Source organism: Dipteris shenzhenensis, chromosome 6 (genome assembly GCF_047967505.1).
Source record: "Dipteris shenzhenensis isolate YYH24624 ecotype China chromosome 6, Dip_SZ_1.0, whole genome shotgun sequence".
In the NCBI taxonomy this organism is placed as follows: domain Eukaryota; kingdom Viridiplantae; phylum Streptophyta; class Polypodiopsida; order Gleicheniales; family Dipteridaceae; genus Dipteris; species Dipteris shenzhenensis.
Genome location: NC_141601.1, coordinates 17,695,757 through 17,833,996, shown reverse-complemented (window position 1 = coordinate 17,833,996; position 138,240 = coordinate 17,695,757). Strand labels below are relative to the sequence as shown.

General features: G+C 41.5%; 3 protein-coding genes across 3 annotated transcripts; 2 read left to right on the top strand and 1 right to left on the bottom strand.

Moving 5' to 3' along the window:
* Nucleotides 1-19,183: 19,183 nt before the first annotated feature.
* On the top strand, nucleotides 19,184-63,691 carry EMB3011 (RNA helicase family protein). The gene is made up of 16 exons (XM_087375566.1): nucleotides 19,184-19,366; nucleotides 19,516-19,737; nucleotides 19,912-19,976; nucleotides 20,116-20,248; nucleotides 20,501-20,680; nucleotides 20,780-20,925; nucleotides 21,174-21,283; nucleotides 21,390-21,498; nucleotides 22,225-22,402; nucleotides 40,412-40,641; nucleotides 40,745-40,924; nucleotides 41,069-41,140; nucleotides 61,172-61,348; nucleotides 61,495-61,556; nucleotides 61,694-61,846; nucleotides 61,931-63,691. Exons 1-16 carry the CDS (start codon nucleotides 19,243-19,245, stop codon nucleotides 63,528-63,530), a joined length of 3,741 nt encoding a protein of 1,246 aa, XP_087231692.1. The 5' UTR covers nucleotides 19,184-19,242; the 3' UTR covers nucleotides 63,531-63,691.
* A 10,542-nt stretch (nucleotides 63,692-74,233) lies between these two features.
* On the bottom strand, nucleotides 74,234-77,572 carry LOC147900875 (pentatricopeptide repeat-containing protein At5g27110-like). The gene has a single exon (XM_087376386.1). The coding sequence runs from the start codon at nucleotides 77,547-77,549 to the stop codon at nucleotides 74,856-74,858; it is 2,694 nt and encodes an 897-aa protein (XP_087232512.1). The 5' UTR covers nucleotides 77,550-77,572; the 3' UTR covers nucleotides 74,234-74,855.
* Nucleotides 77,573-100,221: 22,649 nt separating this feature from the next.
* LOC147900874 (pentatricopeptide repeat-containing protein At3g53360, mitochondrial-like) lies at nucleotides 100,222-104,487 on the top strand. The gene has a single exon (XM_087375384.1). It carries the CDS (start codon nucleotides 100,232-100,234, stop codon nucleotides 103,601-103,603), a length of 3,372 nt encoding a protein of 1,123 aa, XP_087231510.1. The 5' UTR covers nucleotides 100,222-100,231; the 3' UTR covers nucleotides 103,604-104,487.
* Nucleotides 104,488-138,240: the final 33,753 nt, after the last annotated feature.

Sequence of the window (138,240 nt, the reverse complement as noted above, 5' to 3'; positions counted from 1 at the left end):
TTGTAGAGAATGTATTTTAGAAAAATGTACACTGTATCTTTTGAGTCCTTTTACATGCATTCAAATAATTCTTTAAACATTAAGAATTGAAAATTTTTTGGATGCTTTCAAAGATCACATATAAATTTGCATGAAAAAAAAAAGCATTGAACATAATTTTAACGTTGATTTATTTCACATCTCTAACATTGATGGAATTTTTTTGGATGCTTTCAACGATCACATATAAACTTGCACGAAAAAAAAAGCATGAAACATAATTCTAACATTGATTTATTTCACATCTCTACATTGATCTAACTCTAGCATGAAGCACACAACTCCCACATTGAATTATACACATAATCACAAGAGCATACTTGTACTTGAAAATATTAGTTCTCAAATTGCCACTTGAATCTTAGGAAAATTAATTACAAGTCAAATGAATGTTTTTAATGGAATAGTTCTTGCATTGTGCCTGTGAAAGAATCTCTCTTTTACACAAGCTCTTACATAAAATTGTAAAACATCTTCTCAATTATGTTTTTGTAGCAACATTGAAAGCATGGTCAATGATAAGATTTGGCCATATGTGACTGAGTTAAGAAAATATCTTCATCAATAAGGGTTCATTTCGAGACCCTTGTCATCTTGGTGCTTTTAATACTAGTGCCACACCAACTTGGCGAAAGGAATATCATGAAAAGGCATTAGAACTATAACATTTTGCAACATGTGTTGTCTGAGAGGTGCATCATCTAATGTATGTGAGCGAAATTAGAGTGCACATGATTTTATCAATTCAAAGAGACTCAATCAATTGAAACAATTAGGGGTAATCGATTAGTTTATTGTTTTGAAAATCTAAGGCTCTTGAAAGGATTCAATGTTGCAAGCACACATCAAATGCATAAAAAAATGGTGATCAATGGTTAACTATAGAACTCATGGATGATGGTACTTTCAATGAAGAGGAGGATGAGCTTGAATAATTCAGTGAGAAGATAGTGAGGCTGAGGAGACCAATGATATCATGCTCGTGTTAATTGCAACATAGAATTTTCTATGATGCATGTGTGGAGATTTTGTGCCTTGTATAGATGCTTGGAGATGGATATAAGAATATGCACTTTGAAGTTTACTTAACATCTTGTATCTTGTAAATGAAAATTCCATATGAAAATGATATTATGAATTAGAATACTTTAGATTTTACTTTTTACTTTTTACAAAAGGATTGGCTATTGCAAATAGCATGTTAAAAAGATATATGTTTCAATAGCTAAAGAGATAAATATTATAATGTAGGACGTTGTCTAATGCCAAGTTCATAGTATACAAAAACTAATCGAAAGAATTATATACTCATTTCAAATGCAATCATAATTTACATATGCACTTGAAAGAAGTACAAATTCATTCACATGCATATATGTAAGAATGATTTTATTCATTCTTGAAGTACAATAATACCACATTCTTACATAAACACTTTAGAATTGTTTTGTATAAAGCATATATTCACACATATATTTGAAAGAATAAAAAATATTCATTCAAAAGTACAAGTGTAAGAGTGCAAATTTTTCCAAAGCATTCAAATATTTGTTCATTCTATAACTTTATTTCACATAGTCACAAAGAACTAAACTAGAAATACTACACCAACACTTAGATTGTAGTATTCACAAAAGAAAGAAACTTTCATTTGTAAAAGAATACAACACAAAGACTCTAACATAATTCACATGAGATCCTAGAAGTCAAAGAAATAGAAACAAAAACTCTAATTTACACAAGAGGTCCTTAGAACACAAATACACAAAAACACAAATTCCATCTTATTTCAAACCTTTAAGATTTCTCAAGCAATCTAAGAGGTTTTCTTGTTTATCTATTTTGCTTAGCTATATAGCCAAGTGTGAAGTAATACAAAAGTATATAGGGTAGGTTATTCTTACTGATAGAGCTATTCATACAAATAACTTATTTCATCAATGAATCATTTACCAACTTGTCTATTTTTGTCAAATCTCAAACTTGCATTTTTCTAAGATTGCAATTGGAGCAAGATGGAATCTTAAGGTAGACCATCTCTCCTCCTCAAGAACAAAAGGGGTATCTTCTTCACCATCATAATGGTGTTTGTTGAGGAAAATTTCTTACTGAATACAATGGGAAAAATGGTCTTGAAAGGAGGCTACTTTTGGCCATTCATGCACAAAGACATCATCATATCTTAGCATACTTTCAATATGTCCCAATTGTTTGTAGAATAACTTGAGACCCAATCATCTTCACGTGAGATTCCCCTAGTTACATTCTAAACGTTGGGAATCAACTTTATGGAACAATTGACTATCATCACCCACCTAAGGCAAACTCTAGATCCTACTAGCCCTAAATTATCTCACAGCTGGGGGGAAGGGATTGCCATGATCAAAAGCAACAAGATAACTATGATTAATTTCATCATTGGAATATGTATGCATGATTTGAATCCTCACCAAGTTTATCACTAATCAAGGAACACTTTGTGGATGATGCTATAGATAATTTGCTCAATCAACTCTATGTATAATAGCAATGAAGCAACTCATTTTACCGCCACAATTGATGAATGGGATACTCATACACTCTATGGAATCATTGGGAAAATATTTATAACGAATTTCAAAGATTAGGACTATTGTGATCCCTTGGGCATTGGTCTTACAACATGACTCAATGAGAAACTACCTAGTTTTCATCTGAAGATATATCGTATGGCATTAAAGCCATAATCATAGCTGAGTATGGGATACCCTCTATTTAAATTTGACTATAGGCTTAAATGGAGTTGGATACTATAGCTACATTGACTAGAGAAAACCAAAATGGTTGCTAGTCAATACATGGAGAAGGATCAAACAAAGAAGAAGGAATATCTTGACCTAAATATAGAAAAACAAACTAGGTTATGGCAAGAAACACAAGAAGGGCGATTTGGTCCCACTTTGGAATGATAAGAGAGAAGTGGATCCTAACAAGAAGTTTCTCCTATGGTGGAAAGGTGCACTAAAGGTTTGGACGATTACAAATTAGGGAGATTGTTTTTACACAAACTTCTTAATGGGAAGAAAATGTAATAAGATCTAAAATACTTACCATTTGATGCCTCTCAAGGCTAAGGTAAAGAATTCTGACTCCATGTGAATAACTTCACTAGAGTTGAAGGGGGTAGTTGGCACCTTTTTTATCATTCAAATCTAAATATTAAGGATTGAGTATGGGAGTTTGCATATAGACCTCTATAAGGGGGGGGGATTTAATTAATATCTACTACCTTAGTCCAAAAGGATTTGTATAATAACTCTAAGTTTGGTGTGAATGGCAAACTTGTATGAGGCCAAGAGTGAAAGGTATAAAACATGAATTTGATCCAACCCACACACCCTTATCCTCTACTTAATATAGATATTTGCAAAGGTATCTTAGTGTGCATTGTCTATGTCAAAGAGAGATCCGAGTCACCAAAACATGCCAAGAAGCAAGCCAAGAGTTCACACTCATACATTTGACAACAAGCCTCACCCCTCCCTCTAGCACTCTTATTTTTTCTCCTCTTGAGAATCATCTCTTCTCCCTCTTCCCTTCACTCTATTCCCTCTCCACTAGTGAGCTCCATCTCCCTCTATGAGACCCTTGTTCCATCATGCACCCCTTCCCTTCCATCCCAACATCCCCTCCCTTCTCCTCTTTTCCATTTGTTTGGGTGAAAAAATATGTTTGTTAGTGCTTGGGTGAGAGGACAACCATGATATCAACTCTTGTAATATAATATTCTTTTGGTATTTGGGTTGCATGTACATATTTGCAATTGTGAGTAGCAATATGTTTGTCTATACTAAGTTTGTACTTATTGCAATATTCATAAACAACCATTGTTAAATTGGTATGCCCTACTAACTTCCCATAAGTGCATGAATAATTGAACTTCCTCCAAATGTTACATTTTTTTAGTATCTTTAAGATAAAATATCAAGAAACCCTCTTAATCCCTTTTCCCCGCCCATATTAACACTTCTCCCCTCGTATTCCCTTTTCCTCTATGGCCCTCGAGCGTCACCATGCCTAGCGTCAAGCCTCATACCTTGATTTCTTTTCTAGTTAATAGTGTGTGTGTGTGTGTGTGCACATGCATGCACACGTGCATGCACACTAGTGTACACATGTATGTGTGCATATGTGCACATGCACACGGACATGTTTGCAAGTGTATATGTGCATGAACCTTGAGATAATCTCAATATTTAAAGTTACTATTGTGGATGTAGCATTAGTCGATCCTCTACATTCTAGTTTTGTTAATGATAAAGCCACAATTGGTTATTTCTCTCTCTAGAAATTTTTCCTCACTCTCTCTTTACCCTTCTCTCCCCTCTCTTTCTCCTAAAATTTCCCTTAAAACCTCTCAATTCATCCCACTCTACCACCTCTTTAGTTTTCACTGTTTTATCTTAATTGTTTCTACTATCCCTTATTTTTTCTATTTTCTCTTTTATTTTTTTCATAATTTCCTAACTCCGCTAATTATTTCCTAATTCTCCCTATTATTTCTATTTTTTTCTTATTTTTTATCTTTTCCTAAAATTCTCTTAAATTTTTACCTATTTTTTCTCTTCTCTTTCTCTCTCTCTCTCTCTCTCTCTCTCTCTCTCTCTCTCTCTCTCTACTTTTCTAAATTCTATAAAAAAAATGTTTTAATTATTTAACCCCCATCTTGCAGCTTAGTACTCCTTATTTTCTCAAATTTCCAAAAAAATTGTTTATTATTTTTCTCTTAATTTGCTAAATTTTTCCATTATTATTAATTTATTCCTACTACACCTAACTCACCCTCAATTTTCCCTTTTCTTTCCACTAAAAGTTCCCTTTTATCTCTCTTTTTCTTAATTTAAAACAATAAAATAAATTTCCCTTTTTTTAAAATCTTCCCAATACTTTTTCCTATAACCCCTATTCTCTTCAATTCTAACATATCTTTCCTTATTAATACTTCCTTTTTTTTTAAAATTAATGTTTTATTTTGTCTTTAACTTTACTTTCACTAACTAAACCCCCCTTCCCTCACTAACCAACTCGCACTCTAACTGTTCCCTAACTACCCCAAACTAATTCCTATCCAGCCAATTTAAACCCTTTTAAATTTAATTTCCCCCCTTAACCTTCTAATTCAACCCCCCTTGGCTCTAATGCACTCATGGTTTTCCACACTTACCTCTATGACTCCCTCGACCTTTTATTTCCACGCCCATCTTTAAACTTCTCCCCCGACCACTCGCTTCCTTATCCCCTCTCATTTAAACCCGACTACCTTATGTGCTAAATAAGAACCCCGTCTGCGTACACCCCCTCCTACCTCTACCCTACTAAGCCTCTCTCTTAGCTCTCTACCATTGCACCACAGTCATAGTATTTTGGTAGCTCCCATGCAGCATTGACGCTTGCTTACCCATTCCTCGATAATAATTTTCTGCCTCTGCCTTCTGCGTGCTGTCCCACCATAGCCTGTTCAATTGTAGCTCCCTAGCCATCGTCTTTCCTTTTCATCAATTACAACACCTCCTTAGCTCTCGTGGTGTACACTCGTTGCATGCACCCATTCTATACTATCGCACGTGCTCCACCGTGTTTACTGCCTTTTGACCCACCTCTCGCCACAATGTTCTGCACCTCCACCTCCTGATTTGAATTAGGTGCCACCTCATCCAATCCGCTCGTGTGACATTGACTTATAGGTTCTTTCTTATTTCATTATTTCTATCCCCCCCCCCTTCCCAAGCCTCAATTTTACTCGTGATTCCCCTCTTTCTTTCATTTCTCTCACATTCATTTACTTAAGCTCCTCTTCCACCCCTCTCTTGGTTTTAATTTTTTCTTCTTCCCTTCCTTTTATTTCTAAATCTCTTACCCTCCAATCTTGTATAACTTTTAATTTTTACACAATTGCTCAAAATCTAATATTAGCCCCCCCCCCCCCCCCCCTTCATTTATACCCCTCTCTCTTTAAACTTTCTTAAGGCTTACCTTTATTTAGATTATTTATTTTTATATTATCCTCTTCTATCCCCTTTATTTAAATTCCTTTCTTCTTAATTACCCATACGATTATGCTTCCATCTTCATTAGTTCAATTCCCCTCCACATCTTTTTACATCAATTCCCCCCTCCCCCCATTATTTTTACATTAATTTCCCCCCTTTTCTTCCTATTAATTTGTATTATATTTCCCTTTATTTTTAACTCAATCTAGCTTGGTTGTTCAAAACTACACCCGCTAGCATCACTATTCCTCCTCCACACTTTTTCCACACCCCTCCCCTTCTTCACTCTTCTCACTTACCCCCCTCCCCTTCTTCACTCTTCTCACTTCTTCCATACACCCCTCCCCTTCTTCACTCTTCTCACTTACCCCACCCCACTCGCCACCCTTCTACTAAGGTTCAATATTTTGTTCTCTATAACCTCCAAACTCATTCCTCTACCCAAACAATTTTGTTTTTACATTAAGCTTGATAAGTGTATGGCCAAGTGTTAATTTTTATTGTGATTCTGATAACAAGGGAGGGGTGTTTATGACACCTGTCTTCCCGACTAAAGTTAAAACTAGTTCTTACTGTTTTGCTTGTTGGATGGTGGTAGGTATGTAGACTCCCCTCTTTAATAAAAGTGATGCTTGCTACTAGGACTTTATCCAAAGCTCAACTTCTATGCAGTTTACGCAAAATAATTTTTTACAAATTGCCCCATTGCTGGTTTCCTTTATTAACAGGGGCTCACTGACTTGTATAAACTTTAAGTTTCTCTTTCTATTCCATTGTCTAGCTTCACTCTTTTGTCTTTTCACTATGTAAAGGGGTTTCGTCAAGTCTTCCACACACACACACACACACACACACACACACACACACACACACACACAAATTACCGGTACCTTTAATACACCGTCTTAAATTGGTTTCCATAAGTAGAAGATGGAGCAGAAGCAAATTGTACTTTGTGAAAAACTTATTTCTACACTTAAGTTGTAAATGGCGACACAAACAAGATGTGATAAGAGATGAAGCAAAACTACTTATAATTTTTCTTTTCTAACAAAGCCATTGAGTAAGGCTTGTATGAGATGACGCAACTATCTTGTAAAAGCTCATGGCAGATGGCTGCATAAGTGGTATTATGGATTAGTACAAATTTCACATTGATGAAAGGATATGCTATTACTTGATTATGATAATTCATATTATTTGGGACTTTGTATCCTCTTTGAGAGGTTGAGATGTGTGTGTATCTTTAAACACTATCTTAGGATTGTTTTGATGTATGAATGGTGCCAACGGTATAGCATAACTTTAAGTTTTGCTAGCAAAAATTTGAGTATGGACTATTATAAAATTGTAATCAATGGGATAGTAAAATATTACATAATTAGCAAGCTCTAAAAAATTTAAGTCTATGAAATGTAGATCCAATTGTGAAGTCCTTACATTGCTAACTTTAAGTGGCACGTCTAAAATCTAAGAAGTAATTCATATTTTGGCATTTATTGAATGGGCTTTAAGTGGCATCCATTAAACATTCACGAAATAGGTAGAAATGGGGAGGAGTTGCAAGCTCTATAGCCTCGTCATAACTCATCTTTGATCCACCAAGAGTACCATTTTGATCGCGATGCTTAGTTTGATGTGATCATGGTTGACCAAATCTCACTGCACTACTATTAACATAATGCCTTGCTACAAATACTATGTTTTGGAAAACATACGAGTCTTTGTGGACTTTGATAACAAACTATGGGTCATTGAGGACCTACTTGAAAAAGGAATCACTAAAGTATGTGGAATACTCTGAGTGATAAAAACATGATATCTTTGATAGTAAAGAACTCTATGAAGCAATTCAAGTTTGTCTTGAGATATATAAGGAGCATCCCTAGAACAAATACCGGGCATGTATGAACAACATTGTTTTCTCCAAAATAAATTGATCATGCAAAAATCTAAACAAGTTCGTAGTGTCATGCTCACCAAATTTGAAAAGCATTATAGCCTATGATTCAAGTTTTCCATTACTTGAAAAATTCAATAAATATGTTGAAAGTTCAAACCAAAAAATGAATGAAAGCATTTTCTCTAACCTTGGAGTCATACTTTGTATATTGATTGTAAAGGCTTTGTAACTTTGAACTTGGTTGGATTATACGAAGCAAGAAGGATGTGATAAAAAAGGTTATATTTTTTACTCAAACTATCCTATGTCCATTGCAGATCCATGGGAAGGTAGTTGACCTATAAAATACATTTTAAATTGTTAAAACAATCTGTCATTATAGCTAAATGCTTTTGAGATAATACAAAGTTTAATAGTAAAATTGAACAGATATTTAGAGACATTTCACTATGGTTCATACTTTGGAGCAAGTTAAAAACGTTTAGTATCCAAGTCGATTAATTATTCCTCTCATTAAGCCCTTTTCAACATACAAGTTCTCCATCGTGTATAGCCAACTCTTACCTTTTGACCCCCTTCAATAATATTGAACCCACTAATTGTAACTACATCAATATCAATCCAATTTCATCTTTCTCATATCTATTTCCTTGTTGCTACTAAATTTGGATCATATGCATGACAATTTTGGATCCAAATGTCCCTAGCTTAATCTCAATGCTAATCCAACATCATGCTGGTTTTATAGCAACTCCTAGTGGCATATTTATTGAGAATACCAATGATAGAATACCTTTAGCTCTCTCATGACCTATGTAGTACCAAAAAGAATTATTAATTGACATCGGTTCCCTTTTATGGAAAGTTGGATAGCTGCTGTCAAAACTTCAAGCTTCGAGCAAAATTCATGATATGTCCTCTTTGATAAAAATTCTAGAAGAAATGCTTTTGAACATGGGTCATGGGGGTGTATGCAGCTCTTATGGTACAAGGCTTTCAAGATGCAGAGTCTTGTAGCATTCAATGGAAGATATCTCTCCATGAAACTCAAATTATGCTCTCTGATAAAAAATCTATAATAATGCTTTTAGGCTTCAGTCATGGGGATGTATGCAGCTCTCATGGTACAAGGCTTTCAAGATGTGGATTCTTGTAGCATCCAATGGGATATATCTCTTCATGAAACTCAAATTTTCTTCAAAAGTCAAAAAATAGGCTATACAAGTCAAGAAAGAACGAGGGATGAGCTAACATCAAGTATTGTCAAGATTCAAGAAGAGGGACGAGTAATTTTAATGCTCAAGATGATTTGCTAGGAGCTAAAAGACACCCATGGCACAAATAATAATTGAAGCTAAGTAAAAAAAAGATATCTTTAAGAGATTGGTGGGTTGGCAAGAATGAAAGAGCTAAAATGAGACCTTAAAATTTACAAAAACTTTGGAAGAGATCCCATTACTCAGCAAAGATGATGACTCTAGGACTAATAGTATGGAATAAAGTATTTGATGTGATTCAAAGGGTCATGATTCATGGGTATTACTCACTAAACGGGTAGAAATGGCACTTGGGTCGTTTTCATGGCCTTTGGTAGAAGTGCTAGAAATGGTAATCTGGTCATTTTATGATCTACTAAATCTATTGGTAGATGTTTGTTGATGTCCATACGTGAATGCTAGGTTATTAAGGTCTCCTCTCCATGTAGCCTTGATGCTTGAGCAAGTGACTTGAGTCAGCAATTTTCCCACATATAGCCTCTTGAGGCACCTCTCTCCACAAGTAAAGTCCAAAGGAAAAAAACAAAATCATTTGCTAGGAACTACAAATATAATAGGGAGGGAAGATATCTATCCCTAAAGAGTATATTAAGTCTCTAGCAGGAGATAGAGATCAATGGGGGAATGAAAGATCTGTAGGACAAAATGGAGAAGCTACTTTGAAATTTGATTCAATAGAAGGGATTTTTGACAAGAGGTATACAAAAGTGGAATTATGGAGAAGAAACTTCAAGCATTGGATAACATAGAGAACAAGGTGAAATAAATACAATGCAAGACAAAGAGGGGGAAAATAGGACAAAAACCAACAAATCATATCCAAATTAGACAATCTGGTGAACTCCAAAATGGATGAGATAACATATTCTATGCCCATCAATGCATGAATGCCAAGGCCCTCAAGTTACAGGAACTTAGAGCCCCTTTTATTTTGGAGGTTTATCTTCTTCTTCTTCCCACTCTTTGTCGTGGCAAAAAACTACTCCCCCCTTTTATTTCAGTTTAAAAAAGAAGCACCCTCTCTTATTTCAAGTTAGAGAAGAAACTCCTTCTCCTAGGGACATGGAAGGATTTGTTTGGCTTGGAAAAGACAATGCATAGGAATTGTGCCTTCTTTTCAAAAACCTTCCATAAAATTTGCAAATAATAAAGAAACTCCATCTCCTAGGGACATGGAAGGATTTTTTTGGCTTGGAAAAGTTAATGCATAGGAATTGTGCCTTCTTTTCAAAAACCTTCGATTAAATTTGCAAATAGTATGGGTATTGGATAAAGTAATTAACCCCTTTTTTTTCCCTTTACCATTGTTTTCCCTTTCAAAAACCTTCCATAAAATTTGCAAAGTAATTAACCCCTTCTTTTTTCCCTTTACCATTGTTTTTTATGTGAATGTCCTTTACGTCTGATTCCATCACCCTTTTAATTTTCCACCTCTAATCCATGGCATCAATTTTGATAATACTTTAATGGAGTATGCTTGTTTTCCTAGTCATAAAATAGCGATTTCATAATCTTGTAAGGTAGTAATTATGCTACTTTTTTGTTGATAATTTTGAAATAATTTGAAATTGATATTTTAAAAAATGCTACTAATTTTTTGAAATTTATCAAATCAATATCTTTTTAACATCAATTTACAAACAAAAAGGTATAAATTTTTTTAAGGATTTGGATTTTTTATAGCTATTTATGAAAACTTGTTATATCAAAATTACACATTTTCCTTCAAGTGTCCTAATTTCACGGGGGGTTTTGAGGGAAACTTTTAAAAGGTTCATTTTTTGTGGTAGAATCTTACATTCCTTGTGCCCTTTTTAGTGCAAATCGTGGCAAATCATTTCTACTTGTACCCTTCTATTAGTTCTCAAACCCTTGATATTTTTGCTTGTTTCTTTCCTATTAGAGCCTTAGAAATCCTTGACTTTGCCATGGCCACTATGTGAAAAATCCTAGGACCTTGAATCCACCACCCTTCCTTCTCTCGCAATGGATAAAGCCAAGTTTCCATTTGAACTCATTTGGAATAAAAGGGACTGAATTGGTTTATATTTTGTAAATGTGGAGTCTCTTCAAAGTCCCATAACTTCTCGTCCACATGGAGTTTTGAGAGGTTATTAAAAGCAAAAGTATTGACCTTCACTTGACCTACCTTAGTGTGGGGTTCAATCCTACAAATCTTTGTTATTCGTGAATGTGGTTATTCAAAAATACAAGGGGAGGCTCTGTGATTCTAATGACCACATTGCATGGGGTGCAGCAATGGCTGCATGTGAGGTAGCTTGGTTGCATAAGCTACTCTATGATATGCATCAGTCTACAGATGGGCCAGTTGTCATTTATTGTGACAACATGAGTAGTATACACTTGGCAAATAACCCAGTCTATCATGCTAGAACAAAGCACATTGAGGTGCATTATCACTATGTGCGGGAGAAGGTTTTACTAGGCCTTATTGATCCACACCTAGAGATGATGACTACATGATTTTGATTCATGAACCATTGTAAGTTCCTAGTGAATCAAGGGATCAATCTCCTTTTAGCTTCAGTGTATATGCATACACAAACATCAATTCCTTGACAAAATGGACCAAATGGCAAAACTTGATAGTTGAATAGTACAAGTTGTGTAGTTTTGATCATCAACAAACACAATGTGCTCTTCTCAATAGATTAGGGGTGCTTTTTTTTCAAACATTAGCCAATGGGTCTTGGACTAAAGTTAAGGGTTCAATTGGCAAAACTATTTACCATATGTAATTATCCCCAAAAAAGTCCATTCTATAGGTCCTGCTTGCGATGGGGGTGTACTTTTGATGTAAGCCATTCATATTGATGATTGATTGCTATCCTTGATGAAATCATGTTCTTTCCTTGCATCCCTTTTTCTCCTTCCTTGCATCCCTTTTTCTCCCAACCAACAGTTCTAGCCTCACCATCAATTAGTGTGATCATCATTGTTAATAGAAAGGACCCATACATCAAAGGACATGTTCTTTCCTTGCATCCCTTTTTCTCCCAACCAACAGTTCTAGCCTCACCATCAATTAGTGTGATCATCATTGTTAATAGAAAGGACCCATACAACAAAGGATTGTAGTTTTGTGTCATCTATAACAGTTGGAAAAAGTGTTTGCCTCTCTTCATCTCTTCATTCTCCCCATTCTTGACTAAAAAATCACTTGAGATGTTATTTTTTCTCCCTTACTAGTTTGATGGTACAATGACAATCATAACAAAAACATTAATAAAGTTATAGGTAAGGTTTGCAATTCTTTCTCGATCTTTTCATTGGTAACTTCTCTTTAGTTTTCACATTAGTAGTGGGGATATTTGGAATTGTAAAAGACTACTTTACACACTTTTAACTTTTGAGTAGAAAAGAAAAGCCGATACATATCATGCACTATTAGAAGAACCAATAGGTAAGGCCACATTCCAAGTGTTCACAACTATGATAACAAGACCCCAAATATTACAACCAAGGATTTAAGTGATAGTGCATGGCAAATGGGGATCACACCAAACAAAGTTGGCTTGAAATGTCACCCTTATACATTGAAGGGCCTACATTGAAATGCTATGAAAACTTACCTATTGGTATCAAAGCTGATTGAGCAAACGTGATTGGGACTGTGTGTACCAAATTCAAGAGGAAAGTTTCTAAATCATGTTGATGCGGTCTACCAATTGAAGCAAGCCCTGAATAAATGAGTAGAAGTTTAAATAGATCCATGGAGTTGCTAGGTTGACTCCAAAAAGAAGCAGTAGCTGGATCAAAGGTTATCGAGCATTTGGTAATTGAGATTTTTATAAACGGTCTTTGCTCACCTTTCTAATAGAAGATTAAATTAAAGACATTGCAGGCTTAAAGCTTTCTATTCAACTAGCATCAAATGGGAGATAATATTTTCGAAAGAAGAAATCCTTCAGTTTGAAAGTGATATATCTACTCCCCACAGACCTAGGACATTGGAAACAAAACTCTGAAAACCTACTATTGAATTCCCCTCTACTCCCCTCTAAGTCAAGATCTTTGAAGGTTCCTCTCTAAAGAAACATAGATTTTCTAGAATACATTTGGTTTTGATCAATCATCCCATGGGGTGGGGGAAAGAACTTTATTCTATGCTCACATATCTAGCAAGGTGCCCTATGTCAATTGCCTTGACCCAACTACTTGCACTAAGTCCAATCAACTCATCGTGAGTTAAGGTGTTTCTACTAGGAGAGTCTGAAAGAAGAAGTATCTCTAGCCTTAGTTGAAGAACTCCACATATTGTCATTCGATTTTGAAAAAATTTCCCACACCAGTGGCACTATCATAGATGCTCTGAACATCCATGGGGATTGCATACATGAAGGTGTAGGTTGTGATGTGATGCCAGTGGGCATCTATGATAAACTTGGCCTATAATGCACACATTGCCATCCTATGAAGATCAAGGTAGCCAATGAAAGGGAGGTTTTGTCATTGGGCATAATGGAAGGTTTGCTTGTGATGGTGTGTGGAGTGACTATGTAGATTGATGAGTAATAGGGACTACCCCATGATTTTGGGTAGGCCTTGGATCCATAGAGTGAATGTAGCTAATTACTAGGGAATCAACCACATATCAATGTGAGATTTAGCTAATTGACAGACGTGGGAGCGCGATCGACGGATGTTACTGTTGCCCTTGTTAGACATAGAGTTGTGAATAGGAGATAGCACAGGATTGCATCCACAGACATTCGACAACTCTCTATCTACTGCATCCTCACCTTGGATGAGGATTGATCTTCGAGAATATGTCACTTTGCATTATGATGATAGTCGCTTCGACGATGATGTTGATAATAGTGATGTTGTACATGACTATTTTTTTATGACTATGTGACATGTACTCTTTTGTATGGGTGTTGATGCTCGGTTAGTAGCTCCACCCTTTCAGTTGTCTTGTATCAGGTTTCTCATAGTCTCATAGACTTATCGGTCTTTCGAGGACTTTAATAAATGTTCGCTCTTTCTTTATTTCTTTCTTTTCTCTTTCCCTAGTCGCCACACCCTTCTCTGTATTGTTATTTTTACTTGCTCACCAAGGGTGATAGGGTTACATGATTTCACACTTGCCATGCTTGATGTATGTTGTTTGGACTTGTTAGTGCAAGCATTTGAATATATCCTCTCCATATGTTCTCTTTTATAGTGATATTATTTCATCCCACTTACACTTTCTTTATTCCTATAACTTGTATTTCAATGTTGGTTGCCCTTAGTTGAGAATCAATGAAGAGTTTTTTCATGTTGATACGTAATGCCCCATGTTGTGGATTTGATCAATTATGAAAGCATGGAAATCTAAGTCTCTTATAGCACCAATGTGCAAAGAAAGGCCTTAAGACAATTTCCAATCATACCACAACTATGAAACATATTTTAATAGTACGTACTAGGATAGTATCTGGATGGCATGCAAAGAATCATAGGATATATGGGATTTGGCATGTCCCAATTGATTGTGAAGCATTTTAACATATTAAAAGAACATGGCCGATGGTCAAAGTTGAGCCTTGTAATGTGAAGTTGGGACTGCCCTTGATGGAATTAATTCATTTGGAGCACACTCAACGGATTGTTCTACATGGCTAGTTTGTTTGTTAACTATAATAGTCCACCATTTATGGAAATAAGAAAAGAACATCCACTAAAATCTTTATTGAATCAAAGTACAAGCCTTTTTATGTATTCCTATAGGAATATACATTTATGCAATATGCTTAACATATTTTTTATGCATGTTTCAGTGCTTATATACATGTGTATTGTGTATTGTCTCAACAAGACAACAAGTTACAATATAGACCTTCCACACAGTCAAAGGTTTTCACTACATGGAATATTAACATAAATGAATCATATTTATTCCTGTCTCACACTATTTTTATATTATGTTGACACAATTATTTTATGCATAATCTATTATATGTCAATGCCATGATATATTATTCATGAAAATCTTATTAGGACACCCTTATGGGTAGTTAAATCTCACCTATGGTTTTTTAATTTGTGGCAACATATTTATCATTGGTCATTCAAGATTGCTTGCTTCAATGTTTGCATGAAGTCATTTATTGACTAGGAGCACTTGTGAGAGGTAAGCAAGCATGCATATATATAGAACTTCTATAAATTTGTATGATTATTCTTCATTTATAGAACTTCTATAAATTTGTATGATTATTCTTCATTTATATATTATTTTGTCCAAAGCAAACATTTATATTGTACAAGCACATGGTTTCAAAAGAATTGAATCCATTTGAATTTTCAATGCTGAGGCTAGAGTGCATAGTCTCTTGTGCTTGATGGGACGGAATTGCCAACCACTTTTTTCAATCTACAAGTGCTTTTATAGTGCACCTTGTGGAGGAGAGGTGTTGTCACTAGTTAATGTTTTTTAAAATATGAAAGTCATGAAGGGATTTATTTGTGATAAAGAGCATGACCAAAGGGTCCATTGCCAAAGGTCCATGGTAGACGATGGCTAGTTTATGAGCCTTTGTTTAATATTAGTGATGAATATTTGTCAAATGTCTTGAATCACCAAGAATATGGAATAAAGAGGATGAGGAGAAGATGATAGGTGAGGTGTTACAAGGCAAAGGAAAGAAGATAAAATAATCTCATGAAACCTATGAGTAGATTTCTATATTTGCCAAATGCAATTCAGAGAATTTCCAAATTGGATAGAGCTATGAAGTTCAAAAGGTGAACATGTTGCATTGGAGAAAAAGGAAAATAAAAATAAAAAGTAGCAAGCAAGTAAGATATCCTTTCAACTTAAAGATGCTATAAGCAAGGCATGCTTTGAAGAATCTCATGTCACTTGCAAGGACATTAGTGGGTGTACTCGGGGGTGCCATAAGGTGGCATGATGCTGAGATGTAGCAACAATAGTGCCATGAATGTCATAAGTCTTGTATCGAGTCTCCTACTAACATGGCATTGCCTTGCCTCAGAACCCAATGATTACAACAGCGTGCAGATGTTGACCAATTTAGGTCATTGATCATGATGGTAGAGTGTTTTATTCAATTAGTTTAAAACTTATAATTATTTAATGCATTTATTACTTGTAGGCAGGTATCAAATTTGTGACTTGCTATACCACAGAGTAGGAGTTCTAACCACTAACCCATCTAATGTTTCATTGAAGATTCCATGTTTTCATTTCATTATCATCAAATAATATATGCCCAAAATATCATGATTAATGCCACTTGTCCCTGATCTTCCACGCCTTCCTCCACTATCGATCAAGACTATTGTCAGTCATTAGTCGGCCCCGAGGGGGTGCCCCTTAGTAGAGAGATCAAAAGAGGGAGAGATAGAGAGAATCATTCTAAAACGTGAAAACCAAGCAAGGGAAAAAAGCATGTGCAAAAATTATACTCATAAGAAAAAAAAACCTCACCCACCCACTCACCGATCCATTTGGCCCTATTAAGGGCACCCCGATGCCTGTGTTGCATGCAAGAGGGCCTGAACGTGGGCTATCATCTTGTTAGGTAGGCACCGACTGCTGAGCAAGGGAAACAAGCACGTGAAAAAATTATACTGGTGGTAAGGTATAAGTTGAAGCCAAATAAATTACGTTTAATGAATAAAAACACCAACAACAATTTATGCATCTCAACTTGACCATATTTGGACAAATGCTCCCATAACAAAAGAAAAAAATGGAGCAAAATAAATTGCGTTTAATGAATAAAACACTAACAACAATATATGCATCTCAACTTGACCATATTTGGACAAATGCTCCCATAACAAGCATTACTTTGGAACAACCAAAGCATAATAGATTGATCACAGTCCTATTTAATTGCTTATCCACATTCCCAATAAAATTGCCATCATTCAGAGCAAATAAGGAGCAACTTGTGCTATGTTTTGCTTCTTAAAGCTTCTTAGAAGAACGGCTCCTACTTAGAGAACCTCTTTCAACTCTCTAGAAGCAGATGTAGAAAATTGCTACGTTTGCGTTTCAGCTATAGCCTTTAGGCACAGCAAAGGCTCATGAAATTCTTTCGTTAAGAGTAGGCTACCACCTCATGATTCAGAATGGTGAGTGTTTTTTGCTAATCCCATGTCCTAGTTATTGCCACTGGTCTCATCAAAAAGCTATTCTCTTAAGCTACTTGTATTACAGCTATAGAAAGATTGGCTGATTCAATGATTCATTTTGGACATAGATGCTAGAGCTAGTGCTAGAAGATGCAATGATGAGCGAAGAAAGGAAAGTTGAATTTCCAACACTTTGATACAGCTCAAGCTCTTGGATAGCACCGATGGCCCACCTTGCTCCTTCTAAGATTTGCAAGAAATAAAAAAAAGGGGGGGCCGGCACATGCAAATGCTAGAGCTAGTGCTCGAAGATGTGGTGAACGAAGAAAGCAAAGCCAAAAATTTCACGAGCTGCTTGCAACCCAAGCTCGCCGATAGCACTGATGACCCACCCTACTTCTTGCTAGGATTTGCAAGGAAAAGAGACAAAACAAGGTGAATGATATTCAATCATTCATAAGGCATGCCCAAGATCAAAAAAGTAAACAAAAAGGAATCCACTGAAAATAGAGTGAAGGAAGAGGGGGGAGAGAGAGAGAGAGAGAGAGAGAGAGAGAGAGAGAGAGAGAGAGAGAAGGGGGGGTGTGGGAGAAAAGGTGGAGATCGTGTGTAAGAAGACTTGAGAAGATAAAGAAGGGAAGAGAGAGAGAGAGAGAGAGAGAGAGAGAGAGAGAGAGAGAGAGAGATTCACCACTTTAAAGTTTGCATTCAAGTCCAATGAAGAAGAGCCAATAGGAAAAATGCACTTCCAAAAATTCAAGAAATGCCTAATTTTTGCTTTGCCAAAATCTCATCGTTGCTAAGGCTACCCTGAGGGCAGATAAAAAAGGGCAAGGGTAGGGGGGTGGCTAGAGAACATTTGGCACGTGCTACTCCGACACTTTCCTTAGCATAATTTCTCAACATGTAAATTCCTCATGCTCTTGAGCCAATGCTTTTGCATGCTCTGTGAGTCCTTGTTTAATTATTTTAAAACTTTTATAATTATTTATTGCATTTATTACTCGTCGATAGGTATCAAACTCATGACCTGCTATACCACATTGTAGGAGCTCAAACCACTAGCCCATCTAATGTTTCGTTGAAGATCCCATGTTTTCATTTCATTATAAAATTAATATATCCCCAAAGTATCGTGATCAACGAGGAGTGCCGCCATTGTCAGCACTTGGCCTTGAGCGGGTGCCCCTTGGTAGAGAGAGAGAGAGAGAGAGAGAGAGAGAGAGAGAGAGAGAGTCATTCTAAAAAGTAGAAACCAAGCAAGGGAAAAAGTAGAAACTAGGCAAGGGAAAAAAGCACGTGCAAAAATTATACTCTTTAAAAAAACAAGGTGAAAATGTCACTAGGCGTGCCAAAGGAGATGGAGATTAGGAGAACCCTTAAATCCCCTCTCACTTATCCTTCACCCTTAGATTACAACAACCTCTAAATCCCCTCTCACGTTATCCTTCCATGATAGCATTCGTTTAAGGCCCTTGCACAATCCCCATAGATAGAGAAAGGAAAAATAAACGCTCAGGCATTGCCTTTGGCATGCCAAAAAACTCACCCATCCACTCACCCACCAGCGGTATCAAGGGATACCTGCCCTGGGCCTATGCAGCGGGGTTTGAATGCGGGGCGCTGTGTTGGTAGGCTGGCAATGGCTCCTACTCTGTGTCCCTTCTGGTCGATGGAACCGTTCCAGGTAGGCAATCTTGCGCGTCCATGATTCGGGGACGGCACCGAGGGAGCAAGGAAAAAAAGCACGTGCAAAAATGATAGACCCTTGGGAGTCGGTGCTAAACTTCTAAGTACAAGTTGAAGCCAAATATCAATGCAAATGGCTTTCATGCCATTTTTCTGTTTAGTGTTCAACTTTTAGCTTCTCAGTTCCATTTAGATGGATGGGTTTACACGAGCTTCAGAGGCATTGAGCTCTTCAGATGCTGGCAGAGGAGGTCTTCAAGCTGCTGGCACTGATCGCATCATCTTCAAAGTCCCCGCTGCACGCAAATCTGTCCTTGGTATGTCGCTTATGCTTTTTTATTGAAGATTTGCACTGGATGTTTGGGATGCTGTCAAAACAGCAAGAATTTTTGCCACACACAGCGAGTCTTATCCTCTCCCGCTACGTGATCGTTTTGATTTTGGCAAGGATCTCTGGTTTTTACAGGGCTTGATGCCTTGGCTCGAGCAAAGCGGGAGGCAGCTGGGGATAGGGCTGAACCAGGCAAGCATCAATTTACAACAGCATCAATCGCAGCACATGATGGGCTTGATGATATATCTCAATCCGATGAGGAGCATGTTGGATCAAATGCCCCGGAAAGGGAAAACTCACACACGTCACGCAAGTATAGGGTGCCTGGGATAGAGAACACTCCATCACACCCTGGTTGGTCTTGGTGTGCTTTTTGTATTTTGTAATCGTCAGTGCTTGTTTCTTCCTGGTGATACGAATGCCAATCTGGGTTAATTTTGTAACAAGTCCAAAATTGCGGCTCAAGCTTGGGCCTTCTTGATGCAATATCGCTTTACAATGCTGACCAGTCGTCGTTCATGTGAGAAGGTGGTGTGAACGAAGATACTGCTTTTGCCATAGCAGAACGAGGAAGAGATTCCCGCAAAGACGGGGTGAGGAATTGCTTCCCTCCTGTATGCTAATTAGCAAGTGAACGTTCCATGTAATTCAATTGTTCATATAGGAAAGCAGCAACGACTCCTTGCTTTGTCGCCTTCAGCGTTCCTTACTTTAGCCTGTGGCTTTTGACAGACTTACAGCAGCAGTTCAAGAAGGAGAGATAGGCCTTTGCAGTCGGAAAGATCTTTTAGGGAGGATTATGGGCATAACAGAGGCAATGAAAGAAAACTTTACAAGACACAGCATAGTCCAGCACGAAATTCAGGTTTCAAAATGTTTTCTTTACTTGATGTGATTCTAACACATTTGTCTGGCCCTCTATTAACATGAAGATAAAATTATGTTGGCTTGTGGATCTGGGTATAACTTCACTAATACAAAAGCAGGAATGTCAAAACACATGTATGATGTAACCTTATGTACACCTACGTTTTAGTTGGCTGACGTAATTAGCACCATAGGTACTGGAGTCTTCTTTTATTAGAGCTTTCTGAGGGGACTTGATGTCCTTTTACAGCGAAGTCAAGTTGGGATGATGGAAGGTGGGAGTGGGATGATACACCGAAACGAGAAAGAACACCTGCGCATGAGAGATCAAACTCTCTACAGTCACCATCACACTTTTACATACCCCCGTCACCAGCTGAGTCTCGGATGGTCTCTCCTTGGGAAGGAGGTGACACGCCATATGGTACAGGTATAGTTCTTTTAATCCATGCTCTGTATTATAATATATGTTCTTTCTGATCAAGTGATCTCACAGACTCATGACACTATAAATTTGGAATTTTTACAGCATCACCCTCCCCATGGGACATGGTCTCTCCATCTCCAGAACCTGTCAGAGCTAGTGGAGCATCAAGTAGATTACCTCTTCGCCATGGGCTAGAGCGATCTCATCAAGTACATTTCCGAGCGCAGAAAAGATTTGAATATGAGAAGGTGTGGCTCTTGTATCTTGTCATCACATGATTGTGTTTCCTTTTGTCTGGCTGAACAGAGTTCAGAACTGGAATGTTGATAGGATACATTAGGAACGGTCTTGGTTATCTAATCCTACACCTGACTAGACCTTCTTTATTCGGGTTTTGCTGCTAATTTGCTTTTCTTTATTTGACCTTCTCTAGCAACTTCTGGGGTGCGTGTGTGTGTGTGTCCCTCATGGTTGTAAATTGCATTTGCATGGTTAGGATGATGATTTCAACACACATACAACAGGGAAAAGGGAGGACACTTGGGAAAATGATGAGAACATACGTGCTGAGATGGAGGAAGCTGAGCGCAATTCTGATCGCTCTTGGTAATTCATTTTTCTTAAGGATAATCAATTTTCCTTGATGAAGTTCTTTGTTTTTTAAGTTTAAGGACTATTTTACTAATAGCATCCAAGTGGCTGGTTTTGCCAGGTATGATAGGGAAGAAGGGGGATCCGTTATGGAATCTGGCAATAGTACACCTTTTCTTGGTGACGAATCTACTTTCAGAAAAAGGGAGGGAGATATGGCTAAGCGACTTGTACGTCTCTGTTTATTTCATAGGTTGCTTGTAATCAATTCAGATCGAAAAAATGTGGAAGTTTCTAAAAGCAATTCTTGAAATTGCTATCTTTCCTAAGCCGTGTTTGCTTAGAAATGTTGGTTTCGTCTCCTTTAGTGCTAGCCTTTATCAAGGCTGGGTCTGCCCTTCGTCTCCGGATTGCTGACTGAAACTCAGGAGAGACCTTTGTATAAACAGATGCTCATGTGTGTGTGTGTGTGTGTGTGTGTGTGTGCGCATGCGCGTGCGCGCATGTGTGATGTGTGTGTGTGTGGATATGTATGTGTGGGAGTAAGTGTTTATACTATGATCTACACTATCGTTGGGGGCTGATGAGGTTGGTTGGATATCACTCTAGAAATTTGGACTTTAGAACAACAAAGTCTGAATTTGTACGATTGGATATAGTCTCGTCTTACAAAGGTATATATATGGTGTACACCCATCGTGGGGGGCTGATGAGGTGGGTGGGGATGTCATAGTATCTAGTCCTTGCTATGGATGATAGAGTTAATGGTTTTCAACCTTGTGATTGACTTTCATGAGATGTAACTGCACTATTTGTTGTGTTTTCAGAGGATGAGTATGGGCATGTCTGTGGATTCATCTAGATATATGGATTCTTTGATCTCTGTGCAGATGCGATTTAATCATTATGATTTTTAAATATCTAACAAACAAATTTTCTGATCTTTTGAGGAACAGACTCGTCGTGATGGGACAAAAATGACATTAGCACAAAGCAAGAAGATGTCACAACTCAGTGCAGACAATGCACAATGGGAAGATCGACAGTTGTTGAGGTCTGGAGCTGTTAGAGGGACTGAAGTACAGACCGAAATTGATGATGAAGAAGAAGCTCGTGTTATTCTACTTGTTCATGGTAACCTCATAGGAGAAACTGTATATATGGTTAATTTTTAGATTTGTATTTTTAGCATCTGCTGAGATTCAAATATGGTCTATGGGTCCAAACCTTATAACAGAAATGGAATCAACAAATAAGAGTCACCAATAACCCAGGTTTACGAAAAGTGTTGTCAAAAGGAATGGGAAAGGATAAACAACAAAAATCAAGAAAATCGATTTAGAAAAAGTGTCAGGATCTATAGTCTGCAGGAAACCGAAAGGTCTATGAGACTGAAAAAACCAGATAAGTAGAATAACTGAAAGTGGAGCCACTAAAGTGGGCATCTACTACAAAAAACTATGCTTGCTTACATCAGTTATAGACTGAGTCGTTATGTTTCAATTTGAATTCCCTGATGAGAGCCTTCATGGTAAACAGCCTACTTACCCTTCTTTCTAGCTGCCTTCACCTTCGCTAACTTTGTGGCCTTTTGTCTAAGTTGGGAATCGGGATCTAGTGAGTCCTTCTACTATCCATACTTCCGTACTTTTTCAGTTTGTTGGATTGTCTGAGAATATGAATCTGCTAGCTCTTGTTCCAGAGTGACTATTGCATGAGTACTATCTAAATTAATTCTAATCAACTCCTCTATGCACTCAATGCTTGGTATTATAGTGGAAGAGGGGGTAGGGGGCGGGGAAGAAAAAGAAAGAAAGAAAGTTGTATGGACGTCTTTGGGAGGCCTCGTGGGCCTATGAGACAAAGTACAATCAGCAGAATCGCTTCTACAAGCCGCTATGGGCTGAAGCAAAGGGCTCGCTAAGGTCCTTGCTGATTGCTAAGCTAAACTAATAATCTCAAAGTCTCAAAAAGTAGGCAGTGAGAAAGCTCCTGGAACATATCTGGGGGTCGTGGTAGCCCTCTGATAACACGCAAAGATGTTGCGTATCTGCAGCTGCCGAGCTGTCTCTCGTCGTGGTCTCGGGGATCTTTGTATTCGATGAGCCATATCAAGGGTGACACCTTGGGTAGGTTGGTCTCTTACCCTTAGAAAGGAGACCCCATGCAAAGATCACCTCATCCAGCCGATGTGAGAGGAGAGCTCGTCTCTTCCGCTGAATCACGCGGCGCGATATTTGTTGTGTCTTGGTCCTTGTAAGTTGGCCTAGGGCCTGCTCACGTATAAGGTGGGGTCTCATCTTGACACTTATCATCGAACCATGGGTTTTGGGGCATCTTCCTAGCTGGGGAACGTGAAGTAGATTGAGTCGTGGGGAAGGATCTGACTGTGGCATCCTGAACCATTGATACTAGTGTCTGAGGCATGGGCGAGGTCTGCGTAGTGTTCGAGAGAGACTGAGAGCTCGCGTGGTAGGTGACTCATGTATACTGCATCGAGGGCATGGTCAAAAGTGCACCTGGACTTGAGTGGTGGCTGGTGGATCCCGTCCTGTGGCTGGCATGGAGGTCGTGACACGGAAAGTCAGATAGGACTGGTCAACGCCTAGTGGGGGGGAGGGACAGTGAGATGTACATGTGACACAAAAGCCGTGGGATCCCAATAAATACATTATTGTACTTGTTCTCCCTTCGTGGGGGAAGCAGGTGAGCCCTCCCAATAACAGCCACATGAGAAGACCGTTGTATATAATCAGATTGTGAATTGTGAACTGCTTCCATATCCTGCAAATGTCGGCCAGTGATGTCTGGTGCATCCTCTGAGCATCTTGCTTCTCATGTGGCCCTCCCAATAACGGCCACATGAGAAGACCGTTGTATTGTGAATTGTGAACTGCTTCCATATCGTGCAAATGTCGGCGGCCAGTGATGTCTGGTGCATCCTCTGAGCATCTTACTATTGCCGCTTGCATCACATTGAAGAACAAAAGTCTTTCACAAGTCCGGCAAAATGATGATAGGATCAGAGCATAGCTTTTCTTTCAGCTCATTGAATGCTGTGATTTCTTTCTTCCCCCAACGGAAAGGTGTTGGAAAGGTCACCTCCCCATCTGTAAGCCCCCAAATGAGGAGTGTGTGGGGGAGGGAGACCTAGGGCAGGATGTGCCCAAGAGAGAAGAAAGAGAGGGGGCTGCCACATGGGCAGCACCTCACAGGATTGGAACCTGCAGATGGCGTCAGCATGGCGAGGGTAGTGGGCAGGTGAAGGGCCTGCAACAGACCCTGATGATGGCGCGGTACAGGCGGGTCAGGACAGCAGGAAGTACAGGAGTACGGCGCAGGACACGTGGCTGGGAAGAGGACCTGGCAGAGGCGCAGATATGGCAGGATGTGCAGGCCCAGATATACAGCAGCAAATATGGCTGTCAGTGGGCAGAAGGCAGGCCTTATATAGGCTGGATCCTTGCCTTGAATGGAGGGCCAAAGGGCCCTGGAAGTTTGGGCCAAAAGCTCTGGGGTGTGTGCCCTTTTAGGGCTGGACCAGCCATAGACTGGTCTGCCAGTCTGGTCGGCCAGTCTGTAGCAGGCTGGTCGGTTTTTTGTCAGCCCCCTTGGGGCCTATAAAAGGAGAGGCCTTGGGCCTCATTTCACATCCAACAGTTCAGCAGAACTGGTAGCAGACAGGAGCAGCCATAAGACATTTTCTTGGGCCTCATCTTGGAGGTGAAGGAGAGTAGAAGGTGTGCTGCAGACTGAGCTCTCAAGGGCTGAACCTTGGCTGTCTCTCAGGGCAGCAAGGTGTTGTGATCTGGACGGAATCAGCCCCTTCTGTAACAATTCATTCAACTGACACATGATCTCCTCCTGTTGTGCCGCACTCATCCTATGTGGTGGTCGGTTAGGTGGAGAACTGCCTGGAATGATATCAATGGTATGATCTTCTGGCCTCTCAGGAGGTAACTCCTCTGGGAGTTCATTTGAGAAACAATCTTGAAACTGAAATAAAAACTCAGTTTGCTGTTTTTCCAGCTTGGAGAAATTAGATTCATCCTCAACTGGTTCTTTTTCTCTGACAAAAATCAAATACGTTGAAAGATGCTTTTTCATTATAGAAGAAATCGCCAAAGCGGATACAACTGGGACTGATTCCCCTTTCGAGTTTACATCAATGACTTCGGTTTTACCCCTATAAGTCAAGGTAAGCTTCTTTATCATGTGTATCAATGATAGCATGCACTCGGTACATCCAAGGCATCCCCAGCAAAACATCACACTCAGATAAAGGCATCACATAGAAATCCTCATAGTCCACATATTCCTGAATGTGAATCCGTAGCTTCCCTATGATAGGAGTGACAGGGGTACTAAGCTCCGGATTAGCCATGTTGGCCTCACAAAGAGGACCAATCTCCTCTGGTCGAAGACCCAAATGAGCTGCAAGTTCAGGAGTTATAAAATTTGCTTTGGCTCCTGAGTCAAAGAAGTACAGACAATGCTGATCCCGTAGCTTGCCCCATGCTCTGCACATCCTTGTCTTCTTCTCATCATGCTCACCCCCAATGATGTAGGGAATGTGGCCAGCACTTGGCTTGGGTTTCTTGCCTCTGGGTCCTTCTCTAGTGCCTTGATTAGAGTCAGCCCGAGTTGTTGTAGGTTCTTTCCTCTTCTTGTTAGGACAATCTGCTGCCCTATGACCCGTCTCTTTGCAAAGAAAACACCTCCCTTCAGCAAATGATACAACTAAACCATTAACGCCAAACTTTTCTTGCAAATCACGGGTGTAGGCACAACTATGTTCCACCCAACCAACCCCTACTATAGCAAGCTCCAAAAGATACGTAAGTAGGAAAAACTGCATGCTACACATAGAGCCCACATATCCCTAAATGGATCTAGTCCGCCAAATGTCACCATTTGAGGGTATCTCCTAAATGCATCATTTACCCCTCTCTTGGGATATCATTGAAATCATTTGCCCCTTGGCACCTTTAATGCATTTAGACCCCTTAGCCTTAGATCCACCTAGTCTTGTGCCATGTCACCCTCACCAAGGACCTTGGCCTTGATTCCTTTTGATCATTTACGTGAAACCCAAACAAATATAATACAAACATTGATCCTTTAAAGGAAAATGTCCACTGACCCTTCCGAGGTCATGTTACCTCAACTTGAGCATAACAGCAAACAACTTATTCCTCTCTTCAGGGGAGAGAGAAGAGGGCTGCTGTTTTCTCCTTTGTCCTACCACAAACTTTGATTTAAGAGGGACTTTTCCAGCTTGCTGTGGTTTCTTTGGCTCCTCCTTGAAGTTGCTTTTGAAACCTGAGACCTGAGACTCTGCCGTGCATGAGTGAGTAAGCTATGTTTGCATTCTCTATCAACTGTGACATGCTGGAAATGTGTCTTAGTACAATAGTCCCTCAGCTCTTTGGGAAGACTACAACAATACTTTTTGACGTGCTCTGAAATGGGAACTGTTCTATAAGAGCTCACAGGTAGAAGTGCATCCCAAAACTTCTTGTTGCAGTCTTCAAGATTCTTGCATTCCCTAGCATTCAAGTTATGCCATTGAGTCATGACATCCACTTCAAAAGTAGTGGTGAGCCATGTGGCTGAGAATGGAACTTAAATTCAACCCACGTAGCAAGTGTCTGGCCCTGAAGGAGAAGGCTAGACCACCACTGCATGGCATTACCCTTAAGGAATGTGGCTGCCTTCCTGATTTACGAGGACTCTCTGAAGTACCCTCCAGCAAAATCCAGGTACTTCAGCAAAAGCCAAGTCAAATTGTTGCAAGAAAGTAAGAGCCTTCATCCTATCTGCATGTCCATTGAAGGAGATGTCTCCTCCGAGCCACGAGCTGAGCTACTGGCATGAACTCCCAACTAGATCCTATTCAGCATGGTGTCCTATACCACCATGTCATGTGCACGGATTAGTATTTGACGTGTACTGGGTACACAAGACTAGCTCAGGTAGCCTGGGGAGGCTTAGAGCTAGGCAGGCTTGATTCTCGGGTTGAGTGGCAAGGGTACGAACCAGTTTGAGGTCTTTGCTATTTTTGGCGCTTGGGGCCCGAGTCTATAAAAGGGGTCCAGCTGATATGACCAGAATTGAGCTGTTCAGGTTTACAAGGAGCATTGTATGTCCAGGTTACATCCTTTTCAAATTTGAGGACAAATTTCTATTTGAGGAGGGAGGATTGTAACAGATGGTTACTTTTTACTTAGGCTAAACTTAGGCTAAAAGTTAGTAGAAAGGCCTTTATTGGCTTGTAAGTGTTCTTTTTTTTAGGGGATACCATAAGTTGCCACGTGGCATCCTAGGAGGTAATCCCATAAGCAATACTGCTTTGTGCTGCCTTGGGCCATACCTATATAAAGGCTCTAGTTGTACTTGGCAAGGCAATTCATGACTTGTACTTCATTACTGAAATAGAATACACAGCAAGAGTTCCAACACTCAGCGGAATTCTAAAAAGGATTGACTTCCTCCTGTTGTTGTGCAAGCCCTCACAAGTCTCTGTTGCAGGTCTAGCCCATGACCTTCTACCCCTACCTTTTTCCTAAAACATAAGGTACTACTCTATTCTAACCTTCCTGCATATTCTACCAAATTTGGGTGTGTTTACTATCAGTTAGGAGCAGTCCTGTTGCAAAAATCCTTGTTCAATGCGTCATTCCAAGAGATCGGTTGGGTAGACCTGCGTCCACGACCTTTCAATATGTTTGTCAGGGGTGCCGTGATGTGTGAATAATCACGCATAGACTTTCGTAAAAATACCGTAAATCCTAGAAAAGAACGAAGTTGTTTTACAGTCGGAGGGATAGGCCATTCTAAAACCTACTGAATACGATTCAGATTAATGCTAATACCTTCAGAAGAAATCTTGTGTCCTAAGTAAATGATCTCCTTCATAAAGAAGTCACATTTACTCTATGCTGTCTTAGAATAACTAAGACAATCCGGAGGTGTCCTATGTGATCCTCGAGCGTTTGGCTATATACCAAGATGTCATCTAAGAACACTACAACAAATTTGCCCAGAAAATCTCGGAACAAATCGTTCATCATTTGCTGGAAGGTGGCAGGAGCATTGGTCAAACCAAAAGGTAATACAAGAAACTCGTAGTGGCCATACTTAGTTCGGAATGCGGTTCTATCTATGTGTTTAGCATAGATACGGATTTGGTGATAACTCGTACGCAAATCAATCTTAGTGAAATACTTTGCTCGGGCCAAACATTCTATTAGATCATCGGAACGAGGTAGAGGGTATCGATTCTTAATTGTCACTTTATTCAATCGTTTATAATCTCTACACATTCTCCATGTAGAATCTTTCTTTTTTCTTAAGAGAACAGGTGCTCCCCAAGGTAATTTACTTGGGCGAATATAGCCCATATTCAAATAATCCTGTAGCTGTGAAGCTAACTCATCCTCCTCAAGCTGGCTCATCTTATAAGGTGGAACACTAATAGGTTGAGCCCCAGGTACTAAGTCTATGCGATGATCTACTGCCTGTTCTGGAGGTAAACCTTCCGGCAGTTGAGCAGGAAATACATCCAGGAAATCATTTAACAACGTTCTCAATTCACGGTGTTCAAACACACTAAAATCATTCTTGTTATTGATAGAGACAACAAATGAAGAAAGTGGAATCAAAACACACTGATAGACATCATAATGAGAAGTGTTTAATATATTCCGAAGTTGCATCGCAGAGACAATAGGTCCCTGAGAAGAGGGAATTTTATCACACTGAATACAAAATTGGGTGTCCTTATCCAAAAAAGAAAGAGTATGGTCCTTTCATCCAATCCGAATATCGTGGGTTTTAAACCACTCTATTCCGATTAACAAGTCCACATGCTCCAAGTGCATGACATAGCACGTAAGAGTCGCTGTGTATTCTTGAATCCGGATAGAAAGGGCTTCAATCTTGCGATCCTAAAATTGCTTCCCAGCTGGAAGCTGTACCTCATAGGTGTGATTGCTAGGTATCGTGGACAGCCCCATCTTCTGCACAAGTTTGTAATTAACAAAGTTGTGAGAGCTGCCTGGGTCAAAGAGAATGTGAACTCTTTGGTGCCTAACTTTTCCATAAACTCGGAAAAGATCATGGGAACCAAATAACGAAGTATTAAAAGTGTAATTACAAGAAAGTGGGCAGGTAATGACATTTACAGAAGTACCTGTCATCGAAACTTGATTAGCTCCCTTGGCTTTGGTACCCGGACCCGCCTGGAGCTTCTGTCCCGGCGCTTGCTTCTGGTCCTTGGGCTTAGGACAATCATTCTTAGTGTGGCCCCACTCCTCGCAGAAGAAGCAATGTCCTTCTTTCTTTAGCTTCAAGGTACGAAGGAAACAGACACGACCATTCTTCGCCTAAGTCAAATGTTTCTTGGAGGCGTTGTCTATAGACTTCGACTCCCCGGTACCAGTGGTAGACTGGAGGAACTTCCGCTTGTTCTTCCCACCCGTGTCGGCAACTGTGGTTTCCTTTGCACTGGCCATGGTATCATCATAAATACGCGCGTAATTCATGGCCTCTTGCAACGTGTGTGAGAATGGGAGAGAGCAACAGTGAGAGCAAGAAACAGGAGAGTGAGAAAGCTGAAAACGTAGTTGCAATTATATGAGTGTGTTACAACTGAATGGAGTGATAGGTTTTGTCTAAGTGACAAAACCTTATCCTTCACTAACCATAGTTAGTGAACTAACTGTGGTTACGGGAAAAAACCTCTAAGTGAGGAAAAAGTGCCCCTAACCTACTTATTACATTACATTGGTCACTGCTAAATTATAGAAATAATTCTAACACCCCCCTGCAGTGCCAATGTCATGTACAAGGAAAAGATCAATCACCAAAAGGAGATAAGTTCAAGGCACTGCGAAATGCCTCAAACTTTTCACGTGGAAGTGCTTTGGTGAAAATGTCTGCAACATTGTCATGTGTTGACACATAGATCATGCTGATCTCTCGTGCATGCAACTTCTCTTTGACGTAGTGATAATGAACCTCAATGTGCTTCGTGCGAGCATGAAACACAGGATTCTTTGCTACTGCAATAGCACTCTGGCTATCAGTGAGAATTGGAGAAGGACCCTCCAATGAAAGATGAAGATCAGCAAATAAACGACGCAGCCAAACACATTCAACTGTCGCTGTGAAAGCTGCCGTGTACTTAGCTTCACATGAAGAGGTAGCCACTGTAGATTGTTTCTTGCTCAACCAAGAAATACAAGCTTTGCCCAAAAAGAAACAATTGCCACTTGTGGACTGCCTAGTGTCATAATCTCCAGCCCAATCTGAGTCACTGTAGGCATGCATCTGCAAGTCACCCCCCTTGGGAAACATCAAGCCAAAAGACTTGGTACCTTGCAAATAACAGAAGATGCGTTTTACAGCGTGCCAATGCATAGTCTTTGGGCTGTGCATATATCTGCTCACCTGAGAAACTGCAAACTGAATATCAGGTTGTGTATTGCAGAGATAAATGAGGCATCCAACATCTTGATTGTAGAGTGTGACATCAAATGATTCACCTGCTTCATGCATTGTAAGCTTCAGCCCCGGCTCCATGGGAGTAGCTATGGGCTTACAATCCTGCATGTTGAATCTGTCCAAGAGTTTTTGCACATACTTGGATTGAGACATACCGATGCCACTTTGCTCTTGAGTGAACTGGATCCCCAAATAAAAGTGTAGCAGCCCCAAATCTGACATGTCAAAAGTGGTCTGCAATTCAGCTTTAAAATCTGCAATATTATCTTCATTTGACCCTGTGAGCAGTAAGTCATCTACATAAAGAATGATGACTAAAATATCCCCCCCATCCTTCTTGATGTAGAGGGTGCTTTCAGTTGGACTGTTGTGCAGCCCCTTGCTGGTCAGAAAGGCATGAATCTTTGCATACCATGCACGTGGGGCCTGTTTCAGCCCATACACAGCTTTATTCAGCTTGCATACCTGAAGTGCATTTCCTGAAATTTCGAAGCGTGGAGGTTGTTTGACATAAACCTCTTCCAACAAGTCTCCATTAAGGAAGGCTGTTTTTATGTCCAACTGATGAACATTCCACTGAAAATTTGCAGCCATTGCTATGACTGACCGGATGGTTGTCATTCTGGATGTAGGAGCAAAAGTCTCCTCATAGTCTATGCCCTTTTTCTGAGCATATCCTTTTGCGACCAGCCTTGCCTTGTACCTGTCAATGGTGCCATCTAGCTTTCTTTTAACTTTGAAAACCCACCGTGTACCTATGGCATGTTTACTTGGTGGCAAATCGACAACTTCTGATTTTTCTTAATGGACTGCAACTCATCGTGCATGGCATTCATCCAATGCACATTATCCTGTGCAACTTCAAATGTCTCAGGTTCCTCCTCATCAAGAAGAGTACCTGCATAAGCTGATTCAACTGAAAGAGCACCTCCCCCATGCCTTACTGCACTCCGAGTTCTGCCAGGTAATGGAGCATCAATTTTACTCTACCTGAGAGTCTATAACAGCCAATTTGGGACTGTTTTTGCTGCATGTATATCTGCAATTTCTTGCTGAACAACCTCTTCCACGGCTTGTGGAGGTGGTATGGCATCCTGTGGCTGAATCGGAGCATGTGGAGGTATGTGAAAATTCTGATTTTCATCAGGCAATGGGTAGTAACCCCTCAAAGACATCACCGGAAGAAGAAGGCATATCAAATTCAGCTTGAGTGTGAGCTGAATTTTCTGAAAATATTACATCTCTACTGACAATGATCTTGTGTGTGACAGGATTGTAGAGACGGTAGCCTTTGCTCTCTGCACTGTACCCAACAAAAATGCATTTGATTGCCTTATCAGACAATTTATGCCGGAACTCAACAGGTACATGAGCATAAGCAAGGCATCCAAAGACACGGAAATGATCCACAGAAGGCTTTCTATCTTGCCAAACTTCATAGGGAGTCTTGGTCTTCAAAGCTTTTGTGGGCGCCCGATTTAAAACATAATTGGCACACATGAGACCTTCAAGCCAAAATTTGTGAGGCAATTTTTTGCTTTTCAGCATACATCTATCCATCTCCATAAGAGTACGATTTTTTCTCTCAGCTTTCCCATTTTGCTGAGGAGTTAGCCTCACTGTAAGCTGATGTACAATGCCCTTGTCTTTCAAAAAAGCATCAAAATCTGCAGACAAGTACTCCCCTCCTCTATCAGTGCGTAATGTATGTATCTTGAGTCCGGATTCATTCTCAACCATGGCTGCAAAGTGTTTGAAGACCATAAACACTTCTGATTTGCGTTTCAGCCCATAAACCCAAGTGTAATTGGAGTAGTCATCTATAAAAGTGACAAAGTAAAGATGACCACCCAATGATGGAGTCCTCATGGGACCACAGACATCACTATGTATAAGCTGTAATTTTCGAACAGCTTTAACTGATCCATCCTTCTTAAAAGGAGATCTGTGCATTTTACCAAGAATGCACCCTTCACAGGCATGTGGAGGAGGTGTTTCAAGAGGAGGCAATGCATCAACCATGGCATGTTTTTGAAGCGTCATCAAGCTGCCATAATGCATGTGTCCATATCTCGCGTGCCATAACTCGGCATTTTACATAGCAGCAGTAGGAGTGGAAACTGTAAGAGCATGTGCTAGTCTTTTCTCATACATGTCAAGTTGAAAAAGACCACGCAACAGAGTGCCAGACAATCTCAAGGCATAGTCATGCTCTCTATCATGGACTGCACACTTGTCATCTTAAAAAATGACCTGAAATCCAGTTCTGTTAAGAGTGGACACTGAAAGTAGATTTTTTGTGATACCAGGCACATACAAGACATCAGAAATTCTGAATGTTGAGCCATCAATGGCTGTAAGTTCAACTTCTCCTGTACCACGGACTGAATAGGAGGAGTTGTTGGCACATGTGACCTTTTTACCAACAGGTGGTGGATGTAGAGATGTGAAGAGACACTTCCTGGAAGTGATATGCTTTGAGGCACCGCTGTCAAAATACCATGTATTATGTGTCTCATTGACACTGAAAGCTGATGCATCCTTGGAAGAATGATAATTGCGTGTCAGAAAAGCATAAGTGTCATCATTACAAGTGGCTGTACTATCCTGAGCAGCCAATTGAGAGTTTGAAATGCAAGACAAGAAGGCATAGTCGTGCTCCACAAAGTTGGCTGTAGCTTGCTCATTGCCAGATGCATGAGGAGCTGAATCTGAGACAGCCATACCGGAGCTGTTTTTCTTTTCTTTTGCAAGCCTTTTCTTGCATTCTCCAATGTAGTGACCTGGCTTTTTGCAATAATGACATATTCCCTTCTTCTTGGGCTTACCTGCATCACCCTTAGCCTTTTGAGGAGGCTGTCCTGAACCACTGAAGGCTGATTTGCTGAAGTCTTTGCCTGTCCCTTTACTTTAGGCTTGAATTTTGAGAGCATGGCATGGAATGCATTACTCAAGTAAGCTTTAAAGTCTATTTTGCAAACATGGTGAATTATGCTAGTGGGTCAATTACTCGAATGCTCTTCCTGTAGCAGAAGTCCTATCAACTCGTGAAAAGTGAGAGGATTTGCACCCCCCCTCAACGACAAATTCAGCGAGGTATGAAAGCTGAGATAAGACTCAGGAAGAGAATTCAGAGTAGTGGTAATCATCTCTGAGAGTCACCCTCTTCCATATGTGTATGAGACAATTCTCTTTTCAAAAAAGACACCCTGGCATCATTCCGAGCTGCATACATGCTCTCCAAAATATCCCATGCTGCCTTTGCGACCGGATATGCGGAATGATGAATCTTTTCACTGAAAGAGAAATACACGACAAAGCTAAAGCATCACGTGAATCCCATCTCTTTTGCTCTGGAGTGGTAGGTATAACTGCACCAACAACTTGTGCTGCAGCTCAACCCTGTGCACGACCTCTGCCTCCTCCTTGTTGGGGAGGGGTATTAGGTGCCACATTTGCTGGCCGGAACTCATCCCCACTTACATAGTCCCACAAATTACGAGAAATCAGAATATTGCGTACCATAAAACTCCAGAGGGAGTAGCTGGTACCAGCTTGTCCTCTTGTGAGAGACCACTGAAACCGAAATCATTATGATTTTGCTGGGCCATGTTTGAGAAAGAAAATACAGCAAATGCAAATCTAAATTCCCTTGCAGGGAATGGAGTGCACAAATCCCAAAAAAACACAGCCAAACACTGGCTAAAAATGCAACTCAAATCTGTGTAATGTCTCTGTCAGAAATCTGCCAGAGCATCTAATCTCTCCCAAAACCTGCCAGAAGCGCTTCAAAGCACTGACAGAAAGGTAGTGTGAACTGAAACCCGCAAAATTGCTCTCCCAACTCAAAAGCCCCAATTTGTGGCTTGAAATTGCAACCAGAAAGGGGCAAATGGTCTGAAAGCCCTAAATGTTGCACAAATTGCTCTCTGTCTGCAAAAGCCCCAAATTTCACTGCGAAATTGCAGTGTAATTGCAGAAGCCCCAAATGTTGAGGTGAAATTGAGATGAAATTGGGGCAAATCCAAGAAAAGCCCCAAATTTTACAAAATGCCCAATTCAAATAATATGCTCAAATCTGCCCAAAAAACTGCTCTGCCAACAATGGCTTTCTGCAAAGTTCCCAAATTGCTTTTCTTCTGTAAAGCAAAAACCTGCAAAGTAATCTTGCAAGAAAATCCTGCAAGGAAAACTTGCACAAAGTGCAGACACCTACGAAGGGTACAATGCCAACGAAAGATTCAAGGGCCCAACTGTACGGACGACTGATGCCCAACAGTACGGATTTGTACGGAAGATGCTTGAATGGACTGTTGCTGTACGGACGTACGGAGAGACAGGTTGTACGGCGCCACACGTGCAGGTACGACACAAAGGTACGTAGGAGCTGTACGGAATTGTACGGCTAACCGTACAATTTGGCGACGAGTTGTACGGCGGTGATGGCAATGTGTACGGCATTGCAGTTGCAGTACGGGTTGTACGACGTTTGGTGCAGGCACGGCGGCGATGACGATGGGATAGTACGGAAGGCAGCGCAAGTATAGTACGGAATTGTACGGAATCAGTCCGTACAGATTGTACGGACTGTTTGTACGGACGATACGGCGAGCTAGCACGGGAGCTGTACGGCAGTCTGGTAGAGTAGGGAGCTTGCGGGTTGGAGCTGGAGGATGAGAAGATGGGAGCAGGGAGCAGGATCAACCTGCTCTGATACCAAATGTGAGAATGGGAGAGAGCAACAGTGAGAGCAAGAAACAGGAGAGTGAGAAAGCTGAAAACGTAGTTGCAATTAGATGAGTGTGTTACAACTGAATGGAGTGATAGGCTTTGTCTAAGTGACAAAACCTTATCCTTCAATAACCATAGTTAGTGAACTAACTGTGGTTAGGGGAAAAAACCTCTAAGTGAGGGAAAAGTGCCCCTAACCTACTTATTACATTACATTGGTCACTGCTAAATTATAGCAATAATTCTAACAACGTGGTACACTTGTTGTTCTTGATCTGTAACTTGTAGGAGTCAGGCAAACCAACCACAAAGAAACCTAACAAGGTCATTGGATCCATCTTTGTAGCTCTGGTTTGCAAATCCCGAATTGCAAATCCCGAAACCTCTGAAGATAAACCTCAAAAGTCAAATTCAGCTTGGACATATCGAGGGCTTTGAGCTTGCCTATGATATCGTAATCTTCCTCCTCCTTCAGAAACTCTTTCCTGAAGACCCCTTCGAATTCGTTCCATGTTGCAGGCTTGGGTTGGAGTTCCTTCCACCACAATAAAGCCTTTCCTGACATAAACCCGGTTGCAAGCTGTATTTTCTTATCATGTGGGTAAGGGTGAAACTGGAAGTGTACTTGCCACTTGTGCAACCAAGTGTCAACCACCTCCTTGATACGAGACTTCTGATCTCCGGGAAAAGGATCTGGAGTGATGTTCGGACCTAACACTAAAGCCATGGCATCCACATGCGTGAGCGCCTAAACAGTGCTAGTCAAAAGTGTGAGTGTAGTCTGAGTCCCTTGGAGTTGCTGTGTCAACCCCGTTTGATTCGTGTTAACTTGCTCAAACTTTCCATCTAGAGCAATGGTGAATTCACTGAAGGCTTTCTTCGTAATCAGATCATCGTAGAGACCCTGGTCATCCTCCCCATGGTAGTTCAAATCCTGGTCTCCCATCGCAAGCTGAGGGTCTACAGAATCAGCCATGACTGAAATCTGATCTGAAAAGAAGATAGGCTAGAGAAGAGAAACAAGCAGGTGGCCTCGGAGCTAGGAGGTAGAAACGAAGTGGAAACTGGCCAAGAAGGAGGCGATGGAAGAAGGGAAAGCTGGTCAATGAAGAAGGTAAGCGGGCTGAGCTGAGCTGAGCTGAGCTGACGATTCAGCTCAGATTCCGGAACTTGGGACTCCGCTCCTGGCTGTCCGTACGAAGTGCTGTAGCAGGCCGTACAGGTGTTTTGGCTCCCGGGCGTGAAGGTGTAGAGGGCTGGAATTCTGCGCAATCTACAGGCTATGGGAGAAGGCAATTTGGCCGTACTAATAGCGGGAGAGCAGGCTTTTAGTAAAGCCCTGCTTTTCCAAAAGCTCACCCTCCAAAAACGGAGGGGCAGCACTTTTTTAAAGCCCCCAGGCCCCCCCGAAAAGCAACTGACCCAAATTGCGATCTATCCCTATCCTGTTGCGCACCTTCCTACGCTCCCCTTCTTCCTGCCATCACAACCCCTGAGCAGCCAGCCGACATGCGGGATTCCCTTGGGTTCGTCCCAACTTTACGCTCTCTCCTGACTCCCTTCTGATGCCTCTACCTGGACCCCACTACTTCCTCCTTCTCTCCCTCTCTCTCAACTTGTCACTTCTTGCAACGAAATCACCCTGCACTCTCTCTCTCTCCTTCCTTCTTTCCCTAAATCTTAACCACTTCCCAAAACCCAATGAACCAAACAAACACTTGTAGGGTTTAAGCATGAATTTCGAAATTAGGGAAAGAATCGTCCAAAATTCTCGCAACAGAAGTTCCTACCTCAGGAGTTGGCTCTGATACCAACTGACATGTCCCCAGCACTCCTGAAACCTCTGATATGCAAGCAAACACAAGAACACACACAACGTGAGGAAACTGAGCAGGCTGCTCACCACCCAACCATGACATCTACGGGATGTGATCCCGAATCAGGAGATGTCCCCTTCGAGCCACGAACTGAGCTACTGGCACGAACTCCCAACCAGATCCTAACCAGCCTGGTGTCCCATACCACCAGGTGGCGCTGTGAAGCGTGGGATCTGCTGTTGCCTTGGGCTACGCTAAGATGCAGGCGCGCGTCCACGACTCAATCCAGGATCAGACCTAACACCTAGGAACGAAACTCGCTCCCATCGGCTCCCTGAGAACTGAACCTTTGGGCCCCTTATATAGACTCGGGCCCCAAGCGCCAAAAATAGCGAAGACCTCTAACTGGTTCGTACCCTTGCCACTCAACCCGAGAATCAAGCCTGCCTAGCTCTAAGCCTCCCCAAGCTACCTGAGCTAGTCTTGTGTACCCAATACACGTCGGATACCAATCCGTGCACATGACATGTTTGCTGCCCTTGCTGCACATTCTGAGCATTGCTACCATGCTCACTCTCATTTGGTGCCGGCCTCTATGGCACTGCAAGTGGCTGTACCACGGGTGTCGGTGGCTTTGGTAGTGGCTGTCCCACATGCATCTGTGGACCTTGAATGGGTTGTGCCTCTGCCCTCGGCATCAAAGCTGGATTATGCACAATCTCAGCAAAACTTTGAGTGAGCTGAGTCAAAACTTGCAACACAGAAGCCATCTGTGTTTCCATTACTACCATAGCATTTGACTGTACACTTGGGTCAACACCCAATGCAGCTGTACCCACAGGATTTTGCACTTGTGGAGCTGGCTGCCCCAATGCGTCAACCTGAACATTTTGCCCTTCATGGGCTGCATCTTGCACTCTTATTCCAGGGTGTGCTGCCCTTATCTGTGGCTCTGGCTCCGACTCAGAGTGTGAATGGATGGCTGTACCAAAAATCAGCAAATGCTTTCTCTACCCACGCTGCCCAGGGACTCCTTTGGATGATTCAATAAGGGTCTTGGCAACGGAACCATCGTGACCGGCCTTTGATCGACAAAGGGCAGTGTAACTGACTCTACTATCTCACAAAACTGAAATACAGCCAACTTGAAACATTGCCATTGTCCACAAACAAAACTCAGAGCATATAAGTTCACTGCATAGCATCATTGAACCATTTAAGACAAGGGAGTCTAGAATGCCCCTACTCAAAAGCATGAAGAGTGACACCTGTTGGCCCTAACACTTGGCGCCCCTTGTGGTATTTATTTAATTACTGGTTAGCTCAAATACAAAAGGACTCCTTCAAGAGCTCACCCGCAGGTGCAACTGTGCTAGTGACCAACTCCCAGTGCTATTCTCTTGGTTCCTTTCAATAGTCATGCATAACACAAGTAGAACAACCAGACAGCATGCCAAGCAATGCATTCACATAAATCCAAGCCATTATTGAGCCCAAGGCTAGCCACTGCACCCCCAAGAAGAGAGTATCACAACCAATGCCCCAATCCTCTCCTGGGTCGACGGCAAGGCATCCAACCTTGCAGAAACTCAGTCAAAATGACAGTAGCATAGAGTAGAAAGGGAAGATGAGAATCGAGCCAACAGAAAGAGCCTGTTTCAGCCCGGAACAGCTCCAGAAGTAGGTTGAAGAGCAGAGAGCAAACTTTGGAGGAGGGAGCTGCCTATGAGTGACTTCTAGCACCAGAAAAGATCAAGAGAAAGAGGGTTCAGCAAGATGAAACAGATCCGCCATGATTGCACCCACCAGAATGGTGATTCCAGCCCACCAGCAACTCCGTTTTCAGTGCGCCTCGCACCAGGCGGGAGCAAAAAAGAGAGGCTTTCAAGAATATGGATTTAGAATCAAGAAAGGAAGACTTTTGTCGCGAAGAAAGTCGAGAAAAGCTCCAAAAGTGGCCCAGAATGGAGGCGTCCAAGTCCAGGAAGCATGCCAGCAGCAGAGAGCACCAAGGGGAGGAGAGCTGTTGCGAAGAAAGCTCGAAAATCGACTTCAGCCAGCAAGAGGGAGGCTGCAAAAATCCGCCATCTTTAGAATGAGGCTGCTCTGGTAGGGGAGAAGACTCAAAATAGCAAGGAAGGGAAAGGAAGGGCTCTAGGGCCTTCCAGGGGCTTCTAGGGGTGACACCTAGGTGCCACAAGGCAAGTAGAGAGGCCACACACAGACATATGTACAAAATGAGGCGTGGGATTTTAATGCCCCTAGGGGAGTCAGATGACACACCATGACCCTAATGCTTGGGAACCAATGACCCTAGTTTGTAGGATCTCTAGGGGGTCAATTTTTAAAGAATGACCCCACTGAAAGGACCCTATTTATAGGCTAAAGGGGTGGATGCTCTGTCTATAAAGACAACTATGGCCAAGAGAGGGAAAATCATGCATGTGTGTGTGTGTGTGTGTGTGTGTTTAGATTAGAAGAGAACCCAAAGAAGGTCCAATAATAGTGAACTACACATGATAGGTTACGAAATGATATGATATGAAGAATCATGATAAGAAAATTCATGATTAGAACATCAAGGAATGAGATTGCAAGGACGAACTTGAGTAGTACTTCAACCAAGAAATGCTCCTACATGCCATTATCCAAAAATTTTAAGTTATGAACATATCATATTTTTAAAAATAAGGGAAGACAGGCGGCATAGCACTGGTGGACTTGTTATTGACGTCCAAACTAACGTGCAAGTAAGAATAATCCAAGAAGACACACATAGGACTCAAACTCCATAATATACACTTTTTAATATTACTTTCAATACTATGAGCACACCAACCATAATCTATCAAAAGAAAGCGATCAAAGGCAAGTAATATTGAGGTTGGAGGCATTGTAGATTTTCAAATCAGCTTTCCGTAGCATTTGTGTGTTATACTTGAGTTATCTTTTTGATCTATATCTAGAATGCCCTAGGATCATGAACTGGGGAGGAACAAGTTATTTCAGGATATGCATGAGAGTTTAGCTATTTTGTGGTTTGTTGTGGCTTTTAGCTTCTAATACTTTGCACTTGTTTATATGAAAGACACCAAGCCACCCTTTCTCGATGGCAGAGTTGTGTATACAAAACAGGCAGAGCCAGTGATGCCAGTGAAAGATCCCACTTCGGACATGGCTATCATAGCGAGGAAAGGATCTGCATTAGTCAGGGAGATCCGTGAGAAGCAGAGCATGAACAAATCCCGCCAACGGTTTTGGGAGTTGGCTGGTTCAAAGCTGGGAAACATTCTTGGAGTTGAGAAGACTGCTGAAGAGGTAATTAGAAATTGCAGGATTATTGTATATCTGCAAGGTATATAGCATTTGAGTTTTAACTAAGGTGCTTTCTTTCACATGGCCATTTCCTGGGAAACTTTAGGTTGATGCTGATAAGGCAATATTGGGGGATGAAGGAGAGGTTGACTTCAAGGAGAATGCAAAATTTGCAGTCCACATGAAGGAGAAGGGTGAAGCAGTCAGTGACTTTGCAAAAACGAAAACTATATCAGAGCAACGGCAGTACCTTCCCATATTTTCTATTCGAGATGAGCTTTTACAAGTAAGTTTTAACAACCTTTTTTTCAAGTGGTTTATTATGTGGGGCATACATTCATGTTCCTTTAAGATATAGCTTAGAATGGATGCCTGTTTCTATAAATTTCTTGCTAACTTTTGATTGCAAACTGTTTTTTAATAATAATAGGTCATACGAGAGAATCAAGTGCTGATAGTTGTTGGAGAAACTGGTTCAGGGAAGACAACTCAACTTACTCAGGTACTGACTTTTTATCATTTTTCTTCTTTCTAATTGCCCAGTAAATGATGATAGGAGCTTAGAAAAGCTTTTCCCTATGCGCTTTGAAACATGCATAGGTGTAACAAAGGCTAGTTACTTAGCTTCCCATAGTTACTATATCCTTGGGAAAGGGCTTGCTGAGTAGATTAGAATTGGAGCAGCCCTTTTGGCCAGTTTGGTGACTATCCGCTGGTCTAGGCATCAGTTTACAGTCGAATTTGAAAGGCAGGGTCACGCAGGCCTGTACATGCAGTGTACCAAAAATCACTTTGTTTGGTGGAGGTTTGACTAGAGTTATGTGCAAAAGTCTTTTTCTGACATTGCCATGTCTGTGTGATAGTAGTTACATTCTCTAAAATTTTGGGTAGTATCTATCATGTTCACGCCTTTAGCAATAAAATCAATTGAGATATGGCTCAGAATTCAGCAAACAGAAACAGATCAGTAATTTTCAAAATCAGGGTTTTTTGATGAAAATTGTAACCAAATGAGTTTCCTACTCCTTCTGAGATCTTCATTTGGCTGATTGGAATGGTTTGACTAAGTTTCGTCTGAAATTGGATCAGAAATCTAAAACCCAACAGAGGGTACGCACAGCGGAAGACTTATAGTAATGCCTTGGAGCTGACACTGTGTGCGTGTGGGAGTGTGTGGAATCACAAACTTCTTAACTTAATGTGCATAAAATAGGTGTGCAGACTCATTAATAGACAATGAACCAGCCAGATAGAGAAACCACCAAAATATATTTCTGTCCAAAACTATGGACATACAAAATAGATAGATCCAGAGTCCCACCAATGGTGTGGTCCTCTGATCTAACCACAAGGTCCTCCTCCTATCTACTGGCTATCTCTAGACTCGAGTCCGCGTGCTCCACCTCAGGCTTTCCGTCCAGTGTGTTCTTCTCCACCTTACTGCCTGTGAATCAGCCTAGGTGGGCAGCCCCTGCCAGCTTTGTCTGCAGCGCACAGGTCCCTGTTCCACTGGTCCAACCTGCTTGTAAATGGCTGCTCCAGAAGGCTTGGTGCCCTAGAAGATAGCCATAGAGCTAAGTCTGCAGCACCTGTTGCACTCTCTCACCTCCTGTAGATAGGCCCAGAAAGTAGGCTTCCTGCTGCTCCTTTCTGCCCTGGAACTGCTGGCTGCTGGATAATGAAATGAGGCCTGTGGCCTCGGCTTTTATAGGCCCCAAGGGCCCCTTGAAGTAACCGACCAGCCAGCCCTAAATGGGCCGACTGGCTGGTCTGTTTGGGCCGACCAGTCTGCCCCAAAACCAGCCCTTTAAGGGCTCCAAAACTAGGCCCCTTTGGCCCACACTTCTAGGGCTTTTGGCCCTCCAATCTAGGCAAGGGCCCAGCCTATTTAAGGCATGCCTCTGCCCACCGGCAGCCCCATTTGCTGCTCCACCAGGCCCCAGCCATGTCAGCTCCTGTTCACCCTGCTGCTGCTGGTTCTGCCCTCTGCCAGGCTCTTCTCCAGCCACGTGTGCAGCGCTGTACTGAACCATACTGCTGCTGACGTCATCGCGCCCTGCCAAGTCAGACCTAGGGCTTGCTGTCCCCGCCTTCTGCTCCTTCCACAGGTTCCGCCCTTTGCAGCCTTCTTCTCTTGTGAGGTGCTGCCCATGTGGCAGCCCCCTCTCTCTCTCTTCTTTGGGCATCTTTTTCCCTAGGTCTCCGTCCCCCACGCTCTCCTCATTTGGGGGCTTACATATGGGGAGGTGACCTTTCCAACAGTTACATTCTCTAAAATTTTGGGCAGTATCTATCATGTTCACGCCTTTAGCAATAAAATCAATTGAGATATGGCTCAGAATTCAGCAAACAGAACCAGATCAGTGATTTTCAAAATCAGGGTTTTTTGATGAAAATTGTAACCAAATGAGTTTCCTACTCCTTCTGAGATCTTCATTTGGTTGATTGGAATGGTTTGACTAAGTTTCGTCTGAATTTGGATCAGAAATCTAAAAACAAAGCGCAGTTTTGCCTAAATTCTTGTATGAGCCTATGCCTCCCAAGAAAGGGGGTAACTGAATGGTCTCATTGGAGCAGACCCAATGCTTGGGGGTGACTGCTGATGAAACCATCAAGGCTTTTGGTATTTCCCTTTATGGTTTGGGCGCAGGGACAGAACGACTCATGTCAGGAACAAACAATTAAGAATTATTTGGATGATATGGTTAAAGTTTTGAAGGACTGAACAGACAACATCAAGCTCATTTATTGGAAAATGAATCTGAGCAATTTAAGGAAAGCCAAATAGAGGAAGGAAAGAAACCTCTATGCATACTATTGAAATAGATGTTGATTCAGATATGGAATGCCAAAAGGGAGTGCTGTACATCCCAGCTGGATGGACAAGCAAATCAATGAGAAGATATTTGGTACTAGGGTTCGGGAAATGCAAGTGAAAGCAGTGATGCTTGAGTTTGGCTAGTGCAGCATACCTTTTGTGTTAGGAATCACCCAACAGAGGGTACGCACAACGGAAGCCCAGGAGCTCACACAGTGTGGTGTGGGGTGTGGAATCACAAACTTCTTAACTTAATGTGCATAGATGTGCAAGCCAGTAAATAGACAATGCTCAGAGACAAATATAGAAGCAACACTTTATATTTCCGTCCGTCCACAAAGTAGGACAGAATACAATACCAAAAGGTTCTCCTACTAGATGTCAAGCACTTCTAGATCTCTGAGCCTGCGTGCTCAGAGTGTTCCTCTCTACCTTACTGCCCGTAGATTAGCCTAGATAGGCAGCTCTTACTAGCTCAGTCTGCAGCTCTCTGTAGGTCTCCTTCACCTTCTGGGAGTAGGCCCAAGAAAGCCCTAACTGATGCTCATGTCTGCTGTAGGTTTTCTGCTCCAGAAGATATTGATGATCACAACACCTCGCTGCCTTAGAAGACAGCGAAGGTCCAGCCTCTAGGGAACTCAGTCTGCAGGACACCTTCCACTCTCCTTCGCCCCTAGTGCAAGGCCCAAGGGAGTGGCTTCTTGCTGCTCCTGTCTGCTCCTGCTCTTGCTGGATGGTTGGATGAATTATGAGGTGCAGGGCCTCTCCTTTTATAGGCCCAAGGCCTGGTCGAAATAGCCGACTCGTCAGCCCTATTTTGGCCGACTCAGTCTGGCTGAAAACCGACCTGGTTGGCTGCCCCTACCAGCCCAACCAGGGCCCTATATAAGGGCCTTTACTAGGCCCTTTACAGCCTTTGTTCCAGGCAAGGACCCAGCCCTCTTGACCGTCTTAACCAAGGCCTGGTTGGCTGGCTCAACCAGCCCCAACCAGCCCTACTGTTGGGCGACCTGTTTGCTGATCTGTCCTGCCATATTCCTGCGCCATCTTTAGGGTATGTTGCAGGCCATGTGCCTACCCACACGCCTCGCCAGATAGCTCGCCATGTAGGCACTTGTACCCCGAGATACCCTGCCATCTTGTGCTGCTCCAGGTCTGCCTCTTCCAGGCCAGATCTATGCCATGTATGTATGGCCATGTGTAACAGCCACTTTGATGCGTCCAGGTACTTTCCTTTTTCTCTTTGATCTCTGCCCCCATGGCAGCCATCTTGCTGCCCATGTGGCCATCCCTCAGGACCCAGGTCCACCCCCCCCATGCTCTCCTCATTTGGGGGCTTACTGATGGGGAGGTGACCTTTCCAACACCCCCTCTCACCGACACATCTCGGCCCAATGCCAACACGTCGATGACAATGCTCCACTGTAACCTGGAACACAAACTTTAAACGCACCTGACTGAACATGAGTCACCCTCCTTCTCGCAAGGGCACTGTCCTCCAGTCGTGGAAGTCAACTTCCAAGAGCTTCTCAATTAGGGTCGTCCTTCAACAAGGTCCTTGCCTTCAGGCTCCCACACTTGTGAGCCTCTGACTTGGGCTCTGATACCATGTTAGAAATCACCCAAGAGAGGGTCCGCACAACGGATGATTGATAGAATTGCCCAAGAGCTCACACAGTGTGGTTTGGGGTGTGGAATCACAAACTTCTTAACTTAATGTGCATAGATGTGCAAGCCAATAAATAGACAATGCTCAAAGACAAATAGAGAAACAACACTTTATATTTTCGTCTGTCCACAAAGTAGGACAAGATACATTACCAAAAGGTTCTCCTACTAGATGTCAAGCACTTCTAGATCTCTGAGCCCGCGTGCACCACCTCGAGCGTATGTAGACTCTCTATCCAGAGTGTTCCTCTCTACCTTATTGCCTGTAGATCAGCCTAGGTAGGCGGCTCTTCCTAGCTCAGTCTGCAGCTCTCTGTAGGTCTCCTTCACCTCCTGGGAGTAGGCCCAAGAAAGCCCTAACTGCTGCTCCTGTTTGCTGTAGGTTTGCTGCTCCAGAAGATATTGATGATCGCAACACCTCGCTGCCCTAGAAGACAGCCAAGGTCCAGCCTCTAGGGAACTCAGTCTGCAGCACACCTTCCACTCTCCTTCACCCCCAGTGTGAGGCCCAAGGGAGTGGCTTCTGGCTGCTCTTGTTTGCTCTTGCTCTTGCCAGATGGTTGGACTTTTGGCACCCATCAGGGCATGCATGGAAATAGTATAAAGTGTTGGCTGGGCATCCCAATAAACCTCCTCGTTCACAAGGGAATCTCAAGTTTGATGGCCTCAGGTAGGGCCTTATATGAACGCAAAGAATTTGCCAACATGTCATCAAAAGTGGCTTGCTGCCCACCATCAACCCTTTGCTGCGTAGAAGCTACTGCCATCTGATGCAATGGTTGCATCTGGCTATATGTGCTCGTTGGCAGAGCGATAGGTGCATGAACCCCAGGCTAGGCCTCTCTGCCAAATGCATCTCTCCGAAATGATGCTATACCAAAGGGTTGAGAAGAGGTCAGACCTCTCCCAAGGGTGTGGGCTGCCATATAAACCTAAGCCAGCTCCAGGTATACTTGTTGGTGCGGTGAACGAAGCACTAGCTGGATGCACACCAATAGGTCGGCCCATCAGCCTGCATAGATGCAGAAAGCTGAGAGCCAAAAGATGGCCTGACATCCTGCAAGAAGGTGCACTGTGGCACATAAAATGCATCATCTAAGTCCAGATAATCCCCAAGCTGGGGTACATGCAATGGTCTAGAAGATTGATGCTCATAGGCACGACGGGCATCTACCATAAAACCCCTGCATGGAGCAGACAAAACATCCTGACTGTCTGAATGGTCCCCTTGCTGGGGTGCGGGTTGCTTACCCTTATCCTGCATAGCAATGGCAGATGTGATCTGTTGACCGATCTGCTGTCCCATTTGGACAAGAGCCGTATCCTGCATAGCCATGGCTGTGGTAAGCTGCTGGCTGAACTCCTGTCCTATCTGGTGGAAAGCACCCTGGAGCATAGAGGAAAGGTATCCAAAAACTGCGTCTGCACTGCCTTCGCTTCCCGGGATGCAGGAGAGAGACGTTGAGTGGAGGAACCTTTGCACCACTAGTAGATGCCAGCCACTGTGGTAGGCACTTGCTCATACTAAGCAGTTTCATCAGTGTCATGCAATATATTAGGAGGGGCATGCTTCGGTGGCATGGCGACTGGCCTTGGAAACACGAAAATGTAGGCAAGGAGAAAATGGATAGCAAAACCCTACATAATGAGCACCTGAGATAGTGCATGGAAACACGAAAATGTTGATGGAGAGGCTCTGAAGAAAGATCGTCGAAGAAGCTTCGAAACGGAGCCAAAATGGCTTCAAATGGGCTGTGGAAGGCCTCTAAAAAGAGGCTGAAAAGTGAACTTTTTACCACTTTTTTTTGGGGGGGTAGGGGGGTGGTCCCTAAGACACCTAGGACAGTTCTCTGTAAAAAAAAAAAAAGTCACCTAGGACAGTTAGGACTCCTAACCTAAAGACTGCTAAGACACTTAGGACCACTGAGACATTTTTGGTTAGTATAACTTAACCCTAGTAAAACTTAGCTTAACCCAAGTTTCCTTAACCACTAACCTAACCCTCTAACTAAACCCCAATCACCTAACTGACCCAACTAACTCAACCTTAACCTAGCTAACCAAACCTGAACCTAACCTAACGGACTAATCCTAGTTAGGAACTTGGACTAAGGTCTAAGGTAGGGAAGGAAAAAAGAAAGGCAGCGGCGTGGGTTGAGCGGAAGGCAGTGTGGGGTCGGTTCATATTGCGCAGGAGAGGCGACGAGGCAGCGCATGATGATGACGAATTGGAGCGATGACGATGACGGGCAAGGCAGGGCCAAAATCAACGTACTCTTGGTCATCATGAACAGATGATGAGGCCATCTGGGCACAGGGCTGCTGCATGAGGCCAATCACTTGTCTGGGTAGGCCTAGTAGGAGTCGTTTTGTGGATCGTATAAATCCAAGCTTTAGGTGCGTCACCGGGGGTGCAAGCTGCTGCGAGGGAGCTCCTCATCCAAGTCCTTAAATGTTGGAATGGTCACCTCCCCATCTGTAAGCCCCCAAATGAGGAGAGCATGGGGGAGGGAGACCAAGGAATGATTAGGCCACATGGGCAGCACAATGGATGCCATAGGGACAGAGAGAAGCATAGCATGGGGCTGCCACATGGGCAGCACATGGGCTGCCATGTGGGCAGCAAGCCAAAGAAAAGAACCTGGCTGTCAGGAGCAGATCCATGGAGGACTGTCTTGCTGGAACAGGTCACGGATGATGTCAGCAGTAGTACGGAACTGAGGCGCACACGTTTGGGCAGATCAGGGTGCCGGCAAGGGGTGCAACAGGACAGGGCAGACCAGCAGAGGGAGTCGGCTATATGAAGAGGCTGGTTGGGCTGGTTGGAGCCAGCCAACCAGGCCTTATGTAGGGCAGACCTAGGGGCTGGGACCCTGCCTTGAAGTGTTGGCCAAAAGCCCTAGAAAAGAGGGCCCCAAAGGGGCATTTATAGGCAGACCAGGTCTGGGCCTGGTCGGCCTGTTTGGGTCGGCCATAGGCAGCCTGACTGGTCGGTTTTTTGCCAGCCCATTAGGGCCTATAAAAGGAGAGGCACTTGCCTCATTTCATCATCACTTGGAGCAGCACAAGTACCAGCAGAAAGGAGCAGCAGGGAGCTTGCCTTAGGCCTCATCATTGGAGGTAAAGGGAGCACACAGGAGCTGCAGACTTAGCTAAGAGTGCTGCCCACCTAGGCTGGTGCAAAGACAGCAAGGTGGGAGGGATCTGGACGGAAAGTCTACAGAAGCTCAAGGTGGAGCACACAGGCTCGAGTCTAGAGATAGCCAGCAGATAGGAGAAGGACCTTGTGGTTAGATCAGAGGACCACACCATTGGTGGGACTCTGGATCTCTCTTTTGTATTGTGTCCATAGTTTTGGACGGAAATATATTATTTTGGTGGTTTCTCTATCTGGCTGGTTCATTGTCTATTGATGAGTCTGCACATCTATTTTATGCACATAAGTTAAGAAGTTTGTGATTCCACACCCCACACGCACACTGTGTGAGCTCTTGGGCATTACTATAAGTCTTCCGCTGTGCGTACCCTCTGTTGGGTAATTTTCTAACATTAAAGACCGGATAGGCGTGAATGGGTGTTGGAGCAATGCAGGTGTAGAAGCAGTCAAAGTCTGGTCGACGTCTTGCTCCAACGATTTCAGCCAAATGCTTCCCAACGACCATGGGAGAAAGTTCGCTCGACCTTTAGCAGAGCTTGGGCATGATATTTTAGTCGAGTTTCTTTGTTGCTATTGCTGAGTTGAGGCTACTGGCATAGCTTCTTGCAATCTTATGTTAGCATTGGCATAGCAGCTCTTGGGATTTGAGTGAAGATGAACGGAGAAGCAAGCAAAGGTGCGAGAGTCGTGCTCTAATACCAATGTAGAAAAGGGGGAAGGGGAAGATTTGGAGATGGGGAGAGAATAGCAGAAGGAAGGGAGGAGAAGAGAGAAGGGGAAGGAGAGAGGAAGAGAGAGAAGGATGAGGGGATAGAGAGATAGAGGGAGGAGAGAGAGTGTGAGCGTAGGTAGCAGGTAGCAGGAAGGAGCAGGGAGAGTTGATAGGATTAGATGTCACATCAAATGGTACCATACAATTCATTAGGGGCTGACTTACATAGTCCCCCTTCTTTCTCCTATCTTACTATCAATTTCCCTTCTTATTTACCACCTATTTCCCACCTTTTTCCCTACTATTTCCCACCTTCATTACAACCACTCGACGACAGGAACTTATAGATCACTTAGTTCAATCCATCTCAGAATACATGCTTCATAATTTTATAGGTCGCATGCAAGACAAGAGATCCAAGATGTGCTTGTCTAATTTTCCCAAGGACACAAGTATCTCTATGATTGATTTTGCTGAAAATTACTTGTTCAAGAACAACATGAAATATAGAGTGCAAACTAGTATTCTCATGTAGTGCTACCTATGTCACTTTGATTCTTTCGGAGTGCATATAGAAACATTGTACAAAGAATTTGCTATAAATGGATCCTCGTGTGTACGAGTGTGTGTATGTGTATATGTGTGATTATATTATGGTCTACATCTGGGAGAGTCTTTGGAAAATAAACACCAAAGGAGAGTGAACAGCACAACCACAAGAACTACAATGCTGAAACAAAGAGAGGCTGTACAGGATCTTTGGAAAAGGCCCTCTACTGCTGGGCAAAATCTCCAAGATTGAGATTAAATCCCCTACCGGCCACCTTGGCCAACTAGCCGAGTAGGTTGGGTCAACCTAGGGTTGGGTGTAACCCAATCTACAAGTCGGGTCACTGGCCTGGTTGGCCCCCTAACCTATGCGCAACCATGGCACTTGCTAGGCCCTCCAGGCCTCAGGGGTGGGTGTAAACAGCCCCGCACCTTGGTGTACACGGTGCACATCAAGGCGGAACAACCGACCATCTGATCACCTCGACATGGCCGGTCCCGAGGTGGGTAAAACAGTCCTCACCCCCTTCTCTCTCAAGTCCTCACCACGCGCGGGCACACCCACAACTGAGGCTCTCACTCAGCTACAGACAAGAGATGCTAACTCTAACACCCCCTCTTTGCTCGCCTTTAGCGCTTCCGTTTTTGCATCTATCTTCTTACCTTGGTTCCTTCCTTTCTGTATAGTTGCCAAGGCCTCTGAGCTACTGCCCTGGGAAGGAATTTGAAAGGGCTCCTCCTGGTTGAGCACTATAGGTACCAACTCTTCCCAAGTAAGCGTATTCATCCCCTCATTGGTTATCAAGGATGAATAAAATGCGGAGTACTGGGAAGAAGGATGGGACAACAATGTAATGGCCATGTCCTTAGATGATATCTCCTTTCTTGCCTATAGGATCTTTTGTTGAAGCTTCTAGAGCATGGTAGACGACTTTGTAGGATCCAACACCCTCATCTGGACCTTCAGAGAGACTCTCTTCATGGGAATAATTCTATTATACAAGGACACCAAGTGCTCTCATATCCCTTTGGCTACTGTCATATGCTTAACATGATTGATGATGCGAGGAGTATAGTTCAAGAAAATGAAAGACTATACCCTTGCATTGACCCGTTCCTAGAGCCGAGCCAGATTTTGTCTCCTTTTGCTCCAGGATCGCCAAGTTTGCTTCAAGGGGATCTGTCCTCGGAACCCCATCAAAGCGAAGTTTGCAAGATCATATGACTGCAATACTGACTCCATCATGACTCTCCATACACCGTAATTATTCCCATCCAATGGATGGAAAAGGTGGGTAGTATTGGAATCCTCACCTTGTTCTCAACCATCTCAACCAGGGTAGCCATGTTGGAGAGAAGACAAAGTAGAATCGAAAAGGGAGGGTGGAAGGGAAAGAAAGTAGAGAAGGGGATTGAAGGAAGGAGAGTGGAGAGGGCTGGAGAAGACAACGAAGAGGCTTGCAACCTAAAACGCCTTCATGCCTTCACTGTCCCGGCCTTGAAAACGCCTCCTTCCCATATAAAAACACTCTAAGGTGATGTCACCTCTTGCTGGACACCCGAACAGTCCAGCCGACTGGGTTGGGCTGACCCAGGGTCGGTTGTAACCCGAACTACAGGTCAGGTCACCGACCTAGTTGGGGGCCTGGTTGGCCCCCCAACCTATGCACAACCATAGCGGCGGCTAGGTGCCCCTTGAGGGTGGGTGTCAACAGCCCCGCACCCTGCTGTATACAGTCCACATTAGAGAAGTGAAAAGGGCTGAAGGGGGAAGAAGAGCAAGAGGGAGAGAGTGAGAGAGAGAGAAGACTCCAATGTGCGGGTGTGAAGTGATGAGCCACACCACAAACTCTTTAGTTTTATTAGGATTAGGTTTTACCCTATGACTGTCTAAAGACAGTCATAGGTGTCCTATCTTTAATGAAGGGTTGGCAATGTGCCTTTACCCCAACAACCTCCCACCTAAAGGCCAATGTGCCTAAAGGGGAGAAAAGAATAAAAATTACAGCAATATACAGTTACTGTATACAAGACCATAAAATAAGAATGGTCTCATCCTAATCCCATGATGTGGCGGCAATGTGCAAACCGCTCTGTAGGCAAGCTCTTAGTGAGCAAATCTGCAGGATTATCATCAGTATGCACTTTCACAAGCTCAAGTCGCTTGTCTTCCAGTACCTCCCTGATGAAATGATATTTCACTTCTATGTGCTTGGTCTTCTGATGAAAGACCGGATTCTTTGCCAACATGATAGCACTCTGACTATCACAATGCAAAACTGGCATATCTCCTGTAATGCCCAAATCTCCCACCAGCCGAGTAAGCCATATTGCTTCCTTGCAAGCCTCAGTGGCTGCAACATATTCAGCTTCAGTAGTTGACAGTGCAACGCATTTCTGCAACCGAGACACCCATGATATAGCACCTCCTGCAAATGTGAAAATATAACCGGTAGTAGACTTCCGGTTATCTGCATTCCCTGCATAGTCTGAATCTGTAAAACCATGCACCAATGCATCCTGCCTACCATAGCATATGCACAAGTCTTTGGTACCCTTGAGATACCTCAAGACACCTTTCACTGCTTCCCAGTGCCTCTTGCCTGGATTTGCCATATACCTGCTGATGACTCCCACCGCAAAAGCAATATGTGGACGAGTGGCAACCATGGCATACATCAAAGATCCAACTGCAGATGCATACGGAACCTTGGCCATTTCAGCCTTATCATCATCTGATCTGGGGCTGTCCTTACTGCTGAGTTTTAAATGTGGAGGTAACGGGGTACGAATAGACTTCCCCCCCCTCCATTTTAAAGCGCTGCAGTACTTTGTCAATGTACTCTTTCTGTGACAGAAACAAAAGTCCCTTGGACCTGTCACGAGTAATCCTCATGCCAAGAATATGATTTGCATCACCCAAGTCTTTCATGTCAAAAGACTTATGCAGTTGTTTCTTCAAAGCACTAATCTCATGCTGAGATTTACTGGCAATAAGCACGTCATCCACATATAGGATGAGTAGCATCAAACTGCCATCCTTTGCCCGTTTGGTGTACAAGCAATGATCGGTCTCACACCTATGATACCCTTGGGACTGCATGAAGGCATCAAACTTCTTGTACCATTCTCTTGGCGCCTGCTTGAGTCCATACAAGCTCCTCTTGAGCTTACACACAAGCTGCTCTTTCCCTTTAACAGCATATCCCTCTGGCTGACTCATATAGATCTCATCATGGAGATCTCCGTGAAGAAAAGCTGTCTTCACATCCATCTGACATAAATCCATGTCGTCATGAGCAACAAGAGCTAACACTGCTCTCAAAGTAGTCATCTTGACTACAGGGGAAAAAATCTCATCAAAGTCAATGCCCTTCTCCTGCTTAAATCCCTTGGCAACCAATCTGGCCTTATACCTCGTAAAGCATTTGAATCCACTTTGACTTTGTAAACCCACTTGCATGGCAAAACCTTTCTGCCTGCAGGTAACTGCACCAAGTCCCATGTATCATTCTGAAGTAGGGAGTCCATTTCTGACTGCATGGCTTTCTCCCACTTCTTTTTCTCTGTTCTTCCCATAGCTTCCTTGAAGCTGGAAGGCTCACCACAATCTGTCAGCATGATAAAATCAGCCACATTATTGGCTCCTGGAACAAACCTAGCAGGAGGCCGTTGTACACGGGTGCTCCTCCTAACAAAATGTTCCGGATTAGGCTGCTGTCCAGCCTGTTCTTCATGCATGACGGGTGGCTGTACCACCATATCTGGCTGTTCTACAGCCTCATCTGCTGGCATATCCAGTGGTGCATCATTGGCAAAATTATATGGCTGATTTTCAGCCTGTATACCCTCTTGAACAGGGTTATCTGCAGCAGGCTGCTGCTGCATATAAATGGGCATTCTTTGCTGTCCAACATCATCATAAATAACTCTCCTGTATTCCACAGGTTGCACGGGTTCCTTGTGTACACTATCCTCTTTAAAGATGACATCATTGCTGCGTATAATCTTCCGTTTAACGGGATCCCATAACCTGTACCCCATTTCACCTTCGTCACCATAACCCATAAAGATGCATCTGATAGACTTTGGATCCAGTTTGGTGCGCAGTTCTTTGCGTACATGAGCAAAGCACTCGCAGCCAAATACACGTAAGTGCTTATATGAAGGTGGCTTGCCAGACCACACCTCCTCTGTGTTGGGATATCTCAAGGTGTATGCCTCAGGCACACCTTATGTTTCTATGTGTGAGTGCTAGAGGCACAGTTAGGTGCCCACAAGCACAGTTAGGTGGTGGAGAGCCACATAGGATGATTGAGAGAATCTAGGAGCAGATTGAGGAGATGATTGTGGAGCTTTGAGGTCATCAGTGATGTCAGTGACCTTGTATGAGGTGCCTACTTAAGGACCTCTTTCTTCTTCATTCTATAAGCAAGTATTCTGAATTTGTGTCAACTCTACTCTTTCCTTTCAGTATTCCAACATGGTATCAGAGCCATTTGATCCCCCTTGAGCCCATTTCTGCCACATCATCATCTTCTTCTTCATCTTCTTCTTCTCCATTTTCCTCTTTCTTCCCAAAATCTTTGAGAGCTTGGTTCTCCATCTACAAACGACCATTGCCCAAACCCTCTGAGCTGGAAACTCCTCTAGTATGGGCAAACTTCCACCTGCAAGCAATTGAAGAAAAAACGTCTGTGGTGGCTGCCATTCTCCAAACAGCGAATTTCGTCTGTTGCTCAATACTCCCTGCCTGCTCCGCCATTGCCTGAGCCCTCTTAGGAGTAGATGGGCGACCTCAAGACGAAGATTTTGAGCCATTTTTCAAGTCATTTGGTTCAGTAACGAGGGAGAAATCGTCAAAACTCAGTTTCAGCCTGTAGCAACTCTCCCGGGCAAAAGTGCGCACCATTTCGTCTAACCTCTGTGCTGGACCCTCTCTGGTATATGAGCTTTCTTTTGCTTCAGAAAGCCCTCTTTTCCTTGCTTTGAAGAGTGAGCTACAAGCCCTCCAAGTTCAGCTTTTCAGTTTTGACAGTTTTGGACAAGTTTTTGAAGATGATGCTACATAAAATGCTACTCTAGCAATTCTGGTTTTTTGAAGCTTTCAATAACTTCAGTACAAGTGTGGCTTCAGTTTTGTTTTGAATTGCTAGACCTGGTTTTGATTGGAAAGTATTCATTTTAGCCACTTCTATGAAGCATGTAAGTGAAAGCATCATTGTTTGAAATTTGGTCACAAGACTTTGCTACATTAAATGCTTATATTTTGAAGCATTTTAGTTGTTATTCTAAGCCCTGTAAGAGAGAAGACACTACCCAATACTTGGGTTAGAGCCTCTCATGGCTTGCTTATGCAAAATATGTGAAAAGCCAAAACATAAAGCAATGTCTTGTTATGCTACAAAGGATGAAAATGCCAATCTGACTTCCTTGTTGAAGATTGCCAAAACAATGGTTGCCAAAAAGGAAGCAACTTCAAAGACAGAAAATGCAAATCTACTTTCAGTTGATTTGCCTCCACAAGATGAGGCATCCCATGAAGATTATGCATTTTAAACATCTCTATGTATGCTCCAGATCTCTTTTCTTTTTATGTCAAGGTACTCAGCCTGGATAGTCCTCCAAAATGAATGAAAATAAACTATTGTGTTGTGTGTGTTTTGTAAACACCTCTGGTCACCTTATGATGTAGGCCATGTGTATGTTTTGTTCCATGGTACCTCTTGCAGACATTGTGTGCATGTACATGCAAGGGAGATAACCATTGGAAGGTCTGTTTGTATCCCTTTCTGTTTACCTTACACCCAAGGGAACCCTTGCTAGCATGAGAACCTAGCCGTAGATTTATCCTTGACCACCATGAGATGGCATGAGAAACTATGAGACTAGATGTATCCTTGACATAGCTTGAGGCATTTCCTTGAGGGGGGGTTTGTTGGGATATCTCAAGGTGTATGCCTCAGGCACACCTTATGTTTCTATGTGTGAGTGCTAGAGGCACAGTTAGGTGCCCACAAGCACAGTTAGGTGGTGGAGAGCCACATAGGATGATTGAGAGAATCTAGGAGCAGATTGAGGAGATGATTGTGGAGCTTTGAGGTCATCAGTGATGTCAGTGACCTTGTATGAGGTGCCTACTTAAGGACCTCTTTCTTCTTCATTCTATAAGCAAGTATTCTGAATTTGTGTCAACTCTACTCTTTCCTTTCAGTATTCCAACACTCTGGCACTTTCAACTCCAAAGCCTTGTTTGGCGACCTGTTAATAATGTGAACTGCTGTTTGCACGGCTTCTGCCCAAAAGCCATGGGGTAATGCAGCATAAGACAACATACATCGAACCTTCTCCTGAATAGTTCGATTCATCCTCTCACTTGCACCATTTTGAGATGCATTATGAGGAGCTGTGAGTTCCTGTTTGATGCCCTAAGCTTGGCAAAACTGCACAAAAGCATGTGACACATACTCACCCCCATTATCGGATCTGAGGCATTTCAGCCTGCGACCTGTCCGATTCTCAACCTGAGCGACAAACTTCTTGAAAGAATTCAAGGCATCGCCCTTATGCTTCAAGAAATAGACCCACACTTTGCGTGTGGCATCATCAATAAAAGTAATAAAATATTTTGCACCCCCTAGTGATAACTGTGGCATCTCACACAAATCAGTGTGCACTAGATCAAGTGGTGCTCTATTCTGGGGAGTTCTCCTCTTATGAGGGGTCACAGAATGCTTGCCAAATATACAATGATCACAAGTAGGCAAATCTGAAAAAGAAAAAGACGGCAGATAACCCAAACGTGACAGTTCTTGCATTCCTTTAACAGACATGTGTCCCAACCGGCTATGCCACAATGAAACCTTTGGCAGCTCGGTTATGGCAACAACATGATTACCCACACTGGAAACATAAAGAGGGTACAAGGTATCACTCTTAAAACCCTCAGCCACTACAGCCTGGCCATCAGTAATCACCCATTTGGAATCCCCAAATGTGGTGTGGTAACCACTGTCATCCAATAAGCCAGTGCTAATCAGATTTTTCTTGATTTGCGGCACATGGCGGACACCATCAAGCATGAATATGCGTCCATCAGGAAATACTATCTGTATACTGCCAATCCCTACAATCTGACATGCATAGTTGTTCCCAAGATGAACAACTCCATGAGTACCTGTGTAGGAAGTAAACCACTCCCTATGAGGAGTAACATGAAAAGAGGCACCTGAATCCAAGAGCCAGGTGTGCATGTCATGACCATCAATAACCAAGGCATGTGCTATTACAGCAGAAGAGCATAAAACATCATGTATGTCACTGTCACTGTCCTCTGCTGCAACATTCATTGCATCCAAGTCATCTGCCTTGGCCTTGCCTTTGCCTTTGCTTGCATTTTCTGCATCCTTTGTTTCAGCCTTCTTGGCTTTCTGATCCCGTATGAACTTGAAGCACTTAGACTTCACATGTCCCTTCTTGCCACAATAAAAGCATTCAATATCCTTTTTACCACGGGACTGACTTCGGGATTTGGATTTACTAGCAGATCTCCCCTTCTGCTGAGTTCTGCCTCTATCCTGTACCTGCAAGGCATTTGAAGACTTGCTGCTCGCATTATTCTTCCTGCTCATCTCCTCCATAAGGAGAGAGCTCTCTACATCAGCATAAATAAGAGTGACATTCGAATTTGACAGGGTGGTCTTGAAAGTGTCCCAACTCTCAGGGAGGGTACACAGCAAGAAAGTAGCCTTGAACTCCTCATCAAGATTCAATCCCTGTGCAATCAGCTGTGTAAAGATGGCATTGAACTCACTCAAGTGTGAGGTCATAGCTGTACCTTCCTTCATGCGAAGATCAACCAGCTTCTTCAACCAATAAACCTTACTGGCTGAGCTCTTTTGGGCATACAATTCTTCTAGCCTTTGCCATAAACCATAAGAGGTCTTTTCAGCCTGAACATTGAACACAAGAGTGTCAGAAATAGTGAGCATGATAGCTGCCCTTGCGGACAAATCAAGCTCTTCCCAGTCATCAGCTGCCATGTCAGATGGCTTGACACCCTTCACCCTTATGGGCTTAGAAATATTCTTTAATAGAAGTACATTCAAGCACTGTTCTGCCCATAATGCATAATTGTGTGCTCCTTCCAGTTTCTTTATGTTCAGAATTGAAGAATCACTTCCCCCTGATGCCAAATCAGATAAGGAAAGTATCTGACTCACTGTAAGTAAAAAAAGACTGAATAAAAAATTCTGATTTCTCAGAAAAGCCTGCTCTATTAAGAGCCAGGAGCACTCACAATAGTGCTGTTTTTTACTGTCAGGAAAATCTGCAGCAAAACAGTAAATGTCCCTGCAAAAACTGTACCTTCTGACACACTGTACCGTGCTCAAAGAGGCATAAAAAACAGTAATTTCAGACTGCTGCAGCTGCTCAACCAGTGCTTAACAGTGCATAATCAGCTGACAAGGCACAAACACTGCTGTAAACACTGCTGTACTGGCTGTACTGATCACTTCTCCCACCTCAGATGAGGTATTGCACTGAGTTAATATGCATAAACCACTTGGTAAACACCCAAAAAAAAATGACACTTCAGCCTGTCACAAAACCTGCAACAGAAAATGGGATAAATCCCAAGCAATCACCCTTCTGCCAAGGGGATAAAATGCATCTGAAGATCTATGTCGGTGACCCAAGTGCTATCAAACAAAATCTGGGCAAAAGCCCCTTGATCTGACACCTGAACCAAGTGAAGAACACCTCAACACTGAGGTAGCATGCAATATGAAAATCTCTCTGACAAAATTATCCAACAGTGTAATGCATATACTGCCCTGTGTAGAAATGACATACACAGATCCCAATGTACAAACACTCAATGAGGAACCTTTTGAGCACTGTCAACGATGGACAGTTAGGGACCGAGTAAACTCGATGCGCCCTGGCCAAGCGTGGCTCAACTGAGGTTCTCTGAGTGTTGCACAAGAAATGTGACCTGCAAGAAAATGTCACCTCGACACTGCGGAAATCAAGACAAATGTGTGCTCTTTGGCACCACACTGCCTCAAGGCATACAAAGCATCACCTGCCGGGCAAAAGCCCTATGATCTGCTCACCTGCAAACTGAGATTCAAACCCAGTAAAAGCATATGTCCTCTTGCAAAATCAAGGCATTACTTTCCCAGAACAAAATAACTGTGCAATCAACCACACACTGTGGTTCTCTTTTCCTCAAGCACGAGGTAAATGAAGGTACTTGCTGTACTTTCAAGAAAACACAGTTCTGTGAACTGAAAAATGATCCTTAATCAAGAGGAATGAAGAGCAGAGTGCTCTTTCACCTTTCTTTCCCAGACAAAAAGTACCTGTTGTACTTTCGTACTTGCTGTACCTGTGCAAAAGCCAAATCCAAGGAAAGAAGTTTCCTCTGACACAGATCCCAAAAAAATATATACCTCCCTGCTGCAAAAATCGGAAGCAGCTCCCTGCAGGTACGGTGGCTTCGTCCGTACTGTACGGACGCCCGTCGTACGGACTTCCGTACAGTTGTCCTTGGAGTAGACTGCGTGACGCCCGAAGGGCTTAGTAGCTCGCAGCAGCTGCTATGCAGCTGCTGGCTGCTGGCTGCTGGCGTGATGCGGCGCCGCTATGCTGCAGCTAGCAGCTGCTATACAGCCCGCGCCCTCTAGATGCCCGCGCCTGCACCCGCGTCAGCTCCCTTGCCCTGCTCGATGCCAACGCCCACGCCCGCGCCCTGATCCGTGCCAGCGCCAGAGCCCGCGATGCAATGCCGTCGCTCGATGCCCGTCCGTACGTCCGTACGGCGCTGTCATTATTGCGCTCGACGTATGTCCGTTCGGAGGGGGGTGGGTAGGCTGGTCAAGGGTAGCTCTGATACCAGTTGAAAAGGGCTGAAGGGGGAAGAAGAGCAAGAGGGAGAGAGTGAGAGAGAGAGAAGACTCCAATGTGCGGGTGTGAAGTGATGAGCCACACCACAAACTCTTTAGTTTTATTAGGATTAGGTTTTACCCTATGACTGTCTTAAGACAGTCATAGGTGTCCTATCTTTAATGAAGGGTTGGCAATGTGCCTTTACCCCAACAAGAAGCACAGCCCGCCATCAGGTTAGATGAAGAGATGGTGAAAAGCATAGTGCCCAGATACGGTGTTTTTGGGCACCCGAAACGGTTCTCGCCGATACGGCGTCGTTTCTGAAACCAGAAATGGCGTTTCAGGCAGGGCAGTCCGCCCCCCCCCCCCCTTTCCTTTTTGCGCAGTGCCTTTGGGCAGGTAGGGCAATTTTCGCTCTACCTCTCCAGCCTCTCCTCTTGCTCTCCTCTCATCCTACAGCCCCCCTCTCAGCCCACTGCCCCTCCTCCTTGCTCTCCTCTCCAGCATCTCCTCCTTGGTCTCCTCAGCCCTTGCCCTCTCATGTCCTCCCTGGCTCTCCTCTCCAACCTCTCCTCTCCTCTCCTCTCCTCCTTGCTCTCCTCAGCCCTTGCCCTCTTCTCCTTGCTCTCCTCAGCCCTTTCCCTCTCCTCTCCTCCTTGTTGTCCTCTCAGGCCTTGCTGTATGACATATGTATTAATTTTATATATTTATATATAAACCTTGGAAACCGAAAGTCAGTTTCCACCGTTTCTTCTGGTGACCAAAACTCTGAAACACCTTTTCCCGCCCGTTTCCGTTTCCCCATTTCTGAAACTCGTGGGAACTATGATGAAAAGGGGCCTTTAATTGCCCTATGTATATTTGTATTTTGTGAGTTGAATCCTGATGTACTAGAGGTTGCTCAATGAAGCTCCCAGGTGGAAACTAGAGGAATTGCTCTTGGTAAAATGAGTCTTCTTTGCTATACGATGAGTTCCAAATAGGTACTACCCATGTGAACCTATAGCGATACACTGCACAATTTTTAGTGATACACTGCACAATTTTTGACAACATTGGAATGCTGGCACCAGATGGACTGGATTAGCAGCTGTTCTGAAACATGATTTCCAGACTAATTTCATTTGCTGCATGTAATTCTGAAACTGCATTTTTGTCATAGTGGTTGGCCTTTCCAAGATGTCAGTCTCCCAAGATGGGCTGCAGAACCCACATGGAGATCAGTGTATGATCTGACAATCTTCACCTCTTCTTGCTTCATTAACAAGTAATATTGACTTACTAATCCATGAAATAGATCGAGGGAGTATGTGGGCCAGGATAAGAGGTATTAGAATCATGATTTTCATTGTGGAGAGGCTTATAACTTTATTGTCAATTTGATTGCCATCGTAAAAAACTTGCAACTATTAAATGCTCGTGTAGAGCCTGAAATTGTATTGGAATTTGACAATGATCAGTTTCATGGTTTCATTAGTTTCTTTCTGTCCTTATTGTCCAAAGTTTTATCATTGTTTGGCAATGCATGCATATGTCTGTGCTAGTAAAAGGTATCCACTTTGTTTAACTTAGGAAGAACTTGCTTTGTGTTATGCTAACTATTGCAGTGCAACTGCATTGTCATGGCTGTAGTTTTCTGTTTGAACCTGACAAAAGAGTTAAAATTCTATAAAAAAATGTTGTGAGGTCAGTTTCGTCATTTGTAATCCAAGGTCTTGATCTGTTTTTTTTGCAGTATCTACATGAAGATGGGCTTTCAACCTATGGTATGATTGGATGCACTCAGCCTCGGCGTGTAGCTGCAATGAGTGTTGCAAAGAGGGTAAGTGAAGAAATGAGGTGCGAACTCGGTGACAAGGTCGGTTATGCCATCCGCTTTGAAGATGTGACTGGACCAAATACTATAATAAAAGTAAGCTCTGCTCCTTTCCAATGTCAATGCATTCCTCCCAAGTCTCAATGCATAGAGAATAATGAATTGATTGCTTTGGCAAAGATGATTTTGCACAAACTGAGGCCTGTTAATCGCGGGGTATTGTGGTCTGCCTTATTTTGCAGTACATGACAGATGGTGTTCTTCTGCGTGAAACGTTACGAGAAGCTGACCTTGATCAATACAGGTAATGTATTTAACAAAATTAAAGCAGCATGTGCTAATGTAACTTACTTGCAGCTGTGAATACTGCAAATAGTTGGTTTGATAGTTGGGTTTTTGTTTCAAGACTGCTCACAAAGGATGTCTGTGTAAATATAACAGTGCAGTCATCATGGATGAAGCACACGAAAGATCTCTTAGTACAGATGTTCTTTTTGGGATCTTGAAACAAGTCGCTGCCCGGCGCAGAGATTTCAAGCTAATCGTGACTTCTGCAACACTCAATGCTCAAAAATTCTCGGAGTTTTTCGGAAGGTAAATTGATCCCCCTCAATCTCTTAGTCATACTTAAAAGTGCATGGATGATGCCTAAAAAAACCTCCTTTTCTATTTGTACAGTGTCCCAATCTTCACCATTCCAGGGCGAACATTTCCTGTTAATATTCTTTACAGCAAGACTCCCTGTGAAGACTATGTTGATGCTGCTGTGAAGCAAGCCATGGTTATTCATTTGACATGTGGCAAAGGCGATATTCTCATATTTATGACAGGGCAGGATGAAATAGAAAGCATCTGCTATGCATTAACAGAGCGCATGCAACAGCTGGAGTCTAGTTCCAAAAATTCTGCAGCTCCCCTGTTGATACTGCCTATCTATTCTCAGCTCCCTTCTGATTTACAGGCCAAAATTTTTCAAAAGGCAGAAGATGGGGTTCGGAAGTGTATCGTGGCAACCAACATTGCTGAGACCTCTCTCACTGTTGACGGTATTTTTTATGTCATTGATTCTGGCTATGGAAAATTTAAGGTTTACAATCCACGTATGGGAATGGACGCCCTTCAAGTTTTTCCAGTGAGCCGGGCAGCTGCCGATCAACGAGCTGGTAGGGCAGGAAGAACAGGCCCTGGCACTTGCTATCGTCTCTTTACTGAATCAGCTTATCAAAATGAAATGTTGCCAAACCCTGTCCCTGAAATTCAGCGAACGAACTTAGGAAATGTAGTCCTCCTGCTCAAGTCTTTGAACATAGACAATCTTTTAGATTTTGATTTCATGGATCCTCCACCACAGGACAATATATTAAACTCAATGTATCAGCTGTGGGTCCTAGGAGCCCTTGATAACGTGGGAGGCCTGGCCTCTCTGGGAAGAAAAATGGTTGAATTCCCCCTGGATCCCCCCCTTGCCAAAATGTTACTGATGGGTGACCAGCTCCAATGTTTGGATGAGGTTTTGACAATTGTATCAATGCTATCGGTACCATCAGTCTTCTTCAGGCCCAAAGATAGGGCTGAGGAGAGTGATGCAGCTCGAGAGAAGTTTTTTGTGCCAGAGAGCGATCATCTTACTTTGTTACATGTATACAAACAATGGAAGTCAAATCAATATCGGGGTGACTGGTGTAACGATCACTTTCTTCATGTGAAGGGTTTGCGGAAGGCACGCGAAGTGCGATCCCAGCTCATGGATATTCTGAAGACACAAAAGATTCCTCTCTCCTCATGTGGTTCTGATTGGGATGTTGTGCGAATGGCTGTTTGCTCTTCATATTTTCACAATGCTGCTCGCTTAAAAGGTGTAGGAGAATATGTCAACTGCAGAACTGGCATGCCTTGCCACTTGCATCCAAGCAGTGCCCTGTATGGGCTTGGATACACCCCCGACTACATTGTTTATCACGAGCTGGTCCTCACAACAAAAGAGTATATGCAGTGCGTGACTGCTGTGGAGCCACAATGGTTGGCTGAGCTTGGGCCGATGTTCTTCTCAATCAAGGACTCAAATACGTCACGGCTCGAGCAGCGCCGAAAGCAGAAAGAAGAGAAAACAGCAATGGAACAGGAAATGGAAGACCTTCGCAAGAGGCAGTCAGAAATGGAAGCACATAAGCAAGACAAGGAGAATGCAGCTCGTGCAAGACAAAGACAGTCCATAGTCACTCCAGGAATCAGGCAACCTGGTGCTCCTCTAAGGACACAGAGGAAGTTTGGACTGTAACAAACTTGCTCTCCGAACCACTTGCACTGTAATTTATGATACACATGGCAAAAGTCCACAATTTTTTAAAAAAGAGCTTGATTTTATAAGATTCTTGAGGCACATATTTACTATTTAGGCATTGTCTACAAGTGAATGCTTATCACCATCTATGTGCAGCAGCCAGCTTAATATTGAATTATCATTGTTATTATTGTTATTATTATTTTTTTTTGTGGGGGGGGGAGGGTTGGGTAGTAAAAGCTTCGATTCAGACAATATGGTTAAAAATTTGTTATATAGTGCAGCATATAATCACATCCTTGCTAGGAGGACAGCTGCAAAGCAGAGCAGGAAATTTATGCAGCCTGTATGATCTAATTCTTGCCTCCTAATGGCTCCCAGAGGTGAGGCTAAAGTTGCCCAAACCACTAACAACCAGAGCTATATAACAAGTAGAGATGAATACCATTCAAGAACAGTTGTGGTGTCTACAGACTTTCTACATGTCTCAAGAGACATATCATGTTTGTGCTTCCCTTTACCTACTTTAGTATTTCAATCCCCATCCTGGGCCCAGCCAAAAACAAGATCGTGAGCTCAGTCCCTGACATTAGGCCCATTTTTGCAAAACCATGTATTTAGCAGCTTTGTGGGGAGGGCCAACATTTGAGCTCACCTAGCGCCTCATTAAGCCATTCTTAAGTGTATCCACTCTTTCCCCTCAAATCCATGAACCACTGAACTTGTCTTGGATAAACGACCAATTCAGAAGAGATGACTATACTTCAGTTTACCCAATGTGCACTCACTCAAGGCTCAATGACTTTTATGTTCGCATCTAGAGAGAACATGATGTTTTGGTACAGACCCTTTCTTCCTAGTATTTACCCACAGTTTTCTAAAATAAAAAACCTGATTACTCAGGGAGTTGAGAGGGGGGTGAAAAGTTAAAACAAAGGCTGATGGGGAAGGAGTTCTAAGCTGGCCATGATGGAGACAAAACACGTTCTTTAATCATATAGGGTGGCAAACATGTCCCATGCTTCTTGTGATGCTTTGAATGTGTTTGATTGTCCAAACATTACATCTTGTACATTGTATTTGAGTAAGTGATGTCCATACTTGTCCTCTTTGTCCCAATCTAGTTTAGCTTTTGCAAATTTTCGGTCTAGGTGTCTATTGTCATGTGTTTGATTGTCCAAACATTACATCTTGTACATTGTATTTGAGTAAGTGATGTCCATACTTGTCCTCTTTGTCCCAATCTAGTTTAGCTTTTGCAAATTTTCGGTCTAGGTGTCTATTGTCTAACATATTTCCATATGCCTTGAAGAATAAGGACGGTCTACATGCTATACTTCCATATGCGATATTTATTATTATTGTTGAGCTTTGCGAAGTCTCCAAGTTGATATTGCTAGATGTTGATATAATGTTGGGTGTCTTGGAGCTTAATTTTAGATCAAATTGTATAAAGTGTGCACACTTGATTATTACTTTTAAATTTTTGTCAAAAATCTGAACGATGTCTTAAAAATGGTTTGACTTGATGTGCTAAAGAAAGTAGTAAAGGATAATCTCAATTCTAATGAGGTTTGGTCAAGTTATGGTGACTTTTCTTAGGGAAGGTGTCTAGAATTGGTACACAATTTGACCTTTGTAATGATGTTACAAAATGTGCCAAGTATCATCAAAATTATCTGCATGGATTAGGCTTTGAATGTGTGAAACAACTAGGACCACTTTTTTAGATGACTTGGAAGTCTCTCAAGTTGAAGCTTATGGGTTTTTAAGACTTTTGATCACTTAGGTGAGTTTTCCCAAAACTCCAACTAGATCTAACTAGTGTTGACTCAATTGGATTTGATATGGTTTAAGTAATTGGATAAATTGGCTTCAAATCACTTAGGACAATTAGGATGGTGGTGTTATGGTAGGGGTCCTAAGTATCACAAATGTCTTTAGACGTATGGTAGGTATATGGCATATTATGTGGTAATAGCAAGTGGGTGATGAATGATGTGTCGTGTGTCTTTATGGCACGTGGCAATTGACTGGCAATTGATGATGTGATAGCAAAGCGGATGATCGTCATCAGATAATGTCTGTTGATGTTAGCAATGAGTAGGAGCTTGTGGACAATGAGGATCAAGCCATGGACCGTAGTAAAGGTTCATCTACATGGAGAGCTTGCTCAAGGGAGCTACCTCAACTATGGAGCAAAGTAGAGGCTTCTGTTGAGTGTTGGCATTGGAGAAGCCATGCGAATGGAAGACTGTTGCAACATATTCGTGATGAATTGGCACTATGAATGGGCAGCAGGCTCTATGAGAGCTTGAGATGATTGCTGATGGATGACAACTCCCCTCTTCCTTGGTTGCTAAGTCATGGGTAGTGTTGCAATCAAGTTGTTGGTCTTTTATTGTGTGCCCACTACTATGCTGTCATGCTTAGGCTGAAGGATGGACCCTTTTTGCAATGATCTACACTACGTCCCCTCCTAAGGCTATAACAATGGAGGCAATTTTGTGGAGCTTTGCCCTTGGAGATTAAAAGCTATGGGTGGTTGAAGGCTATTAATGGTGATTTGTCATTGAGCTTGCTCGAGAAAACAAAAATAATACAGAGGCAGTTGAGTAAATTTGCACTCCGCGTAGTACTTTGATAGCGTTGAGTCGTGACCAACATTGAACCACCATCATCCATTGAGTAGGAAATGGAACTTTTAGGTGCTCAATTTGATCAATTGAATGTTCAATTGGTCATAGTGCAAGGAACATGGGGGTTATCATCACATCCTCCTTCTAGAGAATTAAGAAGTCAATGCCACTTGCTACAATGTTGGCGAGATGGAACATTATAGGCAAGAGTGCACCAAGGCAAAACCCTAACTATACCTCTTGGGGTTGGAAGAAAAAGGTAAAAAAATACTAACCTAGAAGTATTAGGTGCAAAAGGGTTGAAAGAAAAAGGTCCAAAAATACTAACCTAGAAGTATTAGGTGCATAAAGAACAAGGGAGGTTCACACATCTCCTCCCAAGAGACAAGGATGGACTTCGAAGAGCAAAGGCAAACTAGTTGGACAAGCTTTAGCTTTTGTCATGGCAAACGCACATATAGAGACAAAAGTGACCTTGAAGGTCTAGAAGGACAACTCATCCTACTAACCTCAAGGTTGATGAAGATGAAAAGGACCTCTAGATTGATGAAGATGAGAAAAACTATTTCATCTTGAAATATCTAAAGATTTGCACAAGTCTTAACTTCCTTGCCTCAATAAATTATCACGCAATCCATCAATATGACGAGAAGTATCAAGGAGGTTCCCAGTTGAATGACCTTCCCTACAAAAAATATGGAAGATACCAAAGCGAAGATAATTTTTAAGGTTGATCACTTTGCCATCCAAGCTAGTTGGATGACAAGTTGGATCTCCAATACACCAAAAAGACAGATGGAAATCAAGGTTGTTGATGGTCGCCCAATGTCTAATAGCTATTTAGTGGAGTAGCAACACGCTGGCCCACATGCAAACATCTCACACCAACAACACAAAATGGACACATGTCCTCGGGAAGGCTTGTATTGCTTGCCACGTGGTGGGAATCCCACATAGCAAGCAGAGTATAAGTGGCGTGGGGTATATGAGTGTTGCTGCCGGCCTCTTGTAAGCACGACTATACTTGAACATGATCTGTTCTATAGTTGGTACTCCTTGTTTGAGCATTCCTACTTAGACAAGCCACACAGCTTGGAAGACGAGAGATGGTCCGAGGGCTAGAGCTCAAATACCTAAACAAAGGTCAAAGAAACTAGATACACATGTTTTTGGATGCCTAAGTTGAACAAATTTCTCATGTAGAGTTTATAAAAACTTACGTGTCAAAAGATTGGAAGAGAAAAATGTTTAGGACACAGGCTTTAGCAATAAACCCTAAAAGCTAGCTAGGATACCGACTAATATTGAAGGGAGCTACAGTGAGAAGCAATAAAGTATACCATTAAACTTAAATCATAAGCAATGTTTAGATCAATGTTTGTTAGATTGTGATGTACAAACTCTCAACAAGGTGCATGGCTAACGTGGATGAATCCCACATAGAAAGTTGAAGTTGAGGTGAAGGCCTTATAATGGCTAAGACACGAGGGTGGTTGGTCATGCATGTGGGACCTTATACATGGATCTAAGTGAAACGGTTCCTAGGAACCCTTTATGCATGTGACCCCATCTTAAGCTAGTGATGAAACATAAGCGTGTTGAATTTCTAGCAAGTTTGCAAAGGAAAGGTCACATAGACACCTTGAATCAACCTAACCAGTCTATTTTATCCAAAAAATTGTAAGCTCAATTTCATGTTTTTTCACTTCATTGTTTTCTTTTTCAAATATTTCCATTCTCCATGATTGTTGCAAGCCTACTTTAATATCATAGCATGAGACCTTGAATAGGTGAAGTGCTCTATACTTTTAATAGTTTGTTGGGGTCACACTTGTAGAGGCATGGTGAGGTAATTAACCCCAACCTTATGTTTACAAAGATTCAGATTTAAAATTTTCATCATTGTTTTGCAACCCTACATATTTGAAGTTCAATTCATAAATAGATAACACATGCTAACCTTTCTCTTTTAGTTATGTATATCAATGCTATGTACGACAATCTAAGTCTTTTGAAAAGATGATGATGATTGCTATGATGATAGCGGACTAATTCTACAACTAAATCTCGTCGAGGTAACATCTCTGACAACAACTGACCTCACCTCAATGCTGCAACCTTCATAAAGCCTAAGATGCTAACCCTTATAGCCATCATGCAGTATGCATTGCATGCCTCGGCATTGAAGCTGCCCCCTCTAATTGCCTCACAGGTCTTTGACCTTCATTCTACCTCTTGAGAACTAGAAATCCAAGACGTCCAAATAATCCAAAGCAATATGTATCTTGGGAAATCATGGTGATATTGCACCTCTTCAGAGTGCCCTCTCTTGATCCTTAGATCTTTGTGACTGTAGAACACTACAACAATCTTATCTTAGGTGCTCCTAAAGGATTCCCTTTGTAAATACACTTTCTTCATCCCCCTCGGAGAGGATCGTTCTAGATGAAAATTCTACAAATGCTTGAGGTGGAGCGCATGACTCTAGATCTATCTCTTTTGTATTGTGTCCATAGCTTTGGACAAAAATATATTATTTTGATGTCTTCTATATCTGGCTGGTTCATTGTCTATTGATGAGTCGACACATCTCTATGATGCACATTAAGGTAAGAAGTTTGTGATTCCACTCCCACACACACACACACTGTGAGCTTCTAGGCTATTCTATCAGTTTTCCACTATGCGTATCCTCTGTTGGTCGATTTCTAACACCCTCTTGGTCACATGGTCTATGGTTATGGAGATAGACTCATTTTATACATATTGAATATACTACTTGAGGGTCCCATGAAATCTAAGACCCACGAGTGAAATGCTTCCCATGGGGAGTTTGCGTTTAGAGGCATGTGATGTTAAGGTGGGAGTCGCTTTTTCACATACAACAAATTCCATGCATTGCGCAAGGGCATCTTTAAGTAAAGTACTTGACCAAATCCTTGCTTGAAGTACTTTCCAAGCTATGATCTCTCCACTGAAGTGCCATCTAGAGAGTTCTATATGTGTCTCCATGAGCAGGATAGCTTGCTTGTGTGGTAGCTCCCATCTATATTAGATACTATCTAATCCTTGGCAATTGAGTCATGCTCTGATTAGACCATACCTCCAAGCCTTTAGTGCAAGTTGTCTCCATTTGTCTCTAGGCATATCTTCTAGAAACATCGCTTGTGATAACTACTGGAGCATGTGCCTGTACTCATTTTTCAAGCTATCAACTGCTGCAAGTAGATGAGTATTTGGAAACTTGATACTGACTCCCTTTTCATGGTCTGGTGCGTCTAGTCTTGAAATATAATCCACTCTAACATGAGAATTTTTAGGCTTGTGTATGATTTTGAACTTGAATTTCTATAACAACAGCATCCAATGTATCAGTCTTCCTTGGATGGTTGTTTTGTTGATTAAATATAGCAATGCTTATTGATCAACATATAAAACCAATGAGTTTCCAAAATGTTTTGAACACTATAGACCATGCCAAGGGCCTCTTGCTTAGTGGTATAGTTGCATTCGGGGGTTGATCACTCAGTCGGGATACTAGACTAGATAATCTAGCTATGCCAAGAAGATATTGATAGCATACCTTGAGGATACTAGACTAGATAATCTAGCTATGCTATGAAAAATCACATCACATCTTGGTTGGCAAAGGATGGGTGTGGTTGTTTCTTGGTTTTTTCAGTCTTGGAATGCCATAGCCAAGTAGTTCCCATTCTAATGGAACACCTCTTTCCTAGTGATCTTGTAAAGTAGTATAACAAGTTTAGCAACAGTCTCTGAAAAACCTCCTATAGAAGCTGATGAAACTTATGAATGACCATAGATGGGTTCGATTCTTAGGTTTTGACATTTTTTCTACAACTTCTATCTTTGATTGCTTAGGTTTGATCTTAGCTTTAGAGACAACATGGCCAAGCAAAAATCTAGCTCCTATGTAGAAGACACACTTGGCTAGATTTGAGGATATTCCTACTACATGGCACTTCTTGAAGAATTTTTTCAGGTAAGAGAGAGGACCCATTTCTTTCATGTAAAGATAAAAATCACCTTATTAAATAGCAAGAAACTCAGGTAACTACTCCTTCAATGTTTCTACTATGAATCTTTAAAAAACTCAGTTAACTACTTTAATGTTTCTACCATGAATCTTTAAAAATTTGATGGCATGTTCCTTAGTCCAAGGGGCATGGCATTACATGTGTATGCACCCCACTTAGTGACAAAGTCATCTTCAGTTGATCTTCAGCTGTCAAGGAGATTAGATCATACCTACTATAGCCACTATAGATCATACCCAAGGAGATTAGATAATACCCACTATACCCATCCATGAAGAAGTACATTTCATGGCCTACTACTTGGACCTAGATGCTATATGTGAAAGGAATGGGGAATGGATTTGGTATAGTCTAGGCATTCAACTTTTGGTAATCCACACAGACTTAGAGCTTGACGTTTTTCTTTGGGAACACCATGATTGGGAAGAGGATATCACTCTTATCAATTGTGTAGATGAACCCCACTCTTATTAGCTAGTTAAGCTTGGCCTTTACCTACTTCGCATAGTTGGAATTCACTCTATATTTTTGCTGCTTCACGATCTTAACATCAGGTACTAAGGATATCTTGTGTTGATAGAGCTAAGAGGGACACTCTCAAGTTGGTGTAACTCCATGAAATGACATCTTTGAAGCTTGTGAATAAGGATTTGTCTTTTTAAGTTGGTTTATGGCATTTGGACCTATCCTTATGGCATGAGGCTTTTCTTTTGTGCCCAAGTTTACCTCTTGTGTTGGCTTGGAGATCAAATTTTCTATGCTGAGGCAACTCATTGTCACCTTGGGCTTAGCTACCTTCCTTTCTCTTCTTAGATCTTCAAGCTTGTGATAAAGGTGTTTTTGATCTACTAGCTACTCCCTAGTGCCAAGACAAAAGCACCACTCCATGCACATTGTATTGGTGGATTTAGGATTAAAAGGCTTGCTAAAAGTTTTGAAATAGCCTTGCTCCATCAAGGCCCTGAAGTATATCACCTTCTAGCTGTTGCTCCTCTTCATTTTGTTTGGTTACGATGCTAGTTCCAATGATGGAGGAGGAACCCCTTCAAAAAGAGTGGAATTGGGAAGAATATCATATGTCCATTTTAAAGCTTGCTCCTCATATCCCACATCTCTGAAGGTAGCTGACATTTTATGATTGCTATAAATGTATACAAGCTTCTTAGCTCAATTGGTTGTGCCAAAATCCTCATGGTAAGTGGACATGGGAATTCACAAGTAACACCATTTATAATCCACCATTTTCATGTAGTGTAGTTTTGGCTACTACTTGTACATTGGTGGATGTAAATAAACCCTCTGTGTATTGGTACGTACCTAGCTCATTACAACACTTAGTAAATGTAGCATCTTGTCAAAAACATGCATGAACCATGTTATGGAAATCATTCATGACTCCAGGAACCTCTTTGGGATTCATGTTCCAACACTCTAGATCAAGGAGGTACCCAACCCTATGCATCGGACTATGAACTTTCTCCCATCAATTTCTCAAAAAATTCCATAGCGCCCTCTATTTTTGTGCATTGAAGGACCTTTTGACATTTTGCTCACATGGACACATTGGCGTATTTCTAACAATGAGTGCTTGTTTTACACTCCCTTTGATTTTGTGTATTGAAGGGCCTTCTAACATTTTGCCCATGTGGATGCATCAGCATATTTCTAGCAATGATGCTTGTTTTACACTTAAAAAGATTTTTCAATGGTTGGGGCCTTTGAGTCTAGGCATCACAATGCAATCATGATAGGCAACATTATACTTGTAGAATCCTCAAAAGACTTCCATAATGCTGGTGACAATTTCTTTTCTTTCATATCATTGCATTCATCTCTAACCACTCTATTCCCTAGCTTAGACATCCATTTTTGAAAAATGTCATTATGGAATGTCTCAATTAAATAAGTCTTATTTTAATCAATGATTTGTTCCTACAAGTAATTGTAACATTGTGGACGAATTGAATTCTATCTCAAGCTATTGACATGATCGTACAAACTTAACAATTTCATCACGCTCTGGAAGCACTGCCTATAAGTTATAAATTTGGTCTAGACTTTAGGTGATGCTATAGGAATGATTCCTACTGGAGGTAGGATACATTTTGGTAAAAGTAAGGGGAGATAATTGTGACAGATGTGAGCACTTTTGGGTAGCAATGCTGAAAGTGGAAGCTTTTGCACACTAAAATTGGGATGAGCGACCAAAAAAATTTATATGAGTGGAATTTGCACCAAGAGTTAGATATGTTCAGTAAGACTATATCATTTTGCCACTCAAAGCACATGAAAAGTGCAAGGTTGGTGGATGTTTTAGTATGAGACAAGACCAATTTTGAAGGGAGAAAGAAACATATTATATCTTCCATACCTTTAGGAGAAATTACCAACAAGGACAATAGCCTCAAGAGGACAGTCACAAACATGGTAGAACCTTCCCTCTTCATAAAGTACAAGGATGAAGTTCTTTGTATCTGTTGCGATGGGCCTCATAACTTTCGACAATGTCTTTACATGAAGAAGAGGATGGAAGGGCAACGAGGTAGGAAGTAGAGATGTTGATAATAAAATCTACTGCACTCGAGTTGTAGCAGGAAAATGCGAATGATCCTTCACATGTTTTGTTGAAACCATGGGGTATGGTTGGTGATGAATTAGTCGTGTTTCTTTACAATCTAAGTCCCACCCATTACATCATTTTTACTAAGGGTGTTTAGAGACTTATACCATCTTGGACATGCCCGCACATCATGGATTAAGTTGATTCCGGTTGCTTTCCATCACAATAGGTCAATCAAGGGCAGCGAGATGAAGTCCAAAGGTAGATTCATGAGTTTTTGGAACATAGTTTCATACGTTCACCGTGCTTATCTCCAATGTTATTATCTTTGAAGAAGGATGGTTCTTGACGGGTGTGTGTTGACTACCGTGCACTAAACAAGATAACAATTATCATTAGGTAATCCATGTCTATATCATCTATCATTAGGTAATCCATGTCTATATCATCAGGCATGGATTTCTCCACAAGATATGGTTCTTGACGGCTGTGTGTTGACTACCATGACTAAACAAGATATAATCAACTTAGATCGGTTGGGAGGAGCTTCATTATATATGGTTCTTGACCGGTGTGTGTTGATTACCATGCACTAAACAAGATATAATCAACTTAGATCGGTTGGGAGGAGCTTCATTATATATGGTTCTTGACCGGTGTGTGTTGACTACCATGCACTAAACAAGATACAATCAACTTAGATTGATTGGGAGGAGCTTCTATTTTCAACCACATTCATTTGAAGAGTGGAGATCATTATGTATGGTCTCTACAAGGTATTAAAAAAAAGGCATTTTGTAATCCATAAGGATTGCATGAATATGTTGTTGTACCGTTCGGAATCAGTAATGCACCAGCCATATTCAACTGTACGATGGGAAGAATACCTCAGCCACATCAAATGTTTGTGGGCACATTTTTTGATAATGTTATTATGTTTAGAAAAACAGCACAAGAACCATTTGCAGGCGGTGCAAAATCTGAATAAGCGCTAAGAAGAGTAATTTTTCCCTATTTAAAATAATTTCTTGGTCATATCATCACTTGGGCACTGCTTGCTTTAGAATTGCAATTTAAACCAAGGAGCCCTGGTATTCTTTTCCCAATGTTTTGCCCTCTAGTTTCTAATCTAAGCTATATTCTCCTAGTGTCGGACTTTGTAGGGTTTAATTGGATTTGCTACTGTAGATTTCAGTACGTTGCAGACTATACTGCGGCTTGGGTGCATGCAAAATAACTTTGCTTTTTGGATGTTTTGATTCTAACTTGTTCTATCTTTATATGGAACCTATCCTGAATAGGTTTGTCAGAAATAGCCGAGAAGAAGACTCATCACAGATGTTCCTTATTGGAGAAGCTTTGGACACCTTTGGGAAAACTCTTTGGATTCTACTATTGGTCGTCATTGAAAAGCATTGTGATTAGATCTTTATTTCAGTGGTATGAGTCTTAGAAATTCTGTCCAAAAGTCACAAGTCTTGTATCAAATTAGAGTCCACATGAGCGGCAGAACGTGGCCTTATTCGCACCCCATCATACCCTGGTGTTATCTTGTGTGGTTGTTATTGATTATAATGTATTAAAATGTATGGATTATATGATCATGATGTGGTAATTGACACTTCAAGCTCCAAAACCTGCCAGCCAGCACCCAACCAATGTTCAAATCATGTCATCCAATGCGCCCACTACTCTCTTCATTGCCCACCGCGCACCAGCTTACGCTTGCACACACCCTCCCCCCGGCCGTGTCTGCCGGCTGCCCTGAGAAGCTTCTGCTGCTGCATGTCAAGAACCTGCTCGTCGCTGTTTTGGCTCTGTAGCAGCCGTTAAGGCTGCCTTCACTTCCGTTGCCCAGTTGGTAGCCCCTAAGGCTGCTTCACATGCTTCTCTCCATGGCTGACTGCTTCATGGCAGACCTGGACGAGGTAGTCATGCCAGGATGCAGGTGGCATTGGTTGCAGGGAAGGATGCTCAAAAAGGAGTTAATGAGGACCATAAAATGTATTTGATCAACTCTTTCAACCTGGCAGAGCTTATCCCATACCAGAATTCCCTCCCCTTTTCAAGTTTGTACTTTCTGTCCTGTCAAGTTGCAACTCAATTGAAGCCTCATACCCTTAGTCCTCATGCTATGCATAACCTCCTGTGCATCTTCTTGCCTACCGGCAGCAGCATAAAGGTTTGATAGCTTCACAAAGGGTGCAGAAGTCTCTGGATTCCTTTCAAATATATGCTTAGAAACTCGTTCTCCTCTCTGCACATCAGCATGGTATGTGCAGGCACCAAGGAAGGCCATCAGTGAAACAAATGTTGGTTGACCTGGTATGCTTTTAACCAAATCCTCTGCCTCATTTAGTTGCCCAGCCCTTCCCAGTAAGTCAATCATACAGTTATAATGATCTGTAATGGGTTTAATGCCATAATAAAGTTCCATTGTAGAAAACAAGTCAGAGGCCTCTTCCACCAGACCAGCATGACTACATGCAGAAAGAATGCTAACAAAGGTAATCTTATCTGGAATCACTCTCTCCTGCCGCATTTGTTTAAAGAGCTGCAGGGTGTTCTTCCCTTGCCCACTCTGGGCATAGGCTGTCAGCATGGCATTCCATGAAATTAAATTTCGTTCAAGCATTTCATCAAACTTCCCCCGTGCATCCTCTGGGTCCCCACATCTGCCATACATTTTGACAAGAGCAGTCCCCACAGCAACCTCTGACTCAAATTGACTGCCAAACAGGCGACCATGAATTCGCTTGCCTGCTGCTAAGGCCAGCTCACCAGCACATGCATTGAGAATGCTAACAAAGGAGACCATGTCTGGCATCATTCCCTCCTGTTGCATTTGGTCAAAGAGAAGGAAAGCCAGATGGCCCTGCCCATGCTGGGCACATGTCCCAATCATGGTATTCCAAGAAAACACATCTCGCTCATGCATATTGTCAAATGTTGTCCATGCTCCCTTCAGGCTCCTGCATTTGCCATACATATTTAAAAGGGCATTCCACATATACAGATCTAATTGGCAGCCACTTGCCAAACTAAGAAGATGCATCTTTTCTCCTTCAGCTAGAGCAGCTTGGCTTGCGCATGCACTAAGAAAACACACAAAGCTCACCTTGTCAGGTATTACTCCTTCCCATACCATTTGATTAAAAAGCTGAAGAGCCTTGTCACCCTGCTGATTCTGAGCATATGCTGAGATCAAGGCATTCCAAGAAATGATGTCGCGCTCCAGCATGTTGCCAAACATTCTTCGTGCCTCAAGCAGACAACCACACTTGCCATACATGTTCACAAGAGCGTTCTGCACCAAAATATTTGACTGCAATCCACCTCCCAGAACGCAGGCATGCATCTGCTTCCCAACATTTAGCAAGTTTCCCGAACTGGCACATGCAGAAAGAGTGCTCACAAAGGAGACCTCGTTTGGCATAGCTCCTTCCCACAGCATTTGGTTAAACATTTGTAGTGCCTCCTTAGCCTTCCTATGTTGTGTGTATACTTCAATCATGGAATTCCACGTGATTGTATCACGCTCAGGCATTTTATCAAGAATTCTTCGTGCATCCTCTAGACTGCTGCACTTGTTGTACATATTGACAAGCACATTCCCAAACATCAGATCTAACTCAAATCCAGTGTTTACAATGTAGGAGTGTAACCACCGACCTTCGGATAGGGCTCCTTGGTTGGCACATGCATTCAGTATGCCTAAAAAAGTAACCTTGCTTGGTGATAAATTTATCTGCTGCATTTTTCTGAAAAGTTCAAGAGCCTCCACGCTTTGCCCATTGCCGTTGTATGCTGCAATCATGCTATTCCATGATATTATATCTTTTTGTCGCATACTGTCAAATATCTTACGAGCAGCCTCTAGGGAACCAAACTTTCCATACATATTGAGGAGGGCATTCCCCACCACTACGTCTGACCCAAACCCATTGCCCAAAATGAGCACGTGCATCTGCTTGCCTTCTTGTAGGGTGGCTTGACTGGCGCACGTGTCAAGAAGGCTGATAAAGGTGATTGTATTGGGCATAACTCCTTTTCCCTGCATTTGGGAAAACAGTTGGAAGGCCTCCTTGCCCCGCCCATTCTGTACATATGCTGCTATCATCGCAGTCCATGAAACCACTTTTGGCTCAGGCATGTTGTCAAATATTCTTCTCGCATCATCTGGGCTGCCACACTTTCCATACATGTTAATAAGCGCAGTTCCCACAACGACATCTGAGTCAAATCCATTGCCCATGATAAGAGCGTGCATACGCTCACCTTCATCTAAATCTGACGTGCTGGCACAAGCATTCAAAATGCAGACAAAGGTGACCTTGGTAGGCATTATTTCCTCTGACTCCATCCGGGCAAAGAGTCGGAGGGCCGCCTCACCTTGCCTATGCCGGGCACACGCAGTGATCATTGCATTCCAAGAGATCACATTTCTTGCGGTCATTTTCTCAAACAGGGTCCATGCATCTTCAACACTGCCACACGTACCGTACATATGGATAAGAGCTGTCCCCACCATAACATCCATCTCAAACCCACTGCCCACGACAAGAGTGTGCATCCGCCTGGCATTGGCAAGGGCTGCCGGATTAGCGAGAGCAGAGAGAACGTTAAGAAAGGTCACCTTGTCTGGTAACAAGCCCTCTTGCAACAATTGTTTAAAGACTTGAAGCGCCTCCTTGGGCTCTCCGCATCGAACATGTGAGCTAATCAGCGAGTTCCAATCATACAGTTTTTGTTGATGCATGCTCGGAAACAAAGCCTGGCACGTTCTCTGCCCACTACAAGCGATGTTCACAGTTCAACCCATTTCACATAAGCAAATTCTTTTAATCGATCCAGGTCTTTATAAAGGACCGGCAAATCACGTGTAAGATTGGTGCAAGCATGTGGACATATGTCATAAAGATCACACCCATCAACTTAACATCAACCCATCCCCATTATGAAAGAAGAAAAATGCAGAGCACCAATCCCCAGAGCAGCTCGGCGCTTGCCTATCTGCTCTCACTGCCTACATTCGAATCTTGCAGGATATCTCCTATGTAGTCGCTAGATAGATGTGCCCCTCATAGTACGCCATGGCTAGGTGGGTGGGTGAGTGAAGAATCACAAATGGTAGCCAACAAGTGCCTACCATGTTAGGCCTTATGACATTGTGGTAGTTTTGTGTGAAATTGGAAATTTCATGCCGGCATCTAGTTGGTCGGACCTATGGGGAGGGTATCGTAATGTTTTGCTTAGTTTGGAAAGGGAAATTTTGGAATTATTTTATTTTCATTTGAATTTTTATGATTGGGCTAAGTTGCGCTTGCTTTTTTAATCCATTGCAATCCTCCATCTTGCTAATTGTATCCCTTGGAATCCTCCATCTTGTTCTCCCTCCCTCCCCCTCCCCCCACCCTCGCCCCCGCCCCCCCGCCTCTCTCTCTCTCTCTCTCTCTCTCTCTCTCTCTCTCTCTCAGCTTTCAATTCTCCCCCTTTCTCACGCACCATCTCGGGTAGGCCACATGAATGAAATTCATCTTGTTTTTTCCTGTTTTCCCCCCACAAAACTGGTAATTCTTGAGGTCAATGGTTTTGCAGGGTTACAAATGACACAAAATCCACAATTTCAACCAAATTGTAGAATTAGTTTTTAATACCCATGTCATTAAGGGTTTAGATTCCCGAAGGACATGCCCCAAACAGGAAAATAGCCCACAGCCACAAATAATGGACCACCTAGACACTTGAAAAATGTTCATCTAGAGTGGATAGGCAGGCTATGCTTTTCAATACCAAGGGTCTAGTTAGGTTACTTGTATCTTGCTCTATTGCAAGAACTCTTAGTTGCGCATCACTTGATAGATTTGCATCTTCTTGCATTCATTGATCGCTTTTTTGGAAAAAACAAATAAAAACATGAAAAAATGAGATATGACATAGGGTGCATTGAGACCTGTAGCTCCATGTAATCTTCAAGGGTGGTGTTTTGTTAGAGTTGAGCATCTCTTGATGTATCATGGTTAGGGTAGAGAGTGAGGACCTTGGTTATGGGTATGTCTGCCCCTTTTGAGGTTAGTGTAGAGTAGGGTTGCGCATGTGCCCATGCCAGGGTCTAGTGGTGTATACCACTCTCGAGGGGTAGATTTGCCTTTGTAAAGGCTTCGTGGACGTGGCGGCCAGTGTGCCCCTATTCACAGCATGGATTGGGGCCTTGTGGTCATGGTGACACACCATCCAGGAAATGTGAATCGTAATGTCTGCACGTGTTCACAGAAGGGTACCGGTTAGCATCGACACTATCTAGGGCCTCTTTGTGACCTAGTTGTTGCCGCAGTTGTTGGTAGCTCTTTGGAGGCACCTAGGCTAGGCTTTAATAGAGGGCCAGGAACGCCACCATTCGGGGTAGCCAACCCAACCTGATGGTCAATTACCAAGCCCGAGTAGTGGCACGTTGTATGCGGGGGGTGGACCGACCTATAGGTCAGCTTCCTAGGATGCATGGTAACCCTTCATATGGCATGAGGGGGTCAACCCCATGGAGCAGGTAGGTTGGCCCTTTAGGACAAGTGGTCGACCATCACATCAGTCGATTAGGGGAGGGAAGAGGCTATATATACGCCCCCCTCTCAGTGTTGTATCATCTCACATTTGAGGTTTTGCCCAACAGTTCAGAGGGATTTTCATTTGTCTCTGCAAGCACTAGGAAGGGGGGTTGCACCCCTTCATTTTGTGTGGTGTGGTTTGCTCTCTCTTTTTTGTTCAATTTTTGCTGTACTCTCACATGGTATCAGAGCTTAAGGTTGGCTAGAGACCCAAGACCTGGAGCCAGCAAACTACATGGAGTATTAAGGCTATTGTTCAGAGGTGTTTTGAAGAGGCGTGTGCACAAATGTGGATTGTTCGGGTGTCAAGGAAGGTGCGTTGTCTTTGAAGGGTGTTTTTAGATTCGAAAGGAGGTATTTTCGAGGGACGATGATGAATTTCAAGAACGCATGAAAGCCCACAATGGAGGACGAGTCATATGTTGCAGGCTATGCCTACTCTTATGCTCTATGTGGATGATGTGGTCACCTTTGCAAAGAACAAAGAAAACATATAGGCATACGTAGATGCATTGGGAAAATTCTACAAATACTCAAGAATGCAAGTAAACATCGGAGAGGGGAGAGTCTATATATAGGCCCCCTCTGAGCGTTGTATCATCTCACATTGGAAATTTTCCCCATCACATGAAGAAAACCAATTTCCAACATCACCACAATACTGCAAGAGTGGGGCTTGTTATCCACACGTCCCTTATCATAAAAATCCCCTCAACTAGCTCATGACTGGTAGATCTTCACTCAGTGACCCGGGCTCCTAATTGGGTACAAGGTATATTTCATAAACCTAGAACTAAGAGTCTCACACAAAAACTCCAATACAATCATTTTTAGGGAACTACCTAGGGTAGAGTGTTGTTATTGATGCACTAAAAGTATAGATTCTTTTTGGAATTTAATAACTCTTTGTGTGCATGTCGATGAGGAACCAGTCTCTCCAGCCAATGATGCTTCCAAGACTTTGAGACTTGGTTTTTGTGTGAGCTCAACTTGGCAAGGCTAGGTGCTTTCACATGCACTCGCATGTTCATCAAGGCCATATACAACAAAGGTTACACCATTTCAAACATGATTAAAAACAATATATAGATCTTTTTACATTGAAATTTTTAGTGATTTTACAAGATAAGGTTCAAACCATGCACTATTGTTTGAGCATTGCTTGTGTTGTCTAGTCCATCCACATGGCTTTGCAATTTGACCATTTTAATAGCATCGAGCTACACTCAACTTCTTTGCATCACTTTTTATTTGTATGCTCTTAATATGAGAGTTCTTCCTTGATCCATTGGCACTCACCAAATGCAAGGCTCAAGCAACAACCAATCTTCAAGTTAAAATCTTTAGATACTTTGGTTGGTAGTCTGTAATCTGTAGCTACTATCACTTGAAACATGTCCAGTGGTATGTCTCCATCCTCTAAGCATACGTGAGTAGAGGCAATATGGTCTCGTAAAACAACAGTCATCCCTATATTTACCATCTCTATTATGCATAATGACTTGCTAAACGACCACCCATTCTAGGATATTAGTCCAAGTTCCAGTAGGGGAGTTGCAACTACACTTACATCACAAGCATCAACAATCCTTCACAAGAAAGGCCTAACCTTAGATATTGTAATCAAAAGAAGAACATCTATGTCATTACCATTTTCCTCGAGTTTACAAGCATATGCATGCAAATATTTAGATGTAACTCGTGCAAGAATTCAAGATTCTTTTGACTTTACAATCTCCTAGACATTACAATAAGTTGTATCACTCATGTGAAAACTAGTCACACCCTATGGCTTTACAATCTCCCAAACAATTACAGTAAATTGTATCACTAGTTCGAAAACTAGTCATGCCTGCACTAGTTACTGTTTCATATGTACTTTGTGCTGAAACCATATCTTACAGTAGGGGAGTTGCGACTACACTTACATCACAAGCATCAACAATCCTTCACAGGAAAGACCTAACCTTAGAGATTGTAATCAAAAGGAGAACATCTATGTCATTACCATTTTCCTTGAGTTTCTAAGTATATGCATGCAAATATTTAGGTATAACTCATGAAGAATCCAAGATTCTTTTGACTTACCAATCTCCTATACATTACAATAAATTGTACCACTAGTGTGAAAATTAGTCATGCCCTGACTTCACGATCTCCCAAAAAATTACACTAAATTGTATCACTAGTTTGAAAACTAGTCATGCCTGCACTAATTACTGCTTCATATGTACTTTGTGCTCAAAGCATATCTTTACGCTCCTTCACAATCAAGCAATGCATCAAGGAATTTTATTTAAACACCTCTATTGTCAAAATCTAACTCCTTAAGTCCCAACACTTAAACAAAGCATGAAACACAACAATGCAATGCCATATGGTGCCATACATAGAATCAAGAGAGTGGCATAATCCACATAGCCAAAGGCTAGGAACAAGGTACTTACTTTGCCATAAACTTCTCTTGGTCAAGATATTAGCACTACCACTGCACCCATAGAATCAACAAGGCATATAATTCCCTTGACTTTATATGAGATAAACAACATTGGTGACTAGGCCTTCAAAACCAGAAGCAACGCTACTACAAAGCCCCACATTTTCAAGCCTATGAGCCTATGCAGCTTTTATAGTTGAGTTTCTTTGCAACTTTTTGATCCTTGAAGCTTTGAATAATTTCTTGCATAGGCTACACACTCTACAAAAACAAAAAAAAGCTTGGTTCTTTTGTGTCAAACAATGGTGGGCAAAATGGTGCCGTATAAAACCAAAAAAAATAAAGCAACGGTAGTCATTAGTGGAGAAAATGTGGCGATCAAATAAGAGAAATGGTGAAAGATCCTAAGATAGCACAAATCTATCCAGTGGAGGTAGTAGCTCCAAAAGAATCTCCATGAGAAGCCCTCTAGAAATGAGAAGCACCAAAATACTAAGTTGAGAGGAGAAAAAAGAATCCCATGTCTTTGATATTAGGTTAAAAATGTTGTGCTACATTGTGGAATGCAAGTTGAGATAGGTGTGATGCAATTTTAATTGAATGATGTGTTTAGCTAGAAGTATAATGAGGTGCCTCCATTATAAGGAGAGGGATATTGTATCTTCCACACATAGCTACATCATAGATGATGTCACACAAATCAATCATCTAATCTAATCTATATCAAAGGTCAAGTGACCTTTCAAACTCACAAAGGACTAACCCAAACCCCTTTACATTGGCACCCAAACTAGAGTCATGGTTCTTGTTAGAAAGTGCACAATCATGAGAATGCATGAGGTATAAGAAAGGGAGAGAAGAGGATGGAACCTCACCCAAATATGACACGTGGTAAACGTGTCAAGGGCAGAATCCCACATACAAAGTGGGTGCCCAAAAGACCAAGATACATAAGCATTTGAAGGAGAGGACCTCAAATATTCTAAATCCATTTTAAGGAGTTAAGGTCCTTGGATTTGCTAGTTGTCCGAGTATTTGGGTACATGGCACCACCAACTAAGTGCCACATGACACAAAATTTGACATGGTATCATAGCCTCATTTTGATTATGTATAGAAAAAAGGGGTTAAATGAGGCTCTACCATGTGGCATGGTAACAAGAGATATTGGAATAAAAGAAAGGCAAAAATTGACAAACATGGCACAATATGGTAAGCTATAGGGACATGCCTAGACATTGTGCACACAGGTGGCAGTAAGCCAGGAGTATGGCAAAAGGGATGACATGTAGACTATCACAAGATGTAGGAAAATAAGCCAAGACGGGAGCAAACTAGAGCTCAAAGATTGCAGAACAAACGATTGCGTTGGCACAGGCAAAACGTCCAAAATTTATGCTTCATTGGTGACAATAGAACTAGCACAGACTATAGCGACGAGTAGCCAGCTAAAGAGCAATGCAAGAAAAGCACACAATTATAGACCAACATGTAGTGAAAAGGGGCCAATTGGATATCATAGATGTAGAAGCAGTGAATGCTAATAGGATGACATAATAGTGTGGCACAAAGCAGATCACAGAGCAAGGGCTTGGGTGACACATCAGCATCAGTTGCCGTAATCATGACATGTGGTGATGGACTAGCATGTCATCATCAGTTGCCATTAGCAAGGTGACACATCAGCATCAGTTACCACCATCATGACATGTGGCAATAGACTAGCACATCACATAGAGCCCACTATCAGTTGGCAGAGAGCTAAAAATAAATGCAAGATGTGCAGGCTAACGGTGTGGAACACAAGGTAATTTTGATAGGATTTGAGTAGTCTAATGTGCAAGAATCACAAATTGACAAAAGTCAGTGTGTTTAGAGTGTTGACATGGTAGAAGCTACGACAAGATGATCATCTCAACACCCAGCCAAAGCAGGCAACTTAAGGACACATGTCAAAAATGACACATGAGCTAGTGAGTGGAAGGGAAAAAAGATATGGATTGATAAAAATGAAGCAAAATAAGGCCACCTTGAAGGTCTATCCTTCCAAAGGTAATTCACACATGAGAATGACGTGTGAAATCCAAATCCTCCACGATAAGCCACAAGAACACAAAAATAAACAAGTCTCAGAATGAACTAACCACATGCAATCTAAGATTCACACATGAAAGGTGAGGATGAATTGGACCCACAAATCACAAAGGTAGCACATGAGGTATAAGCCAATGGTAGTTAGAATCCAATTCATGATTGGGTGGGCTATTAAAAAGTGTGCAGTCATGAGAATGCATGAGGTGCAAGAAAGGAAGAGGTTAGAACCTCACCTAGAGATGACACACGGCAATTGTGTCAAGCCATATACAAAGTGTTAGAATATGAAGCCAAGTTAAATCAGTTTGGTGTGTTCTAGTGTGAGTTCTAGTCTAGTGTGTCCTATCGATGCCACATGTCGCATTGGGAGTCATCCCATATGCATAGGTGTTCATATGTGTGTGTGCGCTCTTATATAAGATCTGTACTTGTCTAGTGTCAAACCAATCATGTATCAAAGCTACAGGCTCTTTGGTCTACATGTGGTTACTTTCATTTGTTTATTGGTTAGTCATTTCATTTCCATTTCATTAGGTCTTTCTTTGAGTATCATTATCTCTCTCCCTAGCCTGTTCTCTCTCTCTCCTTCTCCACCATGTGCCTTCATGTGGTATTAGAGCCTCCCTTCCTATTTTCCCCCTCTTATTGCTCTACCTAGAGGATGAGAGAAGCCTGCAAATGGAAGCTCCCCTCTCCTCCAAGGTAGAGATCCCTTCCCTTAGCCTCACCTTCGGGAGCTGATCTACATTGATAGCATCATAACTACTCCTTCAACCTCTTAGCTGCATCATACAGCTACCTGTACAACCATACATTGTACGGACTAATGCACTATACAAGAGGCTGTTGATCCACTGCGCTAGCCCTCTACAGTTGTCCGTATAGCCATACTAGCCCTCCGTATTGCTCTGTCCATACCAAGAAGCCTCGAACGCACTCACTGCCCATGTCACCCTCATTGAGGATGACAACCAGTATGTATTCTGATTCCTCTTATGAAATAAAGGTTCTCTGCCTTGAGTGGTCCCTTTAAAATGAATGTTTGAAGAGTCAATGAAGGTCCTCTACCTTGGATAGTCCTCCTAAAATGATGTATTTCTTTTATATTTATGGTGTGTGGCTCCATGTTCCTAGTTTAGTCCCTGGAGTCAAGAGGGGGATGTACTGTGGGAGCCATGTATTGGCATTGATAGGGTCTAGTTATGAGGCCTAGCATATGAGTTCCATTGGTCTTTTAGGCCTCTGAGTTTTTCATGATCCATGCTGAAACATGAGCCTCTGAGTCATGTTTGGGATGTAAAGCCATGTGAGTGCTCAGTCCGACCTCTGAACCATGCTGAGACTTTAGCCTCTGAGATTGGCATGGGATCCATGTCTAGATCAGAAATTGCATAGTCTAGTAGTCCTATCACTATCATGTCTGTCCTTGGTTCCATTCCAGTAGCCTCTGACCTTGCCTTCATGGGGGGGTGTTAGAATATGAAGCCAAGTTGAGTCAGTTTGGTGTGTTCTAGTGTGAGTTCTAGTCTCGTGTGTCCTATGGTAGCCACATGTCACATTGGGAGTTATCCCATATGCATAGGTGTTCATATGTGTGTGTGTGTGTGTGTGCTCTTATATAAGAGCTTAACTTGTCTAGTGTCAAACAGTATCAAGGTACAAGCTCTTTGGTCTACATGTGAGTACTTTCATTTGTTCATTGCTTAGTCATTTCATTTCCATTCCATTATGTCATTCTTTGAGTATCATTATCTCTCTCCCTAGCCTATTCTCTCTCTCTCTCTCTCTCTCTCTCTCTCTCTCTCTCTCTCTCTCCTTCTCCACCTTGTGCCTTCACAAAGTGGGTGCTCAAAATTCAAAGGTACATAAGCCTTGGATGGGGAGTACCTCCAATACCTGAGATATTTTGAGAGGTTGAGGACTTTGGATTGGCTAGGTGGTTGAGGGGTTGGGGCAACCTCTGTACATGGCTCCACCATCAAATGCTAGATGCAACAAACTTTGGCAATGCTCACACTAGAGGTATAGTTCTCAAACTAGAGGCCTAATTCTCAGACTAGGGCTATAGTTCTCAAACTACTTGGCTACAAAAGCCAATAGGAAGCACCATCGACTTTCTAATTAGAGGGTGATCAACCCCAAGAAAAGACCAAGACACAAAAATGAAGCCATAACCAAAAGATGACATAGCGTCACATAGATTTTGAAGGTAAAATGTAGCTCTCTCTTGATACTTATCCCTCACTATCCTAGCAACGTCCCTTAGATATATGCCCTAGCATATGGTAAGACCAATTCAACTCAAGGCCCATACTTTCTTATTTCAAGACCCTATGATTGTAAGTTAGCCAAACTAGACACAAGACACAAGCCATCACATAGGGCCAAATTGACATTAGACTAGAAAACCCCTACATCGCTCCTATCAGGACTGCCCTCTAGTTCCTTCTCTTAGTTTGACTTCGTGCATGATGCCAATAGACCTAATCTTGTCTTCCCTTTTCTCTAGATTTTTTTTGCCACCTTGAAATTCCAAAAGAGGTGGAATATATTCTCCCTCCCCACTTTACATAGCACATCAATATCACAGCAATGTGGCATCCGCATTATCATCCACTCAGCAACACACTCCCACTCAATCATGCCACCTAGTAGATAGTCCACTTCAATTGTGCTAGCGGGCTTGATTCTATTCTGTATAATTTTTGAGACCTTCATTTAAAGATATTATGGAATAGAAGCTTTGTGCAATTTTCAACGATCCATTCCTTTGAGATCTTGTGTTATCATATTCTTGGCTTCTCTCTCTCGCTCTCTCTCTCTCTCTCTTTCTCTCTCTCTCTCTTTCTCTCTCTCTCTCTCCCTCTCCCTGTGTGTGTGTGTGTATGTGTGTGTGCGTGTGCACGCACATGCATGTGTGTGTGCATGCGTGTGTGTGTGTGTGCATGTGCATGTGTGCATTTGTGTGTGCAGGTGTGTGTGTGTGCATGCATGCATGCATGTGGGTCGCTCTGCTCATCAAGGCTATCCTCTCAGTGCTCTGCTCTTTTCTATTGCTACTCATCCACTCTTGGTACATATGGATGTTTTGATTTTAGAGGGGCATTTGCATGGCATTAATATCCCTGGCCATCGGCCTTTTGTTGGCCAAGCTTATGCAGATGATTCTTTCTTTTTTCTTCACAATGTTAGATCTTCAAAACTTGATGGATGATCTTCATTTGTATGCTTTGGCTGCAAGTTTGAAGGTTAATTTTGCCAAATGGAAACTGCTCCCAATGCATGAGTGTGACTAGCATTCTTTGCTTTGGCCTAGCCTTTTGCTTTTTCCTGATCAATTGGTATATAGATAAGTAGTTGAATCATAGGTTGAACACGTACACACTTGAACGATTCTGAATCTTTTAGTTTTATTTGATTGAGATATATAGATAAGTAGTTGAATTATAGGTTGAACACACACACACACACACACACACACACACTTTTGTAAGATAATATATTACTTGAAGGGAAACCTCAGAAGAGGTGAAAACCCTTCAAAATGAAAATATAAAAGTAGAGTTGTCCTCCTGTGGGGCAGCTAGTACAAAAGAGCTAAAAGCAATGATAAAGCATCTCCAATTGAGCCTGGTAAATCACTCCAAGGTAATGTGCATCCTAGAGAGAAAGTAATAGGGAAGGTCGAAAGTGAAAAAAAAGGTTCACCGTAATGCAACCTAATAGCAGTAAATTCCAAGCATGATAGATAGTCCACAAACCCCTTTAATGACACCAAGATAGGAATAGTGAGCATTAGGGGCAGCAACATATCGACCAAAGGTCCAAAAACGGCAACCAACAGAAATCCTCGAAAAATGAGCATACAACAAAGTAGCCAACCAGGTAAGAAAATCTCGAGAAATAGGGCAAAGCCACAAAAGATGTAGAATTGTGTCTTAAGGATGCGAGCATACAGGACATATAAAAAAGGCAATCCGATGGGTAGCCAACAAAGTACCAACAAGAAGAGCTCCCACCAAACATCTCCATAGAAAATCTCTTTGCTTGAGAGGAAGTTTACTTTTCCAAATGCGGCGAAGGTAGGTTGTCCACCAAGGGAGTGATTTATCCAAATGCCAAAAGCAATTACCATACTCGTAAATCCAAGGGGGAGGAAGCAAAAGATGGTAAGCCTTCTTGGCTATTAAATCAACGAAAGAAAAATATGGCATAGCCAGGAAGCCCATGATCCAAAGTCAAATCAATTAGTGGTAATGGCTCATAAAGACATGGCATTGGCTGAAATGGCATCAATAAGTCAGTAACATCGTGCTAGATCGCATGATGATGTAACCCTAAGGAAAACTTTATTCGAGCCTGAGGGAAAGAAAGTGTATAACCAGTATCATCCACCACATCATCCACTAGGCAAATATTCCGACAATACAAAAAATAAGCTCAATGGGGTTGAGTATTTACCAAAGGACTGGGGACTACCTGACTCTAGTAAATGATTTGAAGGCACAGAGAGTTGCTAGGGTCTGTGGAGGTCTACCTAACCAAGTCAAGAAAGCCAAAAGCTGTTGCCAATTTGAGAGCACTCGAGTAGAAAAAGGGCAACCAAGAATACGACCTTCATAACATCTAGAATAGCAGGTTCTTAGCAACCAAAGGTGATGGTATGGAGAGAAGCAATCAAAGTAGAAAGCATCAGTGTCCACAGGTTATTGCTACTCCAAAAATGTCAGTAGAAGAGTGGCTTTCCAAGCAAGTAGATGAACATGTAAATTCAGAATATTCAGCCCCCATGTAGTTTGGGCACATGGATGAAGTTATATTTGTGAAGGAAAATAGCCTTACAATCTATCTTTGTATGCCAAAGGCATCCCATAGTTGGAGAAATGAAATTTTGAAGGTCCATAGAAGACCAAGAGAATAGAGACAAGTGAAATTGCACATAAGCCATAAGAATAGATTGCACAATCTTCAAGCGAACATGAAGTGGCCACGTGGAGAATTTCCAGTAACCCAAATTTTGGAAGAGCTTTTGCAACACCCACTATCTTTCCTGAACCAAGGAGATGTGCTAGCCAAGGGGATATCACAAATGATGATCAATCAAATAAAATTGAAAGATTTAGAATCGTTCAATCCCTTCAAGTAGCCCTCATATACGATCTTCAAATTTAATTATCCACTTTGATATAGCCCTTCAATAATTTCAGAGATCCTATCCATCTTCCATGAAACTTTCCAAAATCCCCTTATATTCCAAATTCTCATACCTTCATCATAATAGATTGCTGGTGCATTACAGACAGGAATATCAAAATAATCAGTGTAGGATACAAAATTTATATGGCAAAAGCTAATATATAATATGATAAGGAGGCAAAAGCTATCCCCAATTAGTCAACACCATTCATCTTCACCACATATCCTGATGCAGCCAATTGTGTTGACAAAAGCTTGAGAACCAGGATATACATATGAACTCCAAAAAATTGCATGAGTTCTACCAACATAACTCTCAGTGTGGTAAATCCCTATATAGCCATCTCCTAAGTTGAAGCTCTAAGTCTAATCCCAAGGGGTCTATGCAAAAGAAGAAATATTACCGGATACTTAGAGGTTTATATCCATCTTGCCAGTAGTAGTTAATGTGCCAGTGTGATAGTCAAAAACATTTGTCTACAAATCTGGTTGAGAAGTGTGCCAAATCACCTGCATCCATCCACATAAAGGACAATTAGAACAAGGACCTTTTACTATGGGACTGCAGGCCTCCATGCTAACACACAGTTGTTATCCATGTCTCAACTCTAATTGCTATAATTCACCTATTTGGCACTTGAACCTCCAAAGATATTCAGTAAATGGCACAAAAAATATTCAAAAAATGGAAATAAAGATTCTTGGTGGAACTGCTTTCCATGAAAATTATTAGCATGCTAACAATACCCCTCCTGTTGGGGTTTTCCAAAAGATATATACTGAGTATTTCAAAAACCCAGGGGGTTAAATGTATTTAGTTGTAACTAAGAAATTTTATTATAAATGCTTTTGATTTTATTTTAACTCTTTTGTATATACTGACCCTTCTGGGCCAATCAAACCTGATCTCAAGGAATGGTCCTTAACATGTCATATTTGTTGTTTTGATAGGTGGTATCTATGAAATACCATGTATCCAATTCTATAGCATATATCAAAAGCATGCGAGCATGAATATCACAACAAACTCTCCAATAGATGTATATTGTTGATATCAGTTAACTCGTTCTAAAAAATTGATTGAAACTAGTCAAATCCATTGCATACTCATTTATGGTTACAATATACTATAGACTAAATTGGTCATTCTTCCAACCGGGGGCATTCTCATAAACTACTTGCATATCTGTTACGTTCATTCCAAACAGTGAGCTAGTGTAGCACAATATATAATATGACATCAGATATCTATGACTTCATTATTACACAAGGAAACACCGTAAGGCATGCCTATAATGAAGTAAATAGTGACAGTCAATTCCTTATCCTCCATGGAGTCTACAATAACAACTCATAGAGGAAAGCACAGTAACTATCTCATGGTCCTCAGACATTCTAAGTTGTCCTGGGGTTCATATTTCATCTTTAGCATAGTAGATTCGAGGTTTTCTAGCTGCTTAAAGCCAATGATGTGTCAGCATGCCAATGACTAGGCTTGTCAAAGTAGTGCACAATGGCTCGTATATGTGGCTCCATCCTTCAAAAGTGCTACTACTACATGCACGGAACAAAGCTCATCCTAGAATCCCATTTCATCAATCTAAGATATGTGGTCATATAAAAAACTATGTTAGAGCTATGCACTTCGTGAACTTTCATCACATGTATTTAATTGTAGTATCAAGCTCAAGTGAATGACTTATGTGCACAGTCAACAGAGAAGAGATGCCATGGGTTGGCTTATTTTTGCATGTACAATAGATGTATAGTGATCTATGGCACCAACTACTCGTAGGGAAGTGAGATCGCTGGCTCCTGGGCCCTTCATCACTCCTCCCTAGTTAGCCAAGGCAAGTTGCCCCAGTTCTTCATGATGGTGTTTCATTGGGATCACTGGAGAGACAAGCAGCACATATGATTGAAGTCTATTCCTTTTTGGCCATGTAACTGGTCTAGCGTAGGGGCTACCGGTGCATACAATTACTATATTTGCTACCATATTCATGTAGGAAATTAGATGATCATGCAGGCGTGCTCTTCCTGATAGTGCACTATTCCATTAGTGCGAGTGTTATTGCATCTCTACTCCATCATCATATTTTACTACTGTTAGGGACGTCGAGTCTCTAACTTTATCCAATCAACCCCCATGAATATCCGACTTGGATGAAGCAATTTGGCTTCCCTGTGTCTCTTAGAGACACTCAGCCATTCCTTGGTCTTAGTACAAATGTACCAGCCACTTCTCCTAAACGTGAGATATTTGTTATTACAAAAAACCCATCTATCTCTCACCTGTGGTCGTTAGAACTGAGAAGTGGAATGTATTCTACATAAATAATGCATGGGTGATTACATGACTAGAGCTAAATATTGGTGGATGTGATTGCAGAGTATCCCCTAGCCCCTTAAGGGCTCACACTAAATTGTTCTACTCAGCATATCGCGGATAGCAACTACCTCAACGTTTACTATAAAAGTGCTTAACATATCGCAAGCGTCCATAGAATAGCATATCAAATAACAATCAGATGCAAAAAACTAATGCACAAGATTGAACTCTCCACAGGGCTCTCAAGTAGGACTGAGGTGGGAGTTGTCTCTCATACTACTATCGGAAGGGAGGAGTCATTGTTCCTCTCTAGGTGTACAATGGGGAGCTCTAGAATCTCATCGCTCCTCCATCTGTAGTGCATTGCTCAATGGAGGACGTTCCTCTATAATATTTCCATGCATTGAAACAAGGAAAACTTATGGTACTCCTGCTAAATTTTTGGGGGGAAGGGGAAGACGTTCCCTCCAAGGAGGTCCCTTAGTACTCTTCAACATTAAATCTTGGCTATTACATTCCCTTATCTCGGTCAGTGAGAATCTCTGGCCGTGATCTCCAGTTTGGTCATAGTGCGGTACTCGTTGGAGTCTCTTCAATTTCCTAATGTACATATCTACAATGGTAAGGTGGGATAGGGAATTCTATTGATGTAATACTTCACATTAGAATGTTCAATCCTACCTTATCACCTTATCCCTTCTGTCCCTTTCGGGATCCCTTGTGTAATATCGATATCTAGGGGTATTCATAGGTCCCTTTTAACTATCCATAGTATAATCGATGTTGTCTGACAACTCCAAGGTATAGTCCATTATATAATCGGTGGTATACTTCATGGGTCTACATTTAAATACATATTCATCCCTTCACAGATGTATTAATCCTGTGTATTCATGGTATATTCCCTTACCCATGGTGGTCCACTTAGTAGTATTGAGAGAATTTTCAATCAATAAAATGACTAGAAGTAACGAGCTAATGCATTCTCAAATTTCTCTTCCTTAGTAATTCTATCTATTTCCAATAATACTTTTGCAATATAATTTCATATCACAAATCATATAAAAATCCAGTTTTCATGGCCCGAATACATATAAAAATGTCAATTATGAAAATTCCTTTTTTATATATAAGTGATGGCCATCTCTTATTGTCACTAGTACATATATATCAATTCTTACTGACTATGATTAATCTCCTTAATCATGTGTCAAAACATTCATATTCTCATAATCCGGTAAACGTGCTAATTATTCTTTTCAACATTAGCATATATTAGTGTACTATATTGAGAAAAACCCCAATAAGATTGAGGTGTTTATTGACACGTCCTACAATGGTAGGATGTGTGTGTGTGTGTGTGTGTGAAGACTCGACAAAACCCCATTTCATAGTGAAATGAAAAAAATTTTAGTAATAGAAACAAAAGAGAAGACTGTTATGAGACATTACAAAAACTAAGAGGAGCACAGTTTGCAAAAGACTTATAGAATACATGATTGTACAGACAAGTTATGCTTTGATAAGTTGTCACAAGTATCACTTTTATTGAAGAGGGGAGTCTGCATACCTGCCACCATCCAACAAGAAAAATGATAAGAATATATTTTAACTTAATTGGGATGACATGTGTCATAAACACCCCTCCCTTGTTATCGGGATCACAATAAAAATAGTTGCTCACCCTATAGACTTATAAAGCTAATTTTTGATATTATGCTTTAAGTGTAAAATTAATTGGGGTGAGTTTAAGGAAAAGTAAATAAATGGTTATGTAAGGCAAAAAAACTTAGTGGATTAGAGCAATAAATATAATTTTAAGATTTAAAGCATTAGGGAAGGAGAATTTAAAAGAAAGAGGAGCTTAAAGGAATTTCAAAGGTATTTAAAGAAAGATTTTTTAAAAAATTAAAAATATGAAAATTAAAGAAAGAAATTTAAAGAAATAATTTAAAAGGAGTTTCAAAAAAGGGAAAATTGGAAAACTTGGGAAAAATTAGGGGAAATAGAAAGGATTTTAAGGAATTAGGAAAAATACGAAGCAGTATGGAGAAATAGAGAGCAATTAATTAAAGAAAAAAGGGGAGAAATTGGGAGAATAGAAAAAAAAAGAAAAAGCAAAATCTAGAAGAAATCAGAGAAAAAAGGGGGAGACAAGGAACAATTAGGGAGAAATAGGAAATAAGGATAAAATAAAAGAAATTAGGTAAAAAAGGGGTAAAAAAGAGGAAAATAAAAACTTAGGAAAAAATAGGGAGAGAGAGGAAAAATAGGGAGAGGAGAAGTTTGAGAGAGTTGAACTTAGGGAATTTAGGAAAAAGAGAGAAAAGTGATTAGTGACAGGAGAAAATAGAGAAATTGGAAGAATTAAGGGGAAGTTGAGAGAGAGAGAGAGAGAGATTAGACAAAATAGGGAGAAAACATAATAGGGAAATTTTAGAAAAAATAGGAAAATTTTAGGAAGATTTTAAAAAATTTTAGAAAAATAGGAAAATATTAGGAGAATTTTTTTTATTTTTAAAAAGAGGTTTTAGATTAGGAAAAAAAGGGAGGGGGGCGGGGGGAGTTGAGAAAAGGCATGAGGGAAATTAGAAGAAAGAGAGGGAACGAGTATAAGAGAGTCTGGGAGGAAGTTTTATTTGAAAAGAGAGAGAGGGGAGAGGCAGTTAAAAAAGTTTTACCAAATGGGTAACAAGGGAAGGAAAGAATGTAAGTTGAATGAAAAAAGGGAAGAAAAGGATTGTGTGTGTGTGTGTGTTTTAGTCATTTTGCAGATTGGTGGAGATTGTAATAACAAGTTTCACCATCGTGTCAAGTAATGGTAGATCTTATTCTTGCTACTCTACGCTTAGAATTAGTACAATTGTATATGCATATAGCTAACTTGATAGCACATTTGATTTCAAGAGAAGTCTTTAACCTTGGTCATGATTCTCATGTATGTCCTAATGACTTCTACAGAGCTCGTGTCAGGTAATGGTATATCTTATTCTTGCTACTCTACTCTTAGTATTAGTACAATTATATATGCATATAGCTAACTTGATAGCACATGACTTCGAGAGAAGTCTTGAATCTTGGTCATGATTCTCATGTATGTCCTAATGACTTCTACAGAGCCATCAATGACCACATCTTTCTCTGGTTGGACCATGTTTCCAACCTTGTTGTGTATCATCATTGGCTTGATGCTCAAAAAGTCAAAGAGATAAAGCCATCGTTCCAAGGTTTGGTTGTAGCTTGCTATCACCAACTACAATATGTCATCAAAGACTCTTGGCCACATTTGCAAAGCACCCTTATAAGTGTATTCAAGAACACATATACAGTAAAAGATGCATTGACATAGTTGCAAGAACTTAGCCAATTGCCCACAAAGATAGTTTCCTCTTTGGCATTAAACTGCTTCATTTTTTGCTGTGAGTGGATCCAAACATGATTGAAGATCTTAAGCATTTCTTCGTTCATGACTACATTTTGACATTTCTCAGTGTACTTAAGATTGAGGGTCCAAGATGCTGATTGAATAACTTTTAATTGCTCAAAAGATCAAATTTACATCACATAAATTTGATGTAAAGTTTCCAACTTTACCACCTTTATTGCCTATACCTTATAATTTTGCACCAAACTCTTATAGATTTGATCATACGCAAAGTGCACAAAGTTTTAAATGGAAATGCATGTTGTCCACATCCACTTAAATAGTCTCACAAAAATAATCTTCCTAATCATGATCCTCATTGAAGGCCATGTTGTTTTCATTGTAATAAGTATGGTCATATGCGAAAACACTGTTGCTTAGTCCTATGCAAAATTCACAAATTTATATCACCTCTACATATTAGTATTAGGAAAAGAACATATTGATTTGTGAGGGAGGATGTCTTTAGAAATATTTAGACCTCCTCATCCGATTGCATTTGTCATTGAAGCCTAATTTCGTCAACAATTGTTACTTGTACTCATTGAAGCTCTTTGATGTCTTTTTTTAGCCCCTTTGTCCATGAAAATCAAATTCCAATATATTCTCTTCCCAAAAGGCATATCACATTTGGAGATAACATTACTTTTGTGAAATATTCTTTTGGACAAAATATCAAAATTAAATTAGTAAATTCTACTTTGGTTACTACTAGAGTGTTGCCTTGTCAAATCATTTGGAGATAACATTCACCTTTGTCAAATCTTCTTTTGCGGCAATATTGAAATTTAATTATTAAATTCTACAAATTTAGTTACTACTAGAGTATTGCTGAATCAAATTTAGGTTATGATTGGCTATTGGAAAAAGAAGCCTCCATTGATTTCAAACATAGGTGTTTATGGTTTTCCCAATTTATCATCGCTCCTTGGCTTTGATTTGGAAGAAGCACATGTTTGATCCTTTGAACTTTAAAAGTTGATGACACTACTTTGAAAATAAAAGAATAATTTGTTCATCCTTCACATGTCTTAACCATAGTTGGTCATGAAGACCTTTTACATCAATCCTAAGTCAAAAAAATACTTTTCTCTTTCCTCAATACATTTTCCACTGATATGTACAAGAATCTTCCATGAAATTTCCATGAGAAATTCAAGACCCGTCACAATAGCTCAATGATGCTAGTCAAGTAAAGAGATACAAGTCTTGTGGTAACATGTCAATGCAAAGTTACATAATTATAATTCAAAAATCAAAGAGTCCTTGAGTTTGTGAACCCCACTTTGTCAAAAGGCTAAATGAGTCTTACATATATTATGTCATTTAAAGTTTTTCAAAACATTAGATTTGAAGTTTGGGTATTGGAAAATACTTCATAATCATACATACACAAATAAGGGATTAAAAAAATATGCCTTGAATGCATGTGATGTATAGGTTTACATATAGTGGACCCCACCCTCCCCTCCCCGAGATGTTGGCCACGTACATAGATCTATAGCACACCAACAAGAATGTTCATTGCCATATTTTATAGCAATGTACAACATGGCCATACACGGAGTCCACAAGGTTAAGCCTAATTGAAGATCTGTATGGATAGTCATTGACCTTTTCTATAGAAATAAGACTGATTGACAAGCAAAAAATAATGGTTAAAGAAGCACAACAATGGGTAGATTATATACAAGATGCACGCTTTTTTGTTTGATAGAATGCTACTCAGCATTTGATCTATAGCACATCAAGTAGGATGTCTCATTGCCATAGTTGTAGCAATGTACAATGTGTCCATATACGAGTCGACAAGGTTAAGCCCATTTGAAGATCTATTTGGATAGTCATCGACCTTTTCTCTTGAAATAGATTATAGGACTGATTGACAAGCAAAAAAGTAAGGTTAAAGAAGCACAACAATGGGTAGATTATCCACAAGTGCACTCTTGTTTGTAGAATGCTACTGAGCATTTACGCAAGGCCCACCAATAGATCTTGTGTAATGGAAAGCACAAAGTGATAGCATTTTCCAAGGGTGATTTAGTCATGTTACATTATCAAGTATAAAAAAGAGGTTAGTAGAGAAGTTCTAGCTAAGTGGATTGGCTCTTACCAAGTGATGGAATCGATATGAAACACAAATTATGCTTTGGAATTATGTAGTGTAGATCATCTTTAAAACAAAATTACAGCCCATGTTTCAAGGATCAAGCCTTATCACTCACGTACTATCAATTTTTTTAAGGGGGGAGGGGGGAAGACATAACAATGTGGCATCCGCCTCAACAATACACCCCAACTCAGTTGCACCACTTGGCCAAATAGTCCACATCATCAATGCCAAATAGTCCACGTTAGCTGTGCCAAATCATCCACTTGGCCAAAAAGTCCACGTCAGCTATGCCAAATAGTCAACTTGGCCAAAAAGTCCATGTCAGTTGCACCAATCAATCTAATTCTTTTCTATATGATTCTTGATATAGTCAATAGTCTACAACTCACCTTTTGCACTTGGATTTAAGGCCATGAAATGGTAGATCTGGTTGATTTGCCATGATGTATTTCTCTAAGATGTTGTGATATCATATTCTTATCTTCTCTCTCTTTTTTGTAGTTGTTACAATATTCATCCACCTTCCCAACAAAGCTCTCAGTAGCATGCATTGCAAATAGAAGCTTCCACACAAAACATCCCAATTTATCTAAATGATACCCCTCCATATTGTTGCACATTGATCCTTCCAACATTGGGATCACTCCTCATGTTCCATTCATTGTTCAAACCTTGAAAAAGTAAAGTTTGACTCATCTACTTAGATAGACTATCTTTACTAAAATCTTTGAAAGTGTGATTTAGGATATATCAATTGGATATAGGAGTACTTTTGAATGTATATGGGAGGGATTATGATATAGGATACTTGAGTGGGTAGTGAGAGGACTTGAATAAGGAGGGGAGGTGGCTCAAGTAAGGAATGTATCAAGTAATGGGGGTAGTCAAGTTAGGGGGGGAATTGAGATACAAAAGGAGTTCCACATGTAATTTGAGTCATATTGCTCGGTTTGAATGGATTGTGTTGCTTGTTGCTTCCCACATTCTTCTTGATCAATGCCATTTCTAACTCAATGCCAATCATTACTCGGTGCTGTCTAGACACGTGTATGCCACTTGTTGATAAATGCCGATTACCTTCCTTTATTATAGTCACTGCTTGTATTGTATATTCCAAGCTCTCAATGCTCTCTAGCTCAACACTCTCTAGCCATTCCTTGATGAGGCTTCCTCAATGCTAATGCCATCCATCCTTTTTGTTGCTTGAGCCTTTATGTAGCATGATGCCTCAATTGTCCTCCCTCGCACTCAACTCTTTGGACAAATCTGTGTACCTCTTGAGATTCGTATTACACATCACATTTGCGTTCTTCTAAGCTGGTGAGCCTTCTTCTTGCATGTTTTATGACCCTTGTGTATTACTCGGTTGTTAATTCCTTTAAAGGCTTTCTTCATCCTTCTCAGCTTGTGCACAACCCTCTCAACTTCATTGTGGCTTGTGGGTCTACTACTTATGGTGATGCCTTACTAAGAGTTGCGCTCATAAGCTTGCTATTCACTATTGTTTGTTGCCTATTACTTCCTGACTACCATGTATCCTTGCTTTGCTTAGCATGCCATAGCCACCCACACCCTTATAAGAGCTAGTTGTCTAGCCTTGACTGGCATTGCGGTAGGCCTTTTGAGCTCTACAATGTATACTGCTATGAGCCATCTTCAAATGTTCTTGCTCCATAAGTTACCACCTACTCTAAGAGATTCCTTAAGCCCAAGCATTACTATAGTGCAATTCTAGTGTGACTTGATAAATTCACAACCATTTCTCAAGCTCAAATCAAGCTAGTTTTCTCCAAGCCTTTGTGACTTTACAACTCACACCTTCTCTCATAGCTGACAAGATTGTGCATTTAAAACCATGTTCTATGTTCCAAAAAGTATATATATCAACCAAACTTTGGCTATCAAACCCACGTATGATATAGAGAAAAAGTTATCCAAGTTTCCAATAACCAAGGCTATGATTAAGTAAATTCTCAATCTCCCAACATTGTGCTAGTTAAAAACAACCCAACAAGCTGAACCATTTGTCTCACGAGTCCTTGTAGTAGGCAAGCATTGTACACAGAGTGACCATCCCAGTAATCAAAGGCTTTGCCACCCTTTTGGCTTTCAGGTGAGAATCAAATTGGAGTTGTATGCATATGAGCCAACCCATATATGGGAAACACATGGTTGTATTCAAGTGCAGATTTTGGATCTAGATGCAATTTTTGTTCAAGTGTAACTATTTTAAATGAGATAAGATCAAAGAGGAAAGATGCGCTTTGATCGATACCTAAATCTCACTGTGTGGCGTTAAGTCTCTTTTGTTAATACTCTTGCTTATAGTAAGCTAGGTTTGTGTTTTCTTAGATATTTTGAATGAGATGGAAATAGATAGTTGAATGAGATCAAAGAGGAAAGAGGCTTTGATAGATACATAAAACTTACTATGTGACGTTAAGTCTCCTTTCTTCATATTCTTGCTTATAGTACGCTAAGTTTGTGTTTTCTGGTCTTTTTGGCTTTTTTAATTTAATAGAAGTTTAAAAAGAAGCGAACTTTACACATACACATCTACAAGCCTTTTTTTGTAAGAGAGCATCATAGTCGCAATTCCTGAATTTTCGATAACCGTAAATTGGAGTTTTTGATCTTGGCGCCACGGTTCTAGGACCTACCGTTAACATCGAATTTTTTGGTGAAAGTAGGCCTTTTACCAGAAATGTCACTGCTACTATCACGAAATTCGCTGAGCATAAGTTTTGGTATGTTCTCATGTTGCTTCTCATCTTTGAGGCTGAAATTGCATGGACGTTAAGGTGGGTATCGTGGGAATGCCCTCTAAGCGTGTTTATCACACTTGCCCGCCCATGGGCACACCCAATGGTCAAGATTGCCCGTCCACAGGCCGCCCACGGTCAAGATGCATTTATGGGCGCCCACACTGTGTAAACATCCTAAGAACACACATATTCAAGCACGTGCATATGCAAACACAAACATGCGCACGCATAGGTGCGTGCATGCGTACCTACCCTCTCTGGTTTCATATGCATTTGCATTTGTGGAATCTTAGCTATGTAATAAATACGTTCCCTAACGTGCGTCCCTTTTTCGTAATGTCCCTAATCCATGTAAAATGATGCCCTTTTGTTCAGATTGTACTGTAGCTCTTAGTTGCTGGTGGGGGTTTGACACGCTTTTTGCCAATTGAAATTATTGAAATTAAAGAAGTGGGAATATGTTATGTATTGATTCACAATGTGGAATACCTTTAGGTCGTCAGCTAGCCTTAAGACCACTTGCATTGGCTGCTTGTATGCGTCTACTTTCCCGCTGTCACGTTTGCTGATAGTATGTAGGCAGTGGCTCGTTTGTTGGTTGATCACCATGTTATTGTTTTCAAAAAGGGTGACAGGCTATGATGAAGGATTAGACTCTCTGAGAAAATTATGCAAGGAGGAAAGGGTGGATGAAGCCCTTCAGGTTGCAGTAAATTTACTAAAGCAAGGAATTTGTATATCGAAGGACATAATCTACTGTTTTCTGCGAACGTGCACTAAAAAGAGAGATGTCGTTGCTGGCAGGAGAGTGCACTCCTTGATGGTTAGCATTGGGCTAGAGTCCAGCACTTTTTTGAGAGAGCATTTTGTCCACATGTTTGCCTCTTGTGGAAGCTTGGTGGAAGCTAATGAATCATTCTGCAAGCTTTCACAACCAAGTTTGTTTTCATGGAATGCAATCATATCTGTACATGCCTCATGTGGAGAAAGTGAGAAGACTATTGAATATTTTCATAAAATGCAGCAAGGAGGTGTGGAACCCGATAAAATTACATTTTTAAATGTAATAAAAGTATGCAGCTGTACACGGTCCTTAGAATGGGGCAGATTCATACATGAACAAATATACAAAAGTGGGGTCGAATCAGATAGGGTCATTGGGAACGCCCTAGTTAACATGTATTCGAAGTGCAATAGCCTAGGTGAAGCACGGAGAGTTTTCAAAACGTTGCCCAGTCGAGATGTATTCTCATGGGGCACAATGATTACAGGATATGCACAGCATGGACATGGTATTTGCGCTATTGATTTATTTGTAAAAATGCAAGAGGAGGGAATGGTGCCTAATATGGTGGTTTTTTTGAGCACCTTACAAGCGTGTGCAAGCATAGGTGCATTAGAGATGGGCAGCCAAGTACATGATCAGGTCATCAGAAGTGGTCTTGAAACTGATGTGGCTGTCGGGAGCACTCTTGTCGACATGTATGCGAAGTGTGGAAGCTTATTAGAGGCATGCAACGTATTTGACAAACTGCAAAACCGAAATGTTGTATCATGGGGTGTGATGATTGCAGGGTATGTGCAGCATGGGCAGGGTGTACCTGCTCTTGAGCTTTTTGAGAAAATGAAACAAGAGGGCCTGATTCCAGACAAACTTATATTTTCCTGTGCCCTGAGGGCATGTGGTAGTATACGAGCTACAGAACGTGGCAGGCTAATCCACTGTCACATCATCAATAGTAAACTCAAATCAAATTTGGTAGTTGGGAATGGACTTGTTGATATGTATGCCAAATGTGGCAGCCTAGAAGAGTCTTGCAAAGTCTTTGATGAAATGCCAATGCGAGATATCGTGTCATGGGGCACGGTGATTGCAGGATGTGTCCAGCATGGGCATGGTCTTGCTGCTCTCCAACTTTTCAGAAAAATGCAGCAAGAGGGCTTGAACCCAGATGCATTTATATTTTCCTGTATCCTAAAAGCATGTGGCAGCACCAGTTCCTTAGCGCATGGCAGGTTGATGCATGATCAGATTGTTAGGAGGGGCCTAACGTCTGATGTGATTATTGGGAATGCCCTCGTTGACATATATTCCAAGTGTGGTAGTCTCCAGGATGCAGAAAAAGTGTTCAATGATTTACCAAATCCAGATACGGTGTCATGGGGTGCAATGATAGCAGGATATGCCCAGCATGGGCATGGTTTTCAGGCCCTTCAACTTTTTGAGAAAATGCAATATGAGGGAATTGAGCTAGATAAGGTCACATTTCTTAGCATTTTGAAAGCATGTGCGAGCATATGGGCCACAGGGCAAGGGAGGCTTACACATGATCAAATCATAAAAAGGGGACTTAACTCAGACTTGATTATTGGTAATGCCCTTATTGACATGTATGCAAAATGTGGGAGCTTAAAAGAGGCACGCAAAGTATTTGATAAACTGCAGAATCAAGTTGTGGCGTCTTGGGGTGCAATGATTGCAGGATATGCCCACCATGGACACAGTGTTCTTGCTCTTGAACTTTTCAATAAAATGCAAGTGGAAGGCATAGAGCCAGACAACATCACATTTTTGTGCATATTGAAAGCTTGTAGTAGCATAGGAGCTGTACAGCAGGGCAAGCTGATTCATGACCAGGTCATCAGACGTGGGCTTCAGAAAGAAGTGGTCATTGGTAATGTCCTTATTGACATGTATGCTAAATGTGGGAGTATAGAGGAGGCACGCTGTGTGTTTGATGAATTGCCAAGTCGAAACGTTGTATCATGGGGTTCGATGATGACAGGATATGCACAGCATGGGCATAGTCTTCTTGCTCTTGGACTTTGGGAGAACATGCACCAGGAAGGCATAAAGCCAAGCAAGGTCACATTTTTGTGTATGTTGAAAGTTTGTGGCACAATAGGAGCCACAGAATATGGCAGGCTGATGCATGATCAGATCGTTAGAAGTGGACGTGATGTAGATGCGGTTATTTGCAATACCCTTGTTGATATGTATGCCAAATGTGGGAGGCTAGAAGAGGCGTGCAAGGTGTTTGATGAATTATTGCATCCAGATGTGGTGTCTTGGAGTGCAATAATCACAGGATATGCTCGGTATGGGAATTACATATTAGCCAAGCAATGTCTAGAGGACATGCAGAAGCAAGGCTTGAAGCCAAATGATGAGATATTTACTGGTATTCTTGCTGCCTGTAGGCAGGCTGGCCTAGTAAAGGAAGGCCAGTTGTGTTTCAAGTCCATGAGAGAAGTCCATGGCATCATACCAGACCTTGAACACTACAGCTGCATGGTTGATCTTCTCGGCTTTGCAGGATGTGTGAACGAGGCCGTATTCTTTCTGGAAGGGATGCCATGTGAACCGGATGCTGTACTGTGGACATCTTTGCTCACAAGCTGCAGCATTTATGGGAATATGGAACTAGGGAGACACTGTTTCAACAAATTGATTCAGTTGAATCCCAATGATGCTTCTGGCTATATGCTCATGTCAAAGATTTATGCAGATGCTCGCATGTGGGAGGATGTTGACAAAATACAAGAGCTGAGAAAATCTGCAGGCGTACAGAAGAAGCCTGGGAGAGCTTGGATTGAGGCAAAAAATAAAGTACATGAGTTTATTGTGGGAAGCAGCAGTCACCTAGAAAGCAATAAGATCAATGCCAAATTAAAAGGATTAACTTTGCCAATGAAGGTGGCAGGATATGTGCCACTTGTAGATTCTGTGATGGAGCTAGTCCCAACAGAGAGCAAGCAAGATGTGTGTGGTCAACGCCATGCAAATCTGTTTGTTATTCTTAATGCAGAGTACATGGACGGGAATATTACATCCACATGTGTGATTTGACTGCGGCCATATTGCTAAGTAGTCTGTATTTCAGATTGATAGGGAGATGGATATCACAATTCTCAGTTGATACATGCAGTGTGATCCTCTGGGCATTCCTCTTATGCACACCTGATGTCACAGATATTACACGAGATCCCTCAAACACTGGAAGCAAGAAGTTTGTGATGCCCAATGGAACATTGTGCATAATGCTGTAGTATCCAAAGGACAGAACCATGAGATATGTATGAAGGGGTTATTGAGGTCAAGGTGTTTGCTCATCCGTCCATAACCCTAGAGGACATTGGAAAGTACTGGTTGCTGGCCGCTGACATTGTACAATGACCTAATGTCCAGCTAACATTGGTGCAGACAGGAAGCAACAAGGCATCAGGATCAACATGGTGAACATATGTTGCTTTAATCAATAAAGGACAAGGCTGCCATTTATATTGTCATCCTCGGGTTGTTTACAGGCAAATTGCAATAAAGGACAAGGATGCTATTTATTTTGTCATCCTCGGGTTGTTTACAGGCAAGTAGAACTTTTACAGTCAAGTAGAACTAAGCATTATCAAGGGAAATAAAAAGGGAATGAGCAAAAAAGACAGCTCATATTTGAGACAGGAATCAACTTTCAATCGGGTGCAACTGTTATACAAAATTAATGACCGTTGGGTTGCAAAATATTGTGTTTGTTTGGCCACAGAAAGAATCTTTGTATCTCATAAACATGCATGGTCACAAACATTCAACTGTTGTGATGCAGAATATTTTATCACCAATTTATACAGAAGAATGGTAATGCAAAAGACATCATTTTTTGTTTACCAAACACATGGTCGCTGAACTCTCAGTAAGCTCTCTTAGTCGGCAACAACTTGGGTCACAGACTTCCAATATCCTGCACACCCTGCTCAACCTTATATGGTGAATAAGCATCCAATTACTAGGCTCCTTTCAGGCATGGATGCCAGTTAATTAACCATTCTCGTGTGTTCAAATCATACTACCTTACTAGCATTTCTCGTAGTGCATTCAAGGATGTGCAAAGGGCCTTCCCAGCTGTTCTGTCATACACATGTTTAAGCCACCAATGCATCGGCATGGAGAGAGTACTCAACGTAGCACGTCATCTTTCCCATGTTTGAGAGAGATCTTTCTGTGCACATAACCTTTCTGGCCTTACAAACTTGTATTTTATAAAGGAGTACAATCCAGCTCAGTAGTTGTAAACATCTTTCCAAGTGATGCATTATCTGTTTGTAATTATTTTGCAGGTGCATTTTTAGTGCCCATCTGATAAGGCAAATGCTCTGAGATCCTTATACTATTGTTTTTCAAGAGGGGAACTCTGTAGGGAGCTATTCTTCTGCTTCTATATGGAGACGTTCATAGCTGCAAATGGTAAGCTAAGGATTACTGCAAAATAAAATTCAGTAAAATTCACGTGCATAGTAAGGTGTTTAATCCTGGAGGAGTTGTTTGAAAGAGGGTGACACAACTTTCATTTCTGAAGTATTCCAGATGATGCCATTACTCTGTAATCCATCTTTACTATGTCAAATGGGATGAGTTCTATTCCAGGTGTTATTGTTAAGAGGCTAAATGAATATGGTTACATCTTTATGTGACCTTTTAGTATGTTTAGCTTGAATTTCAGGTCAAAAATATTTATATGTAAGGTGATTAATGCCACCTCATACCACACATTGATGCACATTAAAATTTCAATTATCCTTCGCAACATCAATAGCCACATTTACCTATACATTCTTTAGGTTGAGATGTCCATGTGTCGTCGGCTGGGAAGCATCATGCTATGGGCTTTTAGGCACTGGCCTTATTAAGCTAGCATTGCTTATACTTAAACATTGAGAGTGCTCTCAACGGAAGCAAGAACGGAAGAAGGAGAGAGAGAGAAACAGAGAGCCACACAAGTTTTGGTGGGTGCAGAACCACCCTAATCTTCTTTTTCATTCATTTATATATGTGTTTGAGTATTGTACATAACCGGAGTAAAGGCACAGTGACCTTTAACCCCCACAACCTCCCACTTAAAGGACAATGTGCCTTTAAGGGAGAACAACCAGTGAGCATACTATCCAATGCCCATCAATACGTGACAATACTCAAACCGCTGACTAGCTAGACTCTTCGTCAGCATATCTGCAGGGTTATCATCTGTATGAACCTTGACAAGCTCTATGTGCTTGTCCTCAAGTACCTCCCTGATGAAATGGTACCTGACCTCAATGTGTTTGGTCTTTGCATGAAAGACCGGATTCCGTGCTAGTTGAAATAGCACTCATGGAATCACTATGCAATGTCGGTACACCTGTATGAATCCCCAAATCTCCCACTAGCCGATCAAGCCATATAGCCTCCTTGCAACCCTCTGTGGCTGCAACATACTCAGCCTCTGTGGTAGACAAAGCAACGCACTTTTGTGTGCGAGACATCCACGACACTGCACCACCTGCAAAGGTGAACACATAACCAGAAGTGGATCTCCTACTATCCACATGCCCTGCTTAGTCTTTGAATCTGTGTACCCAAGTACACGCATGTCTCCTTTACCAAAGCAGATGCACATCTCCTTGGTACCCTTCATGTACCTCATGATGCACTTAACTGCCTCCCAATGCCTCTTTCCTGGATTAGCCATATACCGGCTAACAACTCCCACTGCAAATGCAATGTCTGGTCTAGTAGCTATCATAGCATACATAAGACTCCCAATTGCTGATGCATAAGGAACCTTGGCCATCATGGCCCTCTCCTCATCTGATTTGGGACTATCTGTATGACTCAGTTTCACATATGGAGGCAATGCAGTACTCACTGCCTTCCCCCCCTTCATATTGAAACGTTGCAATACTTTTGTAACATACTCTTTTTGTGAAAGCCAAAGGAGTTTTCTACTCTGATCACGTGTGATGCGCATACCAAGAATATGACCTGCAAATCCCAAATCCTTCATATCAAAGGCCTCATGCAACTTGGTCTTTAATGCATCTAGCTCATAAGTATTCTTGCTAGCCATAGCATATCATCCACATATAGTGCCAAGATTATCAGGCTATTATCCTTAGCCCTTTTAGTGTAGAGGCAGTGATCAATTTCACTCCTTCTAAAACCTTGGGACCGAATGAAAGCATCAAACTTCTGATACCATTCTCTAGGCGCTTGCTTAAGACCATAGAGACTCTTCTTCAGCTTGCAAACTAAATGCTCTTTGTCCTTTTCTTCAAAGCCTTCCGGCTGCACCATGTAAATTTTCTCATGCAAATCCCCATGCAAGAAAGCTGTCTTGACATCCATCTGCATAAGCTCCATATCCTCTGATGCCACTAGTCCAAGCATGCATCTAAGTGTGGTCATCTTCACAACCGGAGAGAATATCTCATCAAAGTCCACACCCTTCTCTTGCTTGAACCCTTTAGCGACCAAACGGGCCTTGTACCTAGGCATATCATCACCTGTGACCTTCATTTTGTAGACCCATTTACATGGCAATGCTTTCTTTCCATGTGGCAAAGAAACCAAGTCCCAAGTCTTATTCTTCATAAGTGAACTCATCTCTGATTGCATAGCATACTCTCACTTGCGTTGATCCTCACGCATCATAGCCTCTTTGTAGCAAGAAGGCTCCCCACAATCAGTAAGCATCACATAGTCTACCCTTGGAACAAACTTATCAGGCGGTCTAGACACTCTAGAAGATCTTCTCAAGGGCATTTCAGCTTGCTGTCCCACCTACATATCAGCCACATTTGGCTCATCATTTCCACCAATAGATGATCCATCATCTACCCTTGATTGTATACCTGTGGGAGTACTTGGTGGTACCATTTCTTGCACATTTGGTGCATGGACAGCTTGCTGTCTATCAACATATGCAGGTGGATTCACATCCTGGAAAGTGATTCTCCTCATTTCCACATCCCTCATGGGTGCCTTATGCATCTTCTTCTCATTGAAGACCACATCATGGCTGCGTATGATCTTCTTTGCTTCTGGATCCCAGAGACGATATCCCACCTCTCCACTTTCACCATAACCCAGAAAGATGCATTTCCTAGACTTAGGATCTAGCTTCTTTCGAAGCTCTTTTGGCACATGTGCATATGCCTCACACCCAAATATACGCAAATGAGAGTAAGAGGGCTTCTTGCCACTCCATGCCTCTTCAGGAATACCACCATCCAAACTCTTACTAGGTGATCTATTGATCACATGCACTACAGTCTTCATTGCCTCAGCCCAAAAACCACCAGAAAGACTTGCATTGGAAAGCATGCATTGCAACCTTTCTTGAATGGTACGGTTCGTCTTTTCTGCAACTGGATTTTGCTCTGGAGTACAAGGGGATGTGAGCTCCCTCTTAATCCCACGTGTATCACAGAAATGCTGAAAGTCATGAGAGAGATACTCTCCACCATTGTCAGTCCGTAGGCATTTAAGCATTCTACCTGACTGATTCTCAACCAAGGCCAGCCATTTCTGAAATACCTGGAACACATCACTCTTCCGAGCTATAGCATAAGCCCACACTTTCCTAGTAACATCATCAATGAATGTCACATAGTATTCAGCCCCGCCTAATGACCGCGCCTAATGACCGTGTAGGCATGGGACCACATACGTCTGAATGCACCAAATCAAGCTTTTCAAACTCTTTCTTTCCCCTTCTTTTATGGGCTGATTTAGTCTGCTTCCCATAGAGACAATGCTCACAAAATTCAAAATCAGAGAAACTCAAATGCAGTACATAACCCAAACGGCATTGGCTCATGTGCCCCAACCTGCAATGCCACAAAGAAGTGCTTGGCTGCTCGGTTATTGCAACAACAAGATCAAATACCCCTGATACATGTAAGGGATACAAAGTCCCACACTTGGCACCCCTGGCCAAAAGCATAGAGCCCTTCTGAATTTTCCAACTCTGAAAGCCAAAAGTGGTGTGAAAACCAGCATCATCTAGTTGACCCACTGGAATAAGACTCTTTGTTAGCTTAGGCACATGTCTCACATGTTTCAAAACAAATGCAGACCCATTTGCAAAAGAAAACTTTATGTCACCTGCTCCCACTATGTCACATGCATAGTCATTCCCAAGATGCACACAACCTGTCTTTTCACTGTCATAAGTGGAGAACCATTCCCTATGGGGAGTAACATGGAATGAAGCACCAGAATCCAAAATCCCATTCTGGGAATATGCATCATCTGAAGTGGTAAGCAACTCTGCAGATAAACTAGACATGAAGAGAACGTCATTGTCACTATCATGTGTGGCTGCATTGATTTCCTCGATCTTCACTTTTCCCCTTTGTCCTCCCTTGGACTCTCTTCCTTCTTATTTGCACCCCAATTTGCATTCTTTTTCTTATCCTTTTGCTCTCTTTTTAGCTTGTAGCAATCCTTTTTCATATGGCCCTTCTTGCCACAGTGGTAACACTCAATGTTCCGTGCCTTGGATTTGCTACGAGACTTTCCTCTTTCTTGGGACTTCCCCCTGAACTGTGATTTGCCCCTTTGCACATTTAAGGCTGCGTCCTGCTTGTTGCCGTCCATAGACTTCCGTCTAATCTCCTCGGCCAACAAGCTACCCACAACATCATCAAATTTCAGTACTCCACCAGGTGCAGAGTTACTGACAGCTGTACGAAAGGTATCCCATGAGGATGGCAATGAACATAAGAGAAATATTGCCTTAGTCTCTGCATCAAAATTCATTTTCTGAGCCTGAAGCTGGTTGAAAATAATATTGAATTCATTCAAGTAAGAAGCAATGGAGACCCCTTCATCTGCAGCTCAAACAACCTCTTCATGAGGTAAACTTTATTAGAGGCAGTTTCCTTCTCATAAGTGGCACATAGTTTCTTCCACAAATCTTCCGTAGTCTGCTTGTTTACTACTGTGAAATAAACTGACTCTGCAAGATGAAGTCTAATAGTAGACTTTGCTAATGCATCCAACTCATTCGAATCATCCTCAGACATATTTGCAGGCTTAGCTTCAATCCCTGCCAAGGGTTTAATCTGCTTCTTTTGAATAAGCACATCCCTTATTTGTTCTTTCCACAAAGAAAAGTTTGTCCCATCAAACTTTTTAATGCTGAAAAACTCCTTTTCAGACATGGAAGAGGATGCCATGATGCAAATAAAGCAAAATCCCAAATGCTAGTGCCTGCAAGAGAGAATCACACCAAATACCAGGTGCACTCAAATGTGTATGCCACAATAGAGTAGAATATCACCAAAACTCAAAGCTCAAAGCATCAAAAGATGCATCTGACTCATGTGCATATACTATGCATCCATATGAGCAAATCTGGCCCAAAAGAAAATGCCAATAAGTGCCAAATGACTCAAGCATAAACACCGTCCACTTGCATATGCATCAATAATATCTCATCCGAGAGAGCATAGCACTATCAGTGCATCACTTGCAATGTGTCAAAGCTGTCCCTCAGCATAAAATAGCATCCATGTGCAAAGCGTCCATAAAAAATGGCATCCCACAAGGCAATTTGGGCCTATCACCGCATCCAATAAGGACCACAATGCATCTAAATGGCCTATAAATCATCCATTGCAACCCAATGCATACCACGAATGAGCGCACACTGCTCAAACTGCAACCAGAGTGATCTGCATAAGGTATGCTCAAGAAATCATAGTCCCACGGTAATGATCGCTACTAAAAATAGAACCTGAGATGCCTTAAAACATGGGCACCATTGCATAATCAGACTCAGCAAGAAAATCTGCAAATATCTCTCTTCTGCCAGAACTCCAAAATCCCAATCAATGAGTGAGAAATGGGAGTCAACACTTATCCACTGCCATGTGGCATAAATCTAAGGTTTCAAAACCTTAGAATGAAAAATGCATAACAGAGAGACGAAATCGAATACACAGAGATCTATAACTCCGAAAATCCTCCACCGAATCGTGCAAGAATTGACACGTAGGGGTTTTTGGGTGTCCGGAACGCAATGGGACAGACGGTTTTGGAAACCGTGGTCTCAATCACTAGGTCCAACACACAGACTGAAAAACGTTTTTGTTTGTAAACTCCACCGAATGATGAGCAACATAGAAGTTTTAGGACCTTCTGAGTCCACCGGAACTGACAGATCTGCAAATGGTTGCTCCAAACTTGAGTTCCAACACCTGGGCAAAAAACGCAGAAACTAACACAGTGAGTCAAAATTCCAATGATATGATCCCAGATTCAAGAATGAAGGTGTTTCCAAGCTCCTGAAGTGAAGTGGATACCAAAAGCAAGCAATAGTTGCCTCTTCAAGTCAATACGGAGTCTCTGTCATCGAACGGAACTGGGAAAAGCTCAAAAAATGACTTTTTCTTTGAAAACACTTAACAGGCTCTCAAAACCACTTCGCAAAACCAGAATGACTTTTCCAAAGGTTCCTTCAAGGTCTCTGCACACTCGGATGCAAGTAAAGTCACCCACAAATCTTCCCACAGAGCTTCTCCTTCCTCCCGCAGAGCTGCTGAGCTTCAAGCATTCATGCACGCTCAGCTAGATCACCCAGGCTCTGATACTAGATGAGAGTGCTCTCAATGAAAGCAAGAACGGAAGAAGGAGAGAGAGAGAAACAGAGAGCCACACAAGTTTTGGTGGGTGCAGAACCACCCTAATCTTCTTTTTCATTCATTTATATATGTGTTTGAGTATTGTACATAACTGGGGTAAAGGCACAGTGAACTTTAACCTCCACAAAACATGTAGTATTCTTTGTCTTTGGCCAATAAAAGTGCCTTTTGACCAAACCAAGACATGATGTATGTTTGGATGTTCAGCACTCAAGACATCTTGACATTTATGTAATATAAGGTGCCAACTGTCTTCAGTCTCGGGCAAAGATACCTTGCCATTTCTAAACAATAGTCCATTTTAAGTGGAGTATTGCTGCACTATCTTACATTCTTTACTACCATATCAGGGTTTCTTTACTACCATATCAGGTTTCTGACACTCTCAAACTCGCGTGTGGATAACCAACCTAGACCTTTAGTTAAACATTATTGAAATGCTTGTCCGTTTGGCAGAAAGAAAGTATATTAACCTCTTCAGGAGTCCTCACGGGCTTACTAGACAAAACACAACCAAAAAGAGTAATTACTACATCTGAGTACCAAGAGTTGAGGAAGTGCAGATGGCAGCTCCAATCGATTGCATAAAGCAGCTCCAAAATCATTATAAACATAACGATGTTCTATTCTATGATAGGGTGACATTCATTACATCAGTTTAAAACTGAGAGTCTTTAACATTGAGAATCTGATGATAGGATGGCCTTCATTACATAAGTTCGAGACTGAAATTGTTTAGGCTTAGATTTGAATTCCCTAATCAGCACTTGTCCCCCCTTCTAGACCGCCCATTTGCTTGCTTTCCTGGGTTCCTTCACTTTGGTAAGTTCAGTTGCTCTTTGTTGAGCTGGGTTAGAGTGAGCTCCTCATATATACATATCTATGTGCCTTTCATCTTGTGGGTTTTTTTGAGAATCTTTATCCTTGCTGCCTTGTCTTTAAAAAAGACTAATGCTTGTGTTCCCTTTTGATTGACATTCCATGTATCATCTTGATCCCCTGGTATGCTCTCCTTGAGGCAATTGATTCTGTCTTCTGTGTGATTCTCCTCACGAGCAATGCTTCATCAACATAGCTTCACTTACTGAGAGGAGTCGGTTGGGATCGTGCAGTCATATACCTATCTAGGGACAATCTTCACAAGGCCAGATTTCATGATGATTCATGCAGCCAGGATACGGCTTATATGAGGGTAGGGAGCTCTAGCTCTACTAGAGCTACAACGCTTTCAAGCACTTTTCCAGGAGCCTCTGATGAAGGGATGGCTATTCGATACACTTGTGAGGCCAACAACCATGTATGCACCACCCTTTTGGGAGAGTGACCTATTGGTGAGTGATTGGCGGAGATTCGATAGGCTATTGGTGAGTGATGGCTATTCGATACACTTGTGAGGCCAACAACCATGTATGCACCACCCTTCTGGGGGAGTGACCTATTGGTGAGTGATTGGCGGAGATTCGATAGGCTATAGGTGGTTATTGTCAAGGATAATTCAGACTAATCCCTTGGTCCCTCGTCAAATTCTATAGGCATAGTTTGCTATGACACCACTCCAGGTTGATGCCATCTTCTAAATGGTGACATATCTTCATAGGGTTTAGGCCTTACCTAGCTGGAGACTATTGAGGTTGGTACTAGATCCATCTAGACGACTAGTTGAAACTTGACTGGGGTTAGCACGACCTAGTACACACTCATATCGAGATTGTTTGTCAGTCAGGGCATTCAGATAGACCCCCCCCCTTTCTTCTAATACAGCTTGGATTCCCCATCCCTCTAGATGCCACGAGATGAGATCAACCATATCATATAGTTGGATCTATACATCATGGACTCGGGGTGAACTAGGAGTTCAACACCAAGATCCAGTTCTACCATGACCACTTCCTAAGAGTATCAAAGGATGGAGTAATTTTTAGAACCCCAATATCTTTCACACGCATTGGGGATCGCCATCAAACAGATGCGGGTCTTGTCTCATCAACTGAGGATTGAGGCAAGGAGAGCCATAGGCATGCCTAGAGAGCAATAGATCTATAGGTTATGCAGCTTGGGAGAGGTGGAGATAGAGGAGCACTTCCTATGTCCTTGCCTAGTCTACTATGAAATCCGAGGATCGTACCATTGTCTCTTCTCTTTTAAGAGGGGTATGGTTTTGGGCCACTTTCCCAACCAATCCATTCTCATTACCAGGTTTGCGTTAGCCTGTCTGATGGAGATGCGGTGCCATAGAGAGAGCCTATTGCAACAGATCAGATAGTAGGAGGAGACAACGCCATAGCAGACTGATATAGATCGACACAACGACATGTCACTTGGACATAGGGGAAGAGAGAGGAGGAGATAGATGACATGAGAGTAGAATCGGTCAACAGGAAGAGATGATATAGAGCAGCTGAGCCAGAGATGCAGAGACCCTCATGATGTAGAGGGTGACTAGAGCACATACGATGGAGGTTCAGCCCATCTCAACCCTCCTTAGAGGGGATGGTCCGAGTCAAGGTGTCACTCTTGATATGGCCCATCGGATACAAAGATCATGGAGACTAGGCCCCCTGCCACAATGAGAGATGACTGGACACACACAGATACAAGGCAATTCTTCCCATCACATTAGGTGTTTGAGATTATTTGCATAGCACCCAACAAGGGCCTTGGTGAGACCTTTGCCTCAGCCCACAAGGGCTTATTAGTCACTTGTTTGATTGTACTTTGCCTCATAGTCTTGCAAGGTCTTCTGGAGATGTTGAGATCTCTCTCTCTCTCTCTCTCTCTCTCTCTCTCACTCACACACACACACACACAAACACACACACATACACATTTTTTTTTTTGGGTGTGTGGAATCTTTTAGTCATTATATTACAAAAAAGCTATCCTAGAAAGGGAGAGCTATAATACATCAAGAGAAAATCTCACTGTAGGACAAATATACATCATGATAAAAGACATGAGATTGCAAGCAATCAAAAAGCGGTTGTTGCAAAGAGTGTTTGAAGAAAGAGAAAAAGGAAAAAATAGGATCACCAAAGACCCTATGATTGCGATCCTTCCAGAGAGTCCATAGTGCCCAGTACTGAACCCAAACAAAAAAGAAATCAAACTCCTGTCTAGGTGGATGTACACCATAAAGCCAGAAGAACTTGCCAAAAGCAAGCTGAGAAAACTGAGCTCTCAAAATCTACCCAAGGAAGTCCAAGAAAGCACGAGAGGAAGGACAATGCCAAAAGAGATGAGGCACAGTCTCTCTTGGAGCCAGACATCAGTGACAAATAGAGGAAGCAATATGTCATTGTGCCAAGAGCTGTCCATGAGGAAGAACACCCAACAAAGCTCTCCACAAGAAAACCTGCTGACGGAGAGGAATCTTAGAATGCCAAATCTGTCCTCAAACTATTCCACCACCATTTCACAGGATGATTAAGATGCCAAAGCTGATTTGCCTTTTGCAAGATAAATGGTGGAGGAAGTAGAACTTATAAAGAGAAGAGACAATAATATGTGCAAACTGCAGAGGACGGTATGACAAGCCCATAGAAGAAAGTGTCCGTCTTGAAGACGATCCTGTAGATGCAATGGAGGAACCGGCTGAAAAGGTTGGAGCATCAAAGTAATCTTATGCCAAAGTGGACAATAATGCATTCCAAGGCCAAATTTGGCAGCGGCCAAAGGAAAAGAAATCCAGCATCATCAACAACATCCTGAACCAAACGAATCCCCTTAAGACTTAGAAAATACAAACATTGAGGCTCCTGGAAAGCCAAAGGACACTCTAGACTAATGTATACTTTCAGCTTTGAAAGAGTTGCCCTGTAAGGAATCATTGCCATGCCAATCCAAGTGGGAAAGGATATATTTCCAATCCATTAACAAATGGGAAACCAAAGGACAGCTAGGGATTTTTCTTGTCACAGAACCAAAAAGAAACTCCCACTGGGAAAGCTGCCAATGACCAAAAGCTGGAGATTCAACATGCAAGAGTAAATGACGAATCATGGCAGCCCATGGTTGAGAATCTTGCAGAAACTGCAGCATGAGTTTCCCCTTATGGGCAAGAATGTGCAGATGGATATTGAGAATATTAAGACCTCCATGCATCTTTGGAGAACAAAGCTGTTGTACCTGAAGCAAACGCAAGCCTTTTTTGCCATGGCGAGAACACCAGAAGATTTCCAACACCTCAAACATAAAAGAGGCAAGATCAGCCTTGCTAAATATAATAAGAGGCAAGTAGAATTGAATATACGCCATCAAAATAGATTGCACAATTCGAAGACAAACACGCAGAGGCCAAGTTGCCAATTTCCAGTACTCTAGCTTTTTCTTGAGAGCTACAAGAATCCAATCAGATTGTTGATGAGGAGAAAGTGTCCAACTCAAAGAGTAAACAAAATGATGAACCAATTGAGTTGGTGGGATGATTTCTCTAGGCCATAAAAGAGAGTGCCATTCCTTGGAATGCAAAGGCAATAATTTTGATTTTTGAAAATTTATATGAAGCCCAGTAGCTAAACCATATAAAGAAAGAGATTGCTTTAGCTCAGAAAGATCCTACTCTATATTGCGGGGAGTGAAAAAAGAATCATCTACATAAGCTTGAGCAAGTAATGGTTTACTTTCATGAATTTCCAAATCATGTAGCTTATCCGTAGCTACGACATGATCCATATACTGAAGCATAGGGTGCATGGCTATAGCATACAAGAGCGCACTAAGTGGATAGCCTTGATGCACCAAGCAATGAAGAGTCCATGTTTCAGAGATATCCCCAGAAAGAATACAAGCAGCTTGACTGTCACTATAAAGCCAACATATGATATGCTGCAATTTCGGCCCAAATCCCAAAGCATGCATTGTCTAAGAGATGAAGTCCCATTGAACAGTATCAAAAGCCTTGGCAATATCAACTTGCAATAAAAGAACATCATGTTTTGTGTATTTGGCGATGAAGTCCCATTGAACAGTATCAAAAGCCTTAGCAATATCAACTTGCAATAAAAGAACATCATGTTTTGTGTATTTGGCATACTCAATTCCAACATAAGCATTTGCGATATTATAAGTGATATGCCTGCGAGGAACAAAACCATATTGTGCAGGATGTAAACCTCATGCAAGTATCCTTTAATACGATCAACCGCCATTTTGGTGATGATTTTATAAATGACAGGCATAAGAGTAATGGGTCTCCAATCAGCCAATGATTCACAAATCTGCTTTTTGGGAAGAAGCTTTACTAGCCCTTTTTTCAAGAAATTGGCATAAGTTGTTGTTCCCAGGCATGGTTGATCATACGCAGCAAAATAGGCTTGAGTTGATCCCAGTATGCAAGAAAAAATTCCACTGTAAGGCCATCCCATCCCGGAGATTTCCATTTACCACATGATCGGACAACATAGGTCAATTTTGCTTCTGTGAAAGGGCATTCAAGCTCAAGAGCTTATGCATGAGAAACAATAGGAAAAACATGATGTAGTAATTGAGTCCGGGCTGCCAATACTATCGGAGGAGGATCAACCTATCCAAACTACCTGAAAAAATGATGAACATAAGCTGCAGCAAGTTGAGCTCGAGAGGAGGTCTAATGTCCATCAGAAAGCAGAGTATGACAAATATGGGTAGCTTGTCGCTTATGATGTAAGCTCTTAAAAAAGCCCTCCAATGAGCAACCTTTAGCCAAGAAAGCTCACTGACGAGCTCTTGTCTCCCATTTGGCAATTTTTCTATGATCATTGGCATAAAGATGTGCTTTCTTCAAGAGACAAAGACCGAAAATGATTGAGTTCAGTCAAAGACTGATAGGTAGATTTTGCCCAAGCAGCCATATCCCTCAATGTTTTGAGATAATTTTTGCCATAATCTCAAATAACTGATTGCATACGAGCAACAAATGCATCCCAGGCATAATCGGTATTAATAAAACTCTGAGGTGAAAGAGGTTAACATGCGTCATACACCATGGCCTTAAAAAGATCATGATCCATATAACTATTGTTAACCATGAGGAGCCTTCTGTGTGGAAGCCGATCATCTGGCATGTCATGCAAAGAAATCCTCAAACATAAAGGTGCATGATCAGAATGCACAAATGCAAGGTAGTAGTAAAAGTATTAGAGTGCTGGGGATCTCAACTCTGTACCACCTGTCCAGTCTAGCTTTGTATGTAGATTGAGCATTGTGCTGGAAAGTAAACCCCGACAGTAATGGATAAGATGCTGTCCAAAGATCAACAAAATTGAAATCAAATAACAATTTTGACGAGCTTTGCCTGTCAAAGGCCAACATATGTGTATGGCCAAATGTATTATCCCCTGGCTAAGAAGCATTGTTGAAGTCACCACAAAGAAAAGCATATTGCCTCCATGGATACCTCTACATATCTTCCCAAATTTGTCCTTGATGACGGGAGGATTGAGGAGCATGGATAGATGCAAATTCAAAGATATCATCCTATACAATGCATTGCATAACCATCCATCTGCCTTGTGAATCATTGAAGGCCATAGAGGGCTGGAGATCATGCCTGATCATAAAGACCACTCCAGAAAAAGAATGCTGTCCAGGATAGAAAATCTCATAACCATGAAAATGACCATGCTGTCTAGCATACACATGTTGATTATGTTCCTGCAAAGCTACCACATCTGGCTGTAAGTGATTGAGATACCCCCAGACTGTCTTCCATTTAGAAGCATCACACAAACCCTGTACATTAAGTGTCAAACATAAGAGTTTTGACAGCATATTTATAGATTATATATAGCAGAGGGAGAACTGAAATCCACGCCTGCATATCAACCTCAAGATCCAGACCCCAGCCCTGAGGTATCACAATTGGTTGAGAAGTGGACAGCAAACCAACAATATCTTCTTTAGGAAAGAGAGTCCGACTGGCTATCATGATTCACAGCTGCCCATGTAATACCCACTCTTGAATTTTCTTTTGGAGTACAACCAATCGAGGATGCACCATTCCAAGTGCGAGAAGGTAAAGGTCGTCTAGCTGGAACAGTTTTCCTAGGAGTTTGCCAAAAGACCCCCTTCAAAGATTTGTCTTTCCCTTTGGGTTGAGAGTTGGAAGGCATAGAGGAAGAGGCATTCCCATTGGACACAACAGGTGTCTTGACTTTTTCCTGAGTTGGAGTAAGAGGCTTGGCACCCTTCTGTTTGAGAACGGATTGACCCATCATTTCTTTAGTAGGCATCTGAGAAGGCAAATTTTCCAAAGGCCTTTTATGCACAACAAGAGGGCATTGAGAAGCCATGTGACCAAACTTCTTACATTCAAAACATGCACCTACAAACAGGCCCCACTTGAGCTTGTAAAAAGCACTACCCATATCCACCTGATTCATCGTAACAGAATAAGAGTCAGGAGTGGGATGATTCCACAAAATGCAAAATCAGTTGGAGTTCCCATTTGGCCACAGAGGGCACACCACCTTACCCAATGATGCTGCAATTTCGGGTAAGAGAGAAGCCAAGCACTGTGGGAAGTCAACCACTTCCACCCATACCGGATAGCGATGGTGAATTAAAGCCTGATAATCCTTGGTAGGCACCAGGGAAAAACATGCACCATCTGCTGCCAACAAAACAAAGAGGAGTGTTCAAGGAGCATCTATTTGTGTAGTTCATATGTCATAATAACCTCAAAAACCCCCGAGTAACATAATGCACCTTCCGAACAAAACAACTACCCAAAGTCCCGATGAGCCAATTTCCAACATCTGTTGCAACAGGCATGCGTCTTGGGAAAAAAATAATGATAGCATGCTTGGTGTAATCACGCATGTGATCAATGATGTCATCCACCTCCACCATGAGCCCAATCGTGGGAGCAGAGTCCTTCCAATCTTGGTGCATGTCTTCAAAGCCCTCATGCATAACATCAAAAACTAGTTGAGCCTCAAGAGAGGCGTGCATCGAGTCATCCTGACCTGAGTCTTGTTTCTGCTTCTTGTGCATGTAGGTCTTAACAGTTTCCATGGGGAAAAGAAAGGAGTAAAAAAAAGAAGATGTAAGGGAAAAGGGAGCAGTCGAGGCTGTACAGACTGATAGAGCCTATATGGACTGACAGGAGTGAAAGGAATAGGGGTAATAACTAAAGAAGTTGAACGAAAAGGTAAAGAAAAGGTGACTGACAGAGCCTGTATGGACTGACAGGAGTGAAAGGAATAGGGGTAATAACTAAAGAAGTTGAACGAAAAGGTAGAGAAAAGTATGGATGTACTGCGGGCAGGAGTACTAAAGTACAAAAAACCTTGTACAGACAGAAAGCCCTATATGGATAGAAAACCCTTTACTACACGCAAGTGTACGGATGTACGGAGAACCTTGTATGGATGTACGACAAAAAAAACCTGTACTATGGGCTAGAGTACAAATGTACAGAAAACCTTGTATGGAAGTATGGAAGACCCTGTACGGACGGACAAAACTATATGGAACCAAGATACGAAAACAATAAGAAAATGGTGAAGGATCTGTACAGAAAAGCTAGGAGAAAGAGGAAAGCTGAAAGAAAGAGGCAAAAAGGTGAAAAGGGAAGAAAAGAGGCTCCAAAAGGGAAGCTAGCAGCAGTGAGCAAGCTCGAGAGGCTGTACGGACCTTAGGGAAATAGTAGCAAGAGGCAGTTTGGGGTCACCAATGGAGGCCAAGGGCTGGAGACACCATAGCTGGGGCCTTCACGCAGCACACCACACACACACACATACACACACACACGCGCACACACACACACACACACACATGCATGCATGCATGCACACACCCCCCCTCCCTGCCACCCCCTGCTCCACCCCCCCCCCCCCCCCCACACACACACACATGATGCTAACTCACTTTCATTTTTATTTGATACACTAAAAAGAAGTAGCTTACCTACATATATACCCCGAATTTTGATTTACTTGTTTTGGAAATTTGGGTCTTAAGTCACAAGTTTTGGATTCTATGTTCACTTGTTATGGGTTTTGGATATAGTTGTTCTAGATTCTGTGTTCATTTTGTCCAAGATTGAGGTTCCAAACAAACTTGTTTAAGCTTTTTGGGTGTTGGATTTTTGGTTCTATGTTCACTTCCTGCTTTAGATTTTGGGTTTGGTGGGCTCTGGTCTTATTGTTCACTGTCCGGAGCACTAGGTCTTGGGTTCACTTGTTTTGGGTCCTAGATTAACTTGTTCCATATTTTGGGTTAACTTATTCAGAGTCACAGAGTCCTTATTCCACGTATTGGTGGCTAAACTTCCACATAAGGTGGTAATATGGTAATGCAAAAGATTGGAGGGAACATCCTGCTACGTTAGATTACATATCCAAAGGATTTTCTCATCTTTAGAAGTGGGAACCCCCCAATTCAGTCCTCCATATGGAGTTGGTGGTAGTAGCAATATCAATTTGGATTATGGGTTTTAATGAATGCTCAAATGTATCATGCTATCTTGCAAGATCATGTGGAGCATGATAATTTGTAAAGATATAAATGAAGTTATTTGGATATCCGAGGTGCTTCATAAGCTTGACTCACTCAGCCCCTAACAAGAAGAGTAGAGGAGTGGTTCAAAGACAAGAGAGAAGAGCAACAACAATTCATAAGAACTTTCACATTAGGGGAGAGTTGGACTAAAAATAACCACTTGGATTATGAATTTATGCAACCCCGCTTAGGCATTTAGAAATTGGAGAAAGCCATATAGTTGTCAGGCATGCCTTGTTTTTTCATTATGCTCCTTACACACTCACAAGGGTGTAATTAGTCCGTTCTGCTACTCCACTTTGCTATCATGTCTTAGGCAAGGAAAATTATCAGTGCATTCTCCATCATTTGTAGATTTCATTAAATGCTTTGGAGACATTCTCCCCCATTCTTGGATCAAAGGCAATTTGATTGGACTATTTACTAAGGTTTTGCCATAGTCTTGAAATCTCAAAACCCTTCAAGTTCAAACCTTTGCTTCGAGGAGTAGACAAATAGTTTTCTAGTGTTACCATCTAGTTAGGGATGTGCATGGACGACATTGATTTGGAGGTTAATGATGTTGACCTTGAATCAACAAGTGGGGGAGATATCATAGGCAACCATGAGCTTAAGACTAGCTCAAGCAATCACTCTATAAGGAATGTTCATATCATGTGCATTTGAGTCCCTATATAGAAACCCCTTTATATACTTTCAAAGTATTTCTTGGGCTGCCCCAATGTATAAAGTCCCATTTTAATAAGAGGATTTGATGTGTGTAAACATTCACCCTCATATATTTTGGACACTCATTTTGTACATATATTGTTAAAGACGTTGGATGAATAGTGAGCTCAGCCAACGCATGGCCATAGTACATGATTTGCATGGAGGTGGCTATGAGATATATGATCCTTCAGGTGGCAACATTTCTGGGCATCATGTCGCCTTGCTGTGAGGGAAAACTCTTTGGCTACACCACCATTGATAACAAAGCCTATGATACCTAGAACGAACTTGGCTCTACTTCTCCAACTCTTGGTTATAAGATGGTGCGGTGTCAAGGCTTTCTCAAAGGAGCACTTTCCTATAGACTTTTTGCATCGTTTTGTATTGTAATTATCTCTAATCTTCCTACAAGCCCCATATGAATGTGGAGGATCTAAGCATGCAATGAATTTTTTATGGGAACTCACATGCAATAATAGTTTCGGGTATCCTTAATTTTTTACTTCCTAATGTGTGGATCTTCTTTCAAGCTTGCATTCTGGTTTTATCATTCAAGATGCAGTAGTTGTGTGTGTAGAACAAAATTGGCATGCTTTAGTTGGTATCAGAGTAGTGTCATAGACATGGAGATAATACATCGCAAAAGGTTTATGGCTAGTGGTCTCGGGAGCTAACAAGAAGCCAATAGGGAAGACTGCTCAAGATTCACCCAAGAAGGTGACTCACTGGAACAACAAGAATGAAAAAGCTTTGGGGCATACTTGGAGCTAAGTATAATCATCACTTGGATTTCACAAAGACTACACAAGAGAATTGCATAGTACTTTGTGGTGCTCGACTCAAGAATTTTGAAGTAAGAGTCCTTTAATTTGAAGATATCATTGCTTAGGGTGAACGCGTGAATCGCATGCATGCTATTCTATGAAAATTAGTCAATCAAAGGTGTGCGGATGGAGGATGATGATTCAAATGCCACTGTTCTCTTAATTCTTGCCTTGCTTATGATGAGATTACAAAGATACATGTAAATGCTGACATGAGCTTGGACGAGATGATAGCTACATTATTGGATGATGAAGGATGCCAAACTATTAATGTTGACGAAGATAGGGCTTATGCAAGCACAATGTCAAAAAAGAAAGTGCAAAAGAAGCTTGATTGGAAGTAGATTCAGAAACCTAGGCATACTAAGGAGTATTGCTTCAACAAGTGTGATGACATGGCTCTAAAGGAAAAAAGAGAGAACAAGTCAGCCAATGCAGCCAATGTGGCGAATGAGCTTGTGGGGTTGTGCCTATGTAGCTTGAGGAGGTCAGTCGATGATGATCATTCTAGTTTGGCAAAACCTTTGCAGAATGAAGCTCTTAGTGAGCCTCGACAATCATAGTATTTTGATCTCTTTTTTTGACATTTTCTGTTTTTGGTAAGCCTCTTCAACTTTGGCAATGGATAGTGGGAGTTTTTTGGCTTAGTTTGGCACTTGCATCTCTTGTTTTGTGAAGAAAGTTCCCATTTGAGGCATTTTTACAACATGTTTATTAGCAAGCACTTTGTTCTGTCTCTCAAAATTTGGCAAATCTTCTTCTCATCACTATTTATGTATCTTTGCCCCTGCTTCTATTTGAGGGGGTTGGTGGGGGGTTTGAGTGGTGGTTCAAATGAAGCAAACCTTGCATGGTTGTGGGCTAGTGAGTTCAATTAACATGTGGCCACAGTGCATGATTTGCATGGAGGTTGCAACAAGATATAAAGTCCTGCAGAGGTGGCAACCTAGCCTTGATGTTGTCTTGCTTTGAGGGCTACTTCTATAACTTCACCACCATGACAAAGAAGCCTATGATTCCTAGAATAGACTTGGCTCTACTTCTCTAACCCTTGGTGTTGAGTTTTACTCTAAGGAGCACCTTCCTATAGTCTTTTTGCATAATGTTCTTATTGTAATCATGTCTAATCCTCCTACAAGCTAGAATAGGGATTCGGAGGATCTATTCATGCATTATCTTTTGTATGGGAACTCATGTAGTACAATAATAGTTTTGAGTATTAGCAGCTTTTTACTTCATAGTGTGTGGATCTTCTTTCAAGCTGCATTTGGGTTTTGTTGTTGAATTCATAGTAGTTGTGTGTCTAGGATACAATTGGCATGCTTCAAAGGAGGTCTATAAAGATGCCATCTATGCATTACATATTTCATGATTTTAACATATCATATCAACTAACATCGTATCATTTATTTATATAAGGTAACCACCTTGATGATGTAGGGTTCTAAGTGCGAATAAATATCCTAGAATCTTTTTACTTAGTTTGATCACTGTTGCAAGGGTTAGGGGTTTGAGAAATGATGTGACTAGCCTCAAAGATGCATTCAAATGTGAGGGGTATTTACATTAGAAAGGTGCATTAATTATTTTAGTCTTAATGGGAATGGATAGGATAGGTTACTCAAGGCATGAGGGAGTCTTGGTCCCCATTGTAGAGATAGTTTGAATCTAGAGACAATTCGTAATATCTTTATAGGAAGATGTTTAATGTATGGGAGGGCAACCAAAGAACTATGACATAAATGTCTTTGATTACTAAGCCTTATAGAGAGAAAAAGTCTCAACACATATGGGGTATGTGCATTGTCATAAACCTAAGAAGGAAGATTGGGATTGCATTCTTTGTAGCCCTACAATGGACGAACATATAAGATACCCTTAACTTATGTCACCTCTTTTGGAATCTCCATATTGGTCCTTGATTTTCTTTGTCATGCAATGAATTGGTTGTAAGTTAAATGAGCCATCTTATCATCAAGCCAAGCTTAAAAGACATAAGACTTAATTAATGAAATAACATCTGAGAGGGTGACACCCATGCATTCACCTTTATCTCTTTGATTCCTCATGATGGTCAAGTGTTTGATATTGTGAGGTCTAGTGATATCAAAGGGATTTCATGTTGTTACCCATGAACTAGAGTTTATTTATCTTGGCTTGTTTTTCGGGCAGAGACAATCTATGAACTTTGCCTCATTCTTGTTACCCTTTTTATGGTCTATGAATTTGGGAATGGTCTCTTCTCTTCATTCCTAAAATAATTGGTATGTCGAATATAACACTGATATAAAATAAATTCATTGAGATTGTGAAAGTAAGGGTGTAAATAGAGGGGAGCAATGACATACAAAGAAGAATATCAGATTGGATGAGCTCAAAAAATCTATGTATTAGTCATTGTTATGGATAAAATTGTCTAAGGAAAAAGGCATTAATATGTGTGTATGTTTGTATATGTAGCAATAGTATAATAAAATATGGTGTGCATAGGGCCCAGGGTTGAGGTGGCAGGGCATGACCATGTGCCACCCTTCCACGTAAGAGGACCCATAAGGTGTGTTGTACATAATCCATGATAGTAATATTATAAAATGTAAGGTGGCATGGCTCCTCCATGTGCCACCCCTCCACCTAGGCTACATTTAGTGAGATATGGCTCAAAGACCATGAGAGAAGTAATATAAAATAGGCGGAGATGGATATTATATTGAGTTATTCCCTCCATATGGGATAGGCCCATGTGGGGGAGGTATAGAAGGTCCAAGAGAGCAAGTTAAATAATGGGGAAAGTAGGATGAGGTGGCAAGATTCCTTGTGCCAACCCTCCACTTGTCCTCCTAGAGATTTGAACATATTATAAAATTGGGAAGAGACCAAGGGAGTATCATAGACTTGAGATATGGGGCTTGATTTATGTGGAAAATTGAGGCAAAGGGTTGTCGCACACAATTGAGAGTGCGTAACTGCCTAGCCCACATGGGAGACTTTTCCACACACACCATGCATGTGGGAGGATACATTAATTAGGAGAGACCCTCTCTTTTGGCTATAAAAGGAGGGGGCTATTCCTTGATGAGACACGCTCATTCTTGTAAAGCCACCTAGCTAGTACTTTGATATTTCCCTCTCATCCTTCTTTCAAATAAATCATGGTCATCTTCCCTTGATGTCTCCATCTTTACATTCGTCCTCCTATCATGTACATGCTTCTCTTCCCCCTCTCCCTTTCCCCATGTGCCATAGTCTCCCTCCTCATTCCCTCCCCTTCTAATCCCATTTCCCCTCCCATGATAACGTTTCGCCCTCACGTTCTCCTTTCGTCTATGGCCCTTGAGCGTCGCCATGCTTAGCCTCTAGCCTCTGGTCTTGATTTCTTTTCTGGCTAATAGAAATGGTGTGGCTGGTGGGATCCAAATCTCCATGGCTAGTGGCGAATCTTTTGCTCGTACCGGTCACATCTGCAAAACTGTACCATCTGTGCTCCTTCTAAGCTACTGCGTGTGCATTCGATTCGCGCGTCTACTGTGTTCACCCGTGCGATAATTTTTTGGGCTGCTGCATCTTTTGGTCATGGATAGTTTTCTTGCTCCGCGTATCTAATGTGTTCACCCACGCGATAGTTTTTTGGGCTGCTGCATCTTCTAGTCGTGGACAGTTTTCTGAGTTTCTGCAAAACTGTAACAGTAGATCCCGCGCCCCCCCTCTCTTCTCTTCTTCTTCTTCGCCTTCTCTTTCTCTTCTCCTTCTCCTCTCCTCTCCTCTCTTTTTATTAAAGAGTAGGATTTGAACCCAAGACCTCCCCCTTCACAAAAGGGAGACTTATCATTGGGCTAACAAGTTGAAAGTGGTGAACATGTAATGATTTTTGTTTATATATTGAAATCTCGGGAACTATAACTCTCTAACTGTGGGGAGTTTGCTCTTGCTGTAAAAAGCAAAAGTACTTCATTTCATGTGCTCTATTCACATCTCCTACTAGATCGCCGATTCAGAACTTTCCCAAGCTCACTTCACGGATGCACGCCACACGAGGAGGGTGGATATTTATGTCACTTCTCGACACGTTTAAGGATTTGGTGCCTGGTCCTCCACACCTTATGGCTACCAATGCACGAGATCTCTTCCTTGATCTTCATGTCGACCTTCAACGGCTGATTGTCCAGTGCATTGTTCAAGGAGATGACGGGTGGAATGATACACCGTGGATGATTCATGGTGAAGAACTACTGATATGCTGGGAGAACTTTGATTTTACTTCTACTCATTGTGCGGTGATCGAACTACTTGCTACTTCAGAGGTAATTAAAATGGTGTCCTTCATTGAAGGGTGGGATGCCCCAAGCTTCGGGGGAGATTTGGCGCATCTGCTTGTTAATTCCTATGGATAAGCTCGTCTTGAATGGTTTATTCTCAATCTCACTACAAAGGTTTCTAGGCCTCGGCTATGGTTGGTAATGTTTCAACCAAGGAATCCATTTGTACCTAATCAACCTTTTGTGCCTCATTTCGAGCTTCAAGTTGTAATTCTTTTTGGTCTAAATATAAACTATCAACAAAGGATTGCAAGTTTATTTGGTGTTGAACGTTTGGCTCAAGTGTTGAATTCTCCCCACCCTCTTCTCCTACCTATCTTGGACTACTGAGAAACTTGGGATGTCCGAATTTTAGTCTTGGTGTGATGACATCTTGGATCCTTCAATTTGATGGAGCTTACAAACCTTCGACCAAGGCTGCTGGCATGGGTGTGAAGCTCACTTCACCGGGTGGTGAGGAGTATTGTTACAGCAAATACTTGCAATCAAGCTGAGTACTTGGCCCTCATTTTTGGGCTACAAAAGGCACAAGATCATCATGCCAAGCAACTTGAAGTGTAAGGAGATTCTCAACTAGTGTGTGAACAAGTTAGTGGAAGGTGGAAGGTGCGGAGCAAAGGCTTGGTTCCACGACATCAACAAGCATTGGAACTTTGCAACCAATTTGAAGAGGTAAAAATTTAGCATATCCCTCGAGCTCGAAGTCTAGTTGCTGATTTCTTGGCACGTGAAGCTTGTACTTCAATCACACATGATGCGAGTGGTACCACCCCAACAAAGCCGCAAGCCACGAAGGAGGGTGATCATTTGTAAGGAATGCAAAGGTTGTGGTCATCATGAAACTAAGTGTTGGGCATACTTGATACGAGTTCACCGACTTTAGAAGATTATCAGAAAGGTGCTCAAGGACATTGCTCAAAAGAAGGATGCTCTTGAAGAAATAGCATGGCGACTACAAGAACTGGAAGAAGCTGAAGGTGATGTGCAGGCTCTCCAATTGTTGACATTTGTCATGGCATTCTTGTTTGCCTTGATGAACAACCTTATGCAGCGTCATGTCTCTAAGCCTCTCTTGTAAAGATGGATGTAATATCATGAGGGTTGGTTCTTTTAAGATTGTCTATGTGCTATTCTATGCTAGAGATTCTTCCCGTGTAGTATTTCACAATACACCAGTCACACCCTACCCTGCCTATGTGTGCTTTGTGGAGGTATCTTCACCTGATTTTCAGTTCAAGCTTCCTCTTTCTATTGTTTGTCCATAGATAAGCCTCTCTTTTCCATCTTCCAAGCATGGCTAACATTCCCATGTTTTGTGGATGGGTGGAAGAAAATCCAAATGAGTATCTTGTGGCCTTCAAGCACCGTTGTGTTTCTCTCAACTTTCTTATTGAAGACAGATGGCTATTGGTTCTTCCCACATTTCTAGAGGGTTTGGCTCAAGTGTGGTATGAGAAGTAGGCCGAAGACGTTTGCCAAAGCTGGCCAAGGTTGATAGTAGCAATGATTGAGTATTTCGGCAAAGAAGAGGAGCCGAAGAATGTGTACCTGCAGGTGGCAAACTTGAAGCAGTCAGAAGGTGAGACAGCGCATCGATATGTGGATCGAGCGACCGTGCTCCTGGACCGTTTAATTGCCACACAGGAGGACAATGCTAGATTTCGAGCTGGAATGACTCAGCATGTGCTAGGCTACCTTGTAGCAGGAGCAAGTGATGAATTCTGCCTCAAGCTTAAATGGGAGAATCTAGAAACTATGGTGCTAGCACATGAGATTGCTCCAGAGTTTGATAAAGTTTAGTCTGACCCTGCTTCAAAGAAGACGATTGTCCCTCCGCAACCCCCCCAATTCTTGCAACAACAAGTTGGGGGGTCTAACTTAGGGGCATACCCCCACCCCTCCTTAGGGATGTATCCACCGCCTCCACCTCAAATGTATGGTCCTCTCTTAGAGGCTTACCCTCAACAAGGTGTATATTCTCACCCTTTGCCTCAAAGATTTCCCCAGCCTCGCCCACGAGCCCCCCTCCTTTCTACTCCCTTGGCCCCTCTAGCTAAAGAGGCCCCCCCTGCAACAAAACCTGGAGTCAATGACCTACTAGCAAAGGCCCTGAATGATCTTTGGCTTGAGATGGTGGGCATTAGAAATCAAGCCAACCGCCCTCCAAGAGACTGTGCTAATGTTGTATGCTACGAGCGCCACCAGAAGGGTCATTATCGCACGAAATGCCCCAATATTTCTAAGTGAGTCTGGCATTGAGGATTCTGATGTAGAGATCCTTGACCTCGGGAAAAGAAGTCGTACCACCTCGAACCCCTCTCCAAACCGTGGACCGGGCCGCCCCAAGAAGAAGGTGTCCTTCTCAAAGCCCTCTGATGCTGAGATGGTAGACCCACCAACAGAGAAGACTAAAAGATCCTGCAGGAGTAAGTGGTCACCCTCGGATTTTCCCATCGGCTTGAGGCAAGAAGACTATTCGGTCGTTTAGGACCTTGCTCATCATTCTTTGAGCATCATGCTCCCTCAACTAATAGCATTAAGCCCTAAGGTGAGACGTGAGCTGCAGCAAGGGCTCTCAACAAGGAGGAACAAGAAAAAGGGACAGGTAAGAGAGGTATCCTCTATCTCTAAAGAAATCGATCGGCACCCACATACAGTCGATGTCATCATAGATAATTGCCATGTCAAAAATGTGTGTGTTGATGGGGGAGCTGCATGTAATATCATGGTGCTCCGAATCATGAAGAAAATGAATTTGAAATGTACAAGGCATTCCTCCACTCGAATCAAGGTAGCAGATGGTCGATGACTCGCCACCCTAGGATTCATTGAGGATTTGCCCATCACTATCAATGGGTTGACCACCACTATCAATTTCTATGTAGTGGACATTAGAGATACAGGTAGGAGTTACCCAGCCATATTCGGGAGACCATGGTTGAGAAAGAGTGATGCAGTCAGCTATTGGAAGACAGGACACATGTCTTTTGGTGCTTCTAAGAAGAAGATCCTGGTGCAACCCGGTGCCATGGAACCGGAAGAAGAAGAGGAGCAAGACAGTGATACTCTCTCATCCTCGGTGTCTAAATCAATGGAAGAATCAAACGGGGGGGAGGAATTCTCAGAGGAGGAAGTTTACATGATGGAGGTGTCTCCAACCCTGCCACCTACAGAAAAGGTAACAGTTAGCCCTCAACAGCTTGAATCTATGCTTTCCCCAGACCTCACTCCAAGTGAGAAAGACGAGTTCCTAGAAATGTTCAAAGATTTCCCTGACCTCTTTGCAACTAGCTACCACCACCTTCGCCATGTGACTACCATAGAGCACAAGATAGATCTGAAGCCTGATGCGAAGCCTGTGGCTCAGAAGTATCGGAGATTAGGGCCCCTGTAGACCGATGCTTTGTGCTCGGAGTTGCAGAAGCTTGTAGAGGCTGGGGTTATTGTTCTGGTTCACAATACTGAATGGGTCTCACCAGTGGTAGTCACCCCAAAGAAAAATAACAAGTGGCGGGTCTGCATCGACTATAAGAAACTCAATGCAGCCACCAAGAGGGATCATCATCCTCTACCCTTTCAAGACCTCATTCTTGAGAAGATAAGTGGTCATGAGATGTATACTTTCTGTGATGGTTACCCTGGGTTTTATCAAATCAGAATTGCCGAAGAAGATGTGCTTAAAACCACATTTGCTACACCCTGGTGGGGGACATTTGCATTCAAAGTAATGCCATTTGGCCTCACCAATGCTCTTGCTACCTTTCAAAGATTTATTCAGATGGTGTTTGCTCCTTATTTGGGAGATTTCTTGGAGGTGTTTTTAGATGATTTTTGTATATTCCCGTCGCGTAAGGAGCACATCATGAAGGTTAGATTGGCCTTCCAAAGGGTCAATGATGCAAATGGCAGTCTCAACCCTGAGAAATGCACCATTGGAGCCACTCAAGGGAGGTTACTGAGACATATTGTCTCATCCAAGGGTGTCAAGCCTGACCTCGAGAAGGTAGAAGCCATCCTCAAGCTCTCCCCACCTACAACCAAACGTCAGGTATGCTCATTTGTCAATCTAGCAGGATACTATCGCCGCTTCATTGATCAATATGCTGCTTTGACACGACCCATGACTATGCTATTAAAAGATGGGGTTGATTTCTCTTGGGATGAGGATTGTGATCATGGGTTTGCACAAATCAAGAATGCTCTGGCTTCAGAACCCATTCTATGCAATCCAAATTGGTTAAAGACTTTCTATATCAATCCTTGGTTTGGTGAGCACACTTTGGCAGGTATTCTTCTCTAGCAAGGGGAGGATCGGTTCATGTATCCCGTTCGATTTGCTTCTTGACAATTGCTCGACACTGAGCGATGCTATTCAAAGGCTGACAAGCATGCCTTGTCTTTGGTGTTTTGCATTGAGAAATTTAAGCATTATGTGGCTGGAAAGTCCTTCATTATACTCACTAGCACTGGTCTTGCAAAGCAAGTTCTTCAATCACCAAATCCCATGGGCCAGTTGGCCAAATGGTTGGCAGTTCTAGACCATTCTAGACCATCAAAGTTAGGAAGAAGAATAGGATGAAGGCTTCCATATGCACTTGCTCTTTGAGGTACTTGGTAGCATGAAATATAGAAAAAAATACTAGACTTTGTTATGGAGGCCGAACTCCATCCCAAGAACATTAACTCCTTGATGTTTAAAAGGAAAGCTTCAAATGTTCCCATGAGAATGTCCAAGCGTTGGTTTTTTACTTTGGTAGTCTGAAAGATATTTACATAGGCAGCAAAGAAACATGTCAATCAGCCAATCAATCTCTATCTCTCTCTCTCTATCTACCTCTAATACTTTTTTGAAAAACTATCTATCTCACTACACACAATACACCATTCCCCTCCCTAACATTCTCTCTCAAGTGGGGATAGTTTGGGGGACTTTTGGGAGGTTTGGGGGGGTGGGAACACTAATTTTGGATTTTTTGGAGGAAAAAAAACCTGCAATTTTGGGGGCCCTCCAAGAGAGGAAGGAGGGTAGTGGAACCAACCAAAAGTCAAGGGGGGGAGTAAATGCCCCAAGAGGTGGTGGGGTCAAGAGGAAGCAAGTGGGAGGCTGATTAGCATGCACACACACAAGCAAACACACACAGACACACACACACAGAGTCACTTACTCATTCCCTTCGGGATCCTTGTGTTCTTTCAATTTGTTTCTACATTGATGGCCCTTAGAAACAATATTGACCTTTTCCCATGTTCCAAAAGGGGATGGAATGCTAATCACCCTCTCTAGCTATTGGTAAGGACATGAAGGGTATATATATGATATAATTAGTGATGGATTAACTTGATAGTTCTCTTAAGTAATATTCAAATCCAATGTGAATAGTATCTCCACTTCTGATGAGATGGATACCAGAACATTTCCTTGGTTTTACAAAAGAACAATTTTATGTATATGCACTTTACAGTTTTTGATATGTGGTCCTTCTATGTAAGACCATGGAGGGGATTGGACCATATAAAGCCTATGATTCAAGAATTATTGATATCTAATATGTTAACAAAGCTTTAGTAAAAGATTGTATACTGTTGTACATATATATTCCTTAGTTTAGCTTGATTAAAATGTAAATTTCTATAGAGATATTAGCAATTTTGTTAACTATTACTTATATTCTTATGATTACGAGGATTACAAATATTGGTGAGTATTCCTGAGTTTTGGTTTTTTCTAAAAGGGAAGGTAAGAATGATATTACATAGCCAAAGTATCATTCTTTATTGAAAAGGCCGAGTCATATGAATATTAAGATGATATAAGTTTCGGAGACCCTTGTAGGCTTTGGTATATAGGCACTTTCTTCCTCAATTTATGTACATAGGCCTCCGAACCCCCACTAGGGGGCCGCTAGCCCCTAGGCCCCAGCAAGAATAAGGGGCTCCCACACAATCACCTTTCAACCATCAATGGTCTCATTGATAGACCTCATCTGACATGCAAGTCACGGTCCACCATCCAGTGTCCTGGGCTCACACATGGCTTCTCCTCATATGGGGGCCTTACAACTCGAGCACCTTGGACCATTGGTGGTTACTAGGAGGATGGGGCATTGAGCATATCTAACAATGCACTTGTTTCAAGTTTTGGCATCTCGGGTTCACTTGCTCCAAAATCTAGGTTTCTAATTTCATGCCACTTGTTGTGGGTTTCATTACCGATTCACATCCTTTGAGTTTTGCACATTAGATTTTTGGTTCAACAATTGAATTTGCATATTTGAACATTGGAATGGATTATGATTGTTAGGATTGATGATGACGTGTAAGAAACATTGATTAGCTATTGGGACACCCTCAATACAAGTAATAGTACTATTAAACCATTGCGCATCTAGGGAAATTATATAATAGCTAGATGACCCTCAATATCTACTAAAATGCTAGAGGTACCACTAGGCCATCACACAATTAGGTGCATTGAATATCGAGTAATGGAGAGGATATTGATTTGGCAATCTCAAAACAAAAGAGAGTTCACTAAAAGCTACAAGGGACTATTGTTTAAGAAGAAATTAGGGAGTTATTTGAGTAAGCCTATACATAAGCTTGATAGAATACGAGATTTTGATCCCCTTTTGATCCATACAGGATTTTCAACTAGCTTTAGAATAAATTGAGATAATTTCTTCATAGAGTATAAGAACGTAAGCTATAGATGAGGAAGTCTTGCACCTGAGACCCAAATGGATCAAACAATAGAGCAAGATAATTTTACTGAACCATTGTGATTTAGCTCAACCAAGGAACAATGGCATCACTATATATAATGTGACCTATACTTCAGATAGAATAAAAATGAACAAACTTATTTGGTAATTCTTGGCATACTTAGGTGATAACTATGGGCTATGTAGATCCATTAAAAGGTCCATCATAGGCTCAACTTAGCTTAAGAAACTTTGAAGGTCCATCATAGGAGATTAAAGAGATGACTATTGTCGATGTTACTCCATCACCCATCCCATCTAGGAAGGGGACTTTTTGTATCTACACCAATGCCTTTTCTCAAGTAGGGTGTTGGAAGTAGAGTTGACAAAGAATGGCAAAAAGATCTAGAATTTGAGAGATCCTATTGACCCCACTAAATGTAGTTTGACATTACTTGATTATAGATATGGCTCCATTACGATCCCAAATGGTTAGTTATAACAATCATTCATGCATTTGTTCAAGGACCACGAATATATCATTATTTAAGCACTTGTTGGTTGTTGCTTGCACTTATGACAGTACAATTGATCTCAAAAGTGAGATGTTCCAAGAAATTATCTTGAAGTTCCTCTAAAGGGGATTTCCAAAAGCCCAAGTGGAGATAACCACTCAACAAGAGGATTTCTCAATTTACTTTCTTGTTGTGTTGAGTTAGCAACTTTACTACATAAAGCCCGGCCAAACAACTCCCCCTTCCTTTCCCCCCCCCTCCCTCCTCCCTACTCCTCCAAGAAAAAGGGAGGTTGCTTCCAACATGCAAGTATGTACATCTTCTCTTTAAACAACCTCTTGACTATTTTGTATCTCCTCTTTACATCATCTCTTTGTTATTTTGTTAGACCTCTGAGACACCACATCTTGAGATATCATTAAACTCCAATTCAACTTGTGAGAATTTGATGAAGGCCATATTTTTGAAGAAATTTCCGTCACGTGGTATGTTCCTCCCTCTTCTTGGTTGCATGATTTGTCATGAAGAAGGCAACAAAAGTTTATTCTCGAACTTGATTTCTCACTAATTGACCTCAAAGCATCACCACATAATGGGTGTTGCAACCTTGGAAATGCCCTATCAAGGGCATCATCCTCAATAGTACCAAACAACACAAGAGTTTAAAAGGATTGCTTATTGCAAAGACTTGATCTAAATCTATCACTTATATGTAGTTGTAGCTTGCTAAGGAACGGTATCTTAGATTTAGGTAGCACACAACTCCCATACTAGCAAGATGGCATGCATTTGAGTAATGAGGAGCATGTGAATAAAGAAAAACATGCTCATAGACAGTTCATGTGCTTTTGATCATTATAGCATGCAACTCCATTGTTTACTTAACTATTTATGTATTAATAGTATACTCATCGTTATCTCCTCCAACAAGTTGCAGAAGATGACCATGTTAACTTATGTCACATGATGAAGACAATGTGGTATCAATGACTGTGGTGCTTGCACCATTAGAATGAGAGTGGGCTAAGGAAGATAATAAATTAACATGACAGGAATTTTAAAGCATGGATAGATTATGGGAGGTGTACACCAAGGGTTCAGGAAATTTTATGTTGGTGTGTATTTACATGAAATAAGAAGGATGATGAGTGTATAAAACATGTAGCTAGCCTCATTAAAAAATAACATAAGGTTGGGGAAATTTTTTATTGGTGTATATTTTGAAATAAGAAGGATGATGAGGGTACAAAACATGTAATTAGGCTCATTAAAATGACATAGGGTTGGAAAGCTAAGAAGCTGTTGTTTTGATGTAAGATGGGATGGGTAACAACAACAAGTCATCATCCTTGACCTTGTGAAAGGGAGATGAAAGGGATAGATATCAGGCACATTGTTGCCATCATCTCAAGATGGTTGTTGTCCTAGCTCCTTACAAGCACTAGTACTCAATCAATAACCTTCCAAGCACTCGTTTCAATCAATAAGGTTGGGGATGGGTGATTATTATATTGTGACCTATGAGATCTTGTGGTGAACATGACTTGTATCGATGGTGGATTGCAAATTGTGCATAGGATGAGGTCTCGATCTTGTTCTTGGTGCCCATGACATGTAAACATAAACATGATTGTACTTAAGAGAGATGTGCAATAAATATGGACTGTGAGTTAGGGAGTACAAAGCAAGGGAGTGTTTTTCACCCTACTAAGGGCTTATGGAGAGTTGGTTGATTTTCCCTAATTTGGGCCAACCCTTTCAAATTGGTCATTGTTGGTCAACCTGACCCGATTAGGCCAACTCATTGAGTTTAATTAACCAAAATTGAAATTATGGTTTTTAAAAATGCAACCCTAAAATATCATTTGCTCATTCCACTGGATAAGGTTTCTAATGCTTAGGATTTGGTGGTAGTAGTCTCTCGATGCATGTGTTCCAAATTATTGGTAGTCTCTTAATATTTTCATCCGATGATAAGAGAAGTCACAATAGGAACTCTGGCTCTTATGCTATCACAAGCTTATTTTTGAGTGGCTACTTTCCATGGCTTCACATCTTCACTGTCCCCCTTTTGTATTTTGAATGCAATGTGGTACATCATTGAGTTTCAAAACATAGATATGCAAGTGATTTTTGTCATAATGAGTGTTTTGTCAAGATCGTATCTTCTATCCTATGTGCCATGGCTTCTTGGCTTGCTACATCTACACAAATTGTCAATCTTATTTCACTATTTTATATTTTGAATGCAATGCCATTATTTGTCAGAATCCTTTTTTGTTGTCATTTTCGACAGCTACTAGTGCCTCCTCCATATTTTGGAGGACATATTTGCTAATGTCTTAACCTGTGTTTACTTTTTTGGATTTCCTATTGTTGTGTTATTGTGCTTTTGCTATTCCTATTCTTTATTTAGCACAAGGTTATGGTTCCTCATTGAATAGTACTAACATGCTTTGTATTTTCTCATGCAGGTCCACTTCTCTATATCTGCAAATCTTGATGTTTAAATGGTAGTCTTTATGAGAAATATGATTCACAAAGAGGAACTAGGAAAATAGAAAGGGGGTTCGCACATCAACATCATATTTATTGCTCAATTTTTTCTACCTTTTGGTTCCTTCTCCAACTTGATGCCTGTGATATGATATGTATTCTCGTGTTACTAGTGTCCACATGCTATAAGTATCATGGTGATGTATGAACATAGCAAATTTCTTATCGCTTTTCATGATCTTTTCAATACATGATCTGCCAAATTCACACATTGAGATGGCTGAAATTGAAGGTCTTTCAAGCATTGTTAATTCGATCTTTTGCTTGCTATGAACATCTTGTTTTCCCTCTCTTCTACCGATTCATTTTGCATCCATCTTGACTACCAAAGTTTGTGCCTTCTTAAGTGGTTTCTAGCTTGTGAGCCTGCTAAAGACTTTGTAGTCTCTATCTTCAAATATCATTGTTTTGTTGTCCTTCATTAGTGATTCATAGTTTGTTAAGCTACCAAAGACTATGTAGCTTCATCCTCCATCATCGTTCCTTTTTTGAGACAATTGCTAGTTTGTTTAGCATTTCTATAGACTGTGTAGTCTCTACCTTTTGGTATCATTATTCTGTTTGTGAAATGCTTGCCTAGTTTCCATGTTATATTTGGTGCTTCAAACTGAGTTTCTTTGCTAAGAGTCGGATGTGCAATCATTTTAAAATGTATCATTGTCTTATGTCTCAATGTGATTCACCTCTAATCTCTTGAACTTTTTAGAAAAACCCTCACATTTTACTATGGCAAAACTTTTTTGATTCATTTTAAAACCATTAGTTTATGTAATGCTGTAACACTTTGAAGTTCTTATATCTAAATATTTTGAAAGGTTTTCAAATATATTTGTGCCTTTTTTCATTTTTAAAGAACACACTTCTATTTAGAAATCTTTGTAACTTGAAGGATGTTTCAATTGGAAATATTTTTATTCAATCTTCATTATAATCGCTATCTTTCTACTTTAAAAAGTAATACAGTTGGAAAAATATTTCTATCTTCATTATTCATAGTGGGATGTGAATTGTAATCTCACGAATCTAAATTTCTTTCAATGTCTTGTAGCTCAATTCATAGGTCAATGTAATTGGTAATATATTTGCAATTGATTGTAACATCATTCTACTTTGAAGGACAATACAATTGGAAATGTATGTCTATGTTTAGTATTCATTAGTGGCTGTTAATTATAAATCCCAATATTCTTGGTTATTTCAGATAATAGAAAGTAAACATAAGTGCGATAAACCATTCAAAATTCAACTAGTCATAATATAGCCAACTATGTGTGTTTTTCCTTGTACAAAAGCATTTAATAAAATGAAGATATGGACTAAAGAAATGGAAGCTTATTTACTTCATAGCCTTCAAGTAAATAATATATCTCCAACAAAGGATATAATCAATATCTTCAAAACAAAATATTTGTCCTTGAAAATATTGATAAGTACAATCAAGCACAAGATATGTGAACTTAAGAAAAAGAAAGAATGACCTATCATAGGAAATTCAAAATGCATATGCATGAATAAGAAATATAAGCAAACCAACAATTGATTTTGAGAAAGAAAATATAAATGGAAAATGCTCACAATACCATCTCAACAATTAAGAAAGAGAAAATGAACAATGTCAACTAAAAATAAAAAATACTTACAAATGTTTGGAGTTTTTTAAAGTCATGTGAGAAATCATATCACATTAAAAAAAGACACAAAAATCTATGAATGCATTTCTTATGAGCATGTAACAAAACACATTTTTGACAAGAAATGCATATTTATCCTATTTGATTTTCAAACTAAAAGAACAAAGAATTTGTATAAAATGTAAGAAAGCTATACGAATAAATAGACTCCCAAATTTCTTTTTTCCTCATCAAATAAAAATCAATAAACTAAAACAAGAAGTTAAAGTAATTAATGATGTTGAAGAACGTTTAGT

Coding starts and splice junctions, on each gene's coding strand:
- EMB3011 (XM_087375566.1), top strand. CDS start 19,243: ATGGATGGGTTTACACGAGCTTCAGAGGCATTGAGCTCTTCAGATGCT. Junction 21,284..21,389: donor CGCAATTCTGATCGCTCTTG/GTAATTCATTTT, acceptor TGGTTTTGCCAG/GTATGATAGGGAAGAAGGGG. Junction 61,847..61,930: donor TTCTCGGAGTTTTTCGGAAG/GTAAATTGATCC, acceptor CTATTTGTACAG/TGTCCCAATCTTCACCATTC.
- LOC147900875 (XM_087376386.1), bottom strand. CDS start 77,549: ATGCATCAACAAAAACTGTATGATTGGAACTCGCTGATTAGCTCACAT.
- LOC147900874 (XM_087375384.1), top strand. CDS start 100,232: ATGTGGAATACCTTTAGGTCGTCAGCTAGCCTTAAGACCACTTGCATT.